The following is a 144179-nucleotide window of genomic DNA, read 5'->3' on the forward strand; positions in this document are numbered from 1 at the left end:
AGTTGCAGTAGTCGAGTCGTGATATGATGAGGGAGTGGATGAGCTGTTTAGTGGTTTCTGGGGTTAGGAACGTGCGGATTTTGGCGATGTTGCGGAGGAAGATGCTTGAAGACCGGTAACCTGGGGAGAAGATGACGACAAGGGACCCCTTGTAGAATTCTGACCAATAGAGAGGAAGTAAGTATACTGCCTTTAATTCTGCTTTACGTGCATGTCGGTGAAACACATCAAAATGGGAGTTTTATTTTTACCATCTAGATCAGTAAAGTTTGTTGGGAATTCTAGACATGTGCAGAGTGTGGCTTCAAATTTAAATAGAAAAAAAAAATCACCATTTTAATAAAAAGTTTAATTATTTTTTAATAAACTTCTTTATATACTATGTTTTTACATTATCTGTGAAAATATACATAAGAAAGAATGTTTTAAGCAGCTATTTACAATATAGTACATGGAAAACAGTAATCCCCTGTAAAAGTCAGCTCTTTAGTCAAGAACAGTGTTTCTCAACTTTGTAAAGTAGTGTTTTTGAAGTACTCATTGGTGTAGATCACTTTATCGCAGGTAATTCTGGTACATAGACATTAATGAACAGTGCCCCCTAATTTTTCATAGATAAGTTCCAGGCAATTTGTTATGTTTTTTCAGAACTAAAAATGATGGTATTTAAGTGGGAAAAAAACCCTTCCCAACATGCCCTTACCAAGCCAACGCTTAGATTGGCTCAAAGACTCAATGTGTATCTCTAGGCTAAACATTCTGTTAGTTAGGGAACAGGAAGACCCTCTGTTAAGTCTGTATTTTAGTCTGTGTCCCCAATAGGAAGATTTGTACCTATATTTATAATGGTGAACATTGTCACCAAGAATGAAAAAAAAAAGAAATCCAATATTCTTATTGTTGTCTCCAATACAAAAGGTAAGGGGAAATCTTCCAAAGGGGACATTTCTTTCTGCGGACAGAGTCATTCCCATCACCCTGGGAGATTTCTTATAATTTCCAGTTTTGTTTCTAGAACAGGAAATTGAGGGAAAACTCCCCAACAGGACACAATCAGCAAAAAATAAACAGACAGGGTTTTTAACCCTACCCCTAATCTATCTAAAGCTTAAACATTTTGGCTATGAAGACATGTTACCCCCACCCTACCCTAATTTCCAATTCCATTTTTGCTGAAGTTGCCAAGCAAAGATATAAAAAAAATGGTGAATTCAATGAACTGCAAGCAGATAGGTTTGAAAATGCTCTGATAGAAACTGGTAGAAAAATCTGATTACTTTTTTGCAAAATTCTCATTTTTTTTCACAAATTTGTTCTTTCATAAAACTGTATTGAAGCTGTCCATTTATTGCCCAATTTAAACTTCAAAGTTGATTGATTTCTGATGGTTGTTCAAACTTGTGGGCGGTAGGCTGGTTAGTTTCAAGCGATTTCTTATGAACAATCCTATGTGTGATATCCAGTGGTTGAAATTGAATGAAAAATGCCAAGTGTATGTCAGTCCCAGTGGTGTATTTAGGTTTTGTGCTGCCCCAGGCAACTCAAAAATCGGACCCCCCCCCCCACAGAGAGAGCCTGACATTGAACAGCAACACCCCTGCCCGAGAGAAAGAGAGACTCACCTTCACAGCTCCAGACGTCCCTAGGAACGAGAGTAGGGCTTTGCATACACCATCAGGCAGCCCACAGCCTCTCTCGGATCCTACCTGGTCCCCATGCTGTATGTGTTCTTCTGTCCTTTCTTCCAGGGGGCAGTGCTGCCCCCGCCCCCCCTGAAAAGTGCCGCCCTAGGCAAATGCCTTGTTTGCCTTGTGGTAAGTACGCCCCTGGTCAGTCCACCATTTATCTCTTATTGTCACCTAAACCCTGAAAATTAACCCCTAATATTTAACCTTTTTTGTACAACTGCATCTTTGTACTTGTACTCCAGATCTTGTTATATGATTAATGAGAGCACCTGTGTGTGCTCCACTGGGAAGCCTTTGACAAGCGGATGTGCGATTAATCACTACTATGGCACCCTCTGTCTTTCTAAAGTACAGGTTTCTTTTAACCCTAAAATATGTAACTCCCTAAAAAACTGAACCTTAACCAAACTTCTAAAACCTTTCTGGTATCAGTACTGTGTCAAGCCCAATGGCACAAAAAAACACTATACAAATACTTGAGAGAAGCCATCCTCTTGCAACCCCAAGCTCTGTTACGGGGTTTTTTTTTTTATTCGGCAGTAACTTTAGAGGAGCCTTCCATTTCAAGATCAAGAAAACTAAAGCCTAACTCCACATTTATTGTCCCTTAAAATAGTTTGTTTGGGTCAAGCTGTCCCAAACAAACTAATTACTACACTAACAGATACACTTCTTGGGCATTTTTCTATTCACAAAAAAAATAATGATATCATCAGCAAAAGGGGAACCCTATACCATCACCAGTTCTCCATGCATGGATTGTCAGCTTTCAAATCAAATGTTTTCATTCAAATTAATATTCTTCCAGTGCAGTTTAGTTAATAATATTGTCTGGTTGGCTCCTGTGGCATTTTGTCTTACAAACTGATAAGGTCAGTGTCTACAAAGACCATTTAGAATGCTAAATATTTGGGTTAATTTCACTGTTCAAAGCTTGTTTTGGCACAATCTTCTCCTGTATGACTTCTCTGCAGTCACCTTTCCTTATCTGAGCAGTGTTCTGTATACTCATAGATGCATATGGTTCCATCTTTTCTTCCAGTCAGCAAGCAGTAAGGGCTGTGGCTCCATCGTACAAGACACCAGGGTGCGTCCAAGCTGGGGGGAAGTGTAACGCTGCAATGACTTCTGGGTATATCCCAGAGTGCTATGCTTCCACAGGTCAATACTGCAGCTGCCTTTTGTCTTTTAACATCCCCTTCCTGATATCTAGATTGAAAGAAAAAAATTATCAGCTATAGTAGCATATGATACAAAAACTGTAGCTGTTGACTCTTAAAATACAGCCACTTAGCTGTCCCTCGGTCCAGCGGTGTCCTCATCACCGCTGGTTTCACCGGCCGTCTTCTCTCCCTGGCACCGGCATCTTTAGTGTGGGCACCCGGCTGTGACAGCTTGCTGTTTCACAACCGGGTGCCCACTGCGCATGCGCCAGAAGCGTTGCGCTTTGTGAATGCCCTGTAGTCTACTGGGATCTGTCACGTGTCCCAGAAGACTACGGGGAGGGAGGGAGGAAAACTTCTGCTTCCGATTGCTTAGGCGATTGCAGCGGAAGTGGAAGTGGGAACCTGTCAAATTCGGGTACCCGATCCCTCCCTGCTGCCCAAAAGTACCAATCCTTAATGGGCAGCGGGGGACAAAGTATTAAAGCGGAACTTCCCCTTTTGGGTGGAACTCCGCTTTAAAGTGGTTGTTGAAATATGAACAAAACATATCCCTCTATAGTGTGTACTTATATCAATCCAGAGAACTAAGCGTCATTTCTGTCTGCTGCCTTGTTCCTCTGACAATTTTTCCTGACACCGTGAGGAAAATGGTTGAGGGGGGGGGACGGGTTGTATGTCTCTTCCCTCCAATCAGAGCTCTCCTCATTGATATAACTTCAGCTGCCCACCCCCTGATTTTCAGAGCTGCAAGATCCTGTATAAATTGTGCACTTTGAATGAATGTAGGGGAAAGACATCTGTAGATAAACAGGTACAACTTAGGTAGGGGGATTTGTTTAATCTCTGTGCATCACCTGAGATTAGCCACTTCACTGGCTATGTGTCATGCAACCCCATAGTAGTATGACAGGTCGCACAAGTGTGAATTGGCTATAACGCTTTCCATGACTGGTTAAGCAGTGCTCAGCCTGATTCTATAATATTCTAGAAGGGGGGCAGGAAGTTCTTGTGTCACTGCCAGAACACACTGTTATCGGAGGGTATGGAAGCAATCAAGCGGCTGCCTAGCCGCCAGACCGCTTCCATCTGACACCTGGCAGTCAACTTGTCAGATACACACACACTCCTAGTGGCTTTAGCCACCAGAAGTGTGTGTAAAACCCTCTGCTGTCAGGTCTGTACAACATACAAACCTGGCAGTAAAATGGTTAAAGTGAAGTCAGGCTTCAACTAGTGCCTTTCAGCAGTTCTGTATAAAATATGTAAGAAACCTGTGCAATATTTTCCAGGTTGATAGGGTTTAATTTACAACGTAGGCTAAAAAATCTCTATAATAATCCCCTTACCTTGTACTAGGTTTGTCTGGAATGACATAAGACATAATGGGAGTGTTAGCCCCTCCTTGCGGATTGGTGGCAATCAGCTTGAATATACAACTGCCTGCATCCTCACAAGGCTTGCCGAACAAACTGGAGACAACCAAAAACAACAAACCCTGAAAAAGAAGAAGTACAATGTCAGCTTCAGAAACAAAGGGCACACATTGAATCTAAAACCCAGTTTTGTTAACCTCCTTGGCGGTATGATTCTTTCCGATTTTTTGTGCTGAAAGCGGTACCATTTTTTTGCATGGAAATATGTAGTTTTTTATTGTAGGCTGTAATTTTTAGGAATAACTCACTGAAATCTGTACGAACAAGAGTCTAGTAAACATTCTGGATATGATAAAACTTGAAACACGAAATCATAAATTATAATTTAATAAATAATCATAAAAAATAATAATATAATAATAATAAATTTGATTCAATATTATAATCAAACCAAAAACACTGAAATTTGAAATATAGCGCCAAGTTCGCACATCGCTGAGCAAAGTCGCAAAATCGTTTTCAGTGTCTGATGACGAATTTCCCCACAAATCATTATCACTCAATTCTGCAAGTGGTTCTGATTTACTATCGCTGTTCTAAAACCGCTTTTGACGTAAAGGGACACTTTTTGGACACCATGGACTTTTCTAAGTTTCCAGGCAGAAAGAACAGTCAAAATGCAGGCAGGGCACAGGACAAAGCAGTAGGGACAAAATATATGTGAAATGCATTGAGACAGCAAAAATGACATTTTTTAAAAATTTCAAATTTCCCGCCGGCGTCCTGACGTCACAGGGATCGGAACACAGAAGCCGGATGCCGGCATCGGCCGGAGGAGATGGCCGTGGACGCTGCAGGGGACACATCGCGGGAGCAAAGGACAAGGTAAGTGCTGCAGGGACCCCCTGAGCAACGCCGCAGGGTATGCCCGAGTGTAGCTCGGGGTTACCGCTCTTGGTATTGAAATTTTACCCCGAGCTACACTCGGGAATACCGCTAAGGAGGTTAAATAGTTGTCAATGGAGAAAAAAAACAGAAGAAGTGTCTCACAGAGTCAGAGGTTGCGCTGAGACAGGTGAGGTCAGAGCAGTGGTCACCCACGTAGATCGTACTCAAGAGGTGTCCAGTGACAGCATTCCTACAACACAAAACAGCCAACACTGACAGATTGAACAACTAACAAAGTCACACTATATAGTAAAGCAACAATCTTTCTCATATAGGGCAATGATCAGCAACCCATAGAAATAATATTTTAGCTTTTAAAGCATCATAACAATGAAGGAAAGCTCCGTTTGATTGCTGTTGGTCAATGCACATTGCTCTTAGCCCAAATATGCAATATAAACAGACTTCAAATGTTCATTACAAATGGTGGTATTCTACATCTATGGACTTTCCCTACATCGGCATCCTGATATCCCACTCTCTTCCTAAAAAATATGGGTTGCTCTATTAACAGCAGACAGAACTCTTGTGGTCATGCTTGTGCCTTTCCTGCTCCCTTCACCTCCCTATTGGTGAGTGAAGCTAACCTTCACACTTTGTGGTCAATAGGGAGGCAAAGGGGATTGGGAGGCACAGGCAACAGCACAACTGACTTAATTTGGTTTTTCTGAACAGCAGCGAGCTTTGCAGATTAACGAAGCGTGGAAGTTACTTATATTACAGTCAAGTTCTATATCATTTACAAGTCCACAACTTTGTTTTAAAGTGGAATTAAAGCCTAACACGAACTATTCTTAACCACTTGAGCTCCAGAAGGATTAACCCCCTTCATGACCGGGCCATTTTTTTTACTATTCAGCACTGCATTACTTTGACTGGCAATTGCACGGTCATGCAACACTGCACTCAAATGAAGCCCAGCCATTGTTGGTGCCCCCTCTTGCCTGCATCTGCTGCTCACAGGCACAGGAGAGCCGGAGTTGCAGGATCGTGTGACTTGACCCGAGTGGATTAAATATAGGTAAGTTTAATGATCTTTCTTATATAGAGTAGGCAGAATAGGTAGGAGGAGGAAGGAAGGGACGTTTTGTAAGAATAGTTAATATGCTAGGCTTTAATTCCACTAAGGTAAACACATTTATTAATGCAGGTGGTCTGAGGGCACTACAAATGTTTTGCTGATCACACGACTGACCAGAAAGTAAGGGAAATACTGTTGTAAGATACAAGCTAAAGAAGAAAGGTTAGGCTTACCAGACAACCACATAAGTATCCATGGTGGATCCAACCAAAGCATCCCTCTTTCCTTCTACTTCACAGAAGGCCAGAACACTGTCTCTGGGGGGCACCAATGAAAGGGATTCCACTGTACTGCAGAACAACAAGTCCATAAGGAATGTATTACAACACAGAAATATGTACTAACAACACCACTCACTCTCTGTGATTGAGATAAATTGATTCCAGTAAAGTATCCTAGGAGATATAACCTATACACAGCTATAGCTGATTGAAATAATTGCTTAATAATAATAATAATAATAATAACCCCTTCACGCCTAAGGGTAAAACAGATCTTAATGCCTAAGCACAACTACTTTGTACATCCAGGTGTATTATACCTTTTTTTTTTTTCAGGACAAATTGGGCTTTCATTTGGTGGTAAATGATAATGGTTATCTCCTGATTTTTTTTTTTATTATTATCAAAGGAAAACTGGCCCAAAATAGTAAAAAAAAATTAATTTTTTTAAATTTAGCTGTGTGTTTCTTATTACTACCATAAGCTACCACCAAAAGAACAACCCAAAATAAATTTTCCAGCTCTTGATGATTGCAGAGACATATATATATACACATATATGTGTATGTTATTTGTTGTTATTTGTGTATGTTATTTGTTGTTTGTACCCGTAGTACAGCCCAGAAACAATAGTGCGCATTTTGTTTTTTGTTTCCCTGAAACACACTGACACTAACACCAAAGTTTTTTTTTTATCCTGACCTTTTGACCTTGACCCTGACCCAAACACTAACCCTGGCACTGAACTAGATCAAACCTTGATCTAGGTATTTTTTCTTTATTTTTTTCCTTTATTTATTTAATAAACATTTTTTTTTCCATCTACACCAGGAGTTAGAGAGATACAATGTATCTCTCTCCTCCATTCATAGAGAGAGAACAAAAACCAAGGGGGCTGGGCTGTGCAGTGACTGATCACTGTGATAGCCAATCAGAGGCTATTACAGCAATCATGTGACCTGCAGTGCGGCGCGCTCCCAACACAAAGACAGGTACGCAAATAAGCAGCCCCACGGGAAAAAAAGCTCGGTTCTGTGAGGCCGCAAATTTGTGTTGCGTAGGCGTCAAGGGATTAAACAGCCCGCAAACTGTTGGGGTGTCCCAGGAATGCAAAGAAATTGCTACATTGAACTAGCAAACCAAAAGTATGTACGGGCAAAACCAGGTTCTTGACTTTTCCTCCTCTACAAACTGTGTGAGATTCAAATTTACATGAAATTAAAGTGTAACTAAAGGCAACATTTTTCTTTTCGTTTTCGATAGAGTAAGGGAGGCTTTTAACCCTAAGTAATTTCTTTCCCTTCTGTCATCCATTGAGGAGACTTACCTTCACTTCCTGTCCCATAGCCAAGTGGGAAGTGAGAGGAAATCCCTCCAATGTAAGAAAATGCCTTATTGTCACCAGAACTAGTGTCCCCATTGGAAGATTTCCACTCTATTGCTGTTCTGGGGACAACCCAAAATTTGGGATTTTCTTTAAAGTGGGTGTAAAGGTTAAATGTTTTTGGCCTTAATGCATTCTCTGCATTAGCCCTGGTTAACACCGCCGCAATTTCAGGTGCGATATGGGAATTGAAATCGTACCTGAAATCAGATCTAATGAATGTGAGAGTCTTAACATACGAGATTTGCTGCAGCGCGATTTCAAAAGTAGTTATTGTATTACTTTTTCTGCACTTTGCTGTTATTTCACATATAGACTAAAATAGAAATTGCAATGCAAAACGCAATGGAAAACGCATGAAATCATTAGAAAATCTCCAAAAAATCTTCAGAAAACGTGGTGAAATCGCAAACAAAACGTACGATTTTAAATCGCATCCAGTGTGAACCCAGCCTTAAGGTGAAAAATCTTTATTGTGCAAAGCAACAACGCTTTAACAAAAATCTGCTATTTGAACATGTTTTAAAGACAAAAGAATTATCAGAACAGACTAAAAGTGGATCTCCCAGTAAAATACAGACACTGTCTGGACCTCTTTCTCCTTCACAAATCACCTACTATAAGTAGCTGTAAAATGTACATATAAAGAAAGATGAAAGGTAGGGTTTTATATCTCTCACCCCTGTTTTCTGCCTGTGGTACCTAGGTTAGCGTGACGTCCCGCTGGCTAAATCCTGGGAATACAAAGCTGTCGAAATCTCCAAGAAAGACAGTTTAACAAAGGACAGGAGTGGCAATTTGACAAAATCGGTCTCACAGAATGAAACAAAGTGGATCCTACAGCTTAGAACTTTAACCCCAAGAGGGTTGAATGTTGATATTGACCTTAATTGTTTCCTGTCCAATTGGTAATTTTTTTGGTTAATTTTTCCTTTTGAGATTAATTAAAACATTTTTTTATATAAAAAATTAAATTTGATATTATTTATAAAAATATGTTTTATTCATTTGATTAATATATATATATATATATATATATATATATATATACACACACACATATACACACACGCACACTTTTTTTTTATTTTAATTTTTTAATTATTTAATGTAATTCTATTTCTTGCATTTATAAGTATATTGATTAATTGGTTATGAGATTGAGAATTATGTATCTGATTACATGTTGTTTACTCACTTCTATTGTTTGTACATAGATTGTATCCCATTCCTTGTCGGTGAGGATTTGATAGACGTGAATTGGCAGCGTTTATTATCATAAAATTAATGGGAATCGAGAGTCCAATCATAGCTAAGAGGTGGATCGACAAGGGAGTATTTTAGGAAGGGTTTTACCGGAGGATATTGTCTTTGATAATGCCCTGGAGAAGGGGCAAAACGCGTCGAGACACTTTCCGGTCATTCCTCATATGTCCTGATGTCACGTCCGGTGAGTGGAATACACGCGGAGCGCTGCGTTCCAGGGCCATCTTTACTTTTTTTCCCATGAGAGCTGCCAATTCATTACTCTGTGGAAATCTTCAGTGGCAGAGATGATTATGATGGTCATATTCAATTGACTAAAGGCATTTTCTGTGTTTTTAACATGTGAGTGCAATTGATGCAGTTTTTTGGGAAATAAATTGCTTTTGACAATATTACACTATTAGTTTTTTCTTTTTTATATTGAGCAAATTGTGTGAAAAATCCTTCTATTGGAGCATCTTTCTGAATTGGAGAAAGTCCCTATTGGCAGAATATTCAATATCCAAAAAGCGTTTTTTGACTCAAGCTTTTGAGAGTCCATTACATTTGGTGAGTGCAATATATGTTGGTTATCACAGATGGTGTCAATACACTGAAGTTTCTTTTGCACGTGACACATCATTATTTCTTTGGAGCACATTGGATGTGGAATATTTTCAATTTTTTGGATTGGGACTTTTCGTATTGTTTTGATTTGGACATTAATATTATTTATGTTTATTTATTTATATAATTGTTTGCGCTGTGTTTTTCTTTTTACACATTTTATTGTTTGATTACGAGATTTTGCCTGTTCTGTATTCCCTAGGAATTTTCCTGCAAGGATGGTGATACCCAGCGATTCGGAAGATGGGAGTCAGGTAATTATAAAAATCTACCTTTTTTTTACAGGTACATTTTACAAGTACTAATATTAGGTGATTTGTAAAGGGCTAGGGGTCCCAAGTTATTTGAGCACACCTTGCACTTTACTGCAAAGCTCACCCTAAACATTTGTCCTTACCTTCCTGTCTCTGACAACTGCTGCACTTCTACAACTTGGCCATGTTCTCCACTGCTGACCAGACGGTGCCTCGACAGACCCTGAGCAGTTTTCATGTGCCCACGTTTGACCAGCTGCTTCTCCCAGCCAAGCCTTTCAGGGGGTGAGAATAAAGCCCTATGCCAAATGAGAAATCAAGACAACAGATGAACATCAGACAAGAAAGATACAATCTGATAATAAGGAATATAACTTGACCTCTTACTCACATAATCAGGTATAGTAGTATGATGATCAAAGGCCTGCAGTATAATGCTGTACTAAGTGCATGCATATCGGTATATCACCACAGGATGGGCATCCAAATAAATGTGAAGCTACACTCAAACTGTTTTCCAAACCTGTGCCAGTCACATCCCACACACACACACTACTTACAAGCACTACTGTTATCTGACAAGATGTAAGAATTTGTCCTTACCAGATCTCCATGATTTCTAGACTTCCTAATGCAACACAAACAATATTCTTCTCTTGAGATAATGGAAGTATCTGGATAACTGGCATCTAAAATAAAACATATGCAGTAAAATTGAGAAAAAGAAACAAGCCAAGGAATTCCCTTTACTTTCTGAAGATCTCCTCTCACTTCCTGTTGCATCTACAGGGCAAGAGATTAACCACTTCAAGTCCGGACACTTTCACCCCCTTCCTGCCCAGGCCAACTTTCAACTTTCAGCACTATCACACTTTGAATGACAATTGCGCGGTCATGCAGCACTGTACCCATATGAATTTTTTAGCGTTTTATTGAGACAGATAAAACTTTATTTTGGTGGTATTTATTCACCGCTGGGATTTTTATTTTTTTGCTATATAAATGAAAAAGTCCAAACATTTTGAAAAAAAAAAAAAAAAGTGTTTTTCTTATAAGATTTTGCAAATAAATAATCTTTCTTCATAAATCTTGTCGAAAATGTATTCAGCTATCTTTTTAGTACAAAAAAAAAAAAAAAAATAACCCAAATTAATTTATAACCAAAAATTATAAATTTTTCAAAAAATGTTTTTACATTTTTATTTTTTTTTTTATATTATTATTTATGTTTTTTTTTAACATACTGTCACCCTAGCAGTACAGTGTCACCATAGTACTACTTCTGGGGGGGTGATGAAGATTTTTTTTTGTACACGGATTGCTTTTACACCGATAAAGGCTGTAAAAACAATAATTTCTCCTCTCTGGTTGCATTCTTGCAGCCATTGAGAAATACTGTGAGAGCTGTGATTGGTCAAAGCTTGTCACATGGTACAAGGTTGTTGTGAATAGCCTTGTACCATGTGACTTCTGTGATCATTCACAGATTTCACTAGCAGTAAGCAATGATGTCAACAAGTGACATCTTGCTTACCAGGGGCAGACTGACCATTTGGAAACTCGGGCACTGCCGATGGCCCGGGGTCAGTAGGGGGCCCCATGAGATGCCCCTGGTACCTTTTTCATAGGCTTTTTTGAGTTTGGGCAAGGACACAGCGGCCCCATGATCCCCTATTGCGCGGGGGCCCCATGAGTTGTCAGTCCGCCCCTGTTGCTTACTACTATTCATTTGATCACAGATTGGCCAATCAGTGATCACATGATCGGGACCTCACACAGAGGTCCTGTAAAGCAATCGGTGTTCCTCTGTGTCCAGAGGACACAGCAGGCACCGGATTACAGTGCCGCTCGCTCCTAGGGAGTGCGCATATGCAAGGAACCGGGAGGACGTTTATAAATGGCCACCCGCTCCTGCATTGCTCCCTTCCAGCCGTTTATGTACATGGGTCGGACAGGAAGTGGTTAAAGGAAATCTCCCCAACAGGCCCCAGACAGGAATAAAAATCCGACTGAGGGGGTTTTAACCTTTCTTTTGTCTAAAATCGTAAAAAAGGCTTTGGTCATATGGCACACACACTTTGAACATCTGGTAAATGAAACTTACGTTTATCGCCGACTTACCTCTGTAAAGCTCCAAGTGTGAGCACAGTCCCAATTCCCTTCTGTCTGGGGTCTCCAAAGGCAAACAGAGGATTCACTCGCTGCTACAATGCAGAGCTCTGGACTTCCAGAGAACTCCCACCAAACCGGACACAGATCTACTGTACAACCACCACCACAGCTATCCTGCAAACACAGCACACAGGTTTGCATTAAAACTTGATTCTATACAAACTGCAAAATAAATCACTGAAAGAAATATATATTGTATGTTTACAGTTTTACATGCTAAAGGATTTGTAATTTTGGCCAGCCATTTAGTATCTACCTGACCCAGAAAGCAGAAGATACTCTGCTACTTTCTGGGTTACTATTACTGCTTCCGGAGCTCTATTCTCACTTGACAGAGGTAAAGATGTGGATTCATTGTCCAATGAGAAGGCTGCAGAAGAAATGGTGAAACAGAAAACTGAAGCATAGAACCAGAGGGATGAATTGCTTAAACAGAAATTACGTGTCATCCATCTGACAGTGCAAGTGTGGAAAATGAGCGGGAATCTCAATATCAGCTGTATGGAAATCCAATTTGGCAGGTAAAACAAAAAACATATACCTATTTTACCTGTGTATTTAACAATTTTAGGTTTCATTAAAATCCCCAAACTATATTACACATACAAATAGATACTATACATTATTATTATTATTATACAGGATTTATATATTATTATTATTATACAGGATTTATATATTATTATTATTATACAGGATTTATAAAGCACCAACAGTTTGCTCAGCGCTTTACAATATAACGGGAGACAATACAGAAACAATACAGTTCAATACAAGAGAGTTAGGAGGGCCTGATCCTGGGAGCTTACAATCTAAGAGGGAGGATAAACTGTTTTATTGCAATAAACAGAATTTAAAGTTAATTCAATTTAAAGTGGTTATATAGGCACATTTTTTTCCTAAAAATAATAAACATGTTATACTTACCTACTTACCATTGCACAGAGCAATCCCTTACTTCCTCTTCTGGGGTCCCCAGCCAGCACCCTCTCTGCTCCTCTTTGGCGAGTGCCCCTATAGCAAGCCAGTTGTCAGACATTTGTCTGAAGTCTTCTGGTTGGTCACATGATGTGTTGGGTCATCTTTTTCACTGGTCATCTCCCAGTGTTGTGAAGTTCTGAATGATGCAGAAAGTGGTGCTCACATGATGATATCAGCATTGCTCTCTGCAAAGTTAACACTGTGAGTGAAGAATTATGGGGCGGGCCATGACTCTCCATACTCTACCGCACAGGTGTCAAACTGGCGGCCCTCCTGCTGTTGCCAAACTACAAGTCCCATGAGGCATTGCCAGATTGACAGTTACAAGCATGACTCCCAAAGGCAAAGGCATGATGGGACTTGTAGTTTGGCAACAGCTGGAGGGCCGCCAGTTTGACACCCCTGCAGTCTACCGGGTTGAATGGTGCTGGGTAAAAAAAGAGGTACTGCACGATGCAGCCACCAACTTCAGGAAAGGGGCCTGCAACCTGCAGCATTTAAAAGTTTATTCACCCTCCCTTATGCTATGCAGCTGCAGCGCAGCAGAATGGATGGATAACAACCATTACTTTACTGTTCTTTTAGTAGGTAAAGCAGTATCTTCCGATTACAACAGAGCATTTCACTTTCTGGCTGACGTTGTCCTTTAATGTTCCCACAGCCAACAGTACAATCCTGGTGGCTTTTGGTTAATGTAATAGAAATGGCTAAATATGCTATAAAGCTTTCAGCATGCCAAGCTGGGATAGGATTTACTGTGTACTGACCTTTATTTCTGAAAGTAGACGTAGGCGACCCCCTGATCCAGTCTCTACTTCTGTATCTTCATTATCAGCTCTTTTGGATAACACCTGAGGGGAAAACATAGTGAGATCTGCCAATAACTAATGCAGTTACAGTTTCTGACAAGCAGATATGTGAATATATTCATATTGCCTTAAAAAATAAAAAAAAAACCTGACCTCAAATGAACTGTGTATACCAATGTACTCCATTATCATCCAGTTCAGAACACAGAAGACTCATACGAGAAGGATTACCAAAAGCAATTCTAGTGAGCTATTTACTTCCTTTTGTTGGTTAACAATGCATCCTCTGCGGCACTGAAATCCCAATCGGTATTGTCTCCCCATTTCCCCCCTGTTGAACTACAAAAATGCCTATCCAACAACCCTCTCTGTGCCTCTCCACATGCATAAATTAAATGTATTTCTCAGAAAAATAAATTCTGCTGCCTTGATTTCCAAGAACCTGCCCATACACTGGGCATAGGAAAAGGGTTCTTGGGAGATGTAGTTCAGGGGTGCGTGTCTATGTCAGCTGAAACTGAGCTAGGATGTCATACTGATCCCCCCTGCCCCTAGCATTTTCATTGTCAGTGACCACCCCTACATTTCACTTAAGATAGGTGTACTGCATACAATATACGTAAATTACATCAGAGATAAACATTTACTACATGTACAGGCTCTGCTTTCTGCTTAGTAGGTAAGCACTACTATTAATCTACTGGAAGTAACTAAACAGACGCTCACTGTTGTTACTCCATTAATTTGGCCTGTGACTATTCTGCTAGAAAGACAGCTGCTACAAATAGAATCAACCGATCTGTATAGACTAGCAAGTATGTAAAAGTGTTGCTTTAAAATTGTCAGAACATAGTTAAAAATCTGTACTCACAAAGATTTCACGTGTTTCCCTTTAAAGCCCAATTGAACTTTTAATTAAAAAAAAAAACTTAATAAACAATTCAGGTATATACAAACAAAAGGTGTGCAAAGCCTTACCAATGACGTTCTTTAAAAATTAGCAATAACTTGAGTAGAAAACCTGCCCCCTACCATCATACTGCAAAGTGAGACCTATGCTCTCAGGGTGGAAGCAGTAGTCTCCCTGCAGAAGTTCACATGCCTCCTGCTGAGTCAGAGCTAGAGATTCCCCATCATAAGGCCCACCATGCACACAAATAATCCAATCCACTTACATATACAGATCTATCTTTGTCAGCCTTTGACAGTAGGCTGTTCTGATGCTCTAGATATTGACAATGACCTTCAACCATCATGTTATCATCTTGTCCCAATACATCATGGCATTGCTTGGAGTCTTCTATATCTCCAGCACCACCCATACACCTCAAGGACATAAATTCAGGGCCTTCTCTACTACAGACCTCTGGAAGAAAAACTTTCTGTTGCCTCTCATCTGCCAGACTGCAAGTAACAGATGTATTGCTGCCATGCAGTGAAGAAAAGATGGCTGGAGTTGAACCTAAAAAAGGAAGCCCTGGTGTGCAGGATGAAGCCACAAAATCGTTCATAGTCTCTAGAGGGACAGAGCATAATGATGTTGAGAAGAGGACACTACTCTTCAGTTCTTTTGGAGAAGAAAGTTTTCCAGGTATGTTTGACTGTGTAGGGGAATCTGTGGGAACAACATTGGATTCTATACTTCTATGTGAATCAAGATTTGCCCATAAAGTCTCGGCATCTCCGGAAACATCATTAAGTGGAATAAGAGCTTGTACTTCACCATCACTCAAAGAACAGGTGGGAATTGCCAAAATGTTTGGGGGTATTTCATGATCAGGAAGGGGCCTTTCTGGAATACAGCTGGTATGTCTAGGATTGTCATCATCTGGAAATTGGTTTATTGAAAAGTCTTTTTTAGGAGAATGGGATATTTTCTCATTGGAGTCTAATACCTCTACAACAAGTGGTAGTGCACTTGTTGGCTCACTTATAAGAGAGTGTGATGGTTCTGCTGCATCTGCTGATGGCTCTATATTATTTTCCAAAGTGTCTTTGTTGCAAGAAGTTGGATCAACATTCAAACAGTGTTCATTCGTTTCTAATAGATTTAAGGCTCTCTCAAATATTTGAGAATAAGCCTCCGGATTACTTTCCTGCAGCACTGCTGAGCTACCTGCAGGCAGCAATGTATTGCTGTCATTGTTAGGATGCTGGCTGTACTGTCTTATCTCTCTCGGTGTATGTGGTGTGAATGGTTCCAGGTGATTCACGGATTTCAGCTTTTCAAGCTTCAGAACGCCAAAGTCCTCATCTGGCAAGTGGAAGTCTGTAATTTTCAAGTTGTGAGACAGACGGTCCAGACTGATTCTGTCACTGAAGACAGGCAAAGGCGAGTCTATAGAAAAGACATCACAAACAGAAACATACCAAAAAAAGAGATATTTATCTTCAAAAAATTGCTAAACACATTTATTTTAAAGTAATCAATATGTCTACTTTGTTCTCAAGACTGATTCCAGTACCCCAGTGATTAAAGAAGAACACAATGCGCACATTTATATTTTCACCTCTTAGGCCTTATGCACACTGGAGGTTTTTACAGCTGCTCCTAAGGGCGTCTTTTGTTTTTTCCTCTAAACTCCCCTGCATGTTAGCCTATGTGTCCATGCACAGACTTTTTGCTGCTTTTAGTGGCAGGAAAGTTTAGAGACAGGGAAAAAAGCCAGTGTGTCCAGGAGCAGCAGAGTTTTGACAGAAAAAACGCTTTATGCTGCTAAACAAGCCTAAATGCCAGGCACATTTAGCACTTCAGCGTTTATTAATTTCAATAGCCAGGAATAAGTGAAAATTCTGGCCAATGAAATAAATAAATGCCCAAACACCAAACAATGCCAAACTTTGCTAAACTGGTTTGAAAAATAGCAGCTTAGGCAAGTTTTTAATGCCGATTTTCTCCCATCAGGGGAAGCAGCATTTTACAAGACCTTAAAATTTCTATTTACTAGGCCAAACAGGTCCTTGCCAAAGCATGGTGGTCCTTCAACCCTATGACAGCACACATAAAACATAAGATGACAAAACAAGAAAAAAAAGGCCATGAGCTTCAATTATTCTATATGTTGAAACACACCAGGGTGGATAAAAATCAATGATTTTTTTTAAAAAAAATAAAAAAAATCAGATTTTGTTGATTTAAATCGGATTTTTTTTATTTAAATCGGATTTTTTTGAATAAAATGCTTTTTGAGGAAAATATATTACCATCCAAAGGTTATGCTATCATGAAATAAAGATTCGTTTTTTAATTATGTAGAATAAGGCTGTATATGTTTAATTATTTTGGTAAATAAATTCCATTAATCCATTCACAATGTCATGCTCTTCCAGAGGTTTCTGTAAGATTATTGGGCAGTTTCTCTGCCTACAAGATATTATCACAGATGATTGGTTTACTTTTGCAGTTCTCAAAACTGAATTTGACTCAGCGGAGATCACATGCCTCTTCTTCACAGCAAAAATGTTATAACATGAACAGAGTTAAGAAAAAGACCTTCATCCTAACTTCTACAAACCTATGAATACAGAATCAACCCCTTCAGTGCTAAGGTTCAAGAAGTTCAGTGAATAGAATAGAAACAATATTTTTCTGATTGTTTGGAGTGGAATAGATCTGCACAAGAAGAAAGTGAAACTAAGTGTGAGGAGGAAGGGGCTGACAGTCTAAGTTTCTTAAAACATATATATTTTGTTTAGCCAAATTAGGTAACAAACATGCATGTTTAAGCAAATCACATATGCTGGAATGTTATTGTTTCAGTGGAATAAATCTATTTAAATTGTTATTATTAAGGTAATGATTATTTTTCTCCTTCCTAAAGTACAACAGAAAAGTTGTCCAAATATGAATGATTAACCTATGAAACTGGGGATAAAAAAACTAATATGAAAAGTTGTTATTCTAAAAATCTTCATCTACTTGCATATTAAAGTTATACCAGCAAGAATTAGTCTTTATGTAGAAAACTAGGATTTAAATCAAGCCTTACTGACTAGTGATTTAAATCAAATCCACCCTGAAACACACAGACTCCTTCGATCAAACATGATCTTCCTAGTAACTTTGACCACTTGCTGCTAGTCCAATGAAACACTCAACCTTCCTTAGAGCTTCCTATATATACACTGACCTGTCAGGATCTCCACCGTTATCCCCTGAACCACACTTTCTTGAGGTATTACCTCTCTTTCTTGATCCTGAATCTGTTTACTCTGTTGCATTTCCTTTTGTGTTTTCCACTTAAGTTCAGACCTCTCCAACTACTCAGAGTGCTTTAAAACTAAGAAAATGTTTTGGACCCAATAACTGCAAATCTATCCCCACTTTGCACAAACCAATCTCTATTCCAAAATCTTCACCTATCTTGAGGTATATGAAAATATGGTGTATTTGTTCTACACTAAATGGCATACTGTACTACTTTAATATTGACTATATATTGGTGTTTGCAGGGGTCGGGTTACTCTCTCTGCCATTAGAGATGAGCTTGGGTGTCCTCCAAACTCATGCTCTTTTTTTAACTCCAGTAAGCTGCAGGCTGGATCATTCTAGCCTCTCAGTCTGCCTTTTTGTTTACATGAGCTGAAGGGCAGGAATGACCCGGCTTGCAACTCACTGGGGTAAAAACACAGCACAAGCTCAGATAGAGATGAGTTTGGTCACCTGAATGCATCTCTGGTTGGGATGTATTTTCCAAACTACTTGCAAATGTACTTTTTCTGCTGTACTTATTCAAAATCTCTCAAAATTCATTAAAAATGAAAAAAAAACCCCACTAAATACTTATTAAATGGTTCCTATATACCTGGAAGCCAATCTCATTCCCCTTTACTATAACTGAATGTCAGCTGCTCTACATAAACAAACTTCAGATACTTCTGGGTCCTCTCCACCACCTCCCAAATATTCCTACTTGCCTACTACTATAACAGGCTGCCTCCCTGGCCAAGAGCAATGTGTGGTAGGTGGCAGATGATGGTTAAGCTCTGTCATTACCAGAAAGTGAAATAGATTTGCCATTTCAGAATGGCCTGACCTGTTCATTAGCATGCTAAGCACCTGACCTGAACCTCCATGAGCACCTTATTCAGTGAACATGAAAAGCAACTTCCATCTGTATTTTTGTCTCTACAAGTGATGATCCAGCCCCATATATGTACACCCGAGACCTTCAGTCGAAGGTCATTCAAATTACCTGTAGGCTCACTGGCTTTCTTTGAGTTCTGGAAATTAGAAATCTTGCTGTCTTCATCACCAGCTGATGTGTGTATATTGAAAACAGTGGCTTTCTGAGATCTAAGACTGTATGCCTTCTTATCAGACAACAAGGTTATAAATCTGTCGTTTTCTTTTATCTGGGTACCATCCATTATACTAGTAAGACACTTCACAGCACTATGGGACTCCTTGCTTGATGAGGCCTCCTCACAGTTTTCTTTCTCACTCTGTGAGCCATTTAGCGTTGAGCTGTTCACAACACCAAACTTAAGCTGTACAGACACATCTTTTAGACCCGAGGAGAGTGCAGCAGGACAGGACTTCCTAACCCTTCCACGCCTGGATCGTGTAACCTCTCCAGCACTGTTACTTACAGAAGGACGGCTTAGAGGAGTCAGAGAATAAGATGAGTTATCACTAGCACTAACTGGTGTGGATAATGATGTGCTGTTTCGCCGTGACCTTCCTCTTGATCCCTTTCTTCCGGTGAGAAGGTGGCTGCTTATTACTGCTTCAAGATCAACTTTCCTCTGGCAGCTGGTCATGCGGCGTGTTGTCCTGACGTAATATTCCACCGGGAATAACAGCCCCTCCACTAGGGTGCAGGAACTGAGTGGGCTATGGTCCTCCTTGGCTACGTTATGTTCAGTGTGGGTCTTATGGGTTGGTGGAGGCTGGTTTTGAGAAGAGACTGGAGGACTGACTTGAGTAGGTCTCTTCAGATCTGTGTGATTTTCAGGTTCAAGTGCTTGTGGTGGTGTGACCAAAAAGTCACATGTGGAATTGCATGTCACTTCTACATCTAAAGATTTTGATGTTTTTAGTGGTTGCTCCTTTTTGGTTTCTGACTTAATGGATGTGTTTTCCATAAAATGTTGTTCATTAGGTGTAGTGATTTCTGCACCAACTGATTGCTGAGATTCAAAATTACTCCTAACTTCACCTGGCGAGTTATCTGCGGTCCCCAGTCGGAACAACGCAGTACCAGAGGGACCAGCAATCTCATGTGCAATGTCTTTAGGCTTTGAATCTTCTGGACAATAGCTAGCAGTCGGACTGTCTGGTCTCAGAGGAACACCATCTGTACGATGCTTTTTAAACACTGGTGACAGGCTTTTATCTACAGTACATTTCTTTTCATCCAGGACATTAACAATATTGCTGACACGAAACACACTTGGGGAGGGAGATTCAGAAAAACAGACTCTTCTTGCCGATCGGCTTAACCTCAGCCGACTTCTGGAAATTTGGCTAGACTGATGAACTCTGTTTCCATCAGCTTCTTGTCCACTGCTCTCACCGCCAGAACAAGAAGGGCTCCTGTTGTCACTGTTGACAATTTTAGGCTCCAAATTAAAGGATACGCATAGCTTTCTTTCCTTGTCTGCTGAGGGGGTCTCAAGAATTTGGTGCAATTCCCCCAAGTCTCCCAAAGCATTGCTGGTACAGTTTTCTGGGTCTGCAAAACAATGAAAACAGTTAGATGCAAAACCTACCATTGAATCACTGACTGCATTTTCTAAGGCATATCAACTGAAGTTTGAAAAAACTATTCAGCACATGGGAAAAGCTGCAGATGGGGCTTGTTCATAGGTAATAAAAGCCTACACAGATCCTGTCTTCAAACCAGGGGCGGACTGACCATTTGGAAACTCGGGCATTGCCTGAGGGCTAGGGGTCAGTATGGGGCCCCATGAGATGCCCCTGGTACCTTTTCCATAGGCTTTTTTGAGTTTGGGCAAGGACACAGGGGCCCCATGATCCCCTATTGCCCGGGGGCCCCATGAGTTGTCAGTCCGCCCCTGCTTCAAACACTCTTACAAAGCAACAGGTTAGCTGAAACGTCACTCTCCCCAGTAGAACATGCTCACTTTTCTTTAGCTCAGATTCCGCTCTGATGAACTAGAAAATTACATCTCATGCCAATCATGTCATTAGAGGGGACAGAGATGACATGACGGTCAGAAGTAGGAAATATACTGTACAGTGCATTACAAAAACACATTAAAAAATGCATTTTACGGCCTACATTAAAAAGTAGCAGAGGTGTAACTTGTTTCCAAGACCACACTCCCTCTTATTGCACCACCACAGAATATATCTATGCAATTCCACCCATAGTAGCAAAACTACGAACTGAAATGCAACCAGGGTCTAAAAGGAGTCTGTGTTTAAATTGAGAATCTTTTGATTAATTTAACATTTATTTTGTTGCTAACAGTCAAAAATATACGATTTAGTCAAACAAGAAGTGGCCAACCTGCTGACAGCAGACAACTATTCTGCTCGGTGTATTCCTGAGTCAGCAGTCGGTTCTGTTCTTCAATGGTTCTCTTGACATGAGTCTTCACCTTTTCAGCTCTCTCAGATTTCTACCATAAGCAGATAAATTCCAATTATTCATTTTCATAACAATATAATGATTCAGCAATAAAAATTAAGCAAAGAGAGAAGATTTTTTAATGGCCTATAAAACATCAATCACATATTGGTTTGTGTGTTAGAGACTTTAAAAATATGCGTGGATCAATATTTAAATGTTTTTGGACATTATGAGAATAGAAGTTTGTTTAAAGGGTTAGTTCACCTTTACAAGAAAATTTCCTCTGCAGGTAAGGGGCACCCGTAGATAAAACTAAACTATTGATTTGATTAAAGTTGATTGGACACTACATTTGATCTCCTCCATGTCCCACTCGAACTGAAACACAAAAGGGCCCACAGCAGACAGGAGGAATTGATGGAAGCCCCTGCAGACTAGCTTGTGAACAGATCTCAGGAGCAGAAACAACTACAACTTCCTAAAGCCTTGCATGTTCCCCCTGCCATGGGGGCTATACTTTTAATGACTGGGTCTAGGCCCACAAAGAATTCCACCAGACAACCACAAAGAACCCGTTCCACAGAACAGCCTCTGGTCCTATGGAAACACAAGTGAACCTAGCCTAGGAAAGGAATCACAAAAAGGAAGGGAGGATATGGCATGTGTGACCCCTGTCAGACACCCTTCCCTTCCCCTTTCCATGTAAAGCAGGGCTTTCCAAACTTTCTAAACAAAAGGGCCAGTTTACTGTCTTTCAGACTTTAAAAGGGCCAGACTGTGGCCAGTTCGAGTATAAAATACCCCAATGTCAGTGGGAGTAGATGATGTCTCAAGCTTGGTGGTCAGTGGGAGTAAAAAAGGATTATAGCACCTGTGGCCAGGAGGAGGAATAGTGCACCATCATTGATGTCCGTAGGAGGATCAGTGTCTCATCATTGGTGTCAGTGGGAGATTCAGTCCCCCATCTCTGGTGTCAGTGGGAGGACTAGAGCCCCATCGTTGATGTCGGTGGGAGGAATGGTGCCCCATCATTCGTGTCAGGGGAGGAATGGTGCCCCATCATTCCTGTCAGGGAGAGGAATGGTGCCCCATCATTCCTGTCAGGGGGAGGAATGGTGCCCCATCATTCATGTCAGTGGGAGGAATGGTGCCCCATCATTCCTGTCAGGGGGAAGAATGGTGCCCCATCATTCATGTCAGTGGGAGGAATGGTGCGCCATCATTCGTGTCAGTGGGAGATTCTGTGCACCATTGATGGTGTCAGTGGAAGGACTAGTGCCTCACCGTTGGTGTCGATGGCAGGATCAGTGCCCCATTGTTGTGCCAGTTGGAGGAATAGTGCACTATCATTTTGTGTCAGTGGAAGGAATAGTGCCCCATCATTGGTGTCAGTGGAAGGAATAGTGCTACATTATGGGTGTCGGGAGGGAATAGTGCCCCATCCTGGTTGTCAGGGGAAGGAATAGTGCCCCATCATGGGTGTCAGAAATAGGAATAGTGCCCCATCATGGGTGTCAGAAATAGGAATAGTGCCCCATCATGGGTGTCAGAAATAGGAATAGTGCCCCATCATGGGTGTCAGAAATAGGAATAGTGCCCCATCATGGGTGTCAGAAATAGGAATATTGCCCCATCATGGGTGTCAGAAATAGGAATAGTGCCCCATCATGGATGTCAGAAATAGGAATAGTGCCCCATCCTGGGTGTCAGGGGAAGGAAACGTTCCCAACATTAGTGTCAGTGGAAGGAATAGGGCTGTATCATTGGTGTCAGTGGAAGGAATGAGCCCTATCACTGGTGGATGGGAGGAAAAGTGCCTTGTATCAGTGTGAGGAAGAGTGTCAGGGCCACATACTGAAAAAAAAAGACCAGCAGTGTGAAGACTGCTAATGTAAGGGAAAGCCAGTGACTCATTCCCCTCTTTTCATGTGACAGTACCAATTACCTGGCTGTTCAGACACCAAACCAGTCACAAGGAGTTAGGGTGGGGGAAGGGTCCTTAGCCCTGTGTAAGCTCCAACTGGGTTCAACTTGGAGCTTGGGTATGGTTGCTGCTCCACATTTCTAAGAGCAACCAAAGTAGCAGGATAGAAAATTTTTTTTAATATATGTTGCTGCAATGGCTGGCATCAGTGAACTTTGCACTGCATAATCAAAGCACAGGTTGACCTTAGGTGTTCCCTAGTAATAGACTTATCAAATACGGACAATGTTTTGTTTAAGTAACAGTCAACTATTCAAAACTCTAGACAGAACTCTGCTGTACCCCTAATAAACTCTGCCAAATTCACAACTGTCGCAAGCTCAAAGATGCACATCACAAGTACCTGTAAACGATTAACTGTTCTATTGTATTCTTTTCTCAGCAAGGCGAGCCTTTCCTTAAGCTGCAACAAAAAATCATAAACTTAAGATGTCATTAAAAAAGAAAAATATTTAAACATAGAAAAAACAATCACCAGTCAGCTCCACAATGGTAACAACATACTTCACATCCTTCCCCAAAAACTATCATTAGGCCACAGGCCCAGTCTAAGCATTTTGAAGAAGACCAGAAGAGCCACCATTGGCAGCTCCAATACTTCTATGTTCACTTGCAAAATCTACAATTTTTGGGCCTCATACACATGGGCAGAACAGTCTGTAAGCCCACGCAAATGGTTGTCTTCTGCCACTTGGAATGCACAGGTGTTCCAAGCAGGGGTGTGTAGGCAGCCTATTGAAATTGTGATGGATTTGGTAAAATGTCTATTTAGTTTCCTATTGAATATATATATATACACTATTTTTATACACATTTTTTATACATATTTACGTTTATACTTTAATACTATTTCTTTCTTCATATTTATAAATGTTTAGTATGAATACATATGTTGTGTGAATATTTTCTGCCTGCTGGGCTTTGTGGTACTTTAAGAAATCCTTGCTTAAGAAATGTCTGCTCACACGTACCGACCCCCTCCCATCGTGCCAACTTGAAACAAAGGAATGTTTTTCTTTCTATAAGATAAGACCTGGAATAAGATCACAACTATACCATGACGGAGATTGTTTTCATGTGGAAATGACCAATCAAAGACTAATATAATGCTTATGCTGTTCTCACATGACTCTTGCATCATTTTGCATATATAAGCTCACTTTCTCATTATAATAAACTAGAAGTGTTCATAGACTGAACTTGTGTGTCAGCGTGAGTCTCTTCCAGTGTGCGCACATTCCAAAGCTAGAATGATAAATTAGGACAGGAGCAGATAAGCACAGACATTTTTTAGTCCTCCACTAAATCAAAATCAATGACAGGCAGCTGGCTGCAGAGACCTGTCTATACACCTGTGCGAAGGGCTGTCTTCAGCACCCAGGATGTACAGATGATACCTGCAGGGGCATACCGGGGTGTGTAGGCAGCCTATTGAAATCAATGACAGGCCACTGGCTACAGAGACCTGCCTATACACCGGAGCAAAGGGCTGTCTTCAGCCACCCAGGAGGCACAGATGATACCTGCAGGGGCATACAGATGTGTGTAGGCAGCCTATTGAAATCAATGACAGGCAGCTGGCTGCAGAGACCTGCCTATACACCTGTGCAAAGGGCTGTCTTCAGCCACCCAGGATGTACAGATGATACCTGCAAGGGCATGCAGGGGTGTGTAGGCAGCCTATTGAAATCAATGACAAGCCACTGGCTACAGAGACCTGCATGTACACCTGTGCAAAGGGCTGTCTTCAGCCACCCAGGAAGCATAGATGATACCTGCAAGGGCATGCAGGGGTGTGTAGGCAGCCTGCTGAAATCATTGACAGGCAGCCGGCTGCATAGGCTGTCATGTGCATGTCAGAGACATCTATGAATTTGGGCTGAATTTGTTTGTGACTTCCCATCTGCTGCTGTATTCTTAGTAAGGTTATTGATACCGTAAAAGCTATCTGAGTGAAGCTTTCTATACATACAACCTGTGTATGCTGCTGTAAGAGCTTACGGTAGATGCATTCCATTGAAGGGAAGGCATGGCTTCCCATTCCAATGCATTTAAAGAGAGCATTTATCTTTTATGCACCCCCCTCTTGCCTACAGTGCAGCCCGTCCAGGTGCTGCATAGTCTTTTCTCCGCACAGGCCCTTTGCCTGCCGTGTATTTACCAAAGTTCTCATTTCTGTGGATGGATCTGTGCTCATATTACAGATGGAGTAAAATGCCATCCATAGGAATTAATGGGGGCTATTGAACACCTGCACAAAAGTCACAGGGCCCAGCTGGGACAGTTAAAAGTTATTGGTATGATCCAGTCCCACAGCAAGCAGTGCTAGATAATCAGATCACTAAAGTGAATACTTCAATATAACATATAAATAAAAGTGAACCACACAGGTGATCCCAGCACTGGGGGACAAGTATAAGTGAAAAGAGTGCTCAGTGTTATATAAACACTCAAATCCACATAAATATGTGTAATAATAGTGACAAAATATTGATAAATGAAACCCTTATACGATAACGGACTGAATAATAAATCACTAACCAATGAATAAAATAAATTAATTGCGATATCAAAATAGAACAAAAAAGACCAACAGATAAATCCCCTTATAAACACAAGTCCAATCAAAATATGTGATACCAGTGTCCACAATAATACAAAAAAGACATGCAGGTGATCTTGTGCGTTGTTGTTTCTGGTGATATATCCACACACAGCTAAAATGGCTCCTCACCTCCTTACCGTGACCCTAAAAGGGCCTAAAAGCTTTTTGGGTCACTCCTGGACCCTCCAAGACCGGATTCTTTTTAACGATGTTTTCCAACCAATTTCACCTCAGGAGAAAACTTGAGAACCTTCCAGGACAAGATCAGCCCGATGTCCCCTCTATATGGTTCTAATTTGATAAGATCAGTTCCCACAGGATCCACATAAAGAGAGAACCCCAATAGTGTGATACCTTTTTAATTATTCAGAGCAAATATACATATCCAATGCACTCACATTAGTATTCATCTTTCAATTAGCATTAAACCTCATGTATGGGTGTACTTGCATGGGTTCTGTGAGTACAAAGAAGCCGTCCACGCCAGAAGTTGCGTCACCACGTCACCTTGCGGTGATGCAACTTCCAGCCTAGACGCCATCTTTGTACTCACAGAACCCATGCAAGTACACCCATACATGAGGTTTAATGCTGTTTGAAAGATGGACACTAATGTGAGTGCATTGGATATGTATATTTGCTCTGAATAATTAAAAAGGTATCACACTATTGGGGTTCTCTCTTTATGTGGATCCTGTGGGAACTGATCTTATCAAATTAGAACCATATAGAGGGGACATCTGGCTGATCTTGTCCTGGAAGGTTCTCAAGTTTTCTCCTGAGGTGAAATTGGTTGGAAAATCTCATTAAAAAGAATCCGGTCTTGGAGGGTCCAGGAGTGACCCAAAAGGCTTTTAGGCTTTTTTAGGGTCACGGTAAGGAGGTGAGGAGCCATTTTAGCTGTGTGTGGATATATCACCAGAAACAACAACGTACAAGATCACCTGCATGTCTTTTTTGTATTATTGTGGACACTGGTATCACATATTTTGATTGGACTTGTGTTTATAAGGGGATTTATCTGTTGGTCTTTTTTGTTCTATTTTGATATCGCAATTAATTCATTTTATTCATTGGTTAGTGATTTATTATTCAGTTTGTTATCGTATAAGGGTTTCATTTATCAATATTTTGTCACTATTATTACACATATTTATGTGGATTTGAGTGTTTATATAACACTGAGCACTTTTTTCACTTATACTTGTCCCCCAGTGCTGGGATCACGTGTGTGGTTCACTTTTATTTATATGTTATATTGAAGCATTCACTTTTGTGATCTGGTTATCTAGCACTGCTTGCTGTGGGACTGGATCATAATAGATTTAGGACCATATATTTATTCACTTCATATTCATTCTTATCTATCCCAATAGGGATTTTCATGTTTTTGATTGATTATTTATGTATTAAGAAGCGCTGCACCATTTCTTTGTATTTTCACTGATAGGTAAAAGGTGCAGGTGTTAGCAGCTTTATTAGTTAGTAATAGGCTCTTGAGCGCGGGAGGTCTTACTATATAAAAGTTACTGGTGCCACACAGACAATCTCAGGAAAAAAACTGTAGATATTTCCCCGTGGGAGAAGGTCATAAAGAATAACTTTATTAAAATTAAAAAAAACCTAACTCCATACTTTTACTTTAAATAATTTGTCTGGGCTGGGCGTGCTGTGTAACTGTATGTAGCATCAGCTACTTACAGTACACAATGCTGTGTTCTGGCAGTTGAACGGGGACTTCCATCCCTTTCCCGAAACAAAATAGAGTCAGGTTGAGAACTACTCAGCCGTTCACAGAAAGCTTTGTATTCTAATAATGAATACAAAGCTTCCTCTGATTGACTGAGGTAAGGAGATAGGTCGATGACGTCATGATCTCCACCACGGCCAATCAGAGGAAACCTTGTATTCATTCATAGAATACAAAGCTTCCTGTGAATGAATGAGCAGCGCTCAGCCCGACTGACTTCTATTTTGAAGTTCCTGTACCCCTTGCCGGAACACAGTGCTGTATACTGTATGTGGCTGGTGCTGCATGCATTTTATACACAGAGCACCCAGCATATCAGTTAGTGAAGAAGTCATTTGTTTGGGCTAGCTTGGCCAAAACTACTTAAATTCACAGTAAACCTGGAGATAGACTTGAAGCTCCCCTTTGATAGGGAGCATCCCCACTACTGAAGCAATCCAGAGAAAGATGGTGTCAAGCATGGACCTGCGGCTCTTGGCTGCTTTGCTTGCAATAATTATGGATGGATAGGTGTTCCATGATACCTTTGCTTTGTCTTCCAGTGTGAGACATTTCTCCTGCATGTTTTCCATCGCTTCCTAAAAAGCAAAGAGAAGGGGGGATAAGGTAACACAAGCACACTTTGACAGGGAACAATTTATATACGCAATCCATTTAATGTTGAATTCCACAATAAACTTAACTAACCTTAAAAATACACCCTGCTCCTTCTAACACCGAGGCTGACTAACCTGAGTGAAATTTGCAGCCTGCTCCAGTCCAGTCAGGTGATCCTCTTGTCAGCCAACACTGGCTGCAGGGGAGAGGAGAGAGCGCTTGACAACAGCTGGAAATGTCTGGAAGCAGTGAAGTCACCTACAGGCTATTGTCCATCTATTATTGACGCTCCCTCCTCTCCCCTGCAGCCACAACTGGCTGACACAGGGGAGCCGGATCATGTGACCAGAGTGCAGCAGGTGGAAAATAGGTAAAAGGGGGAGGGGGGAGTATTTTTGTATAAGTTAGGTTTATCCTTTAATTCAAAGCTAGCAAGGCTACGCCACTACTGGGGCACACAAATGACTGAGAGTTAACATGCAGAAAGGATAGAGTACATTCAATTAAATGGTGGCTGCTCCCCTAAAACAGGTCCTAAGAACCTAATACACAACAAACAAGCAGAAGAGGGCGCCTCCATCTAAGTGCAGACTGTATTAAAAAGTGACATTATTAATTAAAGTACTGCACTCACTAGATATAGGTTGGTAGTGTGCATCTGCACTCATTAGATATAGGTTGGTAGTGTGCATCTGCACTCTCCCCGGACCCTGCATTCACTAAATCCGGTCTCCCAGGACCCTGCATTCACTATATCTGGTCCCCCCCGGACCCTGCATTCACTATATCTGGTCCCCCCCGGACCCTGCATTCACTATATCCGGTCTCCCCGGACCCTGCATTCACTACATCCGGTCTCCCCGGACCCTGCATTTACTACATCCGGTCTCCCCGGACCCCGCATTCACTATATCTGGTCTTCCCGGACCCTGCATTAACTACATCCGGTCTCCCCGGACCCCGCATTCACTATATCCGGTCTCCCAGGACCCTGCATTCACTATATCCGGTCTCCCAGGACCCCGCATCCACTATATCCGGTCTCCCCAGACCCCGCATTCACTATATCCGGTCTCCCCAGACCCCGCATTCACTATATCCGGTCTCCCAGGACCCCGCATTCACCATATCCGGTCTCCCAGGACCCTGCATTCACTATATCCGGTCTCCCCGAACCCCGCATCCACTATATCCGGTCTCCCCGGACTCCGCATTCACTATATCCGGTCTCCCAGGACCCCGCATTCACTATATCCGGTCTCCCAGGACCCCGCATTCACTATATCCGGTCTCCCAGGACCCCGCATCCACTATATCCGGTCTCCCCAGACCCCGCATTCACATTATCCGGTCTCCCCAGACCCCGCATTCACTATATCCGGTCTCCCCAGACCCTGCATTTACTATATCCGGTCTCCCAGGACCCTGCATTCACTATATCTGGTCTCCTCAGACCCTGCATTCACTATATCCGGTCTCCCAGGACCCTGCATTCACTATATCCGCTCTCCCAGGACCCTGCATTCACTATATCCGCTCTCCCCGGACCCTGCATTCACTATATCTGGTCTCCCCGGACCCTGCATTCACTATATCTGGTCTCCCCGGACCCTGCATTCACTATATCTGGTCTCCCCGGACCCTGCATTCACTATATCTGGTCTCCCACAGTACACAGAACATGGAAATGCAATTATTTTTGTAAATATAAATTGCTAAATACCTTTTCTCATCAGCAGTTAGAGCGGTCTTTTGACTTCTATCAGTGTCCAGCACAGCACATGTTAACCCCTTGACGCCAAGCGTACGCAAATATGCGGCGTCTCTGCCACTGGGCCTTGACGCCGAGCGGCCACATATTTGCGTACCATTTGAAAACACATATGTACTGAGAACGCGCGCCCTGCGCGCTCCCAGCACATATGTCGGTGCCTCATGGATCTCCCCTTTCGATCGGGACCTTTTCCAACCATGTGACTGCTGTGACAGCGAACCATGGCAGTCACATGACCCTAAACATCTGGCGTCTGAAATCCCTTAAAGGGCTGGGAGGTGCCGGTGTGGAGAGGTTTAAGCTTGTAGAAGTTTTAATTTTGCTCTAGGAGGATGCAGAACCCCTGACCTCTGTCTGGACAGAGCTAATTGGCCCTGTGCTGATCACATGCACTCTACCAAGGAAGAAAAAAAAAAAAACCTCTTTAGCAATACACCCCAAACTGAGCATGTGCAGTGACTCCACACAATATGACTTAGCAGGAGATAAGAGAGAAACTGGAAAAAGCGGAGGATCAGAGAAGACAGGATCAAACAGCCTTTTTACACAATACTGACAATTAACCCCTTAGGTTCCACAGTGAGTATAACAAGCATGCTTTACTGCATATACAGACTGATTGTACTGTTGTGGGTTTAGGAACACTTCAAGTTCTCTATGGAGTATGGAGGAGTGACAACCTCTGTCAGGTGTTTATTTCCTGTTTGTGTCCTCAACTGGGGAGATGTATCCCTCTCCATTTGTCCTGGTGACCACTGTCACTGGAACAGAATCCAATAGTCAATCCCAAAACTTTAGGGTTGTCACCGGAACAGGAAAATCCTCTAATGGGGACACATGTTCAGCTGACTTAAAAGGGACAACTATCAAGTTGGGGAGATATCAAGTCACTTCCTGTTGTGACTCCAATACAGGAAGTGAAGGAAAACCCCCCCCAATGAGCCACAGGCAGTGAACAATAACACCTGACAGGGGTTTTAACCCTTTACAAAACTAACAAACATTGGCTATACTGTAAGCAATGCACTAAGTCTGTATACAGATGCCTCAGCTCTGCAGGGAAGAGTGACAGATAATATGAAAGGTCATGACAGAGCCTGCTGTACAATAGCACGAGCTGTGGGAGCTGCTGGGACTTGTAGTTCTCCAGCACAGGACACGGTACGTACTTTCCTGCCGCCTCTCTCCCGGAGTCACGTGTTCCCAGCCCTCCGGTCCCGCCCACTCCTCCCTGGCAGCGGCTCACGTGACGCCCGGGCACGCCGGATGTGACGTCTAGCCGCAGGAGCCATGGAGCTGAGTGAGCTGCTGTATAACAAGTCGGAGTATATAGAGACAGTGAGTTGCTGAGGGGGCCACACGTACAACTGGTAGTTATAGGCGGCCTGCGTGTACTACCGGGCCTGTATACATTCACCCTGTGTGACAACGCCCTGGCCTGTGCAGAGGGGCCTGTGTCACCCCACATAGAGTGTATTCTGACATGATCTGCATGCACCAGAAAAAGGGAAACCATGCCCTGCTGTAGAGGTGAAGGCAGTCATGCCTGGTCTGTATAACCAGAGAGCAGTGACAGCAGATCCATCTGTGTGTATAGGAAGGGGCGATCAGAAGTGGGCTACATCTGTGTGTATAGGAAGGAATGATCAGGAGTGGGCTACATCTGTGTGTATAGGAAGGGGTGATCAGGAGTGGGCTACGTCTGTGTGTATAGGAAGGGGCGATCAGGAGTGGGCTACGTCTGTGTGTATAGGAAGGAATGATCAGGAGTGGGCTACGTCTGTGTGTATAGGAAGGAATGATCAGGAGTGGGCTACATCTGTGTGTATAGGAAGGAATGATCAGGAGTGGGCTACAAATGTGTGTATAGGAAGGAATGATCAGGAGTGGGCTACGTCTGTGTGTATAGGAAGGGGCGATCAGGAGTGGGCTACGTCTGTGTGTATAGGAAGGAATGATCAGGAGTGGGCTACGTCTGTGTGTATAGGAAGGAATGATCAGGAGTGGGCTACATCTGTGTGTATAGGAAGGAATGATCAGGAGTGGGCTACAAATGTGTGTATAGGAAGGAATGATCAGGAGTGGGCTACGTCTGTGTGTATAGGAAGGGGCGATCAGGAGTGGGCTACATCTGTGTGTATAGGAAGGGGCGATCAGGAGTGGGCTACGTCTGTGTGTATAGGAAGGAATGATCAGGAGTGGGCTACATCTGTGTGTATGGGAAGGGGTGATCAGGAGTGGGCTACATCTGTGTGTATAGGAAGGAATGATCAGGAGTGGGCTACATCTGTGTGTATGGGAAGGGGTGATCAGGAGTGGGCTACATCTGTGTGTATAGGAAGGGGCGATCAGGAGTGGGCTACATCTGTGTGTATGGGAAGGGGTGATCAGGAGTGGGCTACATCTGTGTGTATAGGAAGGGGTGATCAGGAGTGGGCTACATCTGTGTGTATAGGAAGGAATGATCAGGAGTGGGCTACATCTGTGTGTATAGGAAGGGGCGATCAGGAGTGGGCTACATCTGTGTGTATAGGAAGGGGCGATCAGGAGTGGGCTACATCTGTGTGTATGGGAAGGGGTGATCAGGAGTGGGCTACATCTGTGTGTATAGGAAGGGGTGATCAGGAGTGGGCTACATCTGTGTGTATAGGAAGGAATGATCAGGAGTGGGCTACATCTGTGTGTATAGGAAGGGGCGATCAGGAGTGGGCTACATCTGTGTGTATAGGAAGGGGCGATCAGGAGTGGGCTACATCTGTGTGTATGGGAAGGGGTGATCAGGAGTGGGCTACATCTGTGTGTATAGGAAGGGGTGATCAGGAGTGGGCTACATCTGTGTGTATAGGAAGGGGTGATCAGGAGTGGGCTACATCTGTGTGTATAGGAAGGAATGATCAGGAGTGGGCTACATCTGTGTGTATAGGAAGGAATGATCAGGAGTGGGCTACATCTGTGTGTATAGGAAGGAATGATCAGGAGTGGGCTACATCTGTGTGTATAGGAAGGGGCGATCAGAAGTGGGCTACATCTGTGTGTATAGGAAGGGGCGATCAGGAGTGGGCTACAAATGTGTGTATAGGAAGGGGCGATCAGGAGTGGGCTACGTCTGTGTGTATAGGAAGGGGTGATCAGGAGTGGGCTACGTCTGTGTGTATAGGAAGGGGTGATCGGGAGTGGGCCACATCTGTGTGTATAGGAAGGGGCGATCGGGAGTGGGCTACGTCTGTGTGTATAGAAAGGGGCGATCAGGAGTGGGCTACGTCTGTGTGTATAGGAAGGAATGATCAGGAGTGGGCTACATCTCTGTGTATAGGAAGGGGCGACATGAAATGATCAGAGACTGCGGACATGACACAAGAGATGATCAGAGACTGCGGACATGACACAAGAGATGATCAGAGACTGCGGACATGACACAAGAGATGATCAGAGACTGCGGACATGACACGAGATGATCCGAGACTGCGGACATGACACAAGAGATGATCCGAGACTGCGGACATGACACAAGAGATGATCAGAGACTGCGGACATGACACAAGAGATGATCAGAGACTGCGGACATGACACAAGAGATGATCAGAGACTGTGAGCATGACACGAGATGGTCAGAGACTGCAGACATGACACAAGAGTTTGTTACCCATGCGGCCATGACACTTGATTATCAGAAACTGCGGACATGAGACAAGGGATGGTCAGAGTCTGCGGACATGACACAAGAGATGATTGGGAACTGCAGGCATGACACTAGATGATCAGAGACTGGAGACATGACGCAATAGATGGTTAGAGACTTTGAGCATGACACAAGAGATGATCAGAGACTGCAGCCATGAAACAAGAGAAGGTTAAAGATTGCGGCCATGACACAAGAGATGATTAGAGACTGCGGCCATGACGCAAGAGATGATCAGAGACTGCGGCCATAACGAAAGAGATGATCAGAGACTGCGGCCATGACGCAAGAGATGATCAGAGACTGCGGCCATAACGAAAGAGATGATCAGAGACTGCGGCCATGACGCAAGAGATGATCAGAGACTGCGGCCATGACACTAGAGATTGGGGGCATGACAGAAGAGATGATCAGAGACTGCCGCCATGACACGAAATGATCAGAGATTGCCGCCATGACACTAGATGATCAGAGACTGCAGGCAGGACACGAGATGGCCAGAGACTATTTATGTTGCAGTAGACTGTCAGAGACTGTGAACATACTATAGGAATTATTGGAGTCTGGGGATATGCTCCATGAGAATGTTGTCGACTGTAGACATATTATATTAGACTGCTAGAAATCACTGCTAAAATAGGGAAACACAAATGTATGCAAGGGATTGCGGGGGGGGGGGGGGGGACACAAAACGTGCCAAAGGGCCACAGGTTGGGCACCAGGGGGTTAAATGCTTGCTAAGTCTAGGTGTAGGGGAGTAATCTGTATTACTTACCTTATTCTTTGCTGCTTCAGCAGCCAGCGCGCTCCTTTCCTCTCCAGCGCGCTCCTTTCCTTTCCAGCGCTCTCCTTTCCTCTCCAGCGCTCTCCTTTCCTCTCCAGCGCACTCCTTTCCTCTCCAGCGCTCTCCTTTCCTCTCCAGCGCTCTCCTTTCCTCTCCAGCGCGCTCCTTTCCTCTCCAGCGCGCTCCACTCCTCTCCATCGCGCTCCACTCCTCTCCAGCGCGCTCTTTTCCAGTGCTCTCCTTTCCTCTCCAGCACTCTGGGTTGTGGACAGGCCTCCACCATCCTCACATACAATGCAGGACCATTGGTTCTACATTGTACGTAATGATGTAAGGATGCGGCCGGAGCCCTGAAGAGAAGCGACTCCAAGGGACCGATCACTGAGGAATCCTGCTAGAGCAAGGAGAGAGATGAGTATTAAGGCTTCTTCCTCTACCCCTAGACCTAATGAGCCTTTAACCCTTGCAGTTCATGGGGGCCCACTAGAAGATTATTTTTTTCTGGCGCCAGAGTGGAGCTTTAAAGAATACAGTGGTATCACCTCCCTGCCTCAGTCTGCTAACTGGAAAATGAGGGCACATCAGTGCTCCCCCTCCTGTAAGAAGTCTACAGTGTTAGGCCAACCGTACAGTGCAAGAGAGCTTTCCTTTCATTGGCTGATACATGGTGGCCCTTTCTCTCAAGCTGAGTTCTGCTGTGCAGTGGATTACAGGAAGCTAAAATAAAGACAGATATGAGATCCTTATCCTGTCTATATACATAAATGTATGACAATTAGTCACAGACTAAATCTTAGTAATGTGCTTTTTTTTTCATTACTAGGCATCTGGAAACAAAGTCAGCAGGCAATCTGTATTGTGTGGAAGCCAGAACATTGTACTCAATGGCAAGGTTAGTAACGTGACACATGGATCTCTCCAGTATGGGGAAAAGAAGCAAGCTTCATGAAAACAAACAAAAGGATACATATTAGTGCCAGGTTTAGTGGTCCTCCCTTATTTTGTCCACTAGCCAATCAACAACAGTAATTTTGCAGCGTGGGCAGGCACTGCGACGTACCTGTAGGTCGCCCCACTCATACGCACCCCAATCTGCGATTGCTGTGACCAACATACATAGCGGATTGCGATGCTCGGTATTGGGCCTATATGATCAGCCCAAATGCCACGTGATCGCTGTGTGATCACACGCAGGGGCGGACTGACAACTCATGGGGCCCCGGGAAATAGGGGGTCATGGGGCCCCTGTGTCCTTGCCCACACTCAAACCACACCCAAAAAAGCATATGAAAGGTACCAGGGACATCTCATGGGGCCCCCTACTGACCTCGGGCAGTGCCCGAGTTCCCCAATGGTCAGTCCGTCCCTGATCACACGTCACAGTCTCAGCTGGTTCAGCAGGAACCATGTATGGGCAGGCTGAATGTACCCAAGTTGATCGATTGATCGTTTGGGTACAACCACCCTGCTGGATTTTTACATATGATTATCGCTTGCTAGCTGGTATAGCCACTAGCAATAATTACTGAGGATGGCTTCCACCCCCCTGCTGGGAGAATACAATGGCTCGGCGAGAAGTGACAGCTTCCCGGGTAGGATTTCAGGTGGATTCAGATTAGTATCTGAGCTTATCCCTGATAGTGAGGAAGGAAAGAGAGGGGGAAACCATAACTCACAGTAATGCAGGCCATAGAGGGGTCATTTATCAGCCGAATTTTCGTCCGACCGAAAAATCTGCCGATATTCACACCGTTCGTGGGGCAATGCCCTCGGCCATTTTTCACGGATCTTCTCGTTTCTTTTTATCGGTCATCCTGGAAAATCTACGAAAAATGTCCATTTTTCGTAAGCATTGGTGGCAGCATTTATGGCAGCAACGACCGATTTTTCGTTTATTGGCCGACAATTCGACCCGTCTATGGCCAGCCTAAGGGATATTGGCATGGGAATCTGCTGGATGTGCCAGACACACAACATCTTTTCACAAGCATTTGTTTTTAACGCAGTAGAGTGTGGTGACATATTAATGTATTAAACACCAGGAACAAACATTTTTTTTTGCAGCTTACTAGCACTTAGATGTGGAGGCTGCATTAGTTTTTTTTTTTTTTTCAGTCTATGGACTTTTTCTACAAGTACAAAAAAACCTGTTCATAATGGCAGAAATCTTGTGTCCTCTACATCTAAACCTCAAATAATGTTGTCTGCTTTCCCAGCTATATTCTGTTATCTACAGAACACCTCATACCATGTTATGGGGGAAGGGGGTTGTAGATCAGATCAGAAAAGCAGCCTATGGTGACATCACTGCTTTACCACAGACACAGTACAGTGACTGAGTGTTGTCATCCTAAGTCAAGAAGTGTGTTACTGGCAATAAAAACGAAAATCTTAAAAAATATACCAGCTTTGATGCTGGAGAAGCACTTTACATGTGCCGTTGACAGCCTAGAGAACTAAAAGATCGATTTGGTAGACCGGCTATTTATTTATTTCAGGTACTTATTTAGCGCCGTCAATTTACGCAGTGTTTTACATATATATTGTACATTCACATCAGTCCCTATCCCCCAAGGAGCGTACAATCTAAGGTCCCTAACTCACATTCATACATACACATACTAGCTATGTCACTAGAAGGCCAAATGATGAAGTTGCAACTGTCATAATTTGAACACACCGTCAGAAGAGAGAGATCGCTGGAGAAGGAAATAATGTTTTGGAAGATCTATGGAAGCAGGAGACAAGGGAGACCGACTACTAGGTGGTTGGACACATTCGTGGGGATGACACTGGAGGATCTCACCAGACTAGGACAAAAGCTGACATTTTTTAGAGCTCTTATTTATCAAGTCGCTAGGACTCAAACTCGAGTTGGTGGCACATAATATCAATTATTAAAAAAGCCATCCTCCACTCAAATTGTGGATACAAAAAACAGCCAAATGCAAACACCACTGTACTACAGGGAATCTGATACATTAAGATGCAGTTCCTTTTTTCAACCAGTTGATAAGGTGGCGCTGTTGCCATAGTCATATTGGCCTTTCAAAAGGGATCTAAGTCTAAAGCCTAAGTGGCCAGTTAGTGAACTGAGAACTGTCTGTGTTTTCTATCCCATTTGGCCAAATTATCATTTTCAGGCTGCAGTAGAGAAGAGAAAGAGAAGGTCAGAATGAAGGCTTTTTCTTCTCTCAGACATTTTCAGTCTGATTTATATGTTTGACATACTCTGTAAATCAACGTACTGGAACAAATGAGGCCCAGATTTTCTTTATTAAAATATTTATCATTAAATATCATTAAATGATAAATGAAATGATAGATTAAATATTATCATTAAATATTCAATGTAGTATATTAAACTTGGACATATATTAACTTGATAATAGGGATAGCAGCTGAAAGAAGGGCATGTTGCTGCTCTAAACCTGGTAGGGTTCTGGTGCTGGGGGTTGGACTTTAAAGATTATCTCATAACTCTAATTTATACTCAGAAGCATGCAAACAATGACCAGATTAATTTCTTTACACATGTGCAGAAATGTGCATATTCAGCCTATCAACTGAACATCAGCTCATTGAGCTGATTTATGGTTTTTTTTTTTTTTGTCAATTCAGCATTTTTATTGGTTCTCAATTTTTTGTAGGAAGCATAAAATGGAAGGGGGGAGAATCAAAGTCAGGGGCAGAGCCATATGTACGCAAAAAAAAAAACAGAAGCAAAAACTTATGCAGGCCATAGACGGGTCGGATATCGGCCGAATTTTCGTTTGCACGAAAAATCGGCTGATAATCACGCCGTTAGTGGGGCCAGCCCGATGGCCGTTTTTCACGGATCTCCTCATTTATTTTTATCAGTCATGCTGGAAAATCCGCAAAAAACTGACCTTTTTCGTGGTCATGGGTGGCAACATCGGCAACTGGGCCGACCGATTTTTCGTTTGCCTTCATGCACCGATAGAAAGACAATGCCTTGGCGGGTAATTATCAAACCAATCCCCCCCCCGGGCTGAGCGAGCCTATGAACTCAACATCAGCTTATTGAGCTGATTTATGTTATTTTTTTTTTTTTGTCAATTCAGCATTTTTATTGGCCCTCAATTTTTTAGGGGGGAGGGGTAAAATCAAAGTCGGGCACAGCCATATGTACACACAAAAAAAAAACAGTGCACAGATAGACAATACCTTGGTGGGAAATTATCAAACCAAGACTGCACTAACTGCTGATGAGAAAAGGTATTTAGCAGTTTAAATTTACTAAACTAATGACATATCCATGTTGAATGCAGGGTCCGGGGAGACCGGATATAGTGAATGCAGGGTCCGGGGAGACCGGATATAGTGAATGCAGGGTCCGGGGAGACCGGATATAGTGAATGCAGGGTCTGGGGAGACCGGATATAGTGAATGCAGGGTCCGGGGAGACCAGATATAGTGAATGCAGGGTCCGGGGAGACCGGATATAGTGAATGCAGGGTCTGGGGAGACCAGATATAGTGAATGCAGGGTCTGGGGGGACCAGATATAGTGAATGCAGGGTCCGGGGAGACCGGATATAGTGAATGCGGGGTCCGGGGAGACCGGATATAGTGAATGCGGGGTCCGGGGAGACCGGATATAGTAAATGCGGGGTCCGGGGAGACCGGATATAGTGAATGCGGGGTCCGGGGAGACCGGATATAGTAAATGCGGGGTCCGGGGAGACCGGATATAGTGAATGCGGGGTCCGGGGAGACCGGATATAGTGGATGCGGGGTCCGGGGAGACCGGATATAGTGAATGCGGGGTCCGGGGAGACCGGATATAGTGAATGCGGGGTCCGGGGAGACCGGATATAGTGAATGCGGGGTCCGGGGAGACCGGATATAGTGAATGCGGGGTCCGGGGAGACCGGATATAGTGAATGCGGGGTCCGGGGAGACCGGATATAGTTAATGCAGGGGTCCGGGGTTTAGTAACACTGTAAGAGGGCACCGCACATATGCATCCACGGATGGTAGAGGCTTTTATTTTGAGCGCATGTTCACTGCACGCTCCCAGTCTGTAGTAATGATCGGGAGGTTGCAGCATCAGCCAATCACGGTAGTCATATGATCAGGAAGAACTTGCCGCCCCCAGGGTGTTATAGCTCAGTTAAAGGGACGCCAGAGCTGGACTGTCCACCCAAATCAAGGAGCTAGTTTGGTTTTTGTTTTTTTTAAAGAAACATTTGACCGCATTCTTTGTCTAATACCTTAAGTCTAGAATTGGCATAAGATTAGACTGCTCCCTTTGTCATTGCCACTAAGCTCCTGTTTGTCTTCCTCATAATCCCGGTATTTTCAGAGTGTACAATGTATTTGTGTAAACAGATTTTTACTTTGTTGTTGTAAATACCCAGAAGCCTTCCTAAATCTGCTGCAAGCTGTGGAGGTGTAGCAGGGCTGCCAACCCAAAATGTGTTTTGTTTTCGTAGACGGCTGTATGGAAAACTACAGACGGCTCGACCTGTTTGTATACATGTTGGGTTGGAGTTAACAGAGGATAGGTGAACCTTGCTGTTCACCTTTTACTACGCTCAGTGAACATTCGTTTTTCTAAGTGAACAGACTTTGCAGGTTAGGAATCATCCCAATCATGTTGATGGTCCTAAATTGGCATGGTCGAAGATGTGCGTAGGACGATTCTGTCCTGTGAGAGCTCCATGCCGTAATTCCCGACACAGTCCGTCTAGGATTTATTTATTTTTATGTTATTTATTACAGGTATTTATATAGCGCCATCAATTTACATATCTATATTGTACATTCACATCAGTCCCTAACCCTCAAGGGGCGTACAATCTAAGGTCCCTAACTTACATTCATACATACACATATTAGGGCCAATTCAGACAGGAACCTATTAACCTATCAGCATGTCTTTGGAGTGTGGGAGGAAACTGGAGTACCCGGAGGAAACCCACACAGGCACAGGGAGAACGAGCAAATCCCAGGCAGGTGGTGCCGAGGTTGGGATTCAAACCAACAACCCTGGTAACATGCTGGTAGGTGAATTGACTCCTGTCTAAATTGTCCCTAGTATGTGTATGTATGAATGTGAGTTAGGGACCTTAGATTGTACACTCCTTGAGGGTTAGGGACTGATGTGAATGTACAATATATATGTAAAGTGCTGCGTAAATTGAAGGCGCTATATAAGTACCTGAAATAAATAAATTAAATAATACATTTATAAATTCAGTGGGGCTGCTGTGAACAACACTCAATCATGAGACTGTAAGACATGCATACAGTTTAGGTCTTCATATGTCTATGGTCAGCATTCATGATCTCACAAGTGTCTGCAGTTCTTCCAGCCCCTATTGCAACCAATGGAATGCAGTTTGTGATTGAGACAGTATATACTTGAGAAGAAAACAGCTTCTATTTCTAACTTGCTTTTTGTTCTGCAGAAATATAAGATGGGGGCAACCGCCAGTGTACACGGTTGTTTGCAGCCAGCAGAGGTTTTTTTTTTCCTTATAAAAATGCACCTTTGTGTGGGCCAGACACCCCCCCCCCCCCCAGGTTGCCAAGTGCCTACATAATTACTGTGGGTGCTTAAAGTGGTTGTAAATTGCTACATATACCCAGTGAAGTGAGTAGCCTCAGGTGATATACGGAGATGAAACAAATCCTACATATGTTGTACATGTTTATCTGCAGTATTCTTTTTACATCCATTGAAAGTTGTTTATAAAGCTTGTCTGAGAGTTCAGAAAAAAGGGGCGGAGAGCTGACATTGCACACTGCAGAGCTCATTGAGTAGAGCTCTGAGAGCTGATTGAAGGGAAGAGACACGCCCCCCCCTCCCTTCACACAGCTCACAGGAACAGAGCTGAGGCTGTCAGTCACAGTCTGTGCCCTCCCCCGTCACCATTTTTTTTCTTGGTGTCAGGTAAACTTGTCAGAAGAGACTCGCGCAGATAGCAGAGGAATGAAGCAGCAGATAGAAATGACACATAGTGCTCTGGATTGAGACAAATACACACTATAGAAGGATACTTTGTTCATATTTCATGTCTGAGGTTTACACTTTAACTTTTTATGAGCCTCTTCTTTTGTTCACAATGTAAAGTTCCTGCTGGCTTTCAGAATTGCCAGAATGACTTTTATATTGTACACAACCTTGTCCACCATCATGACCGCAGTGCAATCTTTGATGCACATCAAATCTTAGAACCTTTTTCTTTGGTTCCATGTTTTTGAAAGGCGTAGCAGAGCTGCATTAGCCAGTCAACAGAGCGTTACCAGGGTCTGCCGTTGTGAATTTTAGACTTGCATACTAGGACCACTTTAGACAGGAGTTAAATGACCTACCAGCATGTCTTTGGAGTGTGGAAGGATGCATACACTGGGCAAACATGCAAACTTCATGCAGGTAGTGTCCCTGCCCAGGATACCAGTGCTGCAAGGCATAAGTGCTAACACTAAGCCACCATGCTGCCTGGTTTGTCCCATCTCCAGGTTCACACCTAAGTGGTTTCCGCTGTGTTTTGCAAAAATGCACAGCAGTCCATTTAACATGATTTTCTATGGGACAGGTTCACATCTCCGCATTTTCACCCCATGCGTTTTTTGGAAAGGGTCAGGGACTTTTTTAACCACTTGCCGTCCGCCTGCTGTTTATAAACGGCAGGGTGGTGGCAGTGCAGGGGCGGGTTGCCCTTCCTAAACGGCACCCGCCTTCTCTAGCTGTGCGCGCTCCCTGGGAGCGCGCAGCACCGCGATCCGGTGCACGCTGTGTCCTCCGGTCACAGTGAAACACCGATTGTCGGACGGGACCTCTGTACGAGGTCCCGATCATGTGATCACTGATTGGCCAATCAGTGATCACATGCAAAGTAGTAAGTAAGATGTCACTTGTGACATCATTGCTTACTACATGTGAAATCTGTGAATGATCACAGAGGTCACATGGTACAAAGCTATTCACAACAGCCTTGTACCATGTGACAAGCTGTGACCAATCACAGCTCACTCAGTACTTCTCAATGACTGCAAGAATGCAGACAGAGAGAAAGAGAAATGATTGCTTTTACATTCTATATGGGTGTAAAAGCAATCATTTAAAAAAAAAAAAAAAAAAAATCTTCATCACCCCCCACAAGTAGTACAGTGTCACCATGGTGACACTGTACTGCTAGGGTGACAGTATGAAAAAAAAAAAAATAAATAAAAAATAATAACGTAAAAAAATAAAATAAAAATGTAAAAAAAAATGTTTAAAATTTATAATTTTTGGTTATAAACTAATTTGGATTTTTTTTTTACTAAAAAAATAGTGGAATAAATTTTGGCCAAGATTTATGATGAAATATTATTTATTTGCAAAATTTTATAAAAAAAAACACTTTTTTTCAAAATTGTTGGACATTTTCATTTACATAGCAAAAAAAATTAAAATCCCAGCGGAGAATAAATACCACCAAAATAAAGCTTTATCTGTCTCAAAAAATGGTAAAAAATTCATGTGGGTACAGCATTGCATGACCGCGCAATTGTCATTCAAAGTGTGATAGCGCTGAAAGCTGAAAATTGCCCTGGACAGGAAGGGGGTGAAAGTGTTCGGACAGGAAGTGGTTAAACGTAAAACGTCGCATTGCGTTTTGTGGTTCTATAGACTTCAATGGTGACGCTGCAGAAAAGCATGTAGTGTGTTTTTGATGAGTTTTTACATTTTATTCAGCCCAGCAACCAGTTGCAAAAAAAAAAAAGCAAAGCGCGGCAATAACGGATGTGCCAAAACACACCGCAGAAATGGATCAAACGCAAACTGCATAGGTGTGAACCTAGCCTAAAACTAGTTGACAGCAGACACAGGATTGCAGCCAGACAAGACAGCTGCATGTGCAGGTATCAAGTGTGACTCCTTAGGCCTTTTACATTTTACACATTATTCTGTTCCAAGCCAATCTAATGTTTGCTTTCCGTCATTGAAGCTCCGTCCAAGCACATCTGATAGAGCCAGCAGGTTGTTGAATGTTGTTATAAATAGATGGAACCTTTCCAAGGAGTATTGCAAACCACGAAAAGTTAATTTCTGCTCCTGAATGGTTTTCTGGGGGGGAAGACCGCCTTTATCAGAATCCACACTAAGGCTCCATGTACACAAGACACTTCTGAATGATGGAAACTTGACTGCTGGAAAACGTAGGTTAAAAAACGTCTGTTTAATCGTGTTAGCATACCGCGTTTATGTACGATTTGCATTTTAGAAGTGTTTTTTTAAAGATAACTTCAGGAGACCTTCCAAAATTCCCAGAATGCACTGAAAAACAGTAAAAAATTAACTATTTCAGACATTTTGAGAGAAATAGAGCGAGCAGAAGCAGAGAGAGCAGTATGTGTTGAGATTAGCTGTCTTTTTTTTTTTTTTTTGTGGTGTTTGGATGTGTTCCAGATCATTTCTGTGCAGAAATTATTGCAGCAGTGTCTTAACATATTTTCTTTCACGCGAAACCTCAAAGTATGGTGTACCGGGTCCATTTGAGTACCGGGAAAACGCTTTGCATGCATTTTTCATGATGAAAAAAGGCTCTGGACAGCATCTGGAAATGGAAGAGTTAAAAAAAACATTTCCAAACGCTTATAAACGCGTTTAGAAGCGTTTGAAACGCTGATAAAATCTACTCCTGAACGCAGGTTTGGTGCATTCAAAAAAACGACTGTAAACTCAACTGCCTGTAAACGACGATGTGTACATGGACACATAGGGAAACACTAGGGAGGGTTCAGGGACTGCTGAAAAAAAAACCGCAGAAAAGCTCCTGAATGTGAGTTTATCAACTGCAGTGTACAGGGAGCCTAATGCTTCATGTTTGTTTAAAGTGTATGTGAACCCTAACAGTGAAGTTCTCTCATTTGTTCACTTTTGCCCTGTTATAAATAAAAATATAAATATCCTAATGGGAGCAATTTGTTCAAAAAGTGCAAAAAATACCTGTTGATCCCGCCAGGAATCCAGTTCTGTGCATACTGCAGTGTTCTCTCAAGCAGTGTTATCAGTCCTGTCCAATTATTTTTGTGAACTACAGAACATCTCCCCCATGGTATGAAGAGAAACCGAAGGGCAGGTGTTCCCTATTTATCACAACTTTTGTCCTAGAGTCTCAGCACTAATCCATAGATTTATTTGTTACAAGTACTTATATAGTGCTGTCAATCACGCAGCGCTTCACATATACCGTATTTGCCGGTGTATAAGACGACTTTTCAACCCGTGAAAATCTTTTGAAAAGTCGGGGGTCGTCTTATACGCCGGTATACGGCGAGCCGGTGTCAGGGCGGCACTTTTTCGAGGGGCGGCGCCGCCCCCCCTCCTCCTCCAACGGACACCAAGTACAGGGGTGGGCAGAGGGGCTGCTGTACCTTACCTGGCTCCGGTCCCACGACGATCCGGTCCAGGAAGCGCGGCTGCTCCTTCTTTCAGTTCGGCCGCTCAATGGTCCCACCGCCCGCTCGGCTCCGCCTCCTCACCGGTGATTGGGCGCCAGCACTGGAAAGGCACACAGACGACCAATCACCGGCGAGGAGGCGGAGCCGAACCGCCCCGCGAAAATCAAGCGGCCGAACTGAAAGAAGGAGCAGCCGCTCCTCTCCCCCACTGACACTAACGATGGGGCACTATTCCTCCTCCACACTGACACCAACGATGAGGTACTGTTCCTCCCCCACTGACACCAACGATGGGGCACTATTCCTCCTCCACACGGACACCAACGATGGGGCACTATTCCTCCTCCACACTGACACCAACGATGAGGTACTGTTCCTCCCCCACTGACACCAATGATGGGGCACTATTCCTCCTCCCCACTGACACCAACGATGGGGCACTATTCCTCCTCCCCACTGACACCAACGATGGGGCACTATTCCTCCTCCCCACTGACACCAATGATGGGGCACTATTCCTCCTCCCCACTGACACCAATGATGGGGCACTTTTCTCCCCACTGATACCAATGATGGGGCACTATTCCTCCCCCACTGACACCAATGATGGGGCACTATTCCTCCCCCACTGACACCAATGATGGGGCACTATTCCTCCTCCCCACTGACACCAACGATGGGGCACTATTCCTCCTCCCCACTGACACCAATGATGGGGCACTATTCCTCCCACTGATACCAATGATGGGGCACTATTCCTCCCACTGATACCAATGATGGGGCGTGTTGGAAGAGGGGTAGTCTTATACGGCGAGTATAGCTCAAACTCTATATTTTAACAGGAAAAGTAGGGGGTCGTCTTATACGCCAGCAAATACGGTATATATATTATACATTCCTACCAGAGTCCCTAACCCTTAAGGAGCGTACAATCTAAGGTCCCTAACTCACATTCATACATACACATATTAGGGCCAATTTAGACAGGAGCCAATTAACCTACCAGCATGTCTTTGGAGTGTGGGAGGAAACCGGAGTACCCGGAGGAAACCCACACAGGCAAAGGGAGAACATGCAAACTCCAGGCAGGTGGTGCTGTTGTTGGGATTTGAACCAACGACCTTAGTACTGCCAGGCGGAAGTGCTAACCATTTAGCTGCCCATTACAGTGAGCCCTGTCACCTAGGACAGGAAGTATGTTACTGGCAGGATCATCAGGTAAAAATAAAAGGGAAATTAGCCTTAAAAAAAGAGAACTAATGCAGCCAACATATTTAAGGACTGGTAAGCTGCAATATTTTTTTTTCTTTCTTTTCTAGACACACTTTAAGCCTAGGTTCACGACACAGAGGTGCGGTCAATCTCATGTGATTCGCACAGGGACCGCACCGCATTCCTCTACAAATCACATGCGATTTGTATGCAGTGCAATTAGAGCCGTACATTTTGTATGGCTCTATTCATACCACACCCGCATCAAAAACAAAAACATTCAGGGCCCTTTTTTGGTCCGCACTAGAATCGGATGGCATGGGTATTCACACCTATGCGATCCAATTCTGCGTTTTGCGGACCGATGTCAGGGTGTTGTTAACTTAATATACACACCCGCATCGGTTTGTATGAACGGGGTGCGATTGTGATGCGGTGCGGAATTCGCACTGAAAACGCTGCGAATTCCGTACTGCATCAGTGTGAACCCGGGCTAAATGAAACTTCTTTCAGCTCACCTACTGTGTACACAAATGATGGATGTGTTTTGCAGTTCTAGTCACTGATATTGGCATGCATTCAGTGTACACAGCAGGTGTGCTTACAGGAGGCTTCTGTGGAACCTATAAAGTGCGTCAGTGCAGCTCTGCTTCGGTTCTATTTAACAGAGGGGGATCCTGACCTCATCCGCTGCTCCCAGACTGCACACATACACAGGCTTTCCTAAAGCATGACGTTGCCGATTTCTCATTTTGCAAATGCTAGTCACCCGGCTGTCATACTAACTCTACAATTTTAAGTGCTCTTTCATACTCGCGGTGGAGTGTGGTGCCCTTTGAAGAGCGATCCACGTTCAGAACGCTATTAAAGAGTGCTTGACAGGTGGTAAGGAGGCGTTCTATTACCTCATCACTGCCTGATTTAACCCTATAATGCCAAACTATCATGGCTGGCCCCATTGAACTCTACGGGCAAGTTTAACAAGTGGTGCTGCTTGTCAAACTCTGACCCCCAAGTAAAAACGAAGTGAAGTAAAGCAGCGTGGTTATGGCGTGTGAACAGCCACATCCAGCTGTTATTTTGCAGTTCAGGTGGACAGTAAAACAATGGCTCAGCTGCCAGTTTTTACCACTCCCCAACTTCCGCCTGACAGAGACCTAATATCTCAATATTGATCTGAAAAGAATATGCTGATAAGGAGTTTTGGCTGTAGTTTCATACTTGCTCTGGGTCCGTGACTTGAAAAGTATTAAAATTCTGTGGTCAGAGGAATAGCCAGGCAGCTGGTTCCAGTGAGCTTCTAACTTCCTGTAGTGAGCTGACAGTGCTGCCTCAAAATCCCCAAGAAATGTTGGCTTCTCTGCTGGACCATAGGACACAACCCACCTTTCTCATCTCCATAGTTTGAATAGCTCAGCAGAGGCAGGGCTAGCCGCTCAGCAGAGGCAGGGCTAGCCGCTCAGCAGAGGCAGGGCTAGCCGCTCAGCAGAGGCAGGGCTAGCCGCTCAGCAGAGGCAGGGCTAGCCGCGCAGCAGAGGCAGGTCTAGACGCTCAGCAGAGGCAGGGCTAGCCGCGCAGCAGAGGCAGGGCTAGCCGCGCAGCAGAGGCAGGGCTAGCCGCGCAGCAGAGGCAGGGCTAGCCGCGCAGCAGAGGCAGGGCTAGCCGCGCAGCAGAGGCAGGGCTAGCCGCGCAGCAGAGGCAGGGCTAGCCGCGCAGCAGAGGCAGGGCTAGCCGCGCAGCAGAGGCAGGGCTAGCCGCTCAGCAGAGGCAGGGCTAGCCGCTCAGCAGAGGCAGGGCTAGCCGCGCAGCAGAGGCAGGGCTAGCCGCGCAGCAGAGGCAGGGCTAGCCGCGCAGCAGAGGCAGGGCTAGCCGCGCAGCAGAGGCAGGTCTAGCCGCGCAGCAGAGGCAGGTCTAGCCTCGCAGCAGAGGCAGGTCTAGCCGCGCAGCAGAGGCAGGTCTAGCCGCGCAGCAGAGGCAGGGCTAGCCGCGCAGCAGAGGCAGGGCTAGCCGCGCAGCAGAGGCAGGGCTAGCCGCGCAGCAGAGGCAGGGCTAGCCGCTCAGCAGAGGCAGGGCTAGCCGCTCAGCAGAGGCAGGGCTAGCCGCGCAGCAGAGGCAGGGCTAGCCGCGCAGCAGAGGCAGGGCTAGCCGCGCAGCAGAGGCAGGTCTAGCCGCGCAGCAGAGGCAGGTCTAGCCGCGCAGCAGAGGCAGGTCTAGCCGCGCAGCAGAGGCAGGTCTAGCCGCGCAGCAGAGGCAGGTCTAGCCGCGCAGCAGAGGCAGGGCTAGCCGCGCATTAGAGGCAGGGCTAGCAGCGGCAGGGCTAGCAGCGCAGCAGCGGCAGGGCTAGCAGCGCAGCAGCGGCAGGGCTAGCAGCGCAGCAGAGGCAGGGCTAGCAGCGCAGCAAAGGCAGTGTTGTCCACTTAATACTGGAAGTTAGGAGCCCAATGGATTTCTGACAGGATCAACAGGTTTTAAAGACACGTGGAAATGTTCTTGTATTGCAGAGATAATTCTGAAGCTTTTTATGACAGAAGGAACTGTGTGTGTTCCTTCTGTGATAAATACTCCCCCTGCCTCTCTGTGTTTCTACTTTCTGAGTGTACACTAAGCCGCGCATGTGCAGCTCCATGTACAGTCACAGCATGTGTTGTGTTGAGATGAAGTAACTCACGCACGGCAGTTACGTCATCCAAGCCCAGCTAATCAAGGTGGCTGAAGACGTGGAACCCAATAGAAGGTCTGGTGAAGATGAAAGCATCGACGATGGAGGGCAGTGTGGCCATCACAGCACTGGAGAGTATTGCTTTGCTAGGTAAGTGTGCCATGATATGCAGTTGTGCCGTGCATACTTGTACAATATGTCAGAAAGTGCCAAAATGTTGTCTTTCTTTCTAGTACTTTACTTCCGCTTTAAAGTGATTGTAATGTTTTGATTGCTTTGTTCTTTGCAAAAAAGAAAACCTTTAAAAAAATGTAATAAAAAATAACTGATTAAAATAAAGGGTTTGCAAAGCCTTTTTTTTTTTTTCTAAACCTCTTCCCATAGGGTGGGCTTTAATGCCAATCTGCCGCATATATGCATCTATATGTAAACAGTCTACTATGTGGAGAGAGTGCTTCCAGCACAGCAACTAAATTGTCACAGAAAGCTCCCGATGCATACTTGCAATCGCAGTTTTCGATCATGTGACTGCTGCGACATCCAGTCACATGATCAGATTGTCTGCCTCCCAAAATTTTCATCCATTTATGAGACCATGAGGCGGCGTTGGGAAAGGGTTAATAATTAACAGGTTATACTTACCTGCTCTGTGAAATGGTTTTGCATAGAGTGACCCTGAGCCGCCTTCTTCTGGGGTCCCTCAGCAGCGCTCTTGGCTCTTCCTCTTTTCCATGTTCCCCTGTAGCAAGCGGCTTGAACCTGAGCAGGGCTGTGTGCATCTATAGAAATATATAGCCCAGCATTGAATGCATTAAGTTAATAAAAAAAACTTTTTGGTCTTTACAACCACTTTAAGAATCAATTCTCTTGTTGAAAAAAAGCTGCATGTCATGTACCTTCATGTTCATAAATATAATTCATTGCATTTTGCTTTTCATTTTCCTCTTGCAGACAATAGTTATGAATGATTGTATTATCCGGGGGGACCTGGCCAATGTTCGAGTCGGCCGACACTGTGTCATCAAAAGTCGAAGTGTGATTAGACCACCATTCAAAAAATTCAGCAAAGGGTGAGTCCCAGCATTTGATTTGTTGGATACTCTCCACAGAACCGCCGCAAATTTTACAAGTTTTATAAACCGTTTAGTCCATTCATGTTCAGTATACAGTTGTGCTCAAAAGTTTGCATACCCCGGCAGAAATTGTGGAATTTTGGTATTGATATTGAAAATATGACTGATCATGCCAAAAAATGCTCTTTTATTGAAGGATGATGATCATATGAAGCCATTTATTATCAAATAGTTGTTTGGCTCCTTTTTAAGTCATAATGATAACAGAAATCACCCAAATGGCCCGGATCAAAAGTTTCCCTCCCCTGGAATGTTTGGCCTTGGTACAGACACACAAGGGGACACACACGGGTTAAAATGCCAATTAGAGGTTAATGTCCCACAGCTGTGGCTTTTTAAATTGCAATTAGTGTCAGTGTATAAATAGTCAATGAGTTTGTTAGCTCTTACGTGGAAGCACTGACTAGGCTAGATACTGAGCCATGGGGATCAGAAAAGAACTGTCAAAAGTCCTGCATAACAAGGTAATTAAAATTTATAAAGATGGAAAAATGACATAAAAAGATGTCCAAAGCCTTGAATATACCAATCAGTACTGTTAAACCACCTATTAAGAAGTGGAAAGTTCGGGGATCTCTTGATACCAAGCCAAGGTCCGGTAGACCAAGAAAGATTGCAGCCTTTAACTGCCAGAAGAATTGTTTGGGATTCAAAGAAAAACCCACAGGCAACCTCAAAAGAAATACAGGCTGCTCTGGAAAAAGATGGTGTGATTGTTTTTAAGGAGTACAATATGGTGATACTTGAACAAAAATGAGCTGTTTGATCGAGGTGCCAGAAAGAAGCTTTTACTGCACCAATGTCACAAAAAAGCCCGGCTACAATATGCCTGACAACACCTTGACATGCCTAACCGGGCCTTCTTGTGTCATTGATGCAGCAAAGGCTTCTTTCTGGCACCTTGACCATGCAGCTCATTTTTGTTCAAGTGTCATCATATTGTACTCCTGTAAAACAACCACCCAACAACTCCACAAACCTGCTGTTAGTTTTTAGATGACAATTTCTTCAGGCAGTGGTACAGGAAAAAGTCGGCATCTTTCAAGAAGACCATCATATTTCTGCAGGACAATGATCCATCGCATTCATCGAAGTACTCCACAGCGTGGCTAGCCAGTAAAGGCCTTAAAGATAAAAGAATAATGACATGGCCCCTTTCCTCACCTGACCTAAACCCGATTGAGAACTTGTGGGAGAACTTAAACGGGAGATTTACGAGGAAGGAAAACAGTTCACCTCTCTGAACAGCAGGGTGGATTTGATTTAAATCAAACTGATTTAAATCACTAGTCAGTAAGGCTTGATTTAAATCCTAGTTTTCTACATAAAGACTAATTCTTGCTGGTATAACTTTAATATGCAAGTAGATGAAGATTTTTAGAATAACAACTTTTCATATTAGTTTTTTTATCCCCAGTTTAATAGGTTAATCATTCATATTTGGACAACTTTTCTGTTGTACTTAGGAAGGAGAAAAATAATCATTACCTTAATAATAACAATTTAAATAGATTTATTCAACTGAAACAATAACATTCCAGCATATGTGATTTGCTTAAACATCCATGTTTGTTAACTAATTTGGCTAAACAAAATATATATATTTTAAGAAACTTAGACTGTCAGCCCCTTCCTCCTCACACTTAGTTTCACTTTCTTCTTGTGCAGATCTATTCCACTCCAAACAATCAGAAAAATATTGTTTCTATTCTATTCACTGAACTTCTTGAAACTTAGCACTGAAGGGGTTGATTCTGTATTCATAGGTTTGTAGAAGTTAGGATGAAGGTCTTTTTCTTAACTCTGTTCATGTTATAACATTTTTGCTGTGAAGAAGAGGCATGTGATCTCCGCTGAGTCAAATTCAGTTTTGAGAACTGCAAAAGTAAACCAATCATCTGTGATAATATCTTGTAGGCAGAGAAACTGCCCAATAATCTTACAGAAACCTCTGGAAGAGCATGACATTGTGAATGGATTCATGGAATTTATTTACCAAAAAAATTAAACATATACAGCCTTATTCTACATAATTAAAAAACTAATCTTTATTTCATGATGGAATAACCTTTGGATGGTAATATATTTTCCTCAAAAAGCATTTTATTCCAAAAAATCCAATTTTATTCCAAAAAATCCGATTTTATTCCAAAAAATCCAATTTTATTCAAAAAAATCCGATTTAAATAAAAAAAAATCGATTTTTTTTATTTATTTTTTTTTAAATCATTGATTTTTATCCACCCTGCTGAACAGTGTCTGAGAGGCTGTGGTTGCTGCTGCACAAAAGGTTGATTGTCAACAAATCAAGAAACTGACACTCCATGAATGAAAGCCTTATGACTGTTATTAAAAAGAAGGGTGACTATAATGGTCACTGTTGTTTTTTTGTTTTTTTTTATTAAATATCAGAAATGCTTATTTGTAAATTTTGAGTTGTTTATTATTTTCACTTTAACGGATGAAAATAAACAATTAAGATGGAAAAATTTTCATTTTTTTATTTAGTTGCATAATAATTGTGCACACATAGATATTATCCAAAGAAAGCCAAAACTAGAGATGAGCGAATTATTCAAAAATTCGATTCGGCTGATTCGCCGAATTTGAGGAAGAAATTCGATTCGATGCGAATTAATTCGCTACGAATTTAACTTATTAAAAGGGTTTCTAGGCTTCAGAGAGCCTTTAAATTAGTGCAGAACACTGTACCTTTAATTTAAATGCCCTTGGAGATGAGGAAGGACAAGGAGAAGGAGAAGGATGAGAAGAAGGAGAAGGATGAGAAGAAGGAGAAGGATGAGAAGAAGGAGAAGGATGAGAAGAAGGAGAAGGAGAAGGATGAGAAGAAGGAGAAGGATGAGAAGGAGAAGGAGAAGGATGAGAAGAAGGAGAAGGATGAGAAGAAGGAGAAGGATGATAAGAAGGAGAAGGAGAAGGATGAGAAGAAGGAGAAGGATGAGAAGAAGGAGAAGGATGAGAAGAAGGATGAGAAGAAGGATGAGAAGAAGGAGAAGGATGAGAAGAAGGAGAAGGATGAGAAGAAGGATGAGAAGAAGGAGAAGGATGAGAAGAAGGAGAAGGATGAGAAGAAGGAGAAGGATGAGAAGAAGGAGAAGGATGAGAAGAAGGAGAAGGATGAGAAGGAGAAGGATGAGAAGGAGAAGGATGAGAAGGAGAAGGAGAAGGATGAGAAGAAGGAGAAGGATGAGAAGAAGGAGAAGGATGAGAAGAAGGAGAAGGATGAGAAGAAGGAGAAGGATGAGAAGGAGAAGGAGAAGGATGAGAAGATGGAGAAGGATGAGAAGAAGGAGAAGGAGAAGGATGAGAAAAAGGAGTTTCAACCGCTGTATGGAGTGAATGTCACAGAACTGTCAGAAATAGGCTATTTCTGACAGTTCTGTGACATTCCCTCCATACAGCGGTTGAAACATTGTATCTATTTGTTTCCATTTATGGAGGAAACAAATAGATACAATGTTTATTTGTTTCCATAAATGGAAACAAATAGATACAATGTTTCAACCGCTGTATGGAGGGAATGTCACAGAACTGTCAGAAATAGCGGAGCTCTGCAGATACACTTAGCGGAGCTCTGCAGATACACTTTTTGCCGGCTTGGAATTCTTCTTATTTTCATCCTACTTCTTCTTCATCCTCATCCTCATCCTCTTCTTCTTCTTCTGAGGATGAGGATGAAGAAGAAGAAGAAGTAGGATGAAAATAAGAAGAATTCCAAGCCGGCAAAAAGTGTATCTGCAGAGCTCCTCTAAGTGTATCTGCAGAATAGAGGAGCTCTGCAGATACACTTTTTGTCGGCTTGGAATTCTTCTTATTTTCATCCTACTTCTTCTTCTTCTTCATCCTCATCCTCAGAAGAAGAAGAGGATGAGGATGAAGAGGAAGAAGAAGAAGAAGTAGGATGAAAATAAGAAGAATTCCAAGCCGGCAAAAAGTGTATCTGCAGAGCTCCTCTATTCTGCAGATACACTTAGCGGAGCTCTGCAGATACACTTTTTGCCGGCTTGGAATTCTTCTTATTTTCATCCTACTTCTTCTTCTTCTTCATCCTCATCCTCAGAAGAAGAAGAAGAGGATGAGGATGAAGAGGAAGAAGAAGAAGAAGTAGGATGAAAATAAGAAGAATTCCAAGCCGGCAAAAAGTGTATCTGCAGAGCTCCTCTAAGTGTATCTGCAGAATAGAGGAGCTCTGCAGATACACTTTTTGCCGGCTTGGAATTCTTCTTATTTTCATCCTACTTCTTCTTCTTCTTCTTCTTCTTCATCCTCATCCTCTTCTTCTTCTTCTGAGGATGAGGATGAAGAAGAAGAAGAAGAAGAAGTAGGATGAAAATAAGAATAATTCCAAACCGGCAAAAAGTGTATCTGCAGAGTTCCTCTATTTCTGACAGTTCTCTGACTTTCACATTTACAGCGGTTGAAACATTGTATCTGTTTCCGAATAAAAACATCTGTATCCTAAATGGAAACAAATAGATACAATGTTTCAACCGCTGTACATGTGAAGGAACTGTCAGAGAACTGTCAGAAATAGCGGAGCTCTCTGCAGGGACACTTTTGCCGGCTGATCGGGAAAAATCCGATTCGCGCACCCGAAGTAGGCTAATGTTCGGATTCGACGCGAATCGAATTTTTCCTGAAATTCGAATCGAATTCCACTTCGCCTGGTTCGATTCGCTCATCTCTAGCCAAAACCTCCCTTCTACTTTCTTAAATATTGAGGTTTGAGTTTTATCATTTATATTGTAAAGCACTGAGTAAACTATTGATGCAATATAAATCCTGTATAATAATAATAATATAATTAATATTTTGGATTGCCTGAGAGCACTGTAGTTGTTCAATAATGAAATTAATTAAAAATACAACTTGCCTAATAATTGTGCACACAGTGTATTTTTCCATCCTGGTATTTTTTATTTATTTATTTTTTCATCAGGACAAGTGGAATGGGACCCGATTTAGTCCCTTGGACAAGTGATTTTTTTAAACCTTTCCACACCCCTGCGCTTTCCATAGTTTTTAGAAATCGTGCTCCATATTTTTATAAAATCTGCCTAAAAGTATCCCAAAAATGTTTTTCCTTTGCACAAAAAAGTCTTCTTTCATTATAAAAACAAGGTCTTTTATTATACAGAAATTGGGCTTTAGTATATGTTAATGATTTGTGTTGCCAGACACTCCGGTACCCGTGCTGTCCTAGTCACGTTCCATGCTGATATTATTAGTGTCCTAAATTACTATAATTGGAGATATTGATGTCCGCTATTCAGCGTGTTCCATTTATGTACTAACAATGAGTGTGGTGCAGAGCTCAGGTTCCTCCATATCATTCAGAGACCTGGCACGTTTTGGCTGTAATTAACACAAACATATAAAACCATTGAAGGCACAAATTCATTTGTCTGTATAAAATAATGGGCGCTTTTGTGAAAGAGAAATAATTATACAGGTGGACTAAACGTGGCCTGGAGGGTAGGTGACCAAGTCCCATCTAGAAGCCCATCCTTTGTCATCCTGTAAGTGATATGAAGGTCCACAGTGATTTTTGCAGTACCAATCATTTCTATAAAGACTGAACCAGAGAAACTCAGCATTTATGAGACACAGTTTCATAGGCATTGAAGTGATAAAAACTATTAGATACACATTAGCAGGGGCGGACTGGCAACTTATGGGGCCCACGGGCAATAGGGTATCATGGGGCCCCTGTGTCCTTGCCCACATTTGAACCACACCCAAAAAAGCCTATGAAAGGTACCAGGGACATCTCATGGGGCCCCCTACTGACCCCGGGCCCTCGGACAGTGCCCAAGTTCCCCAGTGGTCAGTCCACCCCTGCACATTAGTTTTGATTTGAAATTTGTATGGTTTTGAGCCAAGTTTATTTATTTTAGTTTTTAAAGAAGAACTTCAGTTTAGTCATAGGTTTGTAGTTTGTATCCTGGCCCTTTGCAGATAGCAAGGTTTAAATGCCCATTTCGTCTAGGGGAGGTTTCAAGTGGAGGAATACTCGCCTTATTCCTCACTCCTCCAACAGCGGGCGCTTTACTCAACTCCCAAAATGTGGGTAGGTCCCCTATGTCCTCTCATACCGCTCCTTCATTGACATTGGGGACAGCAGGAGACCGCATGACAGGCAAAGAGGAGCGGCTTCACAAGACAGGTCTTACAGCTGGGAGGAAGGCTACGGGAACGAGGTCAATATGAACTGCTTTACAGCCCCATGTTGGGAGGGGGGCACACAGACTACCTGTATTTTATGTGACTAGAGTTCAGCTTTAAATTTGTTTTGTAAAGATATAAATAATACATGTTGACAGGTTCCCTGAGACTGCTCTGCTTTCAGGCTATGCTTGCTTGACTGAGACTTCAGAACCAGGCATTTAATAAGGGAGGAGTCATCTGTTCTGATGACTTATGGATTTTGTAGACAAGGAGATTTTATCAGCACAGCTGAGAGTGACATAATGATACACATGTGAAATGGCGACTAGAGCTCCACCTGCTGTCTGGACAAAATGCTACATAATATTAACCACTTCAATAACGGGCACTTATACCCCCTTCCTGCTCAGGCCAATTTTCAGCTTTCAGTGCTGTCGCACTTTGAATGGCAATTGCGCAGTCATGCAACACTGTACCCATATGACATTTTTATTTTATTTTTTTTCACACAAATAGAGCTTTCTTTTGTTGGTATTTAATCACCACTGAGTTTTTTATTCTTTGCTAAATTAAACAAAAAACACCTGAAACGTTTGAAAAAAAACGCACTTTTCTTCGTTTCTGTTTTAAAATTTTGGAAATAAATACAATTTCTTCATAAATTTAGGTCAAAATGTATTCTGCTACATTTCTTTGGTGCAAATAATAATAATAATTGAATATGTATTTTTGTTTTCAAATGTTTCTATTTTTTTTTTTTTCATTAAATTTTTTTTTTCTACTATTTTATTTTGCAGCACACTGTGACCAAAGCAATACAATGTTACCATAGTAACATTGAACTACTCTGGGCAAGTGATCGGGATTTTTTTTTTTTTAAACAGATTATGATTGCTAATACCGATGTATTTGATATTTGCAATCATTGTTACTGAATTATACTGATTCATTCAGTCTTTTGTTGTGATTAGCTGTGATTGGGCAAAGCTGATCACATGATAGAGATGGGCTGTGATTGGCCCTGTCTGTATCATGTGACTGTCTTGACCAGTCACAGCTAACAACATCATTGTATACAATGGATGGCATGACAAGAAGCCATCCATTGTATACAATTGACATGTGATCTGCTGTGATTGGTTACAGCAGTCACATGACACTGGCAACGGGCCAGTGTAGCGATATGTCATCGGCTGTGTCCCGTGGACACAGCCGGTGACAGATCGCGCCGCTGCGTGGCTCGTTTTGACAGGACATCATATGACGCCCAGTCACAATGACGAGTGTCCCGCCCGGCCGTCAATCTGCTATAGGCCGGGTGGGAAGGTGTTAACATGATGTAATCAAAGAGTATGTAATCCCAACATCTATGTGCCTGCTGTACCATGTACTTGTAGGAAAAAGTATCCTGTTCTCTGTAAACAGCTCGTTTGGCTGTACTTCTCCCGTGGGTCGCACGAGTGCAGTTCATTCTGCACTCCTGTGACCCATTTTCATCCGACCGCTGGCTAAAGTCTGCTGTCGGCTGACGTCATTCAGCCGGTCCAGGCTGGGGAAAGATCTTGACTATATAATCGGGATCCACCCAGGAGCCTGGCCTGGACTGGCATATGACTTAGCCGATCAGCAATCCGCTGAGAGCCTGACCCAGCTGCTCCCTCCCACTCCATAGCCCAGCGCTTCAGTGAGTGCTGGGGGGTGGCTGGCAGAGCAGACAGTGGTGACTGGACTGACAGTCGCTGCTCTCGGAGTGGCAGAGAGACCTGAGCAATCAGCTGCGTTTGATCACTCAGTTCTCACCCTTACAGCCGGCAGGGGAAAGATGCAGCATCAGATCGATGTTACATCCACCTAGGTAAGTATGATTTTGGAGAAAAAAAAAAAAAACTCCATGCATCTTTTTTTTAACCTCCCTAACGGTATGATTATGTCCATATTTCTGTGCTGAAAGCGGCACATTTTTTTGCATGGAAATATGTGTTTTTCTTTTTTTATTGTAGGCCTGTAATTTTTAGGAATAACTCACTGAAATCTGTCCGAACAAGAGTCTAGTAATAAAACTTGAAACACGAAATCATAAATTATAATTTAATAAATAATCATAAAAAATAATATAATAAATTTAATCCAATAATATAATCAAACCAAAAACACTGAAATTTGAAATATAGCGCCAAGTTCGCACATCACCGAGCAAAGTCGAAGAATCGTTTTCAGTGTCTAATGACGAATTTCCCCCACGAATCATTATCACTCAATTCTGCAAGTGGTTCTAATTTACTATCGCTGTTCTCTAGCCGGTCTAAAACCGCTTTTGACCTAAAGGGACGCTTTTTGGACGCCATGGACTTTTCTAAGTATGCAGGCAGGGCACAGGACAAAGCACTCGGGACAAAATGTATGTGAAATGGTTTAAAACAGTAATGTTATACCATGTCGTCATATTTGTTTATTAGAAAATGACAGTTTCTAAAATTTTTAAATTTGCCGCCGGTTTCCGGCCCCCATACGCTCCGATGCTCGCAGGGTCCGGAACACAGAAGCTGGATGCTGGCATCGGCCGGAGGGGATGGCCGGGGACGCATCGCGGGAGCGACGGACAAGGTAAGCGCTGCAAGGAATTCGAGAGCAACGCCGCATGGTAAGCCCGAGTGTAGCTCGGGGGTTACCGCTTTTGGTACTGACATTTTACCCCAAGCTACACTCGGGAATACCGCCAGGGAGGTAAAAAAAAAAAAGCTGTTCCACATTTTTTCTAAAACAAATTTTGTGTGTCCATTTTGTATTTATAGCAGGTTTCCTATAATAGTTTTTATTTTGCCACCTCAGTGACTGCCTTTTGCTTATGACAGAGTGGCGTTTTTCCCGTTACACATTGGGGACCATGTCTTCATAGAAGAGGACTGTGTGGTGAATGCAGCCCAGATCGGATCCTATGTACACATAGGCAAGAACTGTGTCATTGTAAGTGTCACATGTTGGAGATGGAGCCCATTCTTTTGCGTTTTCTTTCCTTCCTTTATAGCAGGTTTGTAATTGTCTGCTTTGTTTCAGGGCCGAAGATGCGTCTTAAAGGATTGCTGCAAGATTTTGGATAACACCGTTTTGCCCCCCGAAACCGTGGTGCCCCCATTTACAGTGTTTTCTGGCTGCCCTGGTGAGTCCAGTTGGCGAAGTTGTAGATAGAGTATAGCTTGCCATAGACAGACGAGTGCAGTGTGGCATAATTCATCTGTTCTGTGGCTTAAAGTGGAACTTTGTAGGTACAGCTATATAAATATATAATGTGTTGCGCTCCCAGTGACAATATCTTTGATGTATATATCTAATTAACCTTGCTATACAAATAATTTTCAGGTATTAAAAAATATGCAAAATCAAACTATGTGAGTGATTTGAAAAAATATAAACCACTATAATATATATAAATCAGATAATAATAACCGCAAAACCAATAAATAGTGCATAGTGAACTAAAATATATAACAGAAAAAAATACACATCATGAATAGTGAATTACTCAAAAAATTATATATATACTGCCAAATAATTGTGATATAAATGTCCTTTAAATGCAGTGACTTTGTGCTTGAATAAATCTTGATTTGGTGACTTTTTGTGAATTTGTGACTTTCTTTGAATCCTCAATTGGTAAAGATGTATGCTCACCTCCTTGTTAGCCTGCAATTAGGCTATACACACTTGTGGTTCACCTCCTATGGAACCTGCTTAGATGGAATTCCTCTTTTGTGAATGGTAAGAACGTGGATATGCGTTATCCTCAGATTGCCCATGTGCGTTTTTCCATATGTGGGAACAAATTGCCAGACATGGTGTTTTATCCTTATAAAAAGGTTTCTCCTTTATTGCTTGCCAACAGGTACACTCACATATGTGATATGCGGTCTAGGATGAATTGCTCAGCTCTAATGATCCGCCAGCCGTTCTGCCATGCACCCGCCGTCTGTCCGATACTCCAGCTCTCTCCGAGTGACACCGCAGCCCCACCCCTACGCGTTACGCCACTGGTCACGTGGCTTCATCAGGGGGTTGTGATAGCTATCACAACCCCCTGATGAAGCCACGTGACCAGTGGCGTAACGCGTAGGGGTGGGGCTGCGGTGTCACTCGGAGAGAGCTGGAGTATCGGACAGACGGCGGGTGCATGGCAGAACGGCTGGCGGATCATTAGAGCTGAGCAATTCATCCTAGACCGCATATCACATATGTGAGTGTACCTGTTGGCAAGCAATAAAGGAGAAACCTTTTTATAAGGATAAAACACCATGTCTGGCAATTTGTTCCCACATATGGAAAAACGCACATGGGCAATCTGAGGATAACGCATATCCACGTTCTTACCATTCACAAAAGAGGAATTCCATCTAAGCAGGTTCCATAGGAGGTGAACCACAAGTGTGTATAGCCTAATTGCAGGCTAACAAGGAGGTGAGCATACATCTTTACCAATTGAGGATTCAAAGAAAGTCACAAATTCACAAAAAGTCACCAAATCAAGATTTATTCAAGCACAAAGTCACTGCATTTAAAGGACATTTATATCACAATTATTTGGCAGTATATATATAATTTTTTGAGTAATTCACTATTCATGATGTGTATTTTTTTCTGTTATATATTTTAGTTCACTATGCACTATTTATTGGTTTTGCGGTTATTATTATCTGATTTATATATATTATAGTGGTTTATATTTTTTCAAATCACTCACATAGTTTGATTTTGCATATTTTTTAATACCTGAAAATTATTTGTATAGCAAGGTTAATTAGATATATACATCAAAGATATTGTCACTGGGAGCGCAACACATTATATATTTATGATTTTTTGGACACCCAGGTAGTGTTGTGTTGAGTGTTGGCGATCCTATATACAGTTGTGACCAAAATTATTCAACCCCCACTGAAATTGAGTGTTTTGGCCAGTTTGACATTGCTTTTGATCATTCAGTCATCTTGCTTACATTTACATTAAAGAGGCACTTGTAGGTCAGACAAATATAACATAACAGTTATAATGAAATAACCACAAATGTCTTTTCTGTGCTCACAGCATTATCAGTTTTATTCAACCCCCAAGTGACATTCAATCTTAGTACTTAGTACAGCATCCTTTTACAGTTATAACAGCTTTTAAACGTGAAGCATAGCTTGACACAAGTGTCTTGCAGCGATCTACGGGTATCTTCGCCCATTCTTCATGGGCAAAGGCCTCCAGTTCAGTCACATTCTTAGGCTTGCGCACTGCAACTGCTTTCTTTAAGTCCCACCAGAGGTTCTCAATCGGATTTAAGTCTGGTGACTGCGATGGCCACTCCAAAATGTTCCAGCCTTTCCTCTGCAACCATGCTCTAGTGGACTTGGAGGTATGCTTGGGATCATTGTCCTGTTGAAAGGTCCAACGTCTCCCAAGCCTCAGGTGTGTGACGGACTGCATCACGTTTCCATCCAATATCTCCTGGTACTGAAGAGAATTCATGGTACCTTGCACACGCTGAAGCTTCCCTGTACCTGCAGAAGCAAAACAGCCCCAAAGCATGATTGACCCTCCACCATGCTTCACAGTAGGCAAGGTGTTCTTTTCATCATAGGCCTTGTTCTTCCTCCTCCAAACATAGCGTTGATCCATGGGCCCAAACAGTTCTAATTTTGTTTCATCAGTCCACAGAACACTATCCCACAACTTTTGTGGTTTGTCCACATGGCTTTTGGCATACTGCAGTCGACTCTTCTTATTCTTTGGAGACAGCAAGGGGGTACGCCTGGGAGTTCTGGCACGGAGGCCTTCATTACGCAGTGTGCGTCTTATTGTCTGGGCTGAAACTTCTGTACCCACATCTGACAAATCTTTTCTCAGTTCCTCAGCAGTCACACGGGGACTTCTCTCCACTCTACGCTTCAGGTAGCGCACAGCAGTCGAAGTCAGCATCTTCTTTCTGCCACGACCAGGTAGCGTTTCAACAGTGCCCTTTGCCTTGAATTTGCGAATGATGCTTCCTAAGGTGTCTCTTGGTATGTTTAACATCTTTGCAATCTTCTTATAGCCATTGCCCTTCCTGTGAAGAGAAATCACCTCTTCTCTTGTCTTCCTGGACCATTCTCTTGCCTTCACCATGTTTGTAACCACACCAGTAAATGTCTAGAAGGAGCTGAGTATCACAGTCATTTTAAAGCTGCCTAATTGGTGCTTATTATGCTTGATTGCTGCTCGGTGACATCCACAGGTGTTTTCAATACCTGATGGAAAGCACCTGTATGAACCTCTGTTCTTCAGAGTGGTAGTCTTTAAGGGGTTGAATAATTGTGGCAATGAAGAAACCACATAAGAACCATTTACTACTGTATTACATAAACAATTGATGTCATTTTAGTTGCATTTGGGTAGTTACAACGTCCTTGTAGGATTTGATTCTGAATACAATTCCAAATGTACACTATAGTCCCTAAACCCCTTTACAGCATTGGGGGTTGAATAATTTTGGTCACAACTGTATATTTTGGACGGTCAGTGTCCATTCCCTTGGTTTTGAAAGGTTAATAGCTGGTGGATACAGACTGTCTCGCAAGTTGTACAGACATTTACAGCTATATAAAACTTTACAAAACAAGTGCCTATACTGTTTAAAATCCAGTAATACACTCACCCTGCTGTGCACATGCTCAGTTGCTCTTTATTTTTAGGCACTGTGCTGAAAATGTAGAGGCCAGTCTGCTGACAGCCTAATGATGTACTGCTGCTCAGGGGCTCTGGGCTTCAGCAAAATGGCAGCCTCCAGCAAGAACAAACAGGAACAGTGCTGGAGGAAATTTACAGTACATACTCATTTTGGTAGCATTTTTAATGTGGAATGTGTGTTCCTTGTTAAAGAACATTATTCTTTATTAAGTTGTGTAAAGTTCCACTTGAAGCCGGCCATACATGGATCGAAATTCAGCCGGTTCAGCAGGAACCAGCCAAATTTCAATCCATGTATGCACACCCTAGTTTTACAGAAGTTGATCTATAGATCCACTTTGGCGGGTTTTTCCCAAATGATAAATGCCCTTGCCTATAGCCTGCAACCCTGATCATTGTGTTCTCCCAATAGCCCAGCAGGAGTGATTCCTCCATCAACCTCGAATGTGTGGGTGGAGGAATCGGAACATTTTTGTTTTTTTACTCAACCCGCAACCCTCACATACTCCCCCTCCCACCCACAACAGCTCATAGGGGGAGGTTTCAGCAACAGAGGCTGTGCTGTCAGTCCAGAATGCAGCAGACGGGACTAGGTGGAGCCAGGTGTTGATTAACCGCTTCAGTACCAGACACTTTCACCCCCTTCCTGCCCTGGCCAATTTTCAGCTCTGTCTCAATTTGAATAACAAATGTGCGGTCATGCAACACTGTAACAGAATTAAATTTTTATCATTTTTTTTCACACAAATAGAGCTTTCTTTTGGTGGTATTTAATCAGAACTGGGTTTTTTTATTTTTTGCTAAATTAATGAAAAAAGACTGAAAATTTTTGAAAAAAAAAGTTTTTCTTTGTTTCTGTTATAATATTTTGCAAATAAATAATTGTTCTTCATACATTTAGGCCGAGATGTATTCTACTACATTTCTTTGGTGAAAATAACCCAAATCAGTGTATATTCAGTCTGTAGGAGAGTTAGAGAGAGTCCACAAACTATGAAATATTTAGTTGCAAATTGATCAGTTCAGATGTACTGACCATTTGGAAACTGACAGTGCCAGCTGTCAGTGCTCATCAATGCCACCTGCCAGTGCCCATCAGTGCCACATATCAGTGCCTACCAGTGCATATCAATGCCACATATCAATGTCCATCTGAGCTGCCTTTCAGTGTCACCTATCAGTGCCACCTATCATTGCGCATCAGTGCCCTTCAGTGCTGCCTATCAGTGCCACCTATTAGTGACGCCTATCAATGCCATATGTGAGTGCTGCCTTTCAGTGCCCATCAGTGATGCCTGTCAATTTCCATTAGTGCCACCTACCAATACCTCCTCATCAGTGCCCATCAGTGCAGCCTCATTAGTGCACATCAGTGAAGGAGAAAAATCACTTATTTACAAAATTTGATAGCAAAAACTAAGAAAAAAACTTTTTTTATTCAAAATTTTCAGTTGTTTTTGGTTTGTTTAGCAAAAAATAAAAAACTCAGAGGTGATTAAATACCACCAAAAGAAAGCTCTACCTCTCAAAAAAATGATAAAAATTTCATATGGGTACAATGTTGCATGACCGCACAATTGTCTTTCAAAGTGTGACATCGCTGAAAGCTGAAAATTGGCCTGGGCAAGAAGGGGGTATAAGTGCCCGGTAGACAAGTGGTTAAGTAGTGCTTAGCAGCGTTTAGGAGCTGCTGGAAAAACGCTCCAAAAGATTCTATAAAAACAATTTTTTTTTCTGCTCCTGGACGTTGAAGCTCGAACAATGCTAATAGCCTAAAGTAGTGTACATGAGCACATAGGAGAATACTATTTAGCTTCTAGGAGCAGAATAAAAATGCTAATAACAGCTTCTAGGAGCTTAAAAAAAATGCTAGTGTGCATGGAGGCTTAACCTGTATGTCGGTTGCACTTCATATTCTGTAGTGCTGTACAGTGTTTGTGCTTTACTGCTCCCTCTCAGAGCAAGGTTGTTGAGAAAGACTTTCTACGTTAATAATTGATCTTAGAAGTCGTTCTGCAGGAGTGCTGACCACACTCTGTGGCAGGGGCGGACTGATAACTCATGGGGCCCCCGGGCAATAGAGGATCATGGGGCCCCTGTGTCCTTGCCCAATCTCAAAAAGCCTATGAAAAAGGTACCAGGGGCATCTCATGGGGCCCCCTACTGACCCCCGGGCCCTCCGGCAGTGCCCGTGCTTCCAAATGGTCAGTCCGCCCCTGCTCCATGGTAAATCTGAGAATATTTGGGACACGTGGCATAATACAGTCAAACAATGTGGACTGTTGTGTTCTTCTTAACGCAAGTTTATTAATGTTTCCAAGTGGAGAAATGCAGTTTATTACATTTTTTTTTTTTTTTTTTTTTAAATAAAAGGAAGACTTCTGTCATCCCCAGAGGGAAATGGTCCATTTAACCTTTTTGAGCAGCTTTCCATTTCCTGCTGACATTTTTCTACAGCAGATTTGAGATGGAAAGCATGTTCCTGATTATTCACTGTGAGTCAAAAGAGACAGACAGATCTAACTGTTTCAGATAAATGGTTTGATAAATAAGTGTCTGCCATCCAATTTTCTCTTTGTGTTTATCCCTCCAGGTCTGTTCTCGGGTGAACTCCCAGAGTGTACGCAGGAATTGATGATTGACGTGACTAAGAGCTACTATCAAAAATTCTTACCTCTCACGCAGATATGAACAGGAAATCTTCCTCTTCCTCGGAGCTGTTTACGTCACTTTTTGTTTTTATATATGTATATATATTAACATTTCCTGCATTCCACTGGTCCAAAGCCCTCATGCCCCTGTAACACTATATATTTATTTATGTCCCCTGAGTCCTGTTCTCCTTGTTTGGTGCTGGTTAAGACAGTATCTGGATGACAGAATTCAGCATCCTCACTGCCACAGTCCCTATGTTTGCATTGCCTTGCTGGGCATGAAGTGCAATAGATTAGCACTTGTCATCTGAATAAATATTTGCTTTCTGTATGTAGAACTATTCAATTGTGTTTTGATTAATGGGATATTCAGCAGTTTCAGTGTTGCTTTCAGCCAAATAATGTCCTCACCCTACCATTTTGTCGCATAGAGAGTAATGTGACCATTAACCCCTTGACGCCCTGGCCTTTTTTCCGTGGGGCTGCTAATTTGCAAACCTGTCTTTGTGCTGCGCGCTCCCAGCACAAAGACCAGGGTGTCAGTAAGAGCCCCGGGTCCCGTTCTAACGATTGGGACCTGGAACAGGGGCGGACTGACCATTTGCAAACTCGGGCACTGCCCGAGGGCCCGGGGTCAGTAGGGGGCCCCATGAGATGCCCCTGGGACCTTTTTATAGGCTTTTTTGAGTTTGGGCAAGGACACAGGGGCCCCATGATCCCCTATTGCTCGGGGGCCCCAGGAGTTGTCAGTCCGCCCCTGACCTGGAACTTTCGATTTTGGGTCACATGATCACTATGATAGCCTCTGATTGGTCACTCTGAATCAGTTACTGTGAAGCTTGTTTTATCTCCCTGAATGGAAGAGAGAGATACATTGTATCTCTCTCTCTCTATCCTTTCAGAGAGAAAAAAAGTGTGTGTTAAAGAATAAACAAATAAAAATAATAAAATAAACAAAAATACCTAGGTCAGTTTGATCTAGGTCAGTGCCAGCGTAGTATTTGGGTCAAGGTCAGGGTCAAAAAAGGTTTTTTTTTTGTCAGGATTTTTTTTAATGTTTAAATTAGTGGCAGGGGAAAAAAACAGTAAAATGCGCACTATTGTTTCTGTAGAACGAGTACAAACAACAACTAACATAACAACAACTAACATACACACGTGGTATCGGAGAAATTATTTTGGGTTGTCATGTGGTGGTTGGTTATGGTAGTAGTAAGAAATATACAGCTAAATTTAAAACAAATGGGTTTTTTTTACTAATTTGGACCAGTTTTCCTTTTGATAATAAAAAAAATCTGGAGATATCCATTACCATTTCCCAGCTAATGAAAGCCCAATTTGTCCTGAAAAAAAAAACGCGGTATAATCCACCTGCTTGCACAAAGTAGTTGTGATGATATGTACAGTTTTGCTAACACGTCAAAATTGCAAAATTGTGCTTTGGCTTTAAGATTTGTTTTACCCTTAGGCATGAAGGGGTTAATATGCTGTAAGGTTTATTATTCTGGGCACTAGAACCACCAGGCCTGCCTCTGGACAGCTTGTGGTGTGGCCATCTTGTTCTGCCCTTGTGTGAATTGCAGTTTACGTGATGTGTAGGTGTGAGTGAACCTATGCAGTATAGTTTCTCTTTCCCTTTTAAACCAAATTGCTGCACTAAAACAAACAAATGTATATAGGCACCTCATTTGGTGAGTTATGTCAAAAAGAGATACTGCAGGGTTGATTTACTAAAACTAGAGAATGCAAAATCTGGTGCAGCTCTGCATAGAAACCAATGAACTTCCAGGTTTTCTGTCGAAGCTTAAGGCCCCATGTACATGGGACACTTCTGAACGATGGAAACTGCTGGAAAACGTAGGTAAAAATATGTCTGTTTAGCTGCGTTTGCATACCGCGTTTATGTGCGTTTGCGTTTAGAAGCGTTTTTTAAAGATAAGCACAGGAGAACCTCCCAAATGCCCAGAATGCACTGAAAAGTGGTAAATTATTAACTATTTCAGACTGTTTCAGAGAAATACAGAGAGTAGAAGCAGAGACAGCAGTATGTGTTGAGATTAGCTTAGGTGTGAGTTGCTCATTAACATTTCTTTTGTTTCCAAGGGTGGGAAAGGTGTCTGGTGGAGGGAGTCATTAAGGCCACCTGGCAGGGGGTCTTCATGAGGAATTTGAGGTGTGAATGGTCATTAACATATCTTTTGTTTCCAAGGGTGGGAGAGGTCTGCGGTGTGAATTGGTCAATACAATGTGTGACAAGCTTGGTAGCAACATCCTGTGTTCAGTGTTTTTGTTCATCTGAGTACCTTGAAAACCCTTTTTCATGATGAAAAAAGGCTCTGGACAGCATGGGGAACTGGAAGAGTTAAAAACAATGTTCAAACGCTTATAAGCATGATTTGCCACGTTTAGCCGCGCTTACAAGCATTTTGAGTTTGAAACACTGATAAAAATCAACAGCTGAACGCAAGTTTTCTGCGTTCAAAAAAACGACTGTGAACTCAAATGCCTGTAAACGAGGATGTGTACATGGACACATAGGAAAACATTAGGGAGAGTTCAGGGGCTGCTGAAAAAAACGCAGAACAGCTCCTAAACGTGAGTTTATCAGCTGCAGTGTACATGAGCCCTTACTGAACAAGCTGAAGTTAGATGCTGATTGGCTACCATGCACAGCTGCACCAGATTCTGCACTCGCCAGTTTTAGTAAGTCAACCCCTGTGAAGGGAAAGAAAGTGTGCAATGAAATGTGCTGACAAAGAAGTGCTGCTGAAGGGAGGTTTTTGGAAGCATGCCCTGAAGTTGAGGAGGTCCACCACCTGTTCAAGGGATTCATAAATATGTCAAAGTGGTGGAACGGGACCTATTTGTAGTGAAAGATCAGCAGAGATAGAGATCAGCAGTGTTGGCTTTTGTAGCTTTCTTATGAAAGCATTGCACAATTCATTGCATTCAGCCCTCTAGTCCTGCATTCAGCCCTGTGGACAGCACAGTGGCTAAATGGTTAGCATTTCCGCCTGGCAGTACTAAGGTCGCTGGTTCGAATCCCAACCATGGCACCACCTGCCTGGAGTTTGCAGGTTCTCCCTGTGCTTGCGTGGGTTTCCTCCGGGTGCTCCGGTTTCCTCCCACACTCCAAAGACATGCTGGTAGGTTAATTGGCTCCTGTCTAAATTGGCCCTAGTATTTGTATGTATGAATGCAAGTTAGGGACCTTAGATTGTACACCCCTTGAGGGTTAGGGACTGATGTGAATGTACTATATATATATGTAAAGTGCTGCGTAAATTATATAAGCACCTGAAATAAATATTCATAATTATATAAGCACCTGAAATAAATAAAATAGATTAATAATAGGTCAGAAGTTGAAGTTTGTGCTGTATAACTTCTAAGGGCCCTCCACCAGATCCCCATGTGACAACACTCGGTCCAGACAATTGGTTACTTAGGCACTCAGCCCTGAGTCATGGGACAAAGTGTGAAGAGGCACATTCACCACCATACCTGTAAGCAATGGGTATTTTAATAATTCAGCATGTGAATAAAGCAGCCAGGGGGGTATGAGAAAGGAAAATATCAACAGCATGTGTTCAGGCCATCTGGTGGATCTGATACTTTAAATGGGAAAAGTACAAATTCACTATAAGGGTACATATCAGATTTGTACATTTGAAGCTTCCATTAAAAAAAAACAAAAAACGTTCCATCCAGCAACACATTTGTGACTGTCTCTGCTGCCTCACAACATGGGATTCAAAATCAATCAATTGTAGACATTGCTCTTTCTCTTCTTTCCCTCTTCTTTTTTGCTCCAATCGCTATCAGGCTTCCTCTAATATAGGCCTTATGAGCCTCCAACACTGTTGCTACGGACACTTCCCCGGTATCATTTTCCTCAAAAAATTGCTCTTTTTCTTTTTTTATTCTTTGATCCACCTCTGAATCCTGGAGAGGTGTCTCATTTATCCTCCGTAATTTCCCCCGATCTGCTCATTTCCCCATAATAATTGCATTGTGACGGGCATGGTCCGATATTGACATCACTTCTATTTGTACTTTGACCAGAGACTCGATAAGTTGATGGTCCAGCAATATATAATCCAGTCTTGAATACCGTATTTTTCGCTCCATAAGATGCACTTTTTTCCCTCAAAAAAAGGGGGGGAAATGTCAGTGCGTCTTATGGAGCGAATGTAAAGCGGCCGGCCCGGTATTTCTGCCGCCACCATGTTGGAATATCGGGCCGGCCGCTCAGCTCTTCTCTCCTGCAGGACCTTACCTGTTCCTCGCTCCAGCGCTGCAGTCTTCCCGCAGCGGCTCCTGTGACAGCCGGGTGCCCACTGCGCATGTGCGAGAAGCGCTGCGCTTTGTGAATGGTCCGGCGTCTTCTGGGACACATGACAGATCCCAGAAGGCTCCGGACCGTTCACAAAGCACAGTGCTTCTTGCACATGCGCAGTGGGTACCCAGCTGTCACAGAAGCCGCCGCGGGAAGAAGAAGGAAGGACAACTCCACAGAAGTGGGAGCAGGTACCTGTCAAATTCAGGTACCCGTTCCCCCTCCCTCCCCAAAGGTCCGCAGTCTCTGGTAATCTCCTTTACTGTCTGCAGTCTCTGGTCATCTGTAATATGTCCACAGTCTCTGGTCATCCCCTGTACTATGACCGCAGTCTCTGGTCATCTCCTGTACTGTGCCCGCAGTCTCTGGTCATCTGTACTGTGTCCGCAGTCTCTGGTCATCTCCTGTACTGTGTCCGCAGTCTCTGGTCATCCCCTGTACTGTGTCCGCAGTCTCTGGTCATCCCCTGTACTGTGTCCGCAGTCTCTGGTCATCCCCTGTACTGTGTCCGCAGTCTCTGGTCATCCTCTGTACTGTGTCCGCAGTTTCTGGTCATCCCCTGTACTGTGTCCGCAGTCTCTGGTCATCCCCTGTACTGTGTCCGCAGTCTCTGGGTCATCCCCTGTACTGTGTCCGCAGTCTCCGGTCATCCCCTGTACTGTCTGCAGTCTCCGGTCATCCCCTGTACTGTCTGCAGTCTCCGGTCATCCCCTGTACTGTGTCCGCAGTCTCCGGTCATCCCCTGTATTGTGTCCGCAGTCTCCGGTCATCTCCTGTACTGTGTCCGCAGTCTCCGGTCATCCCCTGTACTGTGTCCGCAGTCTCTGGTCATCCCCTCTACTGTGTCCGCAGTCTCTGGTCATCCCCTCTACTGTGTCCGCAGTCTCCGGTCATCCCCTGTACTGTGTCCGCAGTCTCTAGTCATCTACTGTACGATATCCGCAGTCTCTGGTCATCTCCTGTACTGTGTTCGCAGTCTCTGGTCATCCCCTGTATTGAGTTTGCAGTCTCTGGTCATCTCCTGTACTATGTCCGCAGTCTCTGGTCATCTCCTGTACTGTGTCCGCAGTCTCTGGTCATCCCCTGTACTGCGTCCGCAGTCTCTGGTCATCCCTTGTACTGCGTCCGCAGTCCATTGGTTCAGAATATTTTTTTTCTTGTTTTTCTCCTCTAAAACCTAGGCGCGTCTTATGGTCAGGTGCGTCAGGGAGCGAAAAATACGGTACATCTCATGTGCATGAGAATAAAATGTATAGTCTCTGTCCTTCATGTGCTTAATTCTCCATATATCTACAAGTTGACATATATCATTTTTTTCAAGGATTTCAGAGACCTATTACCATCTCTCTGCACAGGGGACGTCATATCCATCTGGGGATCCATGCAGAAATTGAAATCACCTGCCACAATTAAATTGCCTTTTTTTAAATCCATTAACTTCCTCATTGTATTATTTAGGAATACCTCCGGTTTCTTATTCGGGCAATTAATATTTCCTAGTGTACAGAAGTGTAGACATTTCTCATCACACAGAATTAATCAGAATTGATACAAGATGTATTGTCACCTTTTGCAGAACTGAAAATGTCTGACTACCTTTGCCTGAAAGCCATAATTAAGTATTGGAGTCTTGGGAAAGGCAATGTAGGGGCAGGCTAGTAATTAAATCTTTGTAATCCTGTTAGTGCAGGATATGCTGATTAGTAGTAAATAGGCTGGGCCACCTTGGACTGGCGGGGGCATTTATTTGTCCATTGTGTCCAGCTTTATATTACAGTTAGGACTCTTTCACACTGCTCCACTCTGGTTCCCCCATGGCATGGGTGCAGCGCAGTGTATCCTCAGTTTTAATGCAGGTTACTTGTGCTTTTCCATAGACTTCCATTAGATCAGGCAGTTTTGGTGCATTTTCTGACAACGCACCAAAAGTCCTGCATGCTGCATCTTTGGTGTGCTTTTAGAAACAGCAATAAATTTGCCTGATCCAGTGGAGGTCTATGGGAAAATGCAGGTAAAACCGCGGGTAATCCGCAGTGGAGCAGTGTGAAGGGGGCCTTAAAGCAGTTTAAACCATCATTTATACCCAGTGAAGTGACTGGCCTCAGGTGATACACAGATATGAAACAAATCCTTCTACATAAGTTGTACCTGTTTATCTACAGCGGTCTTTCCCTCACCGCCATTCAAAGTGCAGAATTTACACGGAATCTTTCTGCTCTGAAAAAGCAGGAGGTGGAGTTATATCAGTGAAGAGAGCTCTGAGGGCTGATTGGCGGGAAGGGACACGCCCCCCTCCTCACACAGCAAACAGGAACAGAGCTGAGGCTGTCAAGCTGTACCCTCCCCTATCACCATTTTTCTCTTGGTGTCAAGAAAACTTGTCAGAAGCGACTCATGCTGAAAGCAGAGGAATGGGGCAGTGAACAGAAATGATATTTAGTGCTCTGGATCAGTGGTCTCCAAACTGCGGCCTGAGGGTTGTATGTGGCCCTTTGCTTCATTTTATCTGGCCTTTGGGGCATTATTCCCTCACTGTCAGCAACAGTAGGGCATAGTTTTTGTCAAGGACACAAACAATGGGGCACTATTCCTCCGACTGGCACCAATGATGGGGCACTATTCCTCCCACTGATACCAATGATGGGGCACTATTCCTCCCACTGGCACCAATGATGGGGCACTATTCCTCCCACTGGCACCAATGATGGGGCACTATTCCTACCGCTGATACTAATGATGGGGCACTATTCCTCCCACTGGCACCAATGATGGGGCACTATTCCTACTGCTGATAGCAGCGATGGGGCACTATTCCTCCCACTAATACCAATGATGGGGCACTATTCCTACCACTGATACCAATGATGGGGCTTTATTAATCCCACTGATACCAATGATAGGGCACTATTCCTCCTACTGATACCAATGATGGGACACTATTCTTCCCACTGACACCAATGATGAGGCACTATTCCTCCCACTGATACCAATGATGGGGCATTATTCCTCCCACTGATACAAATAGTGTGACACTATTCCTCCCACTACCTCCAGTCATGGGGCATTTTTTACTGCCACTGACACCAGGACTTTTTCTTCTCCCGCTGGCCACAGTCCGGCTTCCCTAAAGATTGAAGGACAGTAAACTGGCCCTTTGTTTAGAAAGTTGGGAGACTCCTGCTCTGGCTTAAAACAAGCACACATTATAAAGCAGCCTTTTTCAACCTTTTCAACACAGAGGAACCCTTGACATAACTTTCCGGTATCGGAACCCCTGCTAAAAATGACTTTTTGTACAATTCATGATACATTAGTGTGATGGTCAGCGGTAAGAATGCTCCTTACACTTGTGGTCATTGGGAAGAATTACCTCCTTACAGATTGCTAAAAAGATCAATGGTGTCACTGGGAACTTACCTGACAGGCATAAATTGCTCATTGTTCAAGGAACCCCTAGCAGCCTCTGGAGGAGCCCTACTGCCCCACAGAACCCTGGTTGAGAAACCCTGCTACAGAGGGATATGTTTTGTTCATATTTCATGTCTGAGCTTTGCAACCACTTTAAGGAGGACTTTACAGTCCAGAGCAAAATAGAGACCAAAACAAATGACCAAAAAAGTGAAAAATATTTCTTTGGACTTTGGTTTCCAGCATTCTTGAATAGGTGCTGGTGATGCCACTTATCCTTCATATGAGATCATGGGAAAGCTGATGATCTCAATTCCAGTCTAACATTTGAAGCTCTACAAGGTTAGGAGAGCCATGGACTGCAGGATGAGATGCTTTGGTCTAGAGTCTTGGTGTGCGTTGGCCTCCTCTATTCTGTGCAGTGTTTTATGGTGGCCCCTGGCTTAGGCAGCAACATAGACCAAAGTTCTAAGCTGGAAAGGTTACAATGGACAAAGGGATGGAATGGGTTACCTCTCATCATCTCTCAAATGTCTTATTCCTGTGAAAGGTGCCTCTTAGTCAAACAAAGTTTATTCATCCATCCTGTTGTATTTTTTTACACTGTGCAATCACACAAATAAACTTTTACTGAATAACATTCTGAAGAAAGAGAATTAGAAATTTGATAAGTAAAGTACATTGTCAATGATGTCGTTGGGAGTCATTTGAAGTAAACCTATTACAAGTCTGGGCAATTTAAACTGACAGCAATAAAAAAACAATATATAACCAGAAATTAACTCCAATGAAAATATTAATTCCCTCAATAATCTCACATGTACAGTATACTTCTATGGAGCCATCTCCTTATTCAGTAGCTGTTAAGGAAACGGCTATATAGAAGATTTTGGTTCTACCCTGCAGGTGCTGCCATAGGTAAGAAGATTTCGACAAAGGACACTGAAGATTCCTGAGGGCCAAGGTCACCTGCAGCCAATATAAGGGTCTGTCAGGCTTTTGTTCACAACAGATGCACTCTTATAATGTCTATGGGAATGCAAAGCCCACTTAAAGTGGTACTCAACTGTATCTGAGCACCACAAAAATGCCCCCCCCCCCCCCAGCATTTCTAGCCATGGACATCTTGAATAAGGGCAGATGAGATGATTCAGGCATGCAGGCAGGAGGGTGTGCTTAGCTGAGAAAGCCCCTCCTCCAGGTGAAAGGAAACAAATGCCCATAAAAACTCCTGGGATATATGATATCATTTTGGCCTAGGTCAGAGATGTATGTTGCCTTGAAGACTGTTCCATTTTGAATTGACATTTGTGTAGTGTGCTTTCAGTTGGAGCCTGACCATTGCAATGGTTACTCTTTAATGCTTGGCTCCCAAGCAAGATGCTGGGTGATGACCCGGAAACAGAAGGCTGACGCTGAACTTGGGGGATATCACACCAGATGCAATCAGTTACTTGCTCCTGACCTGACCCCCGATCTCTGTGCATTGCTTACTCTTGACCCCTGAATTTTCTGACTTAATCCTGAACTCTCTGTTTTACTTAATCCTGACCCCTGAACTCTGTGCGATACTTAATCCTGATCTCTGAACTCTGTGCGATACTTAAACCTGACCCCTGAAATCTGTGCAATACGTAATCCTGACCCATGAACTCTGTGCGATACTTAATCCTGATCCCTGAACTTTGTGCGCTACTTAACTCTGACCCCTGAACTCTGTGCGTTACTTAATCCTGACCCCTGAACTCTGTTCAATACTTAATCCTGACCTCTGAACTCTGCAATACTTAATCCTGACCCCTGAACTCTGTGCGATACTTAATCCTGACCCCTGAACTCTGTGCGTTACTTAATCCTGATTTCTGAACTCTGTGCGTTACCTAATCCTGACCCCTGAACTCTGTGTATTACTTAATCCTGACCCCTGAGCTCTGCACGTTACTTAATCCTCACCCCTGAACTCTGTGCGGTACTTAATCCTCACCCCTGAACTCTGTGCAATACCTAATCCTGACATCTAACACCTTTGTTTTACTTAAACTGGACCAGGGTCGGGACAAGGGTGGGACAGAAGGGGCACATGCCCTTGGCACAATGTTATCATGTAGAGTAGGGGGGAGCACTGGGAGCATTCAGCCGTTCCATTCTCCAGCTGCCTCACTGGACATGAGCGTCACTCATGTCAAAAGGAGCAGGAGCCTCAATAGCTGCTGGAGGGAGGATTGTGCTCACTCCTCCCTCAAATAGCAGCCTACTATGGGTGGAAAAGAGGAGGGTGTCTGCTGAGAACCCACCTCCTTCTTGGCATAGGCACCTCTCTCTCTGATAAGGATGCTGTGCCCCTCGCACTGCTACACATCCATACCACACTGTACCACCCCCACACCGCCACTTTCACCGGCCCGCCTCCTTCACTGGTGCAACATTTGAACCTGGTCAGGAGAGAAGATTGATGTCCTTCCAGGTCAGACCAAAGGACAGCCAGCCAGGTAAGCACTCTCTTCCATGGCATTAGTGCTGCTGGGAAGCTGACTAGACTTTGGGTTGGACCAGCAGATAAAGCTAATGGAGGCAGACTGTACAGAAATGGGCATGTTTAAGTAAATGCCCCTACAGAGGCCTCCCCCAACCTCCCCACTTCTCGCCCTTTCTTTATCCCACTGACACAGATGTCATATTAGTCTTGAGATCATGGGAAAGCTGAGGATCTCAATTCCAGTCTAACGTTTGAAGCTCTACAAAGTTAGGAGAGCCATGGACTGCAGGATGAGATGCTTTGGTCTAGGGTCTTGGTGTGCGTTGGCCTCCTCTATTCTGTGCACTGTTTTATGGTGGCCCCTGGCTTAGGCAGCAACATAGACCAAAGTTCTAAGCCGGAAAGGTTACAATGGACAAAGGGATGGAATGGGTTACCTCTCATCATCTCTCAAATGTTTTATTCCTGCGAAAGGCGCCTCTTAGTCAAACAAAGTTTATTCATCCATCCTGTTGTATTTTTTTATACAGTGTGCAATCACGCAAATAAACTATTACTGAATAACATTCTGAAGAAAGAGAATTAGAAGTTTGATAAGTAAAGTACATTGTCAATGATGTCGTTGGGAGTCATTTGAAGTAAACCTGTTACAAATCTGGGCAATTTAAACTGACAGCAATAAAAAAAACAATATATAAACAGAAATTAACTCCAATGAAAATATTAATTCCCTCAATAATCTCACATGTACAGTATACTTCTATGGAGCCATCTCCTGATTCAGTAGCCATTAAGGAAACGGCTCTCTAGAGGATTTTGGTTCTACCCTGCAGGTGCTGCCACAGGTAAGAAGATTTCGGCAAAGGACACTGAAGATTCCTGAGGGCCAAGGTCATCAGCAGCAAATATAAGGGTCTATAAGGGTTTTGTTCACATCAGATTCACTCTTATAATGTCTATGGGAATGCAAAGCCCACTTAAAGTGGTACTCAACTGTATCTGAGCACCACAAAAATGCCATGGACATCTTTACTAAGGGCAGATGAGATGATTCAGGCATGCAGGCAGGAGGGTGTGCTTAGCTGAGAAAGCCCCTCCTCCAGATGAAAAGAAAAAAATGCCCATAAAAACTCCTGGGATGTATGATAGCATTTTGGCCTAGGTCAGAGATGCATGTTGCCTTGAAGGCTGTTCCATTTTGGATTGACGTTTGTGTAGTGTGCTTTCAGTTGGAGCCTGACCATTGCAATGGTTACTTTTTAATGCTTGGCTCCCAGGCAAGATGCTGGGTGATGACCCGGAAACAAAAGGCTGATGTTAAACTTGGGGGATATCACACCAGATGCAATCAGTTACTTGCTCCTGACCTGACCCCCGATCTCTGTGCTTTACTTACTCTTGACCCCTGAATTTTCTGACTTAATCCTGAACTCTCTGTTTTACTTAATTCTGATCTCTGAACTCAACTCAGTGTGTTACTTAATCCTGACCCCTGAACTCTGTGCGATACTTAATCCTGACCTCTGAACTCTGTGCGTTAAGTAATCCTGATCCCTGAACTCTGTGCAATACTTAATCCTGACCCCTGAACTCTGTGTGATACTTAATCCTGACCTCTGAACTCTGTGCGTTACGTAATCCTGATCCCTGAACTCTGTGCGATACTTAAACCTGATCCCTGAACTCTGTGCGATACTTAAACCTGACCCCTGAACTCTGTGCAATACTTAATCCTGATCCCTGAACTCTGTGCAATACTTAATCCTGATCCCTGAACTCTGTGCGTTACTTAATCCTGATCCCTGAACTCTGTGCAATACTTAATCCTGACCCCTGAACTCTACAATACTTAATCCTGACCCCTGAACTCTGTGCAATACTTAATCCTGATCCCTGAACTCTGTGCGATACTTAATCCTGACCCCTGAACTCTGTGCAATACTTAATCCTGATCCCTGAATTCTGTGCGTTACTTAACTCTGACCCCTGAACTCTGTGCGTTACTTAATCCTGACCCTTGAACTCTGTGCGTTACTTTATCCTGACCCCTGAACTCTGCAATACTTAATCCTGACCCCTGAACTCTGTGCAATACTTAATCCTGACCCCTGAACTCTGTGCAATACTTAATCCTGTCCCCTGAACTCTGTGCTTTACTTAATCCTGACCCCTAAACTCTGTGCATTACTTAATCCTAATCCCAGAACTCTGTGCGTTACTTAACCCTGACCCCTGAACTCTGTGCGTTGCTTAATCCTGACCCCTGAACTCTGCGTTGCTTAATCCTGACCCCTGAACTCTGTGCGTTACTTAATCCTGACCCCTGAACTCTGTGCAATACTTAATCCTGACCCCTGAACTCTGTGCAATACTTAATCCTGACCCCTGAACTCTGTGCAATACTTAATCCTGTCCCCCGGAACTCTGTGCTTTACTTAATCCTGACCCCTAAACTCTGTGCATTACTTAATCCTAATCCCAGAACTCTGTGCGTTACTTAACCCTGACCCCTGAACTCTGTGCATTGCTTAATCCTGACCCCTGAACTCTGCGTTGCTTAATCCTGACCCCTGAACTCTGTGCGTTACTTAATCCTGACCCCTGAACTCTGTGCGTTACTTAATCCTGACCCCTGAACTCTGTGCATTACTTAATCCTGACCCCTGAACTCTGTGCGTTACTTAATCCTGACCCCTGTACTCTGTACGTTACTTAATCCTGACCCCTGAACTCTGTGCGTTATTTTATCCTGACCCCTGAACTCTCTGCATTACTTAATCCTCACCCCTGAACTCTGTGTGTTACTAAATCCTGACCCCTGAACTCCATGCAATACCTAATCCTGACATCTAACACCTTTGTTTTACTTAAACTGGACCAGGGTCGGGACAAGGGTGGGACAGAAGGGGCACATGCCCTTGGCACAATGTTATCATGTAGAGTAGGGGGGAGCACTGGGAGCTTTCAGCAGTTCCATTCTCCAGCTGCCTCACTGGACATGAGCATCACCCATGTCAAAAGGAGCAGGAGCCTCAATAGCTGCTGAAGGGAGTTCCAATTGAAATATATAGAACCAAAAACACAACATTTTGCAATCAAAAAAGTCCCTGACCCTTTCCAAAAACCGCACCGGGTGAAAACGCGAAGATGTGCACCTGTCCCATAGGAAATCATGTTAAATGGACTGTACTGTGTTTCTGCAAAACGCTGCGGAAAACGCACAGGTGTGATTCTAGGGTAGGGTTAGGCACAGAACCTGTGTAATTAATGTGTTCAGTTTTAACCTAAGTTCTGCTTTAAGGACCCGTCCCCCACTCCTCGTTAACCTCTTCACGCCGGCCGCACACAAATGTGCGGCCTCCCGGCGTCTGGGCCTAGACGCCCGAGCGGCCGCACATTTGTGTGCAATTAAGAAAAACATATGTGCTGAGAGCGCGCACCCTACACGCTCCCAGCACACATGTTCGGTACTCATGTAAAGGATAACCGCACCACATGCAGTCCCAAAAATTGGGGGGGCACCACCTTGTACACAAGGGGACATACCGAAAGGCCGGTACGGAGAGAGAGGGGTACATAGACCCGTCAAAACAATGTGTATGGCCCCTAAATGTAATAATGTGGTTGTAAAAGCATCCAAAAAAAGGGGGACCATGAGCCGTTTCCACACTGTATAGATCAATTCCACATTGGCAATCCACCGCTGCGTGGCATATAAAGGCCAAAAGGCCAGTACTTGGTCGTCAGGTCACAAAGAGCAAAAGTCAGAAAGCAGCAAAACCACCATCCAGGGCTGTTGCCCTAGCAAAGACCCCGCCTGACCGGTTTTGTTGGACCCCCCTGACTGCGGGCTGAGCACCTTAAAGTAGGGGGATAAAGCACAGTTATCTTTTTCATTTGCATGACTCCTAATACCAATATTGACCATTAGATAGTGAAAAATGAAAAAAACAAAAGGTTTTACTATATTCACCAGTTAAAAAGGAATTCTGGGTATGGTAAATTGTAACATAGGTACAATGGTCCAAGATGGAGCATGGACATTGAGAGTGACAGCTAGACAACCGACTGCTATGGCGTTTCCACTGACAATAGGGAAGGCCATGGAAATGGCAGGATCAACCAGCTATTTATCAATAATGAATGTATGCATGATGGAAAGCTTCTGCAACCAGGTAGAGACCATTAAGATAATGATGCAAATAGTAAAATTGGGTTTACTGATACTTTAATACTTCTTGGGAGTAGCCAATTCACCAGTTAGGAGGATGGGCTTATCTAATACTAAAGGTATTTATAAATGGACCCCATAGAAGAGAGGCATATGCCTTTCCTATGTACCGATCGGTCAGATTATGCTTTCCTGCATTCCTTCCCAAAATCCTGGCCTCCCTTGCTAACCCGAAAGGCTGTGTAGTTATGGATTAACCATTCACCAGGCCTGTTTGTTTCTTTGACGTGTCCACACTCAGCGGGGCATAGTTGTGCCGGGTCGAGGAGGACATCCAGGTAATGGGAACATGGTGCTCCAGCCTTAGCCACAGTATCTGTGCACCTGCCTGGCAGGCTCGGGACTGATACAAATAACAGGTGATTAGTATTGAGTGATAATTGATGGCTTCCGAGTAATGACTTCCCTGTGTGGGAGGATTTAGATAGTGTTCTTATTGTTTTATCGCTAAATGTCAAGCTTATGTTTTGCTTTCCTGGATGCAGATAGATTTGTAACATATTATTATACAGGATTTATATATTATTTTTATTATACAGGATTTATATAGCGCCAACAGTTTGCGCAGCGCTTTACAATATAAGGGAGACAGTACAATACATTTCAGTACAGAAGGAATAGGAGGGCCCGGCTCGTGGAGCTTACAATCTAAAGGAAGGGGGAGGTGATACAAAAGGTGATAGCTGCGGGGGATGATCTGGTGGAGGTGATTCAAGTACAGTTCTTAGGTGGAGGTGGGGTATGTGACGATCGCGCGTCAGACCCCTGACCTTCTCACCTCGTGACCAAAGGACTAGCCAATCTGAAACCGCGATGTCACGTGCGTAACAATGCCACGCCCAGCTGCACCCTGCACAACGATTTTCCAGCTAATGGACCACCAAATGATGTACCGGCAGCCTGAATGCGGTTGTTACTGGGTCAGGTTAATTACACAATTAACCCTTCACACTGCCACCACCTTCTTTTGTACAGAGAAAGAGGAAACTCGGCAATATCAGCAATAACACTATGATGGTTGAGATAATCGTCTGTATAGCACTGTCACCACAGACAGGTTATACAGAGGGTTAAACAAACACAGTAGCGCTCTTTTAGAGGCAGGAATTCATACGTTGCATTAACGAGCTATAGAAACAGTTCAACACTTTCAGAAAGAGAGATTTATTACTAAAAGGTCAAAAGGGTGCAATAAAAATATTTACAGAAAAAAGATGTAACCAATATAGATATATAAATATACAGAGAACAATAGCACAGCAAAGAGGTAACAGAAGGGAGGTTAAATGGTTAAAGTACTTGCCAATCAGCCTTGGGTTAAGCAGATCAAGTTTCAGAGCTTCCAAGTTGGTCCTGATGTTAAACGGGAGAATTCTTCAACTTCCACTCTTAGGCCTGACAGCCTATTTTGTAGTCCCCCAGCAGGGGGTGCCTCTGAAGCCTAGGACCAATGCCTCATTTGGGGAGGGATTGTCTGGGCGGAGACCTAAACTAGAACCAAAATCTCTCCTAGTTCATATTTTGGCTCATAACTTTTCCTAGGCACAAGTAACATTCCACCCGCGGGTAGATTAATAGGCAGACGCATCTGCGGAACGGTTAGATATGAAATATGAAATACATACTTGCAGGGTTCCCAAGATGTAATTTTCTGCTTTCCTAGGTATTCCAGTCAGGGAGTGTGACCTATCAAACTGTTTGTCTTCTCGTGGCCAATCTGAAGATTTACCTGATTTTTATGTAATTCTCTTAAATTCCAAGATATGAGACATAGGGGAAAAATGGATTTTAAAAGTGTTATCTAGTGTCTTACTCCTCTGGAATGTCTTTGAACTCAGGGGAAGGCTTGGGTTATCTTTGTACGAGGTGCCAGATTGCTCAGCTTCCCAGCCCGCCCAGGACCTAGCTCAGAGATGGTTTAGAGCTCGGTTCTTCCTGCTGTGCCCTGGCCTGCCGTGACACTTCCAACACACACACTGACCAAATGTCCCTGTGACTCTCAGAGAGGGAGGGGGAGAATGAGGGGAGATATGTTTGTACAAGATGGATGATCCTTTGCCAAGATGGAGGTTGGAGCCAAAATGGTTGAACCGCGTCCATCTCTGTGGGCATGATTGCTACAGCGTAGGCTTCCCTAAATAAGTGAGTTTTCAAAGATCGCCTAAAGCAGACAAGGGGGGGGGTGACCGGACATACTATGCTAGGGAGTTCCAGAGGATGGGAGAGGTTCTGGAGAAGTCCTGAAGGTGAGCGAGGAACAACTATAGTACACAACTATAGTGCAAGAGCACTGCCAGACATTGGAAAGGGGGAGACATGTAGATTGCTGCTGTTTATCTCTTACGCTAAGTCATTATGGCAATTCTTCTTATTTAGTTTTTATTGCAAGAATTTTGTAGTTAAATCAGAAAAATCTAAACCAGGTATCAGCCCATACAATCTAACCTAATGCGGGGGATGGGGAACCTAAAAGAGATTGATCCTGCCCAGGTGTGAAGGGCCCCATGGCAAGCTGGCCAGATATTGAAAATGAAGTCAGGGGACAACCTACTGAGCACACCTGCTTTTAATGGGTGGGGCAGGGATAATAGTGGCACACAAAGTGTGCTGCGCCAAATGATGCATATGAAGACATTTTGCTAACAGTGGGCGGGATTTAATAGAGTATGGTTAAATAAAAACTGAGCCTAATCTTCTCTGAATCAAGAATGTATAATGCACAGAGTGCAAGGGGATAGAAGTGGGTAATGCACAAAGTCCAGGGGTCAGCAGTAAGTAATGGACAGAGTGAAGAGGTCAGCAGTAAGTAATGCAGAGAGTGAAGAGGACAAACGTAAAGTCAAGTAAAGCATTCCTCCAAAACAAAAAGTTGTCAGGCAGAATATGCTGCAGCCAATGAGCCAAGGATGGCATTGGAGAATCGGGATGGATCAGGGGATCTCTTTGCTTTTGGGGACAACCTCCTGAAATTGGGGACTGTCCCCAGAAACCAGGGACATCTGGTCACTGAACCCCATAGGAGACCATCCACTGCCTTTCCCATACTGCTTACATCCCTACCTTCTTATCCACTGCCAAATACCCAGATCGGCTTTGTCTGAGAACAGGTAGATATCTTGCCATGCAGCCTCCCTGGAAAGTGTCACACATCCTAGAAAGTTGAAGGAAGAGATTTCCTATACCACGCATTTTTGCACATGCAAATTATGAAGCTGGCTGTTAATTATCAGGAAGTCACAGCTGGATACCAAATCCAAAATGGTGGCACCAGGGATCTGCAGCCCTAAGAATTGGCTGTGATGAAAACAGAGCTGGACACCATGGGCCTGTAAGTATCTTATTCTTTTAATAGTCAGCATTTGCGGTATTTGTAGCTGGTGACTTTTAATTTGTGAAATTCCTCTTAAGATCTACCTTGAGCTCACCACTATATCTCTGTCTGTAGAAAGGTTGTCTCATGTTTAACTCCTGGAATGGGTGGAGACCCCCTTACATAAGGGAACACAAGTCCAAAAATATTTTGGTTTCTGGGAATCTTTCATTCAAATCTTGCCTACTGATGCCCAACAACCCGTAATACAATGCTTTCAATGCACTCAATGGTTTCAAACCAGGCTATTAATTGATGATCCTCCAATTGGCCTACCTACTTATATCCTATTTGCCGAGGCCTTCACCCTTTCCTTCAATTGCTAGATGATAGACCAACCTCCATCCATCCAAGCACTGCTCAGTGCCTAAAGGATAAATTCACCTTTTGGACAAAAATAATAAATGCAGGTAAAAAAATGTGCATTTATTATTTTTGTCCGAAGGAGACTGGAAAGCATTGCACCGGCAATCAGTAGATCACTGATGCCATGCAGGTCTCCTGCAGACCTGTCAGAATATCTTCTTGTTGTACGTGATGTATGAGCAAGCAGAAATGAAATCCCACGGTGCTCCACAGCGCCGTGGTAGTTAATTGAAAACTACAGCCGCAAAGGCTGTCAGGTTTTGTAGTTCATTCGTTCATGCAGGTCTACGAATGTATGATGTGGCCGTGTGGGTGTAGCCCCACATGGCCACGCTGTTTTCAAATCTGACAGATATTATCTGTCAGATGGTTGGGGGTGGCGGGTGCGGCTGCAACTATGGGAAAATATTACATGTTCCACCCTAAAAATGGGTGGAACATGTAACATGTTCACAAAGGTGGACTTATCCTTTAACCTTAGACCCAGTAATCCAACCTTTAACTATACTAATAAAATGAACACTGTGGGGGTATTTGCTAAAGCTGGAGAGTGCAAAATCTGGTGCAACTCTGCATAGAAACCAATCAACTTCCAGTTTTTTTTGCCAAAGCTTTCCAGCTGAAAAAAAAAATAAAAGTCAGCAGCAACACAAAAACTGTAGCTGCTGACTTTTAAAATACAGCCACTTATCTGTCCCTCGGTCCAGCGGTGTCCTCACCATGGCTGGTTTCATGGCCATCTTCTCTCCCTGGCGCCAGCATCTTCAGTGTGGGCACTCGGCTGTGACAGCTTGCGACTTCACAGCCAGGTGCCCACTGCGCATGCACGAGAAGCGCTGCACTTTGTGAATGGGCCGTAGTCTTCTGGGACCTGTCACGTGTCCCAGAAGACTACGGGGAGGGAGGACAACTTCTGCTTCCGATCACCTAGGCGATCGCAGTGGAAGTGGGAGCTGCTAACGGTCAAATTCAGGTACCCGCTCCCCAAAGGTGCCAATCCTTACTGGGGAGCGGGGGACAAAGCATTAAAGCGGAACTTCCCTTTTGGGTGGAGCTCCGCTTTAATTGAACAAGCTGAATTTAAAAATTGATTGGCTACCATGCTCAGCTGCACCAAATTCTGAGTGCTTCAGTTTTAGTAAATCTGTTGTTCTTGTACTGTTCTGTTGGCCAAATGTACTGGCCATTGTCAACTAAATTTTGGCATCAAAAATAAAAAATGATAAGCCAAGTTCCTCTTAAAATTTTTCATTTCTAGTAAAAAAAAGATGAACTAATCCTTTAACTCTTATATAAAAATAATGAAACAATTATAGTACAGTGGCTAAATGGTTAGCACTTCCACCTGGCAGTATGCGGGTCGTTGGTTCAAATCGTGACCACGGCACCACCTGCCTGGAGTTTGCATGTTCTCCCTGTGCCTTCGTGAGTTTCCTCTGGGTACTCCGGTTTCCTCCCACACTACAAAGACATGCTGGTAGGTTAATTGGCTCCTGTGTTAAATTGGCCCTAGTATATGCATGTATGAATGTGAGTTAGGGACCTTAGATTGTACACCCCTTGAGGGTCAGGGACTGATGTGAGTGTAAAATATATATGTAAAGCACTGCGCAAATTAACGGCGCTATATAAGTACCTGAAATAAAATAAATAGTACCAGAAAGTCGGGGAGATACGTCTGTCCTTTTTTCTTTCACAAGTGGTTCCATTTTAGTTCTGATGCATAGCTCTCTATAGATAAATACACTATTTAAAGCGAACCTACATGATTCAGTGGAGCATCTATTTGACTGCGATGCTTTGAATTTCCCCCCAAAATATTGCTTTTTTCACATGGAACCCTAGATTGAAAGCTCTTCAGACAAAAGAATTATATTGGACTGAACGGTGTTGTTCGAGAAGATGTAGCATGCATCCTACAGAAGACGTACATCTGCCTTGTCCAGAACCCACAGGCTGTTTCTCCATTCAGCTCATGTCTTGCTCAGGATTTAAAGTGATAACCATGTAAACTCCGGGGCTTTGTGCTGGGATTAGTTATAAGCACCGGCGTGCTGCTGGTCTGACAGGTTATAAACCTTGAAGAATTTCACTCATTTCTACCACCCTCTATGCAGCTTTTCTATAAATCTCTGAATTTCTCGAAAGCCTTTTCCAGCAAGAAGCTGCTTCTGCCCACTATAAATATTTAAAGTGATTATAAAAGGCAATAAAAAAAATAAAATAACCACATCATACTTAACTGCTCTGTGTAATGGTTTTGCACAGAGTATCACCGATCCTCCTTTTCTTGGGTCCCCTGCTGGTTCTGGCCCCTCCCTCCTGCCTAGTGCCCCCAGAACAAACAGCTTGTTATGGGGTCACCCTAGCAGGCTTGCTTCCGAGCCCTTGCTCTGTGTGTCCATTTACACACAGAGCTGTGCCGTGGCCCTGCCCTCTCTCTCTCCTCAATGGCTCACTGGCTGTGATAGACAGCAGTGGGAGCCAATGGCTCCCACTTCTGTCCAAGCCAATGGCTCCTACTTCTGTCCAAGCCAATAAGGGGGGAGGATCCATGAAGGGCCGAGGCTCTTGTGCACATCACTGGATCCTGATGGGGCTCAGGTAAGTATTGGGGGGGGGGGTGGCTGGGGGGGCTGCTGCACACAGAAGTGTTTTTAACTTCATGCATAGATGCACAAAGGTAAAAAACCTTAAGCCTTTGCAACCACTTTAATGTGAACTGCAGGCAAATTTTGAAATACATATAAACAGGAGGGACTCTTTACCTGCCAAATAATATGTATTTCTGACCATCCAGTCCAGAGATTTACACAGCCCTGCCAAACAGCAAAGTCAGGTTGGTGACCAGAATTATTACTATTATTACAGGAACTTGTAGAGCGCCATCCACTTAAATCTATGTATATTGTACATTCACAGCAGTCCCTACCTTAAGGAGCTTACAATCTGACGCCCCTAACGTCCTTACATACCAGAGTCAGTTAACCTAGCAGCATGTCTTTAGAGTTTGGGAGGAAACCAGAGTGCCCAGAAAAAAGCCCACACAGGCACAGGGAGAACATGCAAACTCCAAGCAGGTTGTGTCATGGTTTGAACTGACAACTCTAGGGCTGCTAGGTGGAAGTGCTAACCACTTAGCCACTGTGCTGCCCATCTTCGCTCTAAATCAGTTAAACAAAACACTTATCTGCCCCTAGCCTGTTATTGGACAATGAAGAAGCCACAATACACTGATTAACTTTTTCCTTTGGTTCACTCTGCTCTCTCCCTGCTCTCAGCGTTCTCCTTGTCAGCATTGTGCAATGCAACAGAGCCTGATTGGTTCCTTGAGCTGCCCCTCCCTCTTTCAGCCTTAGTCCTCCTATTCAGGAAGCTGATATGAAGATAGCTTTGGGTACTTACAGTGGTTACATTTAAAGCAGAATTGAACTAAATAAAAAAACAATACTGATAGGATTTTTATGACAGGGTCTCTTCAGCGCATGCGTAGCTCAGCATACAGCTGAGGAAGATCTAGAATATGAAATGATCGAAACGCGTCAGTTTTTTCTTTCTTTTCTGTGTGCTTTCATATTTTTGTATTAAGAGTTGTCTTGTAAGAATACTGTCAGAGCAATATTCGTTTTAGAAATCATGTATTTAACATTACACTGGAAGTTGATAAAAATCTTTTTTAACCAAATGTCTTTTTCAATAGATGTGTGATATGGGCAGCACAGTGGCTAAATGGTTAGCACTTCCACCCGGCAGTAGTAGGGTTGTTGGTTCGAATCCCAACCACAGCACCTCCTGCCTGGAGTTTGCATGTTCTCCCTGTGCCTGCATGTGTTTCCTCTGGGTCCTCCAGTTTCCTCCCACACTCCAAAGACATGCTGGTAGGTGAATTGGCTCCTGTCTAAATTGTCCCTAGAATGGGAGTTAGGGACCTTAGATTGTACGCCCCTTGAGGGTTAGGGACTGATGTGAATGTACAATATATATGTAAAGCGCTGCGTAAATTGACGGCGCTGTATAAGTATCTGAAATAAATAATGATCCTATTGCTGCATTAAAGTCCCACTGGGGGTTCTTTGGGTACATGCATTGATATAGGGATGAGCAGCCAGATACTTGACCCTTTTGGTTATGAGCATACAGCTTTCTGTGCTTTGATGATGTGACTCCTATGGGGCATGAAAAAAGTGACATCATTGTGGCCTGGCCAATCAAGCAGTCCGAAAGTCCAAACCTGAAAGGAAGATTGTGAGAAGATGGAAGTGTACGTGACTAAAGTGCGTGCTGATAGCGCTGGAGGGGATCATATGGCAGGTACATCTGCCATAATGTGCTAATATGCTGTGCATAACTGCGCAATATGGCTAACACATCCTGGGGGCCCATTTAAAAAAAAAATTTTGGAGTGTGACTTTGCTGTAAAAACTCCATGCTAAACAAAAAAAACATAAAACAGAAGCATGTAAAGTGCCATAAAATGCATTGCTACACTTGTTAAACTGTGCAGCCATAGAGCACAGGAGAGCGAGGGGGATGGGTTCCAGTACATGAATTTTAGCTGGGTCATTCACCTTTTGCCTTGAGTTCCCTTTTACAGGAATAGAATATTGTACTGTCAGTGAGCACATATTTCAATGTATTACTATATGGTTTACCTTTGACCCTAGGTGCACACCTATGTGGCCGTGCGGGCTGCGTTTTGCTCAGGCACGAGAGCCCATTCATTTGAATGGACTCCTGTGTCCGTGACACGCAGGGAAAGAAGTCCCTGCACTACTTTGGAAAACGCAGCCCGCACGGGAACATCAGTTTCCAGTACGGTTGCATTTGCCAGTGCGGGCGGAGTGCCATTAGAACTAATGTCACCCGCCCGCGGGTCTGCAATTCTCTGTGCGGTTGGTGCGCCTGCATGGATTTTCATGCAGATCCGCATCGGTAACACCCGCACAGATGTGAACTGGGGGTCAGGGCTCGTGTACATAGAGATGAAAACAACGCTGCTTTCACCACTTGCCCTCCTGAGGATTTAACCCCCCCTTCTTGACTAGGCCACTTTTTGCGATACGGCGCTGCGTTACTTTAACTGACAATTGCGCAGTCATGCAACACTGCACCCAGGGGCGGACTGACCATTTGGAAACTCGGGCACTGTCCGAGGGCCCGGGGTCAGTAGGGGGCCCCATGAGATGCCCCTGGTACCTTTTTCATAGGCTTTTTTGAATTTGGGCAAGGCCACAGGGGCCCCATGATCCCCTATTGCCCGGGGGCCCCATGAGTTATCAGTCCGCCCCTGGCTGCACCCAAATGAAATGTACATCCTGTTTTTCCCATGAATTGAGCATTCTTTCAGTGGTATTTCATCTCTTGTGCGGTTTTTATTTTTTGCGCTATAAAAAAAAGGCGGACAGTTTTGAGAAAAATACATTATTTTTTACTTTTTGCTATTAAATATGTCCAGTAAAAAAAATTTAAAAATCATGCAGGCTGATGTCTCATCTTGTTTTTGCAAGTAGTTTTTTTTTTTTTTTTTTTCTTTTATACACATAAACCTAAAAATACTGAAAAGGGCTAAATATGATCCCTTTAATTCTGTACAGATCAGGGGTGGACTGACCATTTGGAAACTCGGGCACTGCTCGAGGGCCCGGGGTCAGTAGGGGGCCCCATGAGATGCCCCTGGTACCTTTTTCATAGGCTTTTTTGAGTTTGGGCAAGGCCACAGGGCCCCATGATCCCCTTTTGCCCAGGGGCCAAATGAGTTATCAGTCCGCCCCTGGCTGCACCCAAATGAAATGTACGTCCTTTTTTTCCTACGAATTGAGCATTTTTTCAGTGGTATTTTATCTCTTGTGCGGTTTTTATTTTTTGCGCTATAAAAAAAAAGGCAGACAATTTTGAGAAAAAAACAATATTTTTTACTTTTTGCTATTAAATATGTCCAGTAAAATTTTTTTAAAAATCATGCAGGCTGATGTCTCATCTTGTTTTTGCAAGTAGTTTTGTTTTTTTTTTTCTTTTATACACATAAACCTAAAAATACTGAAAAGGGCTAAATATGATCCCTTTAATTCTGTACAGATCAGGGGTGGACTGACCATTTGGAAACTTGGGCACTGCCCGAGGGCCCGGTGTCAGTATGGGGCCCCATGAGATGCCCCTGGTACCTTTTTCATAGGCTTTTTTGAGTGTGGGCAAGGACACAGGGGCCCCATGATCCCCTATTTCCTGGGGGCCCCATGAGTTATCAGTCCACCCCTGGCCGCACCCAGATGAAATGTACGTCCTTTTTTCCCCACGAATTGAGCATTCTTTCAGTGGTATTTCATCTCTTGTGCGGTTTTTATTTTTTGCGCTATAAAAAAAAGGCGGACAATTTTGAGAAAAATACATTATTTTTTACTTTTTGCTATTAAATATGTCCAGTAAAAAAATTTTAAAAATCATGCCGGCTGATGTCTCATCTTGTTTTTGCAAGTAGTTTTGTTTTTTTTTTTTCTTTTATACACATAAACCTAAAAATACTGAAAAGGGCTAAATATGATCCTTTTAATTCTGTACAGATCAGGGGCGGACTGACCATTTGGAAACTCAGGCACTGGGTCAGTAGGCCCCATGTGATGCCCCTGGTACCTTTTTCATAGGCTTTTTTGAGTGTGGGCAAGGACACAAGGGCCCCATGACCCCCTATTGCCTGGGGGAACCATGAGTTCTCAGTCCGCCCGTGGTACAGATATCACTGATTATCAGCAGCATGGTCAGTAAATTGTTTGTTTTTTTTCCATTTTTTTTTGTCATTTTTACCAAGCAGTCTATGGGCAGTAACATGCTGAAACCCACCTGTCCTTGTACTTGTGCTAAGCTCCTGTCCTCTCCTACTACCTCTGTATCTTATATCTCATTGCTAGATTAGTGCTGCTGAGAAACCCTCATATGAATAATAATCTCTTCTTATCGGAGCCATGAATAACCAATGCCCTATAAATAGCAGTGCTCTCTGGTCACCCTTCCCGTAAGCTCTGTGTTACCATTACCAGCTGGAAATTAGCTTTTTTTCTTCCATATTTTCTATACTAGTCACCTGGGCTTTGTATGATGAGGGCTTTATAGTGCCCTAGGAAGCCTTCCCCTCACCCGGCTGGTCACCAATGCGGTCATGTATTAATTCATCACAATACATGCTCACAACACAGTAGAAAGGTAAAAATGACGTTTAAAAAGTAAATTTGAGCTCCTTCATTCCCGCTACATTGAGAACATTCCACTGTCAGAAGAGATCATCACACCTGCCCTATGTGCTCATCTCATTCATAGTAACTAATGGAACGCTCAGTTCCCCTAAAAGTGATATTTGAGTTGTTGAACTGAATCAGCGCTGATTTCTTTTGTCTTGAATATTCCAGTAATACTCCTACCATTGATTTTCACTCTTTCCATCTAGTCTTGGGTGTTCCCAACCTTAACCAATTCAATACCGTGCAATTTTACACCTTCCTGCCCAGGCCATTTTTCAGGTTTCAGCGCTCTCACAATTTGAATGACAATTGCGCGGTCATACAACATTGTACCCAAACTAAAATTTTATCATTTTCTTCACACAACTAGAGCTTTCTTTTGGTGGTATTTAATCACCGCCGGGGTTTTTATTTTTTGCTAAATTAACAAAAAAAGACCAAAAATTTTGAAAAAATCACACGTTTTTCTTTGTTTCTGTTATAAAAGTTTGCAAATAAATAATTGTTCTTCATAAATTTAGGCCGAGATGTATTCTGCTACATGTCTTTGGTGAAAATAACCCAAATTAGGATGTATTTTTTAGTTTGTAGGAAAGTTATAGAGTTCACAAACTATGGGATAGATCTGAATATTGATCAATCCTGAAGTACTGACAGCCAATCTAATTTCTTGAGGTCCAAGAATGTCAGAACAGTACAGATATCCCCCAAATGTCAGGACAGGACAGATATCCCCCAAATGACCCCTTTTTGCAAAGTAGACAGTCCGACGTACTTCATAAGAGGCGAGTTTTTTGAAGTTGTATTTTTTTGTCATAATTTTTTGGAAAATGAAAAAATTTAAAAAATTAGTTTCACTATTTTTCTTTACATACTGTCACCAGTGCAGTACAGCATCATCATATAACTGGCATGGCAGTGATCAGGGACACTGACTGGTGACAGTATGAAAAAAAAAATATTTTTTATTTTTTTTTAATTATTTTTTATTCATTTTTTTTTTTTTAAGATTTTTTTTTCATATTTCACTATGACCAAAGTAGTACAATGTTACCATAGTAACATTGTACTACTTTGGGGAAGTGATCAGTATTTTTTTATTTATTTATTTATTTTTTTTACACAATTTGCTTATAGCAAAGAATTACTTTGCTATAAGCAAGCATTTACCTGAATGACATCGATTCATTCAGGGTTTTTTTTTTTCTTTTGTGCTTAGCTGTGATTTGGCCACAGCTAATCACATGACATGTGCATGTGATTAGCTGTGACCATTCACAGCTAGACACTAGTATACAATGGATGGCATGAAGGAAGCCATCCATTGTATACAACTGTCATGTGACCTGCTGTGATTGGTCACAGCAGGTCACATGGTACCGGCAACGGGGGCCGATACTCAGATCTGTCATCGGCCGTGTCCGAGGTACACGGCCGGTGACAGATTGCGCCGCTGCGCGGCTCTGCAGGAGCGCAATCTGCGCATGTGTGGGAGGACGTCATATGGCGTCCACCCGGAACGCTGATGACATTTGCCGGCTGCCATTCGGCCATAGGGCGGGCAGCAAATGGTTAATATATTCCAGTTCATTCTGATGCTTTCTCATTAACATGAAATAAATCCAACAGAAAGAGTGAGACCCCTCATGATAGCCACAGCAGGTGTGCAGACCCAGGAGCAACGCCATGTTGGCTGTGGGCAGAGGTCAAATCACCATGTTTTACATACTGCATGTTGAAATGCGTTTTTATATATTACAAAATATATGAAAAATATTTTAAAAAATATATATTTTTTAAATATATTCTTCAGATTTTAACATATAAAAAAGTCATTTTAACATATATTTTTACATATATATTTGTAAATGCATTCCAAAAATGTAGATTTGTATTTTTAAAGACATACAGTATATTTGAAATTTTTTTATTAAAAATATTTTTCATATATTTTGTAATACAAACACATTTCAACATACAGTATATATATATATATATATATATATATATATATATATATATATATATATGTATATTGAAATATATTGAATATGGCAAAAATTCTAGTATTTCAAATACATGTCAATATATTTGGGATGAATATTTTTTAAAATATATTTCAAATATATTTTTCTTCCATGTGGGTAGGTACAGCGAATATCTCCAAAACATGCAGCATGAGAAAATGCCCTTCCTCCATGCCAAATCTGGATGATTCACTGACCCCTAAATGATCAGCATGCTTCCCTCTGTAGTGACCTAACCATGACAGATCTGGATGATTCATTTGGATGATTTACTGACACCTACACAATCACCATGCTTTCCTCTGCAGTGACCTAAAGACTGAAAAAATGCTCTTCCTCCATGAAGCAACAGGAAAATTTACCTACATAGTCATCATGCTTCTCCCTGGGGTGACCTAAAGATTGGAAAAGGTGCCCTTCCTCCATGCCAGATCTAGATAATTCACTAACACCTACAAGGTCATCATGCTTTCCCCTGGAGTGACCCAAAGGTTTGACTAGATGTCCTTTCTTAATGCCAGATCAGGATAATTCATTGACACCTACATGCTCACCATGCTTCCTCCTGGAGTGACCTACAGGTTGGAGAAGGTGCCCATCCTCCATGCCAAAATGGATAATTCACTGACACCTACATGGTCCCCATACTTCCCTCTGAGGTGACCTAAAGGTTGGACAAGACACCCTTCCCCCATGCCATAACAGGAAAATTTACTGACACCTACATGGTCACCATGCTTCCCCTTGAAAGTGACCTAAAGATTGGACCCTTCCTTCATTCCAGACCCTACCCTTCCTCCATTCCAGATCTAGATATTTCACTTACACCTACATGGTCACCATGCTTCCCCCTGGAGTGACCTAAAGATTTGACAAGATGCCCTTCTTCCATGCCTGATCAGTATAATTAATTGAAACCTACATGCTCACTGTGGTTCCCCCTGGAGTGACCTAACGGTTGGAGAAGGTGCCCATCCTCCATGCCAAAATGGATAATTCACTGACACCTACATGGTCCCCATACTTCCCTCTGTGGTGACCTAAAGGTTGGACAAGACACCCTTCCCCCATGCCATAACAGGAAAATTTACTGACACCTACATGGTCACCATGCTTCCCCTTGAAGTGACCTAAAGATTGGACCCTTCTTCATTCCAGACCCTACACTTCCTCCATTCCAGATCTAGATAATTCACTTACATCTACATGGTCACCATGCTTCCCCCTGGAGTGACCTAAAGATTTGACAAGATGTCCTTCTTCCATGCCTGATCAGTATAATTAATTGAAACCTACATGCTCACTGTGGTTCCCCCTGGAGTGACCTAACGGTTGGAGAAGGTGCCCTTCCTCCATGTAAGGTCTAGATAATTCACTGACACCTACATGGTCACCATGCTTCCATTCCTAGGGTGAGCTAAAGGTTGGAAAAGATGCCTTCTGCCATGCCAGATCTGGATTATTCAGTGACATCTATTTGGCTACCATGCTTCCCCCCTTGGGGTGACCTAAAGGTTTAACGTTTCCTTTTCTGGAATTTTCGGTGCGTAACCCAGACCCAAAAGGGCGTACCTATAATGCAGCAATTCTTTTAATTTTCCTTCCATAGTATCTTCTGCATTGTGCTAATGAGGGCTGGGTTCTGTGTTAGCTCAGCTCATGTCCTGCTGTAAATTGATTTTAGCAGCTGACAAATATGCTGAATTGGTTTGGCCTACATGCCTACTGTTCCCGCCTGTATTCATGTAGGTCATCTGCTATATTTATCTGCCTTTATTGGATCAGTCAAAGTAAAAGAAAAACTTTTATGACAAGGCGTCTTGAAAATATTATAGCTGCCACCTGCTAGAATACAAAGCAAACCTTGAGGTAGTGACTGATGACCGGACACATAAAAGGCACTATAAACCGTCACAAATCTTACAGCGGTATGCAGTTCTGTTGTTTGAATGTTCACTGCTAAACTCACAGGAGTTAATACCAAATACTGACATTACAAAAATTATTTTAATAAGAGTATTTTATTACTATGGGTACCATAAGGAAAGCAGAAAACTTTTAAAGTGTTACTAAACCTACAACAGTACAATCAGTCTGTGCATGCAGTAAAGCATGCTTGTTATACTCACTGTGGAACCTAAGGGGTTAATCCTCTGCATTGTGTAAAAAGGCTGTTTGATCCTGACTTCTCTGATCCTCCCCTTCTTCTACTGTCCTCAATCCATCTTCTGATAGAACAGAGCTTTGGGGGCAAGCTGCACATGCTCAGTTTGTTGTGTATTGCTGGAGAGTTCTTTTTTTCTTGGGAGAGTGCATGTGATCAGCACAGAGCCAATCAGTGATGTCCAGACAAAGGGTCAGGGGTTATGCAGCCTCATAGGACAGTCAAGGGACAGTGTAAACGCTTCCTACAGCTTTAACCAATGCTCTGCTGGACACTAATAGAAGTCACAAAACTGCTCTAACTGCTGATGAGAAAATGTTTTTAGCAGTTTTTATTTACTAAAATAAATGCATTCCCATGTTGTGTGTACTGTGGGAGACCAGATATAGTGAATGCAGGGTCCGGGGAGACCAGATATAGTTAATGCAGGGTCCGGGGAGACCAGATATCGTGAATGCAGGGTTCAGGGAGACCAGATATAGTTAATGGAGGGTCCGGGGAGACCAGATATAGTGAATGCAGGGTCCGGGGAGACCGGATATAGTGAATGCAGGGTCCGGGGAGACCACATATAGTGAATGCAGGGTCTGGGGAGACCAGATATAGTGAATGCATGGTCCGGGGATACCAGATATAGTGAATGCAGTGTCTTGGGAGACCAGATATAGTAAATGCAGGGTCCTGGAGACCGTATATAGTGAATGCAGGGTCCTGGAGACCGGATACAGTGAATGCAGGGTCCGGGGAGACCGGATATAGTGAATGCGGGGTCCTGGAGACCGGATACAGTGAATGCAGGGTCCGGGGAGACCGGATATAGTGAATGCAGGGTCCGGGGAGACCAGATATAGTGAATGCTGGGTCCGGGGAGACCAGATATAGTGAATGCAGGGTCCTGGAGACCGGATATAGTGAATGCTGGGTCCGGGGAGACCAGATATAGTGAATGCAGGGTCCTGGGAGACCGGATATAGTGAATGCAGGGTCCTGGGAGATCGGATATAGTGAATGCAGGGACCTGGAGAGCAGATATAGTTAATGCAGGGTACGGGGAGACCAGATATAGTGAATGCAGGGTCCTGGGAGACCAGATATAGTGAATGCGGGGTCCGGGGAGACCAGATATAGTGAATGCGGGGTCCTGGGAGACCAGATATAGTGAATGCAGGGTCCGGGAAGACCAGATATAGTGAATGCAGGGTCCTGGGAGATCGGATATAGTGAATGCAGGGTCCTGGAGAGCAGATATAGTTAATGCAGGGTACGGGGAGACCAGATATAGTGAATGCAGGGTCCTGGGAGACCAGATATAGTGAATGCAGGGTCCAGGGAGACCAGATATAGTGAATGCAGGGTCCTGAGAGATCAGATATAGTGAATGAAGGGTCCTGAGAGATCAGATATAGTGAATGAAGGGTCCAGGGAGACCAGATATAGTGAACGCAGGGTCCGGGGAGACCAGATATAGTGAATGCAGGGTCCGGGGAGACCAGATATAGTGAATGCAGGGTCCTGAGAGATCAGATATAGTGAATGAAGGGTCCGGGGTTTAGTAACACTTTATAAATTAATTAAATCTAATTCTATTGGGAAAACGTTTGCTCCCTGCTGATTTGAGAGCTCTAGTTCAGACTCAGCAGGGAATGTGTCAGACCTCTGCAAAGAGATCACTGCTTCAACACAAAGAGCAAGAGTCCTTCCCAACAGCCTGCTGGCAGGGGGGCAGGCTTTTTTACTCAGGATGTGGCTGCTTTCTACAGAAAACCAACTTTGAATGACTTTTGTTTCACTCCTGGGATGCATATAGCTGATTTAAACTGAAAGTTCAGCTGGACTTTGAAGATATAAGATAATTGTGTGAAAATTACCTAAACTTGTGTCAGATTCCTACACAGGATTTACAACTGATATTTTTTATTTAACTACTGGAGGTTCAGAGAGATGGAGAAAAGGAACAAAGAGATGTTAATGAATATAACGGACGTCTCAGTCAAGCGCAGATAGCTGACCACTCCATATTGACGCCATAAAGCCCATTTCGTAATCACATCTGTCCATCTTCATGGTGCTATGGGTAATAGTATACAAGTGTCTCTTATTGTAAGTAGAATATGTATTAATTAATGTAATCTATTTTTCTAGGAGCATAGCATGTCCTTGACTCATTGGACACAACATGAATAGGAAAGTGTGACATCACTGGACAGCGTGCGCAGAGAGTGACCCTGCTGATGCAGATTCATGGGCTGGATCCATTGTGCTGGCTGCCTGTAAGTCAAGCAGTATTGGGTTTCATGTGCAGCTGGAGCTGACGTCAGTTCCGAGCCCAGCCTGAGTATCGTGCTTCAATCTATCGTTTCATTTTCATCAGGGGACTATTTAAGGACTATTTACCTATCCTGATCATCCCTGTGATCTTCCCTTTGACTGATACCACTTTGAAAGAACAAGGACACAACAGAGGATAATGTTTATCACAGAAAAGAGACAGAGGAAACAAGACTTTGACCCCAAAGTGTCCAAAATAGGCGCAGAGTTAAAGTAGAACTAAAAATAATAAATACAATTTTTTTCTCCATTTTGGACAGAGTAGGGAAGGGTTAATCTGTTAGTTTTTGCCTTCTGTGATCCCATTGGGTAGATTTTCCTTCACTTCTTGTCCCATAACCAAAAGAGGAAGTGAAAAGGAAATCCCTCAAAGTGAAGGAATCTCTGGTTCAGGGGCAGACTGACCATTTGAGCACTCGGGCACCGTTGGGCCCGGGGTCAGTAGGGGGCCCCATGAAATGCCCCAGGTACCTTTTTATAGGCTTTTTTTGAGTGTGGGCAAGGACATAGGGACCCCATGATCCCCTATTGCCCAGGGGCCCCATGAGTTGTCAGTCCACCCCTGCTCTGGTTGTCATAAGGGTTGTCAGAACTAGTGTCCCTATTGGAAGATTCCCCCTCTATTCCGATGACACCCCAAAATTTTGGATTTTATTTCACTTTCAACGGTAAACAGGTCAAGCAGAGGTGGTGAAACTCCCGAACAGGGACACAGATGGCACTGAACACCCTAGAGGTGCTCTAATCCTTCTCCACTCCAAAATGACACATGGACCTGATTGACTGCTGTGGAGTTAAAGTGTTACTAAACCCACAACAGTACAATCAGTCTATATATGTAGTAAAGCATGCTTGTTATACTCACTGTGGAACCTAAGTGCTTAATCCTCTGCATTGTGTAAAAAGGATGTTTGATCCTGTCTTCTCTGATCCTCCCCTGCTTTCTATGTTCCCCATTTTGTCTCCTGATAGATCACAGCCTTGGGGACACTCTGCACATGCTCAGTTTGCTGTGTACTACTAGAAAGTTTTTTTCTTTTTCTTGGGAGAGTACATGTGATCAGCACAGGGTCAGGGATTATGCAATCTCATAGGAGAGTGAGAGGAGAAAGAAAACTCCGCCTACAAACTTTAACCAGTGCTCAGCTGGACACTGATAGAAGTCACAAGTTTGCTATATACTGCTGATGAGAAAAGGAATTTTGCAGTTTGTTTACTAAAATATTTGCATTTCCATGTAGTGTGTACTGTGGGATATGTCCTGATATAGTAAATGCAGGGTCCAGGGAGACCAGATATAGTGAATGCTGGGTCCTGGGAGACCAGATATAGTGAATGCAGGGTCCAGGGAGACCAGATATAGTGAATGCTGGGTCCTGGGAGACCAGATATAGTGAATGCAGAGTCCTGGGAGACCAGATATAGTGAATGCAGGGTCTTGGGAGACCAGATATATTGAATGCAGGGTCCAGGGAGACCAGATATAGTGAATGCAGGGTCCGGGGAGACCAGATATAGTGAATGCGGGGTCCGGGGAGACCGGATATAGTGAATGCAGGGTCCGGGGAGACCAGATCTAGTGAATGCAGGGTTCGGGGAGACCAGATATAGTGAATGCAGGGTCCGGGGAGACAAGATATAGTGAATGCAGGGTCCAGGGTTTAGTAACACTTTAAATGGAGTGCAACTTGGCATGTCTTATCAGCAGAATTTCAGCATCACAGCGAACTGGAAAGCAAAAATTTAATGATCTCAGGGTTAGTTCCCCAAATAGGATCTTCTAATTATAGGAAAAGACTAGTTGGCACTGGGAGTTGACTGGAGTCACCTGCCCTCCAGCTTCCTACATCTCTTAGTAATTAGAGCGGTAAGACCTTCACACTGTATGTCCTTACTCTTATTCTGCTCACCATGGATAGTTGAGGAAAGTGGAAAAATAGAGCTGGACACAAGGTAATCTTATTGGCATTGCTATCTTAAAGTGTTCATGTTTATATAAACAATCTTGTTCCCGTACAGGCGGCTTTTACATTCCAGAGGATCTCCACAGTGTTCTTGGTTTGTAGTGTAACAAAAATGAAATTGAAGTGTCACACCATTCGGACTGAGAACTTATGGGGCCCCCGGGCAATAGGGGATCATGGGGCCCCTGTGTCCTTGCCCAAACTCAAAAAAGCCTATGAAAAAGGTACCAGGGGCATCTCATGGGGCCCTCTACTGACCCCGGGCCCTCGGGCAGTGCCTAAGTTTCCAAATGGTCAGTCTGCCCCTGGTCCAGATACAACGTTATTCAAGTAAAAGTCAGGAGGACAATCCAAAGCATATCCAACACATTTTGTGGTGACGCAAAAATACCCCTTCATAAGGGCTTGAATAAAAACAATGTGAATGGGCTAGAAGTGACCTGGACCTTGAATGGTCCATTAAAGGTCCGGTTCTCTTCTAGCCAAATAGAGGAGTTAAATTCCTCAGTGAGGACACAGAGAGCAATAAAAAAACAAACAGAGGGTCCAACCTTTACCAACTCTATCCAAAACTAAAGAAAATCCAGGTAACATCTGGGTTCTGCCTGGATGAATGTGGCCAAAGGCCCAGAAACACAACCAGCCTAAGAGTCTACGAGTTAGTGTTGCACATGGCTTCTACAAAACAGTCTCTCTATCTTCTTATAGCCTAGGATAGCAGCATAATCCTCAATGCTCTGCCTGACATCCTGAGAGCAATAAAAAAAAACAGAGGGTCCAACCTTTATCAACTCTATCCAAAACTAAACAAAAACTTTTTCCATTTACATACCCTTTAAACATTCTCATTAAGCAAGCTGTGTCCATATATTAAGGTTACATTTACTGCAATAAATGTTTTAATTAAATTCATTTACGACACAAAGAGATCAGAATCCAAATATCTATCATATTTCAGTGGAACTGGGTTATTCTGAGTTACGTTTTCCAGCTCTGCAATCCTGTTGACCCAATTAATGTGCAGAATTTTTACACTGTGATCATCGTCTTGGCACAACATGCATGCAATCTACATGAATTGAAGGGATTATTTGTATCTCTTCATGTACCTAAAAAGATCCAGAGATGACCTCGCTGCTGCAACCGTTTGTCAATAAACAAAATATAGATAGATGAATAAATTGGAGCATCATAGGATCTTGACTAAACTCTTGATGATAGGTCTTGATAGGAGGTAAGGTTGTAATAAACTGATATAAATTTTGCTGGTTAATTATTCCTTTGCCACAATTATCCACATATTGATGACCAAAAAACAATAAGCATATATTAAATTTAAAAAAATTAGTAGATGCTGGTGGTGCTTACATGTGTTGGCATGGAAAGGGTAGCCTTTAGTGCAGAGGGTCCCAGTGCAGGATAGATAAGAATGCAAACAAGAATTAAAGTTTGTAGTACTCTCTAACAACAATTGATAAGCCTGCCCCTGTGCCTGTAGATCAGTGTTTCTCAACCTTTTTTCAGGCAAGGCACCCTTTAAAATTATGGACAGTCCCGAGGCACCCTTTAAAATTATGGACAGTCCCGAGGCACCCTTTAAAATTAGGGACAGTCCCGAGGCACCCTTTAAAATTAGGGACAGTCCCGAGGCACCCTTTAAAATTATGGACAGTCCCGAGGCACCCTTTTAAATTATGGACAGTCCCGAGGCACCCTTTTAAATTATGGACAGTCTTGAGGCAGCCCATTCTAAAATTGTGTGCTTCAAGACTGTCCATAATTTTAAAAGGGCACCCCATTCTAAAATGTAAATAACTATTCTAACAGCAACATCCACACATGTAGGACACCCAACATTAGTGGTGATTTATTCTTCCAACGCAAATTCACTTTGCACACTGGTACCGACTAGTATTCCAATGTTTCTCTTCGCCTTCAGTTTTTCACCATCACTGAGCTAATGTGACCCCAGCACTGATGGAGAGGGGTGGGGGAGGGTCAAACTAGGATGCTGTGCAGGCAGCTGACATCCTCCTTATCAACTAATGATGTCATTGGTTGTCAGGACGCCAGCAGCTGGAAGGTCATAATGGTGCACAATGAAAACCTGTGACTTTGCGTAACTAAAAGGCAGACTTGTTCCACCCGCTGGCTTTTTGGCCAATTTGTAGACATTTTGCCAAGGCACCCCTGAAGAAACCTCAAGGCACCCCAGGGTGCCTGGGCACCCTGGTTGAGAAAGGCTGCGGTAGATCATGACACAAAGGGTGGGGCTATCTCCCCATTGTGGCTCGGGTACTTGCCGTATCCATGTAGCATCTGGGTTCTGCCTGGATGAATGTGGACAAAGGCATGCAAAAATACCGCCTTCATAAGGGCTTGAATGGGTAATTTTGCCTATTCCCGAGTTCTTCTTTAAGGATGAGAGATAATTTTTCCTGTTTATGGTTTTCAGCCAGCAGAAAGAGTTGCGGGCTTCGTATTTTTGTTTATCCAATAATCTTAAATGCACCACTGCACCACTGAAAAAAAAGCATTTATTTAGAGAGCTAAAAAAAATCAAAGCTCAGATTACACACACAGGTGAACAAGTCAGCTGAAAAGTGACATATTCCCCCCCCACGCTCCAGTCTTTGATTCAAAACAAAACAAAGTTTTTTTTATTCCTACACTTTAAACACCCTCATTACACAAACCATGTTCATAAATAGAAGCTACGTTTATACTAAAATCATTTTTCAAAATTAAATTAAATTAAAATAAATTAGGACTAAAAAAAGCACTGGATGGACATACAGTATCTGTCATATTTCAATGGAATTGGGTCATTCTCAGTTATTTTTTTCTAGCCCTGCAATCCTGTTGACCCAGTTAAGGTCTTGGCACAACCTGCACACCATCTACATGAATAAAAAAAGGTTATCTGTATCTCTTCCGGCATCTAAATGTATCCAGAGCCAGGGACTAAACACAAGTAAATAAAATAATTCTTGACCTCGCTGCTGCAGCCATCATCTGTCAAGAAACAAAAAAAGGTCAATAAATAAATGGGAACATCATAACAGGATCTTGATCAAACTCTTGCTGATAGATCTTGATATGAGGGTGGCCCAATTGCAATAAACTCTTAACACCCATATGGAAGAAAAATATATTTGAAATATATTTTTAAAATATTCTTCCCAAATATATTGACATATATTTAAAATACTACAATTTTGGCCATATTCAATATATTAAAAAAAAAAAAATATATATATATATACTATATGTTGAAATGCATTTTTATTACAAAATATATGAAAAATATTTTTAAAAATACATTTCAAATATACTGTATGTCTTTAAAAATACAAATATACATTTTTGGAATGCATTTACAAATATATGTAAAAATATATGTTTAAATTACTTTTTTATATGTTAAAAAAAATATGAAGAGTTTTTAAAAATAATTTTCATATATTTTGTAATATATACAAAACACATTTCAACATACAGTGTGTATATATATATATATATATATATATATATATATATATATATATACTGCATGTTGAAATGTGTTTTTTATATATTACAAAATACATGAAAAATGTTTTTAAAAATATATATTTTTTAAATTTATTCTTCAGATTTTTTTTACATATAGAAAAGTCATTTTAACATATATTTTTACACATATTTGTAAATGCATTCCAAAAATGTAGATTTGTATTTTTAAAGACATACAGTATATTTCAAAATGTATTTTTAAAAATATTTTCACATATTTTGTAATAAAAAAGCATTTCAACATACAGTGTGTGTATGTATATATGTGTATATATGTGTGTGTATATATATATATATATATATATTTTTTTTTTTAAATATATGGAATATGGCCAAAATTTCAAATATACATCAATATATTTGCGAAGAATATTTTTTAAAATATATTTCAAATATATTTTTCTTCCATGTGGGCAGCTTCACTGGTTAATGTTTCCATTGAAAAAACTAGTCACATGATGAATGCCATAAACAATAGGCATAAAATAGTCAAGAAATTAGTAGATACGCTTGCAGGTGTTGACACAAAGAAGGCATGTCTTCAAATTACACACACCACTTAATACAAAATTTTATTTAGAGAGAGACAGTCTCAAATCAAACAGCCATTGCTGTGATCTTTCTGTAGAAAACCAATAATTCTCTGTGAATTCTGGGTCATGGGAACAATTTGTAAAAAGTGTTTATTTGTAAAACTTAGCTTTTTTTTTGTAAATCATAATAAAATAATTAGAACTTCAGGTTTAAGCATAAACCTTACAAACGCAAATCTGGCCCAAAACCGTTCCCATTAAGGTGAACACATTCAAGGGAGGAGTAGAATGATTAATAACAGAGGTAATTTAAATTTCGCCTACTATACCTACATCAAATAACACAATATCGATCCATTGTCCTTGTACTTACCATCAGATTGCTGGCTGTATCTCTCTGGCAGATTGTGTTCCCCACCCTCCACAAACACAGGCCTGGCCAGCTGATTACATCCCCAAATACTATCAATCTCCAGTAGCTGTCAGAGAAGTAGTGAGCAGAGAGACCTATCACAATAAGGCAGCTCCTGCCTGCAGTCCATTTAATACCTGGTCCTACCACGCTGTCGCTCGCTCGTCTAGCAGCCGGTGTCCTGGTCTTCGATTACATGTGATCATTCACTGCTAACATAAAACTTTCATTAATAGTAATAAAAATGATTATATATTTATTTGGAAGTTAATAGCTGTGGTATATTTATTTTTGGGGTTTAAATAATAAAGATCAATAGATAATGAATAATTAGGTATTTACATTATAACTACAGCTGGTCACTAATCTCCTGACGCCTGTGTTTAAACTACTAGTGAACATTATCTTACTGGTCACACCAGTTCTTAGCTCTAGTCTTCCAAAGACTGCTCCAGATTTTGAACCAATTCATATATGTATTGCTGCACATGCTACACTTTACCTCACATTTCCCAGTAGTGACCTACTGTTTCCCAACAGCATCATGACCCATCCTAGAGGAGAGGAAGAGGTAGTTCTCCTTGTCGCTGTGACATCACCAGATCTTCAACAAGACATGGCTGGAAGAATGTTCCCTCAAAGATATGGAGTCGTGAAGATAGGATGGTGATGTTGGAGGTTGCCTGTCTTGAGCTTAATACAAGAACCCAGTCTGGGAACAAGTAAACATCACCTTTACTGGTCACAAGGGTCCTTAGCTCTATCCCTCCAAATACTTGTCCATATTTTGAATTGATTTACATATTCCTCCCCATGTTACATTTCACCTCACATTTCTCAATAGTGACCCACTGCTTTCCAGCATCATAGTCGATCCTGGTGGAAAGGAGGTGGCTTTTCTTGCAACTGTGATATGACCAGATCTGCAACAAACCATGCCTGAAAGAATGTTCCCTCAATGACATAATGCCTTAAAGAGGAGTTGATGGTGCAAAAGTTGTTTGTCTTGCGTTTAATACAAGAACCCAACCTGAAGCTAGGTTGATAAGGAGCCCTTCATCAGGGGAGCACAGATTTGATGGTGTAGTGTAGCCAACACATCATGCCTTGAAGAATGTTCCCTCATAAACATGGCACCTTGAAGATGGGTTTGTGGTGTTGGAGGTTGCCTGTCTTGAATTTAATACAAGAACCCAGCCTGAAGCCAAGTTGATAAGGAGTTCTTTCATCATGGAGGCATAGATTTGGAGGTAGAGTGTATGAGGTCATACTGCACTTAGGAGAACAATATTAGTTGTGTAGAAAATTGCACACGTGGCAATATATTGGAGAACATACACTCAAGAGCCACTTTATTATGTATACCTATTCAATTGCTTGGTAACACAAATTGCTAATCAGCCAATCACATGGCAGCAACTCACTTAGGCATCTAGACGTAGTGAAGATGACTTGCTGAAGTTCATACCTTGCACCAGAATGGGGAAGACAGGGAATTTAGGTGACTTTGAATGTGGCATGGTAGGTGATGTCAGACGGGCAGGTCTGAATATTTCAAAAACGTTTGATCTACTGGGATTTTCACATACAGCCATCTCTAGGGTTTACAGAGAGCGGCAGTTGTGTGGACGAAAATGCCTTGTTGATGTCAGAGTCAGAGAAGAATTGGCAGACTGGTTCAAGATGATAGAAAGGCAACAGTAACTCAAATAACCACTTGTTAAAACCAAGGTATGCAGAATACCATCTCCGAGCACACAACACATCGAACCTTGAAGCAGGTGGGCTACAGCAGTGGAAGACCACACCGGGTTCCACTCCTGTCAGCTAAGAACAGGAAATGGAGGCTACAATTCACACAGGCTCACCAAAATTGGACAATAGAAGATTGGAAAAACGTTGCCTGGTCTGATGAGTCTCAATTTCAGCTATGGATTCAGACGGTAGGGTCAGAATTTGGCGTAAACAGCATGGATCTATCCTGCCTTGTATCAACAGTTCAGGCTGGTGGTGGAGGCATAATGGTGTGAGGTATATTTTTTAGTGAACAAACAGCATCATCAAGGCCAAGGAACATACCAGATAGGTCAAGGATAAAGTTGTGGAGAAGTTTAAAGCAGGGTTAGGTTATAAAAAAATATCCCAAGCTTTGAACATCTCACAGAACACTGTTCAATCCATCATCTGAAAATGGAAAGAGTATGGCACAACTGCAAACCTACCAAGATATGGCCGTCCACCTCAACTGACAGGCTGGGCAAGGAGAGCATTAATCAGAGAAGCAGCCAAGAGGCCCATGGGAACTCTGGAGGAGCTGCAGAGATCCACAGCTCAGATGGGAGAATCTGTTCACAGGACAACTATTAGTCATGCATGCCACAAATCTGGGCTTTATGGAAGAGTGGCAAGAAGAAAGCCATTGTTTAAAGAATGCTATAAGAAGACCCATTGCAGTTTGCGAGAAGCCATGTGGGGGACACAGCAAACGTGGAAAAAGGTGCTCTGGTCAGATGACACCATAATTTAACTTTTTTGGTCTAAAAGCAAAACGCTATGTGTGGCGGAAAACTAACACTGCACATCACCCTGAACACACCATCGCCACCGTGAAACATGGTGGTTGCAGCATCATGTTCTGGGGATGCTTTTCTTCAGCAGGGACAGAGAAGCTGGTCAGAGTTGATGGTAAGATGGATGGAGCCAAATGCAGGGCAATCTTAGAAGAAAACCTGTTAGAGTCTGCAGAAGACTTGAGACTGGAGCAGAGGTTTGGCTTCCAGCAGGACAACGACCCGAAACATACAGCCAGAATGGGATGGTTTAGAATTAGATCAAAGTATATTCATGTGTTAGAATGGCCCAGTCAAAGTCCAGACCTAAATGCAATTGAGAATCTGTGGCAAGACTTGAAAATTGCTGTTCACAGACACTCTTCATCCAATCTGACAGAGCTTGAGCTATTTTGCAAAGAAGAATGGGCAAAAATGTCCCTCTCTAGATGTGCAAACCTGGTAGAGACATCCCCAAAAAGACTTGCAGCTGTCATTGCAGTGAAAGGTGGTTCTACAAAATATTGACTCGGGGCTGAATACAAATGGGCGCTACACTTTTCAGATATTTATTTGTAAAAAATTTTGAAAACCATTTATTATTTCCTTCAACTTCACAATGATGTGCCACTTTGTGATGGTATATCACATAAAATCCCAATAAAATAAATAAAATAAATTTACGTATTTGGTATAACATGACAAAATGTGAAAAATTTCAAGGGGTATGAATACTTTTTTCACGGCACTGTACTCCACTTCCGTATAGGGTTGTTGAGCAGTTGAAGTCTGTTAGATTGAACAAGTGTGGTCATTCTCCTTTGCCCTCTTTCACGAACACAAAACTACCATTCACTATGTGTTTTTTTTTTTTATTTACTCTCTGTAAACTACAGATACGGCACTAAATATGAAACTCGGGAGGTCAGCAATGTTCTGCAACTCCCATGTTTGGCATAGACAATCATTGTTGCAGCCCTCAGGGCTTGTCTAGGTGGCCATAAGCAATGTGCTTTGAGCTTGTTTATAAGATCAGCTTCATACACTTCCGAGTTCCTTCACAGATGCTTCTGATCTCCTAAAATATTTCTGACACTTAAATGACCTGTTTCTTACGCGCTTCAAAGCCTCATTTAGGTACTTTTTGCATTCCTGTTGACTTGTAAGTCAAGAAAAGCATTCTGAAACCAGAAAATGTCAGTGTGCACAAGCTTTTAAGTTGCCCATCGACACCAGAGGGTGGTCAGACATACAGACTCAATATGTGGACCTTAAGACATCTGTGTCTAAGCAACATCCCAAAACAGGATGGTTTAGATTGACAAAATGCTTCTTTGTACTTAATGGAGCAGGCAGGGGTGCTCTGAGACACCTTTCAGTGTAGGCTTATTTGGAAGAAAGCAATTGTGATCCCAACCAGCCTGATAGCAATTTCCCCCATTAGAAAACCGCCAGTGGATTAGAAAACCCCTTTTAAATGTCTGTTATTTTTTTCTGGTATCATTTCACCAGTGTAAAGTATGTAGAGGTTACAGTTTCAGCATAAGTCAATAGGTGGGTCCAACACATAGAGACAAAATTAATGGCAGGCTGATGGAACTGAGCATCAGGTATACACAAAAAAAATCATTTATACATGTACACATTGGCCATTCTCCTGGCTTGAAAAGATTGTGATGAAAAAAATAGTAAGTTTGTTTGAAAACACAGGTTTGTATTAGTCATGATGTTGTTTGGATGTCCTTGTTTTAGTTTGGAGATATATTTTGCTGAAAGTAATCCATAAGGAGCACTGAAATGATCCTGCTTTTAGAGCAAATTAAGCCAATGATAAATTCTTCCCACAAGCTGTGAGCCTCTGTCATCTCAGGTCATAGCTCAAGAGCATTAAAATGAATAGAAGTTTCTATTTTCAAGTCTGATACCATCTCTCACCTGCTTTAGCATGCTAATGAGACATCACCAACGCTTCACCACCTCATTTTGGAGCTGTAAGGCCTCAACCCACGTGGAAAGCAAGATCCTTGATCACTTTTTATGAGACAACTTATAGGGAGTATTTAGTTGATTTTTGCATGTATTCTATAATTGTTTTCTTTCTAATAGGTCCCTCCAATGACTGGTTCACATTTGGAAAGAATTTCTGTCTTTCTGCAAATGTTACATAGTGATGGGCTGGATGTTCAAGTCGAACATCGACCGTTTGTGTGTTCGGCGAACAATACCTTGTATAAAAGCCTTCAAAAAGCCTTTTGAATTTACAAGTTCAAGTCTCATAGACTTGCATTTAGTTTGAAGTTTGAGGTGGAACATTCGTTATGTTAGAATTTTCGACCACAAAGTGAACACAGGGGTGTGAGGCCCATCACTAGTGTTACATTTCACCTCATAATTCCCAGCAGTGACCTACTGTATACTGTTTTCCAGCAGCATCATGACTCATTTTGGTAGAGAGGACGTGACTTTCCTTGCCACCATGACATCACCAGGTCTTCAACCAGACATGACTGCAAGGAAGTTCCTTCAAAGACACGGTGCCTTGAAGATGAACCAGTGGTATCAGAGGTTGCTTGTCTTGAGTTGAACACAAGAACCAGACCTGAAACCAAGTTGATAAGGAGCTCTTACATCATAGGATAACATATTTGAAGACGCAGGGTATGATGTCATACAGCAGTTAGGAGAACAGAAATAGTTGTGTATGGGATTGCACAATATATTTGAGAACATACAATGAGAGGACATATATATGGACATATATATTGATGGCTCATTATATAGGGGGATATATATTTTTGGGGAGAACAGTATAGGGGCACATATTTTAAGAGGGCAGTCTAAAGAACACATATGTTCATTGGTCATTTAGTGCACCTATCTAATACCGATAAAGGGGAGCACATGGTCAACAAAAAACAAGTACACTGTGTTGTGCAATAAATGATTATTTGACTCTATGAGGTATAATGCCAAGCATTCACCACTCCTAGCCATCACCACAAGATAAATGCATTAATGGATAAGTGCTCTGCCCCTCCATCTATCCTGAAGAAGAATACGTAAGGCAAGCTAATATCACAAATGCTCTTCTGTACACCACTGCTGTAAAGGGTTGTTGATCAGTTGAGGTCTTCCTGTCATATTAAACAAATATGAAAAATCTCTGACCTCATTCACCAACAAATTGATTTCCTCACAGAACTAACACTCCTTGGATGCTTTTTGTTTTTTTCTCTTTTTGTTCGCTGTAAACTTCAGACATAGTAGTAAATAAAGAATTCGGGACATAAGCAGTTTGCGATATTTGCAACCATCATGTTTGGCACAAACAGTCATTGTTGCAGTCTCTTGGGCTTTTATAGGTGGGCAGAGGCAACATGCTTTCTGATGCATGCGGCTTGTATTTGAGATCAGTTTATTATATGTCCAAGTGCCTTTAGAGGTACTTCTGATTTTCTTCTGAAATAACTCTGACCTTTAATGATTATCTTCTGTCCTCCTTCTGACCTCCTAACGACCTGCTTAGGACTTCATTCTAAGCTGCATCAAGGTGTTTTCCCATCGACTCATATGCAGAGAAAACATACTTTGGACCCAAAGCAAAGTCAGTTTATGCAAGTGTTTAAGTTTCCCATAGAAAATAGAGGAAAGTCAGACATGCTGGCACAATCCATCAACCTTAGCCATCTGTGTTTGAGGCAACATGCCACCATCTGTGTTTGAGGCAACATGCCACCATCTGTGTTTGAGGCAACATTCCACCATCTGTATTTGAGGCAACATGCCACCATCTGTGTTTGAGGCAACATTCCACCATCTGTGTTTGAGGCAACATGTAGGGGTGCTTTCAGGCACCTCCCAGTGCAGGTTTATCTGGGTGAAAGCAATAGTTTTCCAAACAATTTCCCCCATTCGCTAACAGCCAGTGGGGTGGAAACCCCTTTTAAAAATGTCTGCTATGTCCAGGGGCGTACTGACAACTCATGGGGCCCCCGGCAATAGGGGATCATGGGGCCCCTGTGTCCTTGCCAAAACTCAAAAAAGCCTATGAAAAAGGTACCAGGGGTATCTCATGGGGCCCCCTACTGACCCCGGGCCCTTGGGCAGTGCCCAAGTTTCCAAATGGTCAGTCCGCCCCTGGCTATGTCATTATTTCTTGTACCTCTTTACCATTGGAAAGTACAGTTGTGTTCAAAATAATAGCAGTGTGTTGAAAAAAGTGAATAAAGCTCAAAATCCTTCTAATAGCTTTTATTTCCATCCACACAAATGCATTGGGAACACTACACATTCTATTCCACATCAAAACATGAAGAAAAATAGATCAAATTTGTGTTGTTCCTCTAAAAAAATTGAAGAAAAGTGAATATTAGACTGTTCAAAAAAATAGCAGTGTTTGTATTCTTCTTTACAAACTCAAACATTCACTATATAAACTGAAAATTTTTTGAAGATTTTGCTTTCCTTTGAATCACTTAATGAATATTTGGTTGTAGTCGCACTGTTTCTGAGAACTGCTGTACATCTGTGTTGCATGGAGTCACCCAACTTCTGGCCCCTGTGAACAGGTATTTCAGCCCAGGATGATTGGACTACATTCCACAGTTCTTCTCTATTTCTTGGTTTTGCCTCAGAAACTGCATTTTTGATGTCACCCCACAAGTTTTCTATTGGATTAAAAACCAGGGATTGGGCTGGCCACTCCATAACGTCAATCTTGTTGGTCTGGAACCAAGATCTTGCACATTTACTGGTGAGTTTGGGGTCGTTGTCTTGTTGGAACACCCATTTCAAGGGCATTTCCTCTTCAGCATAAGGCAGCATGACCTCTTCAAGTATTCTGATGTATTCAAACTGATCCATGATCCCTGGTATGCGATAAATAGGCCCAACACCGTAGTATGAGAAACATCCCCATATCATGATGCTTGCACCACCATGCTTCACTGTCTTCACAGTGTACTGTGGCTTGAATTCAGTGTTTGGAGGTTGTCTGACAAACTGTCTCCGGCCACTAGACCCAAAAAGAACAATCTTACTTTCCTCAGTCCACAAAATGTTGCGCCATTTCTCTTTAGGCCAGTCAATGTGCTCTTTGGCAAATTGTAACCTCTTCAGCACGTCTTTTTTTCAACAGTGGGACTTTATGGGGGCTTCTTGCAGATAGCTTGGCTTCACATAGGCGTCTTCTAATTGTAACAGTCCTGACAGGGAACTTTACACCTTCTTTGATCTTCCTGGAGCTGATTGTTGGCTGAGTCCTTGCCATTTTGGCTATTCTTCTATTCATTTGAATGGTAGTTTTTCGCTTTCTTCCACGTCTTTCAGGTTTTGGTTGCCATTTTAAAGCATTTGCGATCATTTTAGCTGAGCAGCCTATCATTTTCTGCACTTCTTTATGTTTTCCCCTCTCCAATCAACTTTTTAATCAAGGTACGCTGTTCTTCTGAACAATGTCTGGAACGACCCATTTTCCTCAGAATTTCAGAGAGAAATGCACTGTAACCAGCATGTACAACATTTGCTGCCTTCCTTCCTTAAATAAGGGCAATAATTGCCACCTGTTTTTCAAAGAATGAATGACCTCACTAATAGAACTCCACACTGCTATTATTTTGAACATGCCCCTTTCAATTAGTGATTCAATTACACAGAATCAGCAGCATGCATGTCATGACTGTTGAGTCTGTTGCATTTCTATTACTCTACTACACCTGCTAGTAAATTATTTGCCATGTAGAAATATCATTTCTACCAAAAACAGTGATTGATCCGGTTAGTGATGTTTGACTGCTATTATTTTGAACACAACTGTACATAGGGCTTACAGTTTAGGCATAAGTCAGGATTTGGATCCACCACATCGATGGGGTTGAGCACCATGCATGCATTTTTTTTTATTGATATACAGCATACTGACTATTCTAATTGCTTAAAATATTGTGATAAAAATTAGTTTGTTTGAAAACACATAGAAAAATAGAAATGTGACAGCCGAGAAAAGACCAAGTTGTCCATCGAGTTGGCCAGGTTTTTTTTTTGTTTGTTTGTATTAATCATCTTAGTCACATGTTGTAGGAATAATTTGAAGAAACTTTTTGCTGAAAGTGCTCCATAGGGACCATAACTGAGTTAATCCTGCTTTTAGTGCAAATTAACTCACTGTTAAATTCTCACCTCATGCTGCAGGCCTCTGCCATCTCAGGTCAGAGCTCAAGACAAGGCATTAAAATGAATAGAAGTTTCTACCTTCAAGTCTGATACCATCTCTCACCTGCTTTACCATGCTAATGAGACATCACTGAACTCTGGGTTCACGGCTTCCTTTTAGAGCCATAAGACCTCAACCCACATAGAAAGTCAGGTCTTCAAAAACATTTTTTTCTCTTAAATGGAGCAACATAAAGGGAAAATTTACTGGATTTGTGCATTTTTTTTAAGTTCACTACTATACATTTCTTTACAAATATTTTACCACTGTTAGGTAAATATGAAATATTGCTTATTTTATATTTCCATTTATAGACAGTTCCTTTTTTCATGTTTACCAGGCTAAGTTAACCTGTTTTGCTAAAAAAATTAGCAAGTTGTTTTCAGTAGCTTACAGTGATTGTAAATTCTTACCTTACCCTTACCAGTGAAGTTACTGGCCTCAGGTGATACATAGAGATGAAAAAAATCCTCCTACATAAGATGTACTTGTTTATCTGCAGTCTTCTCTTATCTACATCTGTTCAAAATTCAGAATTTATACAGGATCTCTCGGCTCTGAAAATCAGGGGGTGGGGAGCTAAAGTTACATCCCCTTGTCTCCTCCTCCCATGCTCGTCTCCAGGACTTCACCAGAGCTTCCCCCATCCTCTGGAACTCTCTACCCAAATTTATCAGACTATCGCCTACTCTTCTCACTTTTAGGCGATCTCTGAAAACCTATCTCTTCAGGATATCCTATCATCTAATAATGGAATCTTCTATTCCTCCTACCAGTCCATCCCTCACAGTTACTACCTTTTGTACCACTAGCCCCTCCCTCTTAGATTGTAAGCTCCAAGGAGCAGGGCCCTCCTAACCCTTTTGTATTGAACTGTATTGTTGCTGTATTGTCTCCCGTTATATTGTAAATCGCTGAGCAAACTGTTGATGCTATATAAATCCTGTATAATAATAATAACATCAGTGAGTTGAGCTCTGAAAGCTGATTGGGGGAACACAGCCCCCTTCACACAGCTCACAGGAACAGAGCTGAGGCTATAAATCTGCTGGAGGTCCCTCCCCTGTCACATTTTTTCTCTTGGTGTCAAAAACTTGTCAGAAGTGATTCATGTTAATAGCAGAGGAACAAGGCACTTAGTGCTCTGGATTGAGACAAGTACACACTATAGAGGTGTATGCTTTGTTCATACTTCATGTCTGAGGTTTACAACCACTTAGAGAATAACTAATGGCAACCCTTTTTTCCATTTTGGATGGAGTAGAGAGGGATTACAACGCCTATCAGGCATTTATTGCTATCTGAGTCCTTATTAGGGAGAGTCACCTTCTCTGTGTGTCCTGCTGACCATTATCAGCAAGAATGCAAATGAAAAAAAAAAATCCAAACTATTGGTCATTACAAAAGTAATGATCGTATATACAGAAAAAACAAAGAACACTAAATAAAACTAAATAAACCCTAAAATACAAATTCTGCAGAGCTACAGAAAAAATTAAATCCTTATTTTTTCCACACAACATTTACCAGAGCCCAGTGAACAGATTTGAGGGTTTCTGCTGTGCTCTGTAATGAAATGAAGGTCAGAGAAGGACCAGCTGCAGGGGACCTAGGAGATCGACACCCCCAGAAGTGTCAGTACCCTAGTGGGTTTCAGTGAACCATTGCAATGAATGTAGTAGAGTTTGGCAGCAATTACAACAGGAAAGGTACTGTATGTATTTACACTCTTCTTTCGCAGTTTATTGGTGTTTGGTGGAATAAAAATAATCAGGACATGGTTCCTTTAGGGAGATTGAGATGAACCATGAGATTTTGTTGTAGGCTTGAAAAAGGTGCCTGTATATCGCAATAAAGTATGAATGACTTCTGTCATTCTGTCACATTAAACCAAACGTTTGTGTTCTGCACAGCGTTCTTTGATACATTTTAATAAGGTCCTTTGAATAGAGCTGGGTGATGTACTCTGTGATCTGCTGGGTAAAATGAATATATATGAGTTCAGAATGTACAAACGGGAAAAGGAGAATCGAAACTGAGCTGTCTTTCTCACGAAGTCACTTTTGTTTCATGTACTATCACTGACATCTAAATGATATGGTGTGATAAATACCAGCTCCTGCAGTTGGTTTGAGGTCTACTGGTGCACTCCCATGGGTCTCCCCCTATACATCTGTGGATCTGCCATGCAGCACCCTTGGCTCTATTGAAAATAAAAAAAGTAATGACATATGCATTATGCAAAGAGCTTCTAGAAACATACAGTATATCTTCTATTATGGGGAATGTAACAGGGGGAACTGAAGCATGCATAGGTGGGCGGTAATATCTAAGAGAAGACTGTATTCGGGGGCTGGACAGCATTTGCCCAATGGGCCAGTGCTAATAGGATAAGCTGGGCTGGTGTCCCGGAGTGGAGACATTTCACCATTCAGACATCAATCAGAGAAAGTTGGAGACACCCACATGGATTTTTTTACGTGACTACTGTTGGTGGCTATAGCCACTAGCAGTAATTGTTTTCTGCCAACAGGGAAGGCTTCCCACTGACAGGACATATGGCTCCATGGGAGGCATTTCCTCATCAACATTGGCTTTGTTAATGGGTTATTTGAGCAATTTTCTCTCCTGCAATCTGTGTTTGCATGAAAGAAAATCACATCATCTATGGCTTGCCTTACTTATAATGTTTAAGTAGAGTGACCCTCACAGCTTTTTAAAGTATTCCAATTTTTCTATAAAGGCAGTTTTCAAAGGTTCTCTTGTTATTATTTTAAGATATTGCAAAAAGGACAAAATAGCATCCGCCAGCTCAACTGAGATGTGGGACACTGTAAGGCTCCATTCACAGCTATGCAGTTTGCTTTTTGTCCATTTTGCAGTGCTTTTCGCAGTTTGTTTTGCGATGTATTTTTATGCGTTTTTACTGTGTTTTGCATATTTTTCAGCCTTTTTTTTTTATCATATATGAACAATATTCATAAATCATATAGCACAAAGTCCCAAACGTATAACTGTGATGAATCAATCTTCGACCGTGAAAATTAATACGTGCTCAAGTGCATCAGACCATCTGTCACCGTCTAGCGTGCACGCTTATCTCCAATCTTTGACCCTCAAGGAGTCATAAGGCATAACAGATCACCAGTTAGTCTCAGGTGGGATGAATCTCACTCTCTGGATGGACACAGGATCAGCTTCCACATAGTCCACGGTTAATCAATCATTACAATGGTAAGGCACCTTTACAAAACTCCTCCACAATGGCTCATAAACAGGGAATCAGAGAAAAAGCCACCATAGTGTAATAGAGTAAAGTTTATTATACCATACACAAATGCCAAAGACCTACTCACACATTAAAATCAGGTCATAGACCCACCAGGCATGAACTGTATAACCCAAGTCAGGGTGCTTGCATAAGGAGTACAAAGATGGCTGCCGTCCATGCGTAATTGTGTCACCACGCTCTAGCCCGACATGTTGCGTCACGATAACACGTGACTTCTCCAGGGATATTTTTAAGTACTTATAATGTTTAAGTAGAGTGACCCTCACAGCTTTTTAAAATATTCAGATTTTTCTATAAAGGCAGCTTTAAAAGGTTCCCTTGTTATTATTTTAAGATATTGCAAAAAGGACTAAATAGCATCCGCCAGCACAACTGAGATGTGGGACACTGTAAGGCCCCATTCACACCTATGCAGTTTGCTTTTTGTCCATTTTGCAGTGCTTTTCACAGTTTGTTTTGCGATGCATTTTTATGTGCTTTTACTGTGTTTTGCGTTTTTTTTCAGCCACTTTTTTTTTTTAAATTTGTTTGTTGCTGGGCAGAATAAAAATGCAAAACGCAGCAAAAACACACTACTGTGCATTTCAGCAGTTTCTCCATTGAACTTTCATGTAGAAAAAACATTGCTTTTTGCTTTTAAAAAAGTCCCTGACCCTTTCCAAAAATGCAGCAGCTCAAAAAAGCATAGAAGTGAACAGGTTCCATAGGAAACCATGTTAAATGGACTGCAGTGCTTTTCTGCAAAAAGCACTAAAAATGCATTGGTGTGAACAGAGCCTTATGCCCCTTTAAATCAGTTCTGGGTGCCACTAGGCTGTTGGTGGATAATTACCTGAACTTAAAAAAAAAACCCACAGACCTGCTGATCTGTGTAACAATGATTTCAGGCACAAAGGGCTCTGCTGGTCAACAAGCAGACAGGTGTTATGTGTGTACCCAGGGGTGGTGGAGGTACCATATTGGAGTGGTGATGTGTATTGTGCCTGTAAGTCCAGGGTCAAGTAAGTGCATTGAATACTAATATGCATGTCTGCACTAACTGGATTGTAGAGACTACATTACTAGCCTAACTATTGTTTTTCACGCCTTCAAAATTGCATCACTTAATTATACCTTCTGAGAAAATGCTGCTGGCAATCTTCCACTTTTTTGTTGAAGACAAGAGTTTTTCTACACAAAAATTGTCAGTGTTTATTGAAACTCGTTCATTACTCTATGGTTGTAAGTCAATTGAACAATATCAGATTCCTAAAATGTTATTGGGTGGAATACCTTTGTATAGTTGTATGCTTCCAAAGCCTATTGGCCTGTCAAGTCATTTCTACAGGGCTAAGAGCATTACCCTCGTGGTTCTTCCACTTATTAGCACTCCATTGCTCTTATCCCACCAAGCTTCCTTTTCTCTCTCTCTCTATCTGCCCTGCCATCTGTACAGCTCTATTGGTGTCACCCACATGAAGTAGCCATCTGCAGTACTGGCTCTTCTCTAACACCACCCTTGTCCTGTGCTCTCATCTGTATACCACCGTGGCATATATTGCCGTATGGCAGAGAGAGACATTGCCTTTTGTTATCAGGCCCTGCCCCCAAGGTGCCTGTCATTCCAGTCTCAGTCCAACCACATTCCAGCTGCACCATGGCCATCTGGTCTTTCAGGCTTCACATTCATTACAGTCAGTTTAAATGGATTAAATTGACTGAACAGACTTTAAGAAGAACTAAAGTCGAACATTTTTTTCATTTTGCATAGAATAAGGGAAGGTTATAATTCCTGTCAGTAGTCATATTGTATTTGTTGTATGTATATTATTATATCATGCCCCTGATGTCTTTTGAGAGACGAAACGCGTAGGTTGGAGCTGCGATGTGTGATGTCCTCTCGCATTGCTATGGACCATGGCCATCTTGTTGGTTGGAAACATTGCTCATATCTGCTGATTTTCACTCTGCTTGTTGTAAGTGCAATACTTTAATAAATCGTATCTGTGACACGAGTCACTTTGGGTGGGGGGCCCATGGAACACAGCTCACTTTAGAGAGGTGGGCAGACCCCTGTCTCAGCTCCCCATATCTCTATTTTGTGTAATTAACCCTGTGCCTGTTAGGGGTACAGGGTGATCTGTGCTAATATTGGGGTGGGGGGTTGTTCATTGTTTAATGCCATGTGGTTGCATCCCATTGTTCTATTGTGTGTCTTACTTGGGAGCAAACTATTCTGGGATGTATGTGTCTGTGTATTGGCTTGGCGGGGGTTGTCTGCAGAAGCCTCCCCCCTGATGGGACTGTCTGTTGGTGTATCTCTTGTTACTAAAGGTAGATTGCCCTGCCCTGTGTCATTATGCAGGGAGGGGGACTGTTCCCTTGAGTGCATATATCTTGTATCTGTGTTAAAATAAAGAGTCTATTTTTCCTGGTTTTCCTTCAAGTCTGGTGCCGTCTAATCTTGTATGGTCAGCGGTGGTGTCCGTGGTCGGTGTTCGGACAGGGAAGCGGTAGTCTAATGGAAATACCCAAGTGCAGTCGGGGTCCAGTTCCATTACAGTATCTCTTATTTAAATACTACACTATTAGCGGATATATTTTTTTCCCTATGTGGTGTTCACTATGTGGAGAGATATTTGCCATGTTAGAGTGCAGTGTTCAGTAAGAAGCTTCTAACTCATCCTGGTATCTGGGGTGATCCTTCTAAGAGTCCTGGACTCTGCTGGGCTTGATATCTGCTTTGTTTGACCAGTCCTTTGGGTAGTCAAACTTTCCGGTAAGAGACCAAATGATTGGGTGAAAGGTAAAGGATTCTCTCTATCTGGTTCTGGTTTCATTCGGCACCACTATCACTGGATTTGAAGAGTTTTTGCAGAGACTTTGTTATAAGTATTATGTTACTTTCACCAATATCTTCTCATCTGTGGTGATTTGGACTTCATTGTTGTTCTTTATTTGATTTTTAAAAGCACTACACCAAGTGTTCGTTATTTGTGTATGTTTATTATTGTATTCTGATATTTGTTGTTACATATGTAGTGCCCTCCTCTAATTAGGTTGTTAAGCTAAATTTAGTTTTTGGCCTCATTGTAGTCAATGGAACAGTGATTTTTTTGTTTCTGTCTAGTCAGGGCCACTAGATAGGTATTTAACTCCTCTTACATGCTTCTGGGTGAAGCTCCCAAAATATAGGGAAGGGGGAGTCAAATATTCAGGTATTATATTTATCATGCCTCAGCCAATTCCTGGAAGGGGATGTCCAGAAGGAGGCTGGGGAGGTGATAAATGGGGGGCTTTTCTAAAGTCTTCTTTCCTCTTCAGGGAGGGTTCCAGTTCTCCTGGGACTGCTGCCCCTGGGAGGCAGCTATACTGAGTTCAGGATTGCAGTCTGGGCCTCAGCAGGTACTGAGCTTAGGGCCTGGAGAAAACTACTGATGGATGTTTGCTGAAGGGCATTGTCTTGATGTCTTGGTATGGAGAAAGATCTTTTGTCTCCATCAACCTGTGGAACCTGGGTAGCAGATAGCTTCTAGAACATAGTAAGTTAAGCCCCTTTTACAGAGGCGGACCAATGGGGTCCATCTGTTAGTTTTTAGGTGGACCTGATCGGACCGTCCATCGTTCTCTATAGAGCGGTGGGTGAAAATGGACGTGTCTGTTTACACCCACCAACCTTCGGTGTGATCCTATCCACTAATAATAGATGGATGGTGATCTGTTCCCCAACCATCTTGCAGATCGCATCAGATGGCCATCGGTGTAAACAGACAGGCAGTCTGTTTACATCTGACTGCCCCATAGAGAACAGCGGGCTGTGTCCATATCTGCTCTGCACAAGCGGGGTAGACACTGTCCTGTCCTCTGCCTGCTCATCGGGGATCAGAAGACAGAACTGAGCAGGTGGGTCCATTGGCAGATTCTGTCCATGTGAAAGAGGCCTTAAGCTGGCCATAGATGGATCAAATATCAGCTGATTCAGCAGGGACTGGCTAAGATTCGATATATCTATGCGCATGCTGGTTGTACTGAATGTGATCCATCGATTGACTTCAGTACAACCTGCCTCTCAGATTTTTTTACATGTGATTACTGCCGGTGTCTATAGCCGCCAGCATTAATCATTTTGGAATGAAGGCTCCCTGCCAGAAGAACACAACAGTGCTGAGGGAGGGATTCCCCAAACAACACTAGCTGTGTTGATGGGGGAATCAAGCAATTTTTGATCCTGGCTGAATGAAAATCATATCATCTATGGTTTGCCTAAGCCCTGTGTTTGGGACTTTAATGTGTGCATGTAGCCATAAGGATTTTTGCCAGAAGTTTTGTTATGGAGTATCTTGAACCCTTAAACCACTCTCTTGTTTCAAGTTACTCAGCAATAAATTCTAAAAAGACATCCCCTAGACTGAGCCTGCATTGTCAATGTGCATGGAACTCAGCTTGTGTGACTGGCAACCTATGTACTAGCAAGGGATACCAGGGTATATTCTCAGTGGCTTCTCTGGGGGCGAGTGCTACACAAAATCAGCCCAAGTAATTTTAGTAACCATGTTCTAAACTATTATTACACTTTTTATGGCTTTCAAACATTATATTATATGATATTATGTAATAAAATTGTATTTGCTGTATTATTGTTATTGCATTCTGATGATATTTATAGAAGGAGATTTATGATTTACCCATTAAAGGCAGGGCAGATATCAGCCACACAGGGAGTGCATTGTTTTCAGTGCGTCAGCTGACTCATAAGCCCGTATTGTGAAGAGCAGCAGTAAAGTGCAACCACTGAGTCTGACCACATTCACACGAGAATGAACGTGACTCTGATTACATGTGAGAACCCCAGTAGGGGTTCCTGGTGACTAGCTGTGGGAGCCAGCCCCATTGAAAGCAATTGGAGGTTGCCAGCTCCTGCAGCTAACCATGGGCACTCACATGTAATCGCTTATGAGTTGATCACCTGCAAGTGATCAGATCTGGATGCAGTTTACAAGCGAGCGGCTGCAATTAGCTGTGGAAGCCAGCAGCCTCTCATTGCTTTCAATGGGGCTGCCTCATACAGGTAATTGCCTGGACACCCTGCTGGGGTTCTAGCACGTAATCAGTCAGGCCAATTCACAGGTGTGAATGTGGCCTTGTACTTCAAAGCTGGAAGTAGAACCTGTGCATGTAATGAGCAAATATTGATGCATCCATACGCTTACATAGAAAAATTACAAACTATGCATACAAAGTTTTTATTGCTGCTGTTATTTACATTAAGCTGATCTTGATGTAGAGCCCTCTTGTGTATATAGTTTGTATTTAGTTAAAAAGCTTGTTAGAAGCCTGGGTGTGAGTCAGAGTGTTTACTTTATGTCAGGCTGGGTTGCTGTACAGGTCAGGCCTCTAGTACCTCCCCCTGGTTCTAGAAGCTTGGAGAAGGTTCTAGAAGCTAGTGGGTGGAGGCCAGAAGGTACTGATCTGCATATTTATGGGAATCTGGCCAACACCCAGGCAGGAGGCCTGGCAAGGTGGCCTAATCAGTTCATATACAGTATATGACAGAGCCTGACCAGTAAAGAGAGTCAGGTGGAAGATGGAGTGGTGTGCTGCTGTGTAGCCTGGGACCCCAGAGAAAGGGGGTTCTGCCTCCAGGCTGGGGGCTGGAAGAATGGGAGAAGGAAGTTGACAGAGGGAGTTCCACTGCCCTGCAGTCCACTGAGAAGAGACAGCCTGTTAGCCTGGAAGGAAACCAGCCCAGCAAAAAACCTAAAAGCAGTTTTCCCAAAGCTACGGGACACAAGGACAGTGTGAGTACCTCTACACCCCCAGGGCCTACAAGGGAGAGGGTTGCTAGGTGCCATACCCAACCAGTTTTCCCTGGGACAGTACTACAAGTCTGCTCTAGAATCTCTTGCTCTGGGATACTCTTCAAGACAGCCAGGTGGATGGACAGTTTCTAGCTGGGGTCTGAAGAGGTTCATATAAAGAGGAGACCACATGCTCCTTACAGAGACTGTGTTTCTGATCCATCAAGGGACTGATGTCCTTCCTTTTGTACAGTATTTAGGAAGTTGTCTTAGGAGTTATTGTTTCAAGTCAAGTTGGGCATCACATATACCCCTAGACCCCATCCAAGTTGTTTTCCCCCAAAATAAAATAAAAAACCCCATACACTGGGTACCGACTCTGAAAGAAAGTTGGAAAGTGTGTGTTTACTGGTTGTGCAGGGAAAAGTGGGTCCCAAAACCTGAGGCGCTCAAGAGGGTAGCACTAAATCTATATTAAAAAATGGTAAAAAGATTATTTATTCCCTTAAGGCTCACACTTTTGTGACTTGTCATATGACCTTAGACATCAAAGTCGCATGACAAGTTGTAGCCCATTCTTTTCAATGGCACTTATTCAAATTGGTGTGGCTTAAAGTCGCAGCGACATTGAAAAGGTGCCTGCAGTACTTTGATGCAACTTTGATCCAGAGATTGTAAAGTTGGATCAAAATCACACTCAAATTGTGCGACTTTCGAGTCACACAAGTGTGAATAGAGTCTTAAAGCTGAATTAAATTGTGGTGGGGTGGCCATCAGCTGCCATAATGTGAGTATGTACAACTTATTTACACATTTACTTCTGGATGTGCTCTCCTTTAGACGTGTGTGTGTGTATGTATGTATGTGTATGTATGTATGTGTATGTATATATATATATATATATATATATATATATATATATATATATATACACACACACACTATATTGCCAAAAGTATTGGGCTAGCCCTCCAAGTCATTGGATTCAGGTGTTCCAATCAGCTCCATGGTCACAGGTGTATAAAATCAAGCACCTAGGCATGCAGACTGCTTCTACAAACATTTCAGGAGCTCAGTGACTCCAAGCGTGGTACCGTGATAGGTTACCACCTGTGCAATAAGTCCATCTTTGACATTTCCTTACTTATAAATATTCCACGCTCAACTGTTAGTGGTGTTATAACAAAGTGGAAGCAACTGGGAACAACAGCAAATCAGCCACCAAGTGGTAGGCCACGTAAAATGACAGAGCGGGGTCAGTGCATGGTGAAGCGCACAGTGTGCAGAAGTCACCAACTGTCTGTAGAGTTAGTAGCTAAAGACCTCCAAACTTCATGTGGCCTTCAGATTAGCACAACAGTGTGTAGAGAGCTTCATGGAATGGGTTTCCATGGCCGAGCAGCTGCATCCAAGCCTTACATCACCAAGTGCAATGCAAAATGTCGAATGTCGTTGTATAAAGCACACTGCCACTGGACTCTAGAGCAGTTGAGAGATGTTCTCTGGAGTGATGAATCACGCTTCTCTGTCTGGCAGTCCAATGGACGTGTCTGGGTTTGGTGGTTGTCAGGAGAATGGTACTTGTCTGACTGCATTGTGCCAAATGTAAAGTTTGGTGGAGGGGGGACTATGGTGTGGGGTTGTTTTCCAGGTGTTTGGCTTGGCCCCTTAGTTCCAGTGAAGAGAATTCTATTGAGCTATTTTGCAAAGAAGAATGGGCAAAAATGTCCCTCTCTAGATGTGCAAAGCTGGTAAGCTGGAATTGCCCTACAAAGTATTGACTCCGAAAGGGGGCCCTGCAAAGTATTGACTCCAGGGGGCTGAATACAAATGCACGCCACACTTTTCAGAGAATTATTTGTAAAAAATTTTGAAAACCATTTATCATTTTCCTTCGACTTCCCAGTTATGTGCCACTTTGTGTTGGTCTATCACATAAAATCCCAATAAAATACATTTACGTTTTTGGTTGTAACAAAATGTGGAAAATTTCAAGGGGTATAATTACTTTTTCAAGGCACTGTGTGTGTGTATATGTATATGTATGTATGTGTGTGTGTGTGTATGTATGTATGTATGTATATGTATGTATATGTATGTATATATATATATATATATATATATATATATATATATATATATAGAGGCTCTCTTAGTCTGATCTTTAAATTGTTGCAGCAAAACTTTAATTTGAATGATTTCCCATTTGAAGTGGGTCATAAACAAACTGGCCATCTCTCATACTCATAATCACTAAATTTTATATCAAAACAGCAAGATCTATAAAACTGAGAGGTCTGTTTACAACCTCTAACATGCGTAGTAAATTAAACATTGTGCAGATGCTTTAATTTTCTACTGTAAACACCAGATCTGTAAATATGAAAGAAGGCGGAGTGGAATATTCATGGAAAAACCAACACAATTAGATGGGACCTTGCTGGCAAGCCAGACAAGCTAGGCTGGGAGAGGGTTAATGCTGTTAACTCAGCAAGTGCCGGAAACCTTAAGGTATTGCAGTCAATAAGCAAAGGCTGCTTATCATCCGAAAGTTAGTCTATGTAAACTCCAATAATAAACATCTCTTATTCGCTACTTTTAGGTATGTTAAATTTACCAATAAAGTATAGGTGAACCCTCACCTTGTAAAAAAAAACCTGTTCAGTTTAAAACAGAAATGAAAGGTAACATGTTTGTGTATAAATATTAAAATAATTATAAATGCCTTTTTAGAAATTGCTTTTGTTCAGTTACGGTAATCATCGTGGACCTGCAATAACCCATAGCCTTGCCCTATAAAGGATAAGAAGACTTGACTTGGGTTTAATGGGGTGTAGGTTCCTTCTTTATGGGACATCCCACCCTGGTGTTGCCAGGGGGCACTGTATGCTCATCATCTCTATCTACTATTTAGTATATAAAGCATCTTGGAGAGGAGTCAAGTTGAGAGAGTAAATCTGGGAACCTGTTTTTCTTTGGGTATTGACCAACTGTGCCACTATGTAGTGGAGACGGTACAAGGTGCTCCCCTTGTAGTTGAGAAAGGGGTCTAGCATGGAAATATCCTGCTTCTCACTGAAGTAACAGAATGTATTACTAATGGACAATTTTGAATACTAAGGCTCTCCTCTTGGTAATTATGATGCTGCATTGTGAAGGGTTTTGACCAAGAAATGTGTTAAATATCCTGTTGGGAAATGGGTTAGTTTGAACTGTAAAATAACTTGTGTTTATGTTGCTGTAATGTTGGTCCTCTGTATTCTGGACATGCGCTGACAATTCTTAAAGTAAAGAGCACCCTAGTTGACCAATTTCTGGCCTGGACAATCCTTTTCTTAGAGTCCACAAGGTGGAGGATCATGTGCAAGAAGGAGTGAGGTGGGTAGTCATTGAGTGCACTCAACTGGTGGTGTAGACTAGGCTGGCTTTGTGAATCTGGAATTTCGAAAGGTTTCTGTTGGTCAGAGTTTAGGATACAGTCTCCATACCCACTAGTCAGACCTGATTAAATGTGGGATATGTTATCCCAGGTTGGGAACCTGTGCAGCTCCAACTGGACTAGTTAGGAAACCACTGGGTGGTCCTGAGGCTTAAGCTCCTATCCTTCAGTGAGCAGAAGAAGACTCCTGAGTTTAAGAAAATGTCTCCGACAGCTCTATATTTACTTATTATGGAAATGTACAGAGGTGCCAAATGCTGTTTGCTTTCCAGTAGGTTACTTCCTTGGGGACAGTCTCAGAAGAATACTTCTTTCTCTTTAATGTCAGCGGTCACCAGTCCTTTGCTACATAGACTAGTGCTCATGTTAAGATGTGTGAGCTTTAGATTATGCAGCTTTCAATTGTGAGCCAGGGCTCCATGTCCACCCAATGGGATGTGTTAATGGCAGCCTGGGCTCACAGATAGTGGGTTGAATGGTTTTGGCCGTTATCAAACCTGGAAGAGGACCGGCACTGAGCGATGGAAGAAGACCAGAAAGCAGTACTGGAGGGTGGAGAGAGTGAGTAGTGTCTTGAAAATATTTTTTTCTAGGAGTGCCCTTTGTTCTCCCACAGTGCTCAGTGGTTCCTTCCTCCAACCTCCACGTCACTATGCTCTGTAGTGATATTGGGATCGGTGGGAGGAACCAGTGAGCACAGCAAGGGACACCGAAGAAATGGACAACACCGGTAGCCAGTGGTGTATTTAGGTTTCGTGCTGCCCTAGGCAACACAAACATTAGCTCCTCCCCCCCAGGGAGAGACCCTGACACTGACCAACACCTCCCTCCCCCACGAAGAAGCCTGACATTGGCCAACGACACCCCAGTCCCCCACCCCGGAGAACCTTCCACTACCACCGCCCCCCATACACTGGCAACCCCCCACCCTGGTAAGGGATAAGACACTCACCTTCACAGCTCCGGGCATCCTTGGGAACAAGAGTCAGGCTCTACATACACCATCAAGCAGTCCACAGCCTCTCTCAGATCCCACATGGTCCCCATGCTGTGTGTGTCCCTTCTTCCATCCGTTCTTTCGGGGGGCGGCGCTGCCTCCCTGAAAAATGCTGCTGCCCCCCAGAAAATGCCACCCTAGGCAAATGCCTTGTTTGCCTTGTGGTAAATACACCCCAGCCGATAGCTCTGGTTTCACTACAGATTTTCTAAGGCAGTTCCTCAGCAATGAGTGTTGTTCAGCCATGTGGGCTGCAGGAGAGGTAAGTATTTATATTTTTCAACTAACAGCTTTGTCATTGTAGATTCAAAACAGGGTCACTTTGAATTCCTTGTCCAGTACCATTGCAATTTTTTTCACATCAACTACATAAACTGCAATATAATTGTCTTTGACTTGTTGAAAAGTACATTGCAATCAGTTTGATACTTTTAGAACAAGTCCTGCCTTATCACAGTTGTGTCAGCTTATCGGTAGACATACTGTACGCTTGTATTGTTCACGTGTTTTCTGTTTTTGCTGGCCACTCAGCTGTTCTTGTTTTTATTTTGACGTGGAATTAAATGTGGAAATGTCAGCATGGAATTCACAACAACTCTATCGCTGGTTGGACATCTTCCACACTGATAGCGAGGCACTACCAGGCTGAAGCTTGTTTAAAATTCCACTGGCCACTGTGACTCGGCCTATGGAACATACTTTGCTTCAATGATATACTTTTATTTTAGATTACAGGTTTGGAAGGAGACTGAGCTACTGAAAGTAATCCCTCTATGGCCAGTCCTACTCTGCCCTGCCTACACAAGTGCTACTGTGGACACAATGCTAGCATAGGGGAAAAGACACAATGGGGAGAGCTACAAGGTTCAGGTCTGGCTACTGACCCAACAATACAACAAACAAGAGATCCCTGTGCTCAAATCCATACAGCTAGTGCATGCATTTATCCATCAGGTGCTAAAGGGGTGTAACCACATTAACTCTAGAAATTCTGAAGGACCCTCTGCACACTGGTATATACCCTTTCAAGCAAACTATGCAACAAATAGGGATATTTGGTTCACACATATTGCAATACATGTTTAAGCTGGCCAACTGCGTCAAAGTAATCCCTCTATGGCCAGTCCTACTCTGCCCTGCCTACACAAGTGCTACTGTGGACACAATGCTAGCATAGGGGAAAAGACACAATGGGGAGAGCTTTCTAGAATTTCTAGAGTTAATGTGGTTACACCCCTTTAGCACCTGATGGATAAATGCATGCACTAGCTGTATGGATTTGAGCACAGGGATCTCTTGTTTGTTGTATTGTTGGGTCAGTAGCCAGACCTGAACCTTGTAGCTCTCCCCATTGTGTCTTTTCCCCTATGCTAGCATTGTGTCCACAGTAGCACTTGTGTAGGCAGGGCAGAGTAGGACTGGCCATAGAGGGATTACTTTGACGCAGTTGGCCAGCTTAAACATGTATTGCAATATGTGTGAACCAAATATCCCTATTTGTTGCATAGTTTGCTTGAAAGGGTATATACCAGTGTGCAGAGGGTCCTTCAGAATTTCTTGAGCTACTGAAAGGTGAAAATATTATTTGTTTATATCTGTCAGTATCCAGCCACATGTGGACTGTTAAAGTGGAAGTAATCTCATCTATACAACTTTGTCCCATTCAAAAATGAAATGAAATAATGTCCATGGATAACTCTCAGGTCATTCAAATCAATCTTCGTTTTTTGTTTTCCATTTATTTTCTCTTTATGAAATCACAAGTACATGAGCACTATCTGCCACATTCCTAGCATCTGAGCAGTGCCTGAATCCTATAGGGTTCTTTGCCTGGATTGTGTTCTTGCAACGCCCTTGCTGCTCCCATCTGCCCCATGTGACCGTACATTGGTAGGGTTGAAATGACGTTGGCCAATAGGGGGGGTAGATCTCGCCTTCTTGTACAGGGTCCAGGCCCTATCACTTCACCAAAGGGGTCAGGGGGCAGAGTGTGGACTCTTTATATATTTTTGGGCGCATACACAGTAATCCCATGAGCCGTGGCTCCCAGTGATTAAATTAAAGTTCCCTGGGCCCCACTAGTTCAGCAGCAAGGGAAAGGGACAGAGGAGACTATTTACTCATTTTCGGGTGCAGGCTGAATAATCCTTCCTGTCATGACTCCCAACAATTAAGGTCCTGGACTCTTCTTCTATACCAATCCACTAGGGTGGGGCGTAACTTTTAATTTCATTGTTGAGAGCTGCAGCACAGAGGATTACTTTGCCTGACCCCGAAAATTATTATTATTATTATACAGTATTTATATAGCGCCAAAGGGTATGCTCAGCGCTGTACAGTAGCAAGGGGGACAGAACATGAGACAAGACAGTAATAATACACTACACGAGGGGTTCGAGGGCCCTTCTCCTTCGAGCTTACAATCTAAAAGGGAGGGGAAAGTGGTACAGGAGGAGATGACTGTGGGGGATGGAGTGGTGGGAGGAGTGGAGGAGGTTAGTTGTTCGGTGAGGTCGGGTGTTAGGTGAGGTTGGGGTAGGCTTCCCTGAAGAGGAGGGTTTTCAGGGTGTGCCTGAAGGTGAGGAGGGTAGGTGACAGTCTGATGGATTGGGGTAGGGAGTTCCAGAGGATGGGGGAAGTCCTGGAGAAGTCCTGCAATCGGGCGTGGGAGGAGGAGACCAGGGAGCTAGAGAGTAGGAGGTCCTGTGAGGAGCGGAGGGCACGGGTCGGCATTATGAATGGTTTTGTAGGTCAGAGTTAGCAGTTTGAATTTGATGCGTTGGGCAATCGGGAGCCAATGAAGGGATTGGCAGAGGGGGGAGGCAGATGTGGAGCGGTTAGTGAGCTGGATGAGTCTAGCCGCTGAGTGTAGGATCGACTGGAGTAGGGATAGCGTTCGTTTGGGTAGGCCAGTGAGAAGGGAATTGCAATAGTCCAGGCGTGAGATGATGAGGGAGTGTACGAGTTGTTTGGTGGTGTCTGGGGTAAGGAATGTACGTATCTTGGAGATGTTGCGGAGGTGGAGATCTAGATAGCAGTTGGATGTGGCTTAGGAAGGAGAGGTGGGAGTCCAGGGTGTCCATTAGTAAATAGTTCTTTTTCCAGGGAGTCCATTAGTAAATAGTCCTTTTTGTGTCCTCAAAACACTGCTGCTGAACTGATGGTGCTCAGGGAACTTTTATTTCATTGAGGAAAGAACAAAGAGAGGGCGCACAGGCCTAGTGCATTACCATAAAAAATGTTTAATAAGAAATAAAATAGGTGTTGTACTCACAAACGAGAATAAAGTCAAGGGCTCTGAGGAAGAGGCAAGTCCTCGAAACGCGTCAGATATTGGATGTCTACACTCCCCATTGCGGACTGTTACTCGGCGCGGTGTTGACTCAGCTGTTCTTTTATGATGTGCCTGGTCTTTATTCTCGTTTGTGAGTACAACACCTATTTTATTTCTTATTAAACATTTTTTATGGTAATGCACTAGGCCTGTGAGCCCTCTCTTTGTTCTTTCCTCATTCAGTATATTTGGATTCCCCCGGTCCATTTTAGGGCAGCAAGGTGTGCATGTTCCAGGACATTCTTAATGTGGTTGTAGCCTGCATCGAGTCCATTTGTTTGCTAACTTTTATTTCATTGTTGGAAGCTGTGGGAGGTGCACCTGGTGGCATTACTGTGCGAGCTCTAGAAGGTATTTAAGGGCAGGGACTTTCTGGAAGGGAGGAGGAGGACCTGTCAGGCAGGCTATATGGGGCCCATGATTTCTAATGGCAGCCTTGGATGTCAGCAGAGGAGATAAACACTGATGTCAGCACCAGAATCAATCTGAAATGTGCCAGCTTCTGTGGTGGGAGCAGTGCTGTATTTAGGTTTTGTGCTGCCCTAGGCAACAAAAAAATCTGCGACCCCTGCAGAAAGAGGCTGACATTGAGCAAAAACACCCCTGCCTCCCAGAGAGCCTTCCACTACCACTACCCCCCCCATACACCAGCCACCATCCCCTATGACGAGAGAGAGACACTCACCTAAACAGCTCTGGACATCCCCAGGAATGTGAATTGGGCTGTGCATACACCATCATGAAACCCGCAGCCTCAGAACCCACCTGGTCCCCATGCCGTGTGTGTCTCTTCTTCCGTCCCTTCTTCCGAGGGGCAGTGCTGCCCCCCCCGAGAAATGCCGCCCTAGGAAAATGCCTTGTTTGCCTTGTGGTAAATACACCCCTGAGTGGGAGGGGTTGTGAGGCCTGTCGTGTTCAGCTGGGTAAGGAATGCCTTTCTTTACAATAGACATTGTACTATGCTTTTTGGGGCTAGCAATCACTAGTTGGGTTTATTTCCACTTAAACTGCAGAAACAACTCCATGGAGGCATTATATAAAGGAAAATGTGAAGGTGTTGCTCTTAAATCCAGTCTTACTCCTTTTTTATCTTGCTCACTCTGGAAAACCAACTACAGAAATTTGATTGACTGCTCTAGACAACAGTTTTTTTTCTAATTCTTTATTCCAGATTTGCCAACAGTTTAAGATCTAAAAATGTTTACAAGGTATACTTAACTACAGATTGCGTCACAATATATGAACAATCAAAAGACACAAGTAGTCCTCCCCTAAAAAGGAACAGCTAACAGTACTTCATAATAATCAGAGTGATAAATCATTCATCATTCCAGGTAAATTCAGCAGATAGAAGTAGAGGAAACAATCACAGACGTTATGAATTGTGTCATATTGCTGTCATGATTACCCTTAAAAGAAACCTCAACAGTATCATTGCAAATCTGGAGACAGTTGTAAGGGGAAAATGACTCTAAAATATAAACAAAGTATAAAAATGAGACAGGGTAGAGGAGAAAATGAAGCCGAAGAATACATTAGTTTTTAGAAAAGAGAGAAAAAAAGGGGGGTGAAGGGTAACAAGGACTGAGAATGGGCCTTCAAGACCACAAGACGTCCAGAGCGAAAAATGATCAATCCGTCAAGAGGAATTTGCCTTCATTAGAGAAGATGAATGTATTCTAATAAAACCATAAAACCAAGTTTCCGAATAGAGTCCATGTCTATTTTGTGAAGAAAGCATACAGTCTTCCATTTTGTTAATTTTCTCCATCTTTGTGACCCACATGGACAGGGATGCATGCATTGGGGCACCAAGAAGATGATGTGAAATCAATTTGCTTTATGTTTTCAGAAAGATGAAATGATTTGTGAAGTAGATAGAAGGAAGGGTCCTCTGGAAAGGTGAGATCTGTGAATGTTTGTAAAATCCATCTGACTCCATTCCAAAAAACTAACCAATTTTGGGAAAGACCAGAATACATTTAGCTTATTTTTAGGTTCCCCTTGACATCTCCAGTAATGATCTGATACTGGCAGAAAGCACTTATGGAGAACCATGGGTGTGAGGTACCACAAGGTCTATCCTGAACTCTGGTGCTAATTGAAGATTTGAGAGAGAAACAAATACATTTCCTGCATTAAGCAGGATCAAAGGAAAACATCAGGTCAGGCTTCCATTTCTGAAGAAATAGTGGTTTTCTCACTCTTGTGATAAGTAAAGAGTAGGTCTCAGAGGTAGTGTGTCTGACTGAGCCCATGTCAGTGGAGAGGTGTTCAAATGTCATCAATGGATGGCTGAAGATGCATGAATTAGGCAGGGTTCCCAAAAAGTTTTGTAATTACATAGCCTTCTTTACGCTGTAAAAACCCAAAATTCCTTCAAAGTGGGCCATGCTGAGCAATGGATAAAATGCAAAGCCTGATATTCAGAAGGTGATGAAAAGGTCCCTCTGGTGAGTATTTTGGAGATAAATCAGTGGAAGAGAAGACACAATCACAAATCTTCAGGGTTGGCCCAACTGGGCTCTGTGCAGAGGGAACGGCGATAAGGACTGTTCAATTCTAGGCCAGAGTTTGAGGTTTCTGTGGTAACGCCAATCAATCAGTCTCACCCGGTGTGAGGCTGGTAGTATCTGTAGGCATCTGGTAGGGCTAAACCTCCTTAAGAGGCAACAGGATAATCTGGGTCTTAAGGAAGCCCAGACAAAGCTTGTAAAGAGGTGATGGAAATGCCTAAAAATTGATTTTTAAATAAATACATAAACTTTGGTAGAACAGATATTTTTAATAATGTTGCAGCTCCCAAACCTGGAAAAAAGTCCTGATTGCCATCTTTGGAGCATTTTCTACACAGCAGCCAGAAAAGGCACAAAATGAAGTGAGAGTACATGTTTCAAAAAGGGGATTGTAGAAGTCCCCAAATGCTTCAGTGCTGTGGTAGTCCATTTGAACATTTGAAAAACTGCATTGTAAGTGTTTCACTTGGGTTAAAGATATGGCCATCCCATCGCCTCAGATTTGTAGAAATTAATTTTCAGATAAAGAGCCATAATCATCAAACCCAAAGGGACTTCTAAAAAATGTTAAAAATAATATTGTAATACATACACATATAAAATGGTAAAAAATAATAAATAAAATAAAAAAACTACAATACTGACACTAGTGGCGGAGCACCACAGTCGCAAATGTTGCACTTGCGACCAGATGCTGGCATTGTGCCACCATAGGGGGCCCCGGCTGGGGATCAGAGATGCCCTTTATGGTTTCTTGCACCGGGGCCCTGAAGGTCCTAGTTACACCTCTGGTCAAGGTAATATGTGGCTGCATAGCTTAGTCTCTATCAGGGGCGGACTGACCATTTGGAAACTCGGGAACTGCCCGAGGGCCCACGGTCAGTAGGGGGCCCCATGAGATACCCCTGGTACCTTTTTCATAGACTTTTTTGAGTTTGGGGAAGGATACAGGGGCCCCATGATCCCCTATTGCCCGGGGGCCCCATGTGTTGTCAGTCCGCCCCTGGTCTCTATATGACTCGACAACAACAGCGAGTGTAGCTGAGAATCACTAATTCAGTAAAACAGTTCAGAACACAAACAGCTATTTGTGATTATCTTTATAGACAGCATCTCTCATGGAAGTCCAGGGTAGGTCTGGTAACACAGGTGAACAGCTGGGGAGAGCCCAGGTCAGAGGATGAAATTCCACCCCACTGGAATTTCAGTACTCTGGGAACAACTGGGGGGGGGGGACTCTCCAAACAGTAGCTGGGTCTTCCAAAGAAGCTGCGTGCACACTGGTTAGGATACTGGAGGGCAGGGGCGGACTGACAACTCATGGGGCCCCCGGGCAATAGGGGATCATGGGGCCCCTGTGTCATTGCCCAAACAAAAAACCTATGAGAAAGGTACTAGGGGCATCTCATGGGGCCCCCTACTGACCCCGGGCCCTCGGGCAGTGCTCAAGTTTCAAATGGTCAGTCCGCCCTTGCTGGAGGGTCTCTTACATGTCTGCAGATCATTTGCCCAGTTACCTCTGCCTCATCATGCGTGACCTCTCTAAGCTGCAGATGGAGGGAAGCAGAGGAACATATCTTCCTTCGGTGTTTCTAGGAGACGAGGGAGTTGTGCGAAATGGCGGTTATGTGGCCTACACCAGCATCTGAGCATGGTGAGTAAATGGGCACCCTGTTACAGGCCCAACAGAGCCCCTGGCTCCCTGCTGATTCCCTCCTAATGTCGCAGCTGGGGAAGCAGAAATGGGAGAGGCAGAAGCATTGATTAGCTGCTCAGACAGAGGTTTGGAGGAAGATACGGCAGAAGTGGTGTTGGGGCTGGTTCACACCAGAACGCGGTGCAGGAAACCCATGTTCCGTGCTCGTTTCTGGCACCACATTCAAAATGCAGTGCAAATGTGATCTGCAGCTGGTGTCAATAGAAAGATATTGGCACCCCCAAATGCAGGTTACCAACGCAGTACATTTGCCCGCACTGGATCACATGTTACAAGAGTACTATGCTATCCGGTTGCAGTGCGTTTCTGAAAGTATTGCATGCACTACTTTTGGTGCCTTATGATTTCAGCCCATTGAAAATAAATGGGATGAAATCACATCGCACAGAAAGACATGTAAATCTCACAGGAATGCACAAGCGCTTTCCTGTTTGGGCTTGGTGTGAGCCAGCCCTTAACCACTTCCCGTCCGGCCGCTGTATATAAACGGCAGAATGGTGGCAGTGCGGGGCGGGTTGCCGTTCATAAATGGCACTCGCCATTTTGGATTGTGCTCGCTCCCTGGGAGCGTGCGGCACCTTGATCTGGTGCCCGCAGTGTCCAGAGGCACAACGATCGCTGTACGGGACCTCTGTGTGAGGTTCCGATCATGTGATCACTGATTGGCTAATCAGTGATCACATAAATAGGTGTAAGCAAGATGTCACTTCTGACATCATTGCTTACTACGTTGGAAATCTGTGAATGATCACAGAGATCACATGGTAAAAGGCTAGTCACAACAGCCTTGTACCATGTGACAAGCTGTGACCAATCACAGTTCACACAGTATTTCTCTCTGGCTGCAAGAATGCAGCCAGAGAGAAGAAGAAATGATTGCTTTTACAGCCTTTATGGGTCTAAAATCAATCAGTGTAAAAAAAAAAAATCTTCTTCACCCCCCACAAGTAGTACAGTGTCACTATGGTGACAATGTACTGCTAGGGTGACAGTATGTAAAAAAAAAAAATAATAATATAAAAAAAAAATTAAAATGTAAAAATTTTTTTTTAAAAAATTATAATTTTTGGTTATTTTTTTTACTAAAAAGATAACTGAATAAATTTTGGCCAAGATTTATGAAGAAAGATTATTTATTTGCAAACCTTTATAAGAAAAACACTTTTTTAAAAAATTTTTGGAATTTTTCATTTATTTAGCAAAAAAAATAAAAATCCCAGTGGTGAAAAAATACCACCAAAATAAAGTTTTTTCTGTCTCAAAAAAATGCTAAAAAATTCATATGGGTACGGTGTTGCATGACCGCGCAATTGTCATTCAAAGTGTGACAGCTCTGAAAGCTGAAAATTGGCCTGGATTGGAAGGGGGTGAGAGTGTCTGGACTTGAAGTGGTTAAACTGGAAGTAGCAGGGAATCAGACTACCTGTTGGACCCTGAGGGGAACCGATTTGTGCAAAATGTAGCTTCCAACAGTCAAAAGACCGACTTCATCAGTGTGCCTCTCCTCTTTCATTCTGCTGTAAGCAAACTGGGGGCAGGATTCTGGACCCAACTGTTCTGCTTAAGCCCCCATTCTCATCTTGAAATGGGGCCATTTGCAATTAGTTGTGGAAAACCCAGTAGTGTTCCTTGTGTCCTCTGCGAACTGGAAGGCCCATTGAAAGCAATGGGAGGCTGACAGCTCCTGCAGTTAGTCATATGTAATCCCTCATACAGCAATTAAATGTAGATGATCAGCTCTGGACACAGACAGTCTAAGTCCAGGGATAATCATTTGCACGTAGCAAGGCTTACCTACACCGAAGGTAAGGAAGCTGGCTGTCTAGCAGGGTTTCCTGGAACACGAGACCGACTGGACAGAATTACAAATATTTCAGAAGGTAAAATGATTCACAAAAATGTATTTAACTACATATTAGTTCTTTCACTGAAATGGAGTTTTAAATGTAACAACACTATATAGATCAGTGATGGCGAACCCGTGGCACGCGTGCCACAGCCGGCACGCCGAGCCTTATCTGTGGGCACGCCAGGAGAATACCGTATTTTTCGCTCCATAAGACGCACTTTTTTTCCCCCAAAAAAGGGGGGGAAATGTCAGTGCGTCTTATGGAGCGAATATAGAGCGGCCGGTCCGATATTTCCACCGCCGCCGTGTCAGAATACCGGGCCGGCCGCTCAGCTCTGCAGTGGGACCGTACCTGTCCCTCTATCCAGCAGCGCGCTGTCTTCCCGGCTTCTGTAGTGTGCGTGACAGCCGGGTCCCAAGTGCGCATGCGCAAGAAGCAGTGCTCTTTGTGAATGGTAAGGCGGTACCTGGGACACATGACAGATCCCAGAAGCCGCCGGACCAATCACAAAGCGCAGCGCTTCTCGCGCATGCGCACTGGTCATCCGGCTGTCCGACGAGCGCCCACACTACAGAAGCCGGGAAGACAGCGCGCGGCTGGATAAAGGAACAGGTAAGATAAAAAAAAAACTCTGCGGAAGTAAGAGCGGGTACCTGTCAAATTCAGGTACCCGCTCCCCCTCCCTCCCCAAAGGTCAGCAGTCATCTCCTGTACTGTCCGCAGTCTCTGGTCATCCCTGTGCTTTCCGCAGTCTCTGGTCATCTCCTGTACTGTCCGCAGTCTCTGGTCATCCCTGTGCTTTCCGCAGTCTCTGGTCATCTCCTGTACTGTCCGCAGTCTCTGGTCATCCCTGTACTGTCCGCAGTCTCTGGTCACCCCTGTACTGTGTCCGCAGTCTCTGGTCATCCCTGTACTGTCCGCAGTCTCTGGTCATCCCCTGTACTGTGTCTGCAGTCTCTGGTCATCTCCTGTACTGTGTCTGCAGTCTCTGGTCATCTCCTGTACTGTGTCCGCAGTCTCTGGTCATCTCCTGTACTGTGTCTGCAGTCTCTGGTCATCTCCTGTACTGTGTCCGCAGTCTCTGGTCATCTCCTGTACTGTGTCTGCAATCTCTGGTCATCCCTGTACTGTGTCCGCAGTCTCTGGTCATCTCCTGTACTGTGTCCGCAGTCTCTGGTCATCCCTGTACTGTGTCTGCAGTCTCTGGTCATCCCTGTACTGTGTCTGCAGTCTCTGGTCATCCCTGTACTGTGTCTGCAGTCTCTGGTCATCCCCTGTACTATGTCTGCAGTCTCTGGTCATCCCTGTACCGTGTCTGCAGTCTCTGGTCATCCCTGTACCGTGTCCGCAGTCTCTGGTCATCTCCTGTACTGTGTCCGCAGTCTCTGGTCATCCCTGTACTGTGTCCGCAGTCTCTGGTCATCCCTGTACTGTGTCCGCAGTCTCTGGTCATCCCTGTACTGTGTCTGCAGTCTCTGGTCATCCCCTGTACTATGTCTGCAGTCTCTGGTCATCCCTGTACTGTGTCTGCAGTCTCTGGTCATCCCTGTACTGTGTCCGCAGTCTCTGGTCATCTCCTGTACCATGTCCGCAGTCTCTGGTCATCTCCTGTACCGTGTCCGCAGTCTCTGGTCATCCCTGTACTGTGTCCGCAGTCTCTGGTCATCCCTGTACTGTGTCCGCAGTCTCTGGTCATCCCTGTACTGTGTCTGCAGTCTCTGGTCATCCCTGTACTGTGTCTGCAGTCTCTGGTCATCCCTGTACTGTCCGCAGTCTCTGGTCATCCCTGTACTGTTAATTAGTTTGCACTACTGTACGAGTTGTTTTTTCTAAACCAAAAGCTCGATATTCAGGTTTCATTGCAGTGTTGGCACTTTGAAAGAAATAAGTTGGTTTTGGGTTGCAGTTTGGGCACTCGGGCTCAAAAAGGTTCGCCATCACTGATATAGATGAACAAAATGTATGCATACTATATATATATATATATATATATATACACACACACACACACACAGGGGTTGTGTTACACCAATATGTTGCGCTGTGTAGATATAATCAATAAACGATCAAAAACAAATAAGTTAAACGTGATTGCTTATAAATATAATATGTAAATCAAAGTCCATATCTCATATTAACTCTCCCATGATTATAGGTGTTCTTAATCAAAAAGCAGTGAATAGTGCATGCACAACCAAACACAGCCTCTTCGCAGGTATCTAGACCCCAAATTATAGGTGGTCCATAAAGGCATGAAGCTGTGTGTATCCTGATGCAAGGTTTCCACCTCAGAGATGTTCCGATGCTGGGGTCGCCTTTCTAAAATTGCAATTATTATTATTACTAATAATAATAGATTCTCTCCAGCAATAATAGAACCCCCAGCAGCCAACAATAATAGATCACCCCAGCAACAATAGCCCCCCCAGTAACAATGGACTTGCCAGTGACAATAGATTCACCTCAGCAACAATAGACTCCCAACAGCCAGCATCAATAGACTCTCCAACAGCCAGCAACAATAAACTCCTCCTTCATCAGTAGATCCCTCCCAGCAATCATTAACCTCTAGCAATTTAAGACCCACCCCCAGGAAAAATACATCCCCCAGCAGCAATAATAGACCTGCCCCGCAAACATAGATACCCTTTTTGGCATTTGACTAGGGTCAGTGTCACTACTGGTAGCATGAGGCGATACCTGGACCCTACAGAGGTTGCGCAGGCAGTCCAACTCCTCCAGGATGGCACATCAAGACATGCCACTGCCAGAAGGTTTTCTGTGTCTCCCAGCACAGTCTCAAGAGCATGGAGGAGATTCCAGGAGACAGGCAGTTACTCTAGGAGATCTGGACAGGGCCGTAGAAGGTCCTTTACCCATCAGCAGGACCGGTATCTGCTCCTTTGTGCAAGGAGGAACAGGATGAGCACTGCCAGAGCCCTAGAAAATGACCTCCAGCAGGCCACTGGTGTGAATGTCTCTGACCAAACAATCAGAAACAGACTTCATGAGGGTGGCCTGAGGGCACGACGTCCTCTAGTGGGCCCTGTGCTCACTGCCCGGCACCATAGAGCTCAATTGTCATTTGCCATTGAACACCAGAATTGGCAGGTCCACCACTGGCACTCTGTGCTTTTCACAGATGAGGGCAGGTTCACCCTGAGCACATGTGACAGACGTGAAAGGGTCTGGAGAAGCCGTGAAGAATGTTCTGCTGCCTGTGACATCATTCAGTATGACCGTTTTTTGGTGGTGGGTCAGTGATGGTCTGGGGAGGCAGATCCATGGAGGGACGCACAGACCTCTACAGGCTAGACAATGGCATCCTGACTGCCATTAGGTATCAGGATGAAATCCTTGGACCCAATGTCAGACCCTACACTGGTGCAGTGGGTCTTGGGTTCCTCCTGGTGCGCAACAATGCCCAGCCTCATGTGGTGAGAGTATGCAGGCAGTTTCTGGAGTATGAAGGAATTGATACCATTGAATGGCCCCCACACCCGCCTGACCTAAACGTATTCTGTGCTGTTGCAGCCATTGTTTTGTTGAATTACTTGTATGCTTTGGGTCATTGTCCTGTTGCATCACCCATCCTCTGCGGAGCTTCAGTTGGTGGACAGATGGTCGTACGTTTTCCTGCAAAATGTCTTGATAAACTCTGGAATTCATTTTCCCATCAATGACAACAATCCGTCCAGGCCCTGAGGAAGCAAAGCAGCCCCAAACCATGATGCTCCCTCCGCCATGTTTTACAGTGGGGATGAGGTTTTGATGTTGGTGTGCTGTGCCTTTTTTTCTCCACACATAGTGTTGTGTGTTCTTCTCAAACAACTCACTCTTGGTTTCATCTGTCCACAGTATATTTTGCCAGTAGTGCTGTGGAACATCCAGGTGCTCTTTTGCAAAATTCAAATGTGCTGCAATATTCTTTGTGGACAGCAATGGCTTCCTCCGTGGTGTCCTCCCATGTACTCCATTCTTGTTTAATGTTTTTCTTATTGTAGATGTGTCAACAAAAATGTTAGCATGTGGCAGAGATTTCTGTAGGTCTTTAGCTGACACTCTGGGATTCTTCTTTACCTCATGCAGCATTCTGCGCTGTGCTCTTGCAGTCATTTTTACAGGATGACCACGCCTAGGGAGAGTAGCAACAGTGCTAAACTTTCTCCATTTGTAGACAGTCTGTCTTACCGTGGACACATGAACATCAAGGCTTTTGGAGATACTTTTGTAACCCTTTCCAGCTTCATGCAAGTCAACAATTCTTGATCGTAGGTCTTCTGAGAGCTCTTTTCTGTGAGGCATGGTTCACATCAGACAGTGCTTCTTGAAACCAGTAAACCCAAAACAGATGTGTGTTTTTTTAAGGGCAGGACAGCTGTCAGCAACACATCGAATATCATCACACTGATTGGAGTCAAGGTTGGCTCACTCCTGGCTCCAATTAGCTCTGGGAGAAGTCATTAAGCTAGGGCCTCACATACTTTTTCCTCCCTGCACTGTAAATGTTTACATGTTATGTGCAATTAAACCATGGCAACATCTAATGTTTATGTACTATTATGTACAGCAGACTGTGTTCTTCTATTGTTATGACTTAGATGATGTTCAGAGCACATTTTATGCCCAATTCATGCAAAACTCCATGTAATCCCAAGGGGTTTACATACTTTTTCTTGCAACTGTATATGTATATATTATTCAAGGTTCCCATAGATTCATTATACTGGTTGCTATGGGCAGTATGGACAGCAAACGTGTCTATTTTTTTTTTTCACATAAAGGAGGCTGGTACAGCTTCTGAGTGCTTACATTTTGTAGATAAGAATCTGTTGGTGTGTTCGTCCCAGGACCTTTCTGTCTGCACTAATCCAGGTGTAAAGAGATAATTGATGTTAAAGCATTTCTAAACTCAAGAACAAAAATGTAATAAATTGCAACTTACCAGTCCTTAGATATGGTGGTTACATTAGTTTTTTTTTTTAAGATGGTTTTCCTCTATTTTCACCTGGTGATCCTGCCATTACCACATTTCCTGTCCTAAGGTGATAAAGCTTACTCACCGTCATTCGTAGAATTCTGCTAATATCAATCTATGTTTGCCCTCCCATCCCCAGCAGATTGTAGTCGCTGTGTCTGTGATCCCTCATTACATCGTTCAGCCTTGATAGTCAAACGAAATATCTGATACTTTCATTGTGTTGCCCATTCCTTTGAGTGAACCGAAAGTCATGCCTGCAGCAGTGTGCGGCGAATATTTGTCACTTTTTTTCATTTGATGTGGTGCGTAAGAAGCCCATTTGTAGCTCCCTTAATGTAGCGCATGACATGCATATCTTAACGCACCGCAACCAGGGGCGGACTGACAACTCATGGGGCCCCCGGGCAATAGGGGATCATGGGGCCCCTGTGTCCTTGCCCAAACTCAAAAAAGCCTATGAAAAAGGTACCAGGGGCATCTCATGGGGCCCCCTACTGACCCCGGGCCCTCGGGCCGTGTTTCCAAATGGTCAGTCCGCCCCTGACCGCAACAGAGAACTTAAAATGACACAAAATTTTGACTTCAAAAAAATAATTCTATTCAAGTATGTATTCCTAACTCAAACAGTACATTCTGTTGCTCTGAACCGCCTCCGTTTCTCCAAATTCCTTTTTTATGTTGCAATCCGACATCCTGTTAAAGGGTGGTTATGTTCGTTCTGCATGGTCCCACTGTATGTAGGAACATAGTCATCGTCTCTTGCTTGCTCTTGAGATGGATTAGGGACTATGGAATTTGTAGTGTGCATAGAGCAGTGCACATGATCACAGCTAATGGTCACTGCCCATTCCAACAGAAGTGAGAGGGAACAGGAGAGGTCCGGGAGCTCACAGAGGATGTTACATGGATGAAGAAAAACATAGTTTGACTCTATGAAAAATGGAGTACAGGGCCATTAAAGTGTTACTAAACCCACAACAGTAATCAGTCTATATATGTAGTAAAGCATGCTTGTTATACTCAATGTGGAACCTAAGGGGTTAATCCTCTGCATTGTGTAAAAATGCTGTTTGATCCTGTCTTCTCTGATCCTCCCTCTTTTCCAGGGCCCCCCTCTTATCTTCTGATAAGACATATTGTATGGAGACACTCTGCATATGCTCAGTTTGGTGTGTATTGCAAGAGTGTTTTTTTTTTTTTTGCTCTTGGGAGAGTGCATGTGATCAGCACAGGGCCAATCAGCACTGTCCAGGCAGAGGTCAGGAGTCCTGCATCATCCTAGAGCAGAAAGAAAACTCCTCCTACAAGCTTTAACCAGTGCTCAGCTGGACACTGATAGAAGTCACAAAACTGCTATATACTGCTGATAAGAAAAGGTATTTAGCATTTTATATTTACTAAAATGATTGCATTTCCATGTTGTGTGTACTGTGGGAGACCAGATATAGGGAATGCAGGGTCCGGGGAGACCAGATATAGTGAATGCAGGCTCCGGGGAGACCAGATATAGTGAATGCAGGGTCCGGGGAGACCAGATATAGTGAATGCAGGGTCCGGGGAGACCAGATATAGTGAATGCAGGGTCCGGGGAGACCAGATATAGTGAATGCAGGGTCCGGGGAGACCAGATATAGTGAATGCAGGGTCCGGGGAGACCAGATATAGTGAATGCGGGGTCCGGGGAGACCAGATATAGTGAATGCAGGGTCCTGGGAGACCAGATATAGTGAATCCTGGTTTTAGTAACACTTTTAAATACTGGATGTGTATGGATTATTTTTAGAAGAATATCGTTTAATGTCACTGTAAAGTCTATCTCTGGGTAAAAAACATTTCCCCAAAGGAGTTGGGCTGTGTGTTTCGTCTAGGGGCAGAAAGCTCCTACTCTCCTGATCTTTTGATCCTCCAGAAAACAGCGGTCTCCCAGCATTGACTGTTCCTGGTCTATGGAGCCTGTTGTGAGCGTGATGACGTCAGAAATCGTCAACTATTCAAGACCGCTGGAGCGTCTTGTGCTGGGAGGATCACAGGAAAAAAAATGTTTTGCCCGGAATTGGTCTTCAAGTGTGATTCAACCCTCTGTGCTTTTTCAATATTTACCCATACTCCTGCCTTAAAAAAAATGTTTAAATGTGGTTGTTGTTAAAAGTCATCAAGTTATAGGAGCAAGCACTATTGTTTTGGGGGGTTTATGTACAAATGCTGGGCAGAACCACTTTTTACAGGTTCACGTGAATGCAGGTTGATGCAATTTGCGAAGCACCTTGTCCATGTCCTGTGATTGGCGCCCTCTGGTGTTGTCATGTGGCCATGCAGCACATTATTGCGCTTGTTCCTGCTTAGATAAGTGCCCAACCTCTATGACAACGCAGATAAAATGGTTATTTGGTCTGCAGTTCCCAAGTGCTGGAAAGTTATTCATTGATAAACAGCACCAAAATTATTACTGGAAGTGTCCGTATCTCTACAACCAGGACACAGCCTGGAAATGAGACCGATATAACCGGATTTCATTCAGATGAAATGTTCAGGGAATAGAAAGACGCTGTCTGAGCACTAAAACTCATCGTCTTCCAGCATTAGTTGATATATGTTATCGTCTGTCATTAAAATCCTGCAATAGCTCGCTCGACATTTGAACACCCGGCTCCTAGGGCAATAGACTCTTGTTGAGCCGGGTGTTGCCAACAGGGCCACCTGCAGCTTGAAGTTTGTAAATTCAGCAGGAATGGGCTGAAATTCAAGGTGTCCATGGCAGCCTGGACTTGATTTGTTAGATTTCAGCATTAGCAGCTCTGAGTTGGTATAGTAGACGAGAACCATGCCTCATCCAAAGACCTACTCACCCAACTCACCCGAACCCTTTCCTGTAACCCTAACACCACCCTTCCCTGTAATCCTAACACCACCCTTCCCTGTGATCCTAACACCACCCTTCCCTGTAATCCTAACACCACCTTTCCCTGTAACCCTAACACCAACCTTCCCTGTAACCCTAACACCAACCTTCCCTGTAACCCTTACACCACCCTTCCCTGTAATCCTAACACCACCCTTCCCTGTAATCCTAACACCACCCTTCCCTGTAATCCTAACACCACCCTTCCCTGTAACCCTAACACCAACCTTCCCTGTAACCCTTACACCACCCTTCCCTGTAACCCTAACACCACCCTTCCCTGTAACCCTTACACCACCCTTCCCTGTAACCCTTACACCACCCTTCCCTGTGACCCTTACACCACCCTTCCCTGTGACCCTTACACCACCCTTCCCTGTAACCCTTACACCAACCTTCCCTGTAACCCTTACACCACCCTTCCCTGTAACCCTTACACCACCCTTCCCTGTGACCCTTACACCACCCTTCTCTGTGACCCTAACACCACCCTTTCCTGTAACCCTTACACCACCCTTCCCTGTGACCCTTACACCACCCTTCCCTGTGACCCTAACACCACCCTTCCCTGTGACCCTTACACCA

At 43.1% G+C, this 144179-nt stretch overlaps 2 protein-coding genes across 2 annotated transcripts; one reads left to right on the forward strand and one right to left on the reverse strand.

Annotated features, from left to right (window-relative positions):
• Window positions 1-334: 334 nt before the first annotated feature.
• PALB2 (partner and localizer of BRCA2) lies at window positions 335-31419 on the reverse strand. Its single transcript, XM_089682426.1, has 14 exons — window positions 31370-31419; window positions 28354-28407; window positions 23818-23877; window positions 21428-21539; window positions 19145-20626; window positions 15125-16287; window positions 13908-13991; window positions 12109-12273; window positions 10591-10676; window positions 10131-10286; window positions 6430-6546; window positions 5278-5365; window positions 4201-4349; window positions 335-2897 (listed from the first exon to the last, which is right to left on the reverse strand). The coding sequence occupies exons 2-14, from the start codon at window positions 28399-28401 to the stop codon at window positions 2663-2665; spliced, it is 3945 nt and encodes a 1314-aa protein (XP_089538552.1). The 5' UTR covers window positions 28402-28407; window positions 31370-31419; the 3' UTR covers window positions 335-2662.
• DCTN5 (dynactin subunit 5) lies at window positions 31417-65971 on the forward strand. Its single transcript, XM_089682427.1, has 6 exons — window positions 31417-31538; window positions 35487-35555; window positions 49907-50025; window positions 59130-59241; window positions 59332-59434; window positions 65570-65971. The coding sequence occupies exons 1-6, from the start codon at window positions 31491-31493 to the stop codon at window positions 65665-65667; spliced, it is 549 nt and encodes a 182-aa protein (XP_089538553.1). The 5' UTR covers window positions 31417-31490; the 3' UTR covers window positions 65668-65971.
• The last annotated feature ends 78208 nt before the right edge of the window (window positions 65972-144179 follow it).

Source organism: Staurois parvus, unplaced genomic scaffold (genome assembly GCF_062004578.1).
Source record: "Staurois parvus isolate SC_StPar_1 unplaced genomic scaffold, SC_StPar_1.0 ptg000289l, whole genome shotgun sequence".
Classification (NCBI taxonomy): Eukaryota; Metazoa; Chordata; class Amphibia; order Anura; family Ranidae; genus Staurois; species Staurois parvus.

Excerpts from the sequence above, each read along its gene's own strand:
- DCTN5 (XM_089682427.1), top strand. The coding sequence starts at position 31,491 with ATGGAGCTGAGTGAGCTGCTGTATAACAAGTCGGAGTATATAGAGACA. Across the intron at positions 35,556-49,906 it reads ACATTGTACTCAATGGCAAG|ACAATAGTTATGAATGATTG; the intron begins GTTAGTAACGTG and ends TTCCTCTTGCAG. Across the intron at positions 59,435-65,569 it reads AGTGTTTTCTGGCTGCCCTG|GTCTGTTCTCGGGTGAACTC; the intron begins GTGAGTCCAGTT and ends TTATCCCTCCAG.
- PALB2 (XM_089682426.1), bottom strand. The coding sequence starts at position 28,401 with ATGGAAAACATGCAGGAGAAATGTCTCACACTGGAAGACAAAGCAAAG. Across the intron at positions 10,677-12,108 it reads ACACTTGGAGCTTTACAGAG|ATGCCAGTTATCCAGATACT; the intron begins GTAAGTCGGCGA and ends GTTTTATTTTAG. Across the intron at positions 5,366-6,429 it reads GATACTTATGTGGTTGTCTG|GAATGCTGTCACTGGACACC; the intron begins GTAAGCCTAACC and ends TTTGTGTTGTAG.